At 36.5% G+C, this 144,179-nt stretch overlaps 8 protein-coding genes and 3 pseudogenes across 8 annotated transcripts; 4 read left to right on the top strand and 7 right to left on the bottom strand.

Annotated features, from left to right (window-relative positions):
* Positions 1-727: 727 nt before the first annotated feature.
* On the bottom strand, positions 728-4,898 carry Or4f4a (olfactory receptor family 4 subfamily F member 4A). Its single transcript, XM_039106584.1, has 2 exons — positions 4,799-4,898; positions 728-1,746 (listed from the first exon to the last, which is right to left on the bottom strand). The coding sequence occupies exons 1-2, from the start codon at positions 4,896-4,898 to the stop codon at positions 728-730; spliced, it is 1,119 nt and encodes a 372-aa protein (XP_038962512.1).
* Or4k42c-ps1 (olfactory receptor family 4 subfamily K member 42C, pseudogene 1) lies at positions 13,848-14,784 on the top strand (annotated as a pseudogene).
* On the bottom strand, positions 20,808-25,364 carry Or4f5 (olfactory receptor family 4 subfamily F member 5). The gene is made up of 3 exons (XM_006234699.1): positions 25,351-25,364; positions 23,950-23,980; positions 20,808-21,788 (listed from the first exon to the last, which is right to left on the bottom strand). The coding sequence occupies exons 1-3, from the start codon at positions 25,362-25,364 to the stop codon at positions 20,808-20,810; spliced, it is 1,026 nt and encodes a 341-aa protein (XP_006234761.1).
* Positions 25,365-32,837: 7,473 nt separating this feature from the next.
* Positions 32,838-33,776, top strand: Or4k42b (olfactory receptor family 4 subfamily K member 42B). The gene has a single exon (NM_001001069.1). The coding sequence runs from the start codon at positions 32,838-32,840 to the stop codon at positions 33,774-33,776; it is 939 nt and encodes a 312-aa protein (NP_001001069.1).
* A 6,068-nt stretch (positions 33,777-39,844) lies between these two features.
* Or4f4b (olfactory receptor family 4 subfamily F member 4B) lies at positions 39,845-43,739 on the bottom strand. Its single transcript, XM_575198.5, has 2 exons — positions 43,617-43,739; positions 39,845-40,816 (listed from the first exon to the last, which is right to left on the bottom strand). The coding sequence occupies exons 1-2, from the start codon at positions 43,737-43,739 to the stop codon at positions 39,845-39,847; spliced, it is 1,095 nt and encodes a 364-aa protein (XP_575198.5).
* A 1,881-nt stretch (positions 43,740-45,620) lies between these two features.
* On the bottom strand, positions 45,621-46,559 carry Or4g7 (olfactory receptor family 4 subfamily G member 7). Its single transcript, NM_001000369.1, has one exon. It carries the CDS (start codon positions 46,557-46,559, stop codon positions 45,621-45,623), a length of 939 nt encoding a protein of 312 aa, NP_001000369.1.
* Positions 46,560-74,178: 27,619 nt separating this feature from the next.
* Or4g17 (olfactory receptor family 4 subfamily G member 17) lies at positions 74,179-75,114 on the bottom strand. The gene has a single exon (NM_001000613.1). The coding sequence runs from the start codon at positions 75,112-75,114 to the stop codon at positions 74,179-74,181; it is 936 nt and encodes a 311-aa protein (NP_001000613.1).
* A 9,427-nt stretch (positions 75,115-84,541) lies between these two features.
* Positions 84,542-85,459, bottom strand: Or4k77 (olfactory receptor family 4 subfamily K member 77). Its single transcript, NM_001000614.1, has one exon. The coding sequence runs from the start codon at positions 85,457-85,459 to the stop codon at positions 84,542-84,544; it is 918 nt and encodes a 305-aa protein (NP_001000614.1).
* A 16,625-nt stretch (positions 85,460-102,084) lies between these two features.
* Rps8-ps16 (ribosomal protein S8, pseudogene 16) lies at positions 102,085-102,703 on the top strand (annotated as a pseudogene).
* Positions 116,432-116,905, top strand: Or4k38-ps1 (olfactory receptor family 4 subfamily K member 38, pseudogene 1; annotated as a pseudogene).
* On the bottom strand, positions 124,767-125,684 carry Or4k37 (olfactory receptor family 4 subfamily K member 37). Its single transcript, NM_001000368.1, has one exon. The coding sequence runs from the start codon at positions 125,682-125,684 to the stop codon at positions 124,767-124,769; it is 918 nt and encodes a 305-aa protein (NP_001000368.1).
* Between the last annotated feature and the right edge of the window lie 18,495 nt (positions 125,685-144,179).

Here is a 144,179-nt window from a genome sequence, read left to right as displayed (position 1 = left end):
AGATGATTAGAAGTTTGAATTAGTAGATTTTATTCTTCATATACTTGCTGTAGTCCTCTCTGGTTTGTTTTATGTTGGTGTAATGCCAAGTTTTATCTTTTTGAAGCTTCTTTATGCCTGGATTTTCAGCATTAGATACAATTAAGAATTTATGAGACAATTGCTGTATTCCACAGGGTGCCAAACACCATGAAGGCAAATCATGGTGGTAAATTCTGTCTCCATATCACACACTATGGTTTATTATTGTAGTAAGAAATAAATGATACATGGTTGCCAGTTAGAAATATTCCTCATAAATTTTGGTAATTCAGATTTAAACTCATATTATTGAGCACATTTTTAGTTAAGTTACGTAATTAATTTCTCCATAATACTTTTATGAAAGGTGAACAAAATATAAATTTATTCAATGTAAATAGTCCAGCTTGTAGCTTTTATCATCTCAAACACAAATGTATCCAGGAAGTCTCAGTGATACACAAATAAAAACATACCTTTAATTGTTCTAAAAATGAATGGAATGATATCTTGAATTAATGCTATTAATTTTGAACCTATATAAAAATAAAAGCTGTAGTCATATAGAATAAATTGAAGGTTTAATAAACCTTCTTAAACAACTACGAAGTGAGGTAAAAATGGAATTTTAAAGTTGACATAAGGTCTGCTAAATAATGTAATAACTTCCTTCTTTCATGATTTCAATCTCAAGGCTACAGGAGACCTAAGACTTCACCAAAAACTTTAAATTCCATTGTCTCAGGCGTCTCATGGCAGTTTTCATCTCTGTGTTCCTCAGTGTGTATATAATAGGGTTTAAGAGAGGGGTGACCACAGAATAAAACACAGCAAGGAATTTATCTAATGACTTGATGGGAAAAGGCCAGGCATAAATAAAGATGCAGGGTCCAAAAAACAGAAGAACTACTGTGATATGAGCAGTCAGTGTAGACAGAGCCTTAGATGACCTATCAGAAGGGCGGCGCTGGATGGTCAATAGAATGATACCATAGGAGATGATTAGCAGAACAAAGGAACACACACTGAGCACACCACTGTTGGCAATGACCATGATGTCTAGCCCATATGTGTCTGCACAGGCAAGTTTGAGTACTTTAGGCAGGTCACAATAAAAACTATCGACCTTATTGGGACCACAAAAGGGTAAGCTCACTGCAAAGGCCAACTGGCTCACTGAGTGTAAGAAGCCAATTCCCCATGCAGTAGCCACAATGCCAACACACACATTTCCACACATAATTGTAGTATAGCTCAGAGGCTTACAAATTGCTACGTATCTATCAAAGGCCATGGCTACAAGGGTTACCATCTCACTGCCTCCAAAAAAGTGAAGGAGGAATATCTGTGTAAAGCAGCCCTTGACAGAGATCACTTTGCGTGTGTAGAAAAAATCAGCAATGGTCTTTGGAGCTGTGACAGAAGACAGACACAGATCAGCGAATGAGAGGTTGGCCAATAGGAAGTACATAGGAGAGTGGAGATGGGAATCATAGCTCACAGTCATGACAATAAGAAGGTTTCCAAATACAATTCCTACATAGAAAACCAAAAAGAATACAAACAGAAAAATCTGAAGTTCCTTAGAATCAGAGAGTCCAATAAAAATAAATTCTTTCACTGCAGAGCGATTTGCTTCTCTTGTTGATTCATTCCAGAAGACAGTCTCTGAACTTGCCTTGGAAAGACAATAAAAACTGTCAGACTTGTGATGCAAACTTATGTCTGTTCACTCAATAAGGACTTGTTATGATATGTTGCATAAATCTCCCAAACTAAAAGTAAAAAGTCAATTTAAAACTCATTGCTTTCTTGCCTGTCTTGTTCTTCAGTTAGCCAAGCCTCCCAATTTCTCTATGGCTTTACTTTCCATCCTAAGACAATGTTATTGTTCTTGCTGCTCTCTCGGTGCTCTGTTCTTATACTGATTTCTAAATGTCAAGACATTAAGAGGTATAGAACAGTCCTTACATTTTAAATGTTAAAGTGCTTAGGAGAAAAAGAATATCACCAAATGAAACAAAATGTACAAAATATAAATGGCAAAACTAAGCAAATATATAAAAGTTCTAAAGATTATATGACACAGAACATTTGAATAACATAAAGGGCAGAGATAAATATGATGAGAAATGCACTATGGGAGACAAAATTTTATGAAGGAATGTCCTTGTAGAATTCTCTTATTTGTTATTAGTTTGGAAATTTACTTACAACTGATTGTGCTTAAGAATTATGTTCATCTTTCCATTTTTCCAGATTTTTTACTTACCCTATCCTAGTAAAGAATCAAATAGCTATATACAATATCCTATGCAAACTTAGTAACTCTCTTTTTTCCAAATATAGGGAAGATCTAATCATAAAATTATTCATTAGACTCTAATTTGTAGCTCCTTAATCCAGTAAAAATATAATCACGTGAACACTGAGAACACTCAAGAATCGGAATCCTACTGTGAGATATGTTATGTTGTAGCTAGTTCATTAAGGCATTTCTTTAGAATCATACAATGCAAAAGGTGGTTTTGAGTTTCAATTTATTTTAATACGTTGAAACATTTTGGGAATAGAGAAAAAGATAGAAAAGGAAAAATTCCAGGACATGTCTCCATGAGAAATATGTCTAGGATGAAGATGGCTCAAGGGTTTTTATCTGAAAAAAAGTCAATATGTACTATAGTAAAAAAAAATAAGAATTTAAGAATGTAATTTTTCAGAAAAAGAAAAAAGAAATCTTGTAGGTCAGAATGAGTCACATCTGCCAAGTTATGTTGCTAGGAGGAGAATGATAAAATGCAACCCCCAACTAGTGTCCGTCTACCAGTAGTGTACAGTCTCCTCACGGTTTGTTAGAGAATGTCAAAAAGACTCAAGATGCTTTTGAAGAGCATACAGATTGTATTTTTAATTTCCATTCATTGAAGGATTTCTCCTGCATCTCACACTGCGTAGATGATACTTACAGCAGAGCATGACTCAGAAGAAAATACTTGAATTATGTAACCCTGAACTCAATCATTAAAATATTGTACTTTTTATAACCATTTTGTACCTTAATTTGTTTTTCAAAGAAAACATTTTTTTATTCATAGGGATAGTAATCAAGGCATTGGATTTGAGTCATATCCACAGCTTGATCCTGGATGTCTGAAGAAAAGTTCCTGGGCCTTCCCTTTTTTCATTTCAAAAATCCCAACCAATAGTTCACAGAATCTCTAAAGTTTTAACAATTTATTTTGCAACTTTTATGTAAAAAGAAGAGGCAGAAAAGGGATAACATTTTAAATGTAAATAAATAAAATAACCAAAAAAAAACAACCCAAAACCAAAACACATAAACAAAGACAAACAAAGATTAAAGCTAGGTTTCCCTCAGATTATTTTTTTAAAAATGACACACTGAAATGAAAATACCAGATTTGGGGGCCAGAAGAATAGTAAAATCCACCAAATAAAGAGAAAGTAGTTTGTCAGGAAGGAAACTAGGTGTAGAAGTCAGTATTTATTGCTACTAGAACATCACTAGTGAGGGGTATTCTTTTACTACTACTCATGTTATTATAAGAACTTAAAGCAACCCAACAGGATTTTCATTTTTTCTTGAGGAAAAAAATCATAATTGAGTTCTGCAAAATAAAATCCTACTCATAGTAACACTTAATTATCAACAAAATTCTAACCTGTTGCTTCTACTGAAAAATTCAAATGCCATTCCACTTACTTCGTTCATAACTTGAAGAGACAGAAGTGATCTTAAGAAACAGAACAGTACAGAGTCCCTTTATATACTCTTTCAAAGCATTAACATTTCTGGGAGATTGGCTTTTATGTGAATCATTCTCCTCAGCAAACTGGGTAATGGTTAAGCATTCATGAAGTCATCAGAAGCCCTTGGAGAATTCAGAGACAGCCTGAGGCTTCCTGGCAGACTGATTCAATGTTATAGGTTTTCACTTAACCTTGGAGGAAACATGGTCTATTCCTCAGTTAAGGGACATTTTCACAATTTCTTGGGTCACTGCATAATATTAGTATTTCATTCAATCTAAGTTTGATTGTCAAAAATTAAAATAAATGAGACAATATGGAGAAATTAAATTTTATAAATATTAATCAGGTAATCAAAGGTAATATTTAGACTTTATATGAATAGGATAGCATAAGCTATCAAGGACCAATATGTGGAAAACATAGAAAAAATACTCATTAGTATTAACATTCTCAGTGCTTATAGTTTGCTCTATTTTTCAGATTTAACTACAATGAAGACATTAAAATTTGCTGTGATAAACAACAAATGTTTTTAAATTGTATCTAATTTCAGAAAATGAGTGTTCAGAAGTCCTCTAAATTATACATGCCTTTTCCTCTAAATCATGAAACTCTGCAAAGAAGACTACCAGTCCAGCAAAGTTGTGCTATTATAATATACAACTTTTTGTGTGGAGATAAGGTATTACATGGTTCAAAAATACTATGGTCTCTATCTTAAATGACAATATAAATCATGCATTCTAAGCTCAGCTGGGAAGAACACATTCAAGCTTTAACAGTGTGCTTTTCCGCTTGTTCATCCTTACAGTATACAAGACTATTTCTTCGGCTCACATATTTTTGCTTTAGTAAACCGGTGTTTTTCCTCACTGTACCCATATTTCTTCCCTAAGAGATATCTATTAATATTCAGTGTTGTCCCATCTGCAAACCGATGCTGATAACGTTTCATTACACATATATTTGAAATTTTTTTTACTTAATTTTAATCATTTTTTACAGTTCAGTTTGTATCCCCATCCTTGTCGGCCCTCAGAAAGTTCCTCATCCCATTCCTCGTCTCCTATCTCCAAGAAAGGATGTCCCCAACCACCATTCATCCCACCCTTCCACAACATCCCACCCCACCAGGCCTCTACACTCCCTGGAGCTGAAAGTTTCTTGAGGTTAGGCAAGACTTCTCTCACTAAGGTGAGACAAGGCAGTCCTCTGCTATATATTTGTCAGGGGCCTCAGACTAGCTAGTGTATGCTGCCCAGTTGGTAGCTCAGTGTCTGAGAGAGCTCATGGGTCCAGTTTAGTTGACACTGCTGGTCTTCCTATGTGGTCGCCCTCCTCCTCACCTTCTTCCAGCCTTTCCCTGATTCAATCACAGGGGACCTGAACTTCAGTCTATTGGTTGCAGTATGTACATTTTTACAAGCAAAGTGACATAGAATTTGTGCAGTAATCTCTGATACACTTTAGGTATGCTGATTAAGAAAAATCAGTGCTCCAGGTACGTAAATATGAAATGAACAATATTATTAAATTTATTGAAATTGGATAAAATGAAGTAGTACTTATTGTTTAAAAAACTCTACCAGGCTATAATCCACATAGACAGATAAGGTAAGTGACCTGTGGAATTTACCAAGTATCCTCTCTCCCAAGTGTGTGGCCAAGCCTGGAGTCTAGAAAACACCTGGATTTGACCACTGCTCATTCCCACGGCACCAAGACACTCTTGGCCAAGCCCTGAGCACAGATGTCCAGATCTGGTCAGATTTCTGACTCCCTTATTATGCTATTTATAGTGCTCCAACTGTCCTTCCTTGTGCAAACAGTCTAATGGGCTAATAATTCATTGGGGAAATGCAAATCAAAATGTACCTGAGATTCCACCCCATACCAGTCAAAGGTCAAAAACTCAGGTGACAGTGGATGCAGGTAAGGATATGGAGAAAGGGGAATACACCTCTATTGTTCGTGGAATTTCAAGCTGGTATAACACCTCTAGAAATCAATCCTAAAAATTGAAAATAGTTCTACTTGAAGACCCATCTATACCACTCTTGGGCATATACCAACATATAAAAAAATACATGTACCACAAAATTCATAACAGTCTTATTTCTAGAAGCTGGAAATAACCAAGATGTTCTTCAGCAGAGGAACGAATAGTGAAAATGTGTTACATTTACACAACGGGATACTACTCAGCTATTATAATAATGACTTAATGAAATTCACAGGTAAATGGCTAGAACTTGAAAATAACATCCTGAATGAGGTAGTACATCTCAAAGAACACATGTGGTTATATTCACTGATAAGTAGAAATTAGGCAAAAAGTTTGGAATACCGACAATACACATCACAGATCATATGAAGGTCAGAAAGAAGGAAGACCAAAATCTAGTACTTCAGACCTACTTATAAGGGGGAACAAAATCATCAATGGAGGTGGAGGGAGGGAGGAACTTGGGAGCAAGAGATGAGGGGGAGGAAAAAAAGGGGGGCAGGACCAGGAATGGGAGGAGATGGTGCAGATGTACAGAGGGTCAGGAAATTGAACAGAGGTATGAAGCAATGAAAGATGGGGAACTGGAGTAGCCACCAGAAAGTCTTAGATGCCAGGAAAGGAAGAGGCTCCCAGGACCCAACATTGTGGTTGGGAGGATGACGTTAGATGAATTATCCCAAAAGGGGAGAGAGAACCTGTAGAGAACAAACTCAGAGGTTTGGTAGGTAAATCCCCAGCTTTGAGGGATGAGGCCATGCACCTATTTCAAAAATATTAACCTACAATTGCTCCTATGCAAAGGAAATGCAGGACAAAGAGTGGAGCAGAAACTGAAGGAAAGTCCATCCAGAGACTGACTCACTTGGGGTATCCCATATTCAGACACCAACCCAGACACTATTGCTGATGCCAAGAAGTGCTTGCTGAAAAGAGCCTGATATGGATGACTCCTCAGAGGCTTGACCAGAGCTTTACTGATACAGATGAGGATGCTTGCAGTGTTCTGGCTGAGCACAGCAACCCCAATTGAAGAGTTAGAGGAAGGACTGAAGGAGATGAAGAGGTTTGCAACCCCATAGGAAGAAAAACTATATGAATTAGCCAGACCTCCCCAACAATCCCAAGGACTAAATAACCAACCAAAGAATATACACGGAGGAACCAATGGCTCCAGGTATGCATGTATGTAGCAGAGGATTGCCTTATCTGGCGCTAATGGGAGGGGAGACCCTTGGTACTGTGAAGACTCGATGCCCCTGCCTAGTGGAATACTAGAGGTGTGGCAGGAGTGGGTGAGTGGGTGGGGGAGCACCCTGATGGAAGCAGTGGGGAGGGGGATGTCATAGGGTGATTGTGCAGGAAAATCCAGGAAGGGGGATGACATTTGTAATGTAAATAAATAAAATAACCAATAAAAACATATTTTTACCTTATAATCAGCAGAATTTATTACAACTGAATCTCAAGTGAAATATTTAAGAGGAACACACCTTAATTTTCTAAAATCAGCAGAGAAAATATTAGTATTCCACAGAGTTTATACTCATGATATCCAATTTATACCTGACAATATTACATACACGTACAGATCACACATCATCAGTCATGTGATTAATATTTGACAGAGATTTGCCATGCATAAGGGTATTATATTCACAGCATGTGTTTTATCTAGTCATATCTCACACTTTTAGCATGTGATCTCATAGCTAAGTGAGGATGCTTCAATCCCACTTAGAAGGGGAAGGACATAATAACAGGAGGCTGAGGGAGGGAGGGACCTGGTTGCAAGAAGGGAGGGGTAGGCAAAAGTGGAACAGGATCAGGTAGGTATGCTGGGAGGCATGAGACAAGCCAGGAGAATGAATGGAAAGAAGCAGCCTCTGGGAGTGTAAGGTGGGGGGACCCTCTAGATAGTAGCAAAGATCCAGAAAATTGGAGACTCTCAGGATTCAATGAAGGTTACCTGAGCCAAGATGCCCAAAAACAAGGAGAGGGAATTCAGAGTCCATATCCAGTAGATAGACAGGGCCTCACATGGAGGAACTGAGTTACTAACTCACAATCAAAATTTCTGACCCAAATGTTCCTGTCTAAAAGAAGTACAGGGACAAAAATGGAGAAGAGACTGAAGGGAAAGCAGTCCAATAAGTGTCCCAACTTGAGATCTATCTCATGGGGGAAGGGGACACCAAAGCCTGACACTACTACTGATGCTATGACATGTTTACAGATGGAAACCTGGCATTCTTGCCTTTGAGAAGCCCTCCAGCAGCTGACTGAGAAAGAAGCAGATACTTGCACCAGTCATTGGCCTAAAGTTGGAACCCTTTTTTTTTTCCTTTTCTATAACAATTTAATTGACATTAATAAAGAAGAATATAGTTACCAGGTAATATAAATTTGATATGTAATAGATTTCTTCCTATTTCTTTTTTTTTTTATTAACTTGAGTATTTCTTATATACATTTCGAGTTATTCCCTTTCTCGGTATCCAGGCAAACATCCGCCTCCCCCCTCCCCTTCCTTATGGATGTTCCCCTCCCAGCCCTCCCCCCATTGCCGCCCTCCCCCCACCAGTCTAGTTCACTGGGGGTTCAGTCTTAGCAGGACCCAGGGCTTCCCCTTCCACTGGTGCTCTTACTAGGATATTCATTGCTACCTATGAGGTCAGAGTCCACGGTCAGTCCATGTATAGTCTTTAGGTAGTGGCTTAGTCCCTGGAAGCTCTGGTTGCTTGGCATTGTTGTATATATGGGGTCTCGAGCCCCTTCAAGCTCTTCCAGTTCTTTCTCTGATTCCTTCAACGGGGGTTCTATTCTCAGTTCAGTGGTTTGCTGCTGGTATTCGATTCTGTATTTGCTGTATTCTGGCTGTGTCTCTCAGGAGCGATCTACATCCGGCTCCTGTCGGTCTGCACTTCTTTGCTTCATCCATCTTGTCTAATTGGGTGGCTGTATATGTATGGGCCACATGTGGGGCAGGCTCTGAATGGGTGTTCCTTCAGTCTCTGTTTTAATCTTTGCCTCTCCCTTCCCTGCCAAGGGTATTCTTGTTCCCCTTTTAAAGAAGGAGTGAAGCATTCACATTTTGATCATCCGTCTTGAGTTTCATTTGTTCTAGGCATCTAGGGTAATTCAAGCATTTGGGCTAATAGCCACTTATCAATGAGTGCATACCATGTATGTCTTTCTGTGATTGGGTTAACTCACTCAGGATGATGTTTTCCAGTTCCAACCATTTGCCTACGAATTTCATAAACTCGTTGTTTTTGATAGCTGAGTAATATTCCATTGTGTAGATGTACCACATTTTCTGTACCCATTCCTCTGTTGAAGGGCATCTCGGTTCTTTCCAGCTTCTGGTTATTATAAATAAGGCGGCAATGTACATAGTGGAGCACGTGTCTTTTTTATATGTTGGGGCATCTTTTGGGTATATGCCCAAGAGAGGTATAGCTGGATCCTCAGGCAGTTCAATGTCCAATTTTCTGAGGATCCTCCAGACTGATTTCCAGAATGGTTGTACCAGTCTGCAATCCCACTAACAATGGAGGAGTGTTCCTCTTTCTCCACATCCTCGCCAACATCTGCTGTCCCCTGAGTTTTTGATCTTAGCCATTCTCACTGGTGTGAGGTGAAATCTCAGGGTTGTTTTGATTTGCATTTCCCTTATGACTAAAGATGTTGAACATTTCTTTAGGTGTTTCTCAGCCATTATTGGGGAAAGGATTAAAGAAGCCTAAAGGGAGAGGATCCCATAGGAAGACCAGCACTCTCAACTATCTGAGACCCCATGGAGCTCCCAGAGACTCAGCAACCAACCAGAGCATACAGGGGCTGGTCAGAAGACCCAGCACATACACAGTAGAGTTCTGACTGGTGCAACCTCAGTGGGAGATGTGCTTAATCCTTAGGAGATTTCAGGCCTGAGGAAAAGGGGAGGCCTGTTGGGGTGGGTGACCTTCACAGAGACAAGGGAAAAGAGGAATAGGATGAGGACTCTTGGAGGGCAGTCTGAGAAGGGTGGTCAATGACTGGAATGTAAATAAAAACAATAATTTTTTTAAAGAAAATTTTTAGTCACTTAGATTATATTGGTAGTGTAAGAGACCAGGCAGCGGCAAACTTCTGTATATTCCTTATTGATACAGTGAATGGTTTTGAAAAGTTGGCTGTCATTATCAATGCTGGGATGAGTAACAGGAGATTTTACTTGTCCCTCTCTTTCTATTTACACAAACTTGTAGAACTCAGTATTCCTCTTCACAGAGAACTCCCTAAGAGATGTCCAAGGTAATTATTTCCAACTTTCTCATTTTGTTCAGAACACAGAACCTGTGACACGGAACACCCATGAGACAATTTCAGGGACTGAAGATTGGTCAGGCTGAAGGGAAAACTGTCTCTACACAATATCAGTGTCTTCATAAGCACTTATTAGATGGGAAGAAAATCTGACCCAAGAGAAAATTGTGAATTTGGTAAGTCATCTCTCTGACAGTCACCTATTACATAATTCTTAAAATATTTCTAGTTATATCTTTATACCAATGTCTACTATGTATTGTGTTGAGAATTTTTTCTTTGTCTTTTGTCAGCCTTGAGGCCAATTAAAGTGTTTTCTCTACCTCTCCTATTTCATGAGATCTCATGACTGTATCATAAGTTCATCATATTTTAAATCAGGTAATCCATATAAGCAATATCCAGCTAACATTTTACAACTATTCACTTCAACTCAAACAGACAAAATATTTTTAAGTCAAAGAGTACATAGTAGAGAAGACAACTTTAAAAAAATTTGGGAATAAATATGAAAGTCAGTTTAGTAGTGTTTTTTTATAGAAATTAGCTCAAAACATTCTGCCAACTGCTGCCTGCAAGGAGAAAAAGGATTAGTCACTCCTAAAGATGAAGCCCTAGTTTATTATTAAATGTAGAGAGGTCAGTCTTAAAATCATTAGTCTCAACAATAATGAAGTCAGCAGATTGAACTTATATGCATTTGTTCATATACATACATGTATGTGCACATATATGTAACACTAAAAATCAAAAACAAAGAGGCTAGCCACAGAGTGTTAGCATGGAAATAGTATGCAGGGGTGCTATCTGGGAGTGGGATTGGGAATAAAAGATATTTGTATTGGTATTGAGAATAAAGGAAATAGGAAAATTGTGTAATTTTACTTTACGTAAGAATATATATAAAAACATATTCATATATGAATTTAGAAATTTATAAAAATAACTTTTATAAATATAGAAATACATGTATATATATGTATATAATAAATATGTATTTACATATGAACCTATATGGTACATTTGAAGATACATACACACACAAACACACACCCACACACACACAGACACACACACACACACACACACATATATATATATATATATATATATGAACAATATTGTTTCAAAATATACTAGGAAATATGATTCTGATTAAAGGAACAGCTCATATATTATTGTTCTCTGAATTTAATGGAAAGATTTAATGATTCCCATGTGTTTTTTTAATTTTATATTTTCACAGCACATGGGATTGAGAATGTAACACATTCTAAGCCATTGTAATACATGGCATCTTTTTTACTAGTCTCTCAGTTAACACACAGAAACAAATCATTCTGAGTAAAATCATTAAAAACAGGTCTGATAATACTTTGTCACTACTATGTATCAGAAAGCAGTTGTATGATTTTCATTATCAGAGGTCTGATCCAGTAGTGTCCTACATCATCTATATACTAGAAGCGAAAATTCAAAAGGCAGTACTTGAGACTCTTGGTTCTCTTTTGCAGCAGAGATCCAAAAAGAGAGTTTGACATCATTTTGTAAATGAATTCATTCTCTTAGTAATTGCTTCCACAGTTTTATCATGATTATCAAAATTGAGCTCAATAAACCCACCACCATGTTACAGTGGAAGAGGAGAAAATGCAGGAGTTCTTAACCCTATGCAAAGAATCACAGCCAACTAAAGATTCATGAGAGTGGGAGAAGTGTTCAGGATAGAGCATTTCCATTATATATCCAATACTAATGGTCAGCCTTGAAAACATATACACGTAACATTATACAGTCGGAATAGTGTATATATATATATGTATATATATAAATGTATATCTGTATGTATATATATGTCGGTATTCATATAAATATAATTATTAAATTATACATAATTTATAATATAATTAATGAAGCAGGAGGCCATAATTTCTTTTTTCACCTTTAATTATACATAAGTTACAATACAATTTATTCTGAATACAGTTTCCTGAATACAGTTTATCTCATACACTTTATTCTGAATACAGTTTCCTCTCCTCTCTTGCTTCATGTTCCTTCCCACCTCCTCTCTCATTTGGAAGCATCCCCTTTGGGTCTATCACTAGAAAAGAACAGGCTTCTAAGAGAAAATAACAAAACATAGCAAAATAAAATATACTAAGATAAAACAACAATCATACTAAAATTGGATATAACAAGCTATCAGAAAAAGAAGGCACAAGATTCAGAGACACACTGTTCAGGAACTTGCTAAAATTACTAAAACGTGACCTGTAGTGTGTATCTAGAGGTGCGATCCATGTAGGCCCTGTGCTTGCTGCTTTTCTCGCTGTGAGTTCATATGAGCTTTTTTCAGTTGAGGTATGGCCTTGTTCTTCCCCATTTATTTGAAAGAGAACAGGGAACAATATATAAAAGAATCTTGAGGGAGGAAATCAAATGGAGAAATGTGTTAATTGTATTATAATCATAAAACAAATAAAAGAAATAATACCAAAAAAACCCCCAAAAACCCAAAAGTTCATATTGACCTGAAACTTTTTGGCATATGGGAAAAGTAATTCAAAGAAAACACAATCTTCACTACATAATAAGTGCATTTTCTTTCCTGATGATAGTGTTTGGGGTAAATATGGTCCACATGCTCTAGGATAAAAGAAAGTGAGACCTATAAGTCTCCAGACACTAAGAGAATAACTGAATGGAGAAGAAAATGGGCATGACTATTCCCTCTCTGGCTCCGGTACTGTTCAGTACATCAGCGTAAGCACCAGGTCTCTGTCTTGAGTGCAGTGACTGCTGCTTGCTTGAAGGAGAGTTGCATACTCATCCAAGACTGACAGCCAAATGAGAGGTAGGCTGATATGCTTATTTAATGTATACTTTTAAAAACAACACAGATGATCAGTGGACCAGGGACACAATCAGAAAATATACTGATGCTAGATGATATATTAATCACACCAACAACATTCCAAAATCAAAAGTCCCATGAAAATTATTTTATGCAATTTGACACATATTTTCTGCAGTTAAGATTGTGACTTTTAGAGTTCAAGTCCAAATATGAATTGCATAGTTGAATGGACAATCCACTCATTCATGCATTTGCACTGTTAAGTTTGCTCATCAGTTCAGTTAAACAAATAAAATCCATGATATATATCTATTATTGAATACCTGTGAAGTAGTTTTTGCATTTCAGTCGCATGCCTATGTATATCTTTTACGGCTGTCTGTATACTTCCCAACATAGGCTTTCCTAACGTGTTGTTTAGAGTTTTAAACTAAAGTTTTCTTTTATTGACAGAGATATTATCCTACTGATGATCAAGAAATTATTATATATTTTGTCTAGATATTAAGATCTTATAATACTATTTGTACTGAAATTCAATGCAATTCCCATAAGTTGCTAAATGTAATCCTCAATTTCGTTATGGAATGTCATGATGGCTACAGACATATTCAGACTTTTTTTTAAGGAATAATACATATTTTTAGGTTTTCACATTACAATCTTGCTCTCCTTACTGCTCTCTTGTAAAAGGAATTTTCAAATAGATTATAGAAGTCACGCCTGATGCTTCTGTTCTTGTGGAGTTGCCCTAGACTCATTAGCAGGTAAGTATATGTGAATGTCAGGTACTACAGAGAAAGTAACCTTCCTCATATCTCTAGTTTGTAGTTGTTCTTTTTTTGCAGGTTACTTTGGAAGACACACTGAGTAACAATGGATGGAGGCAATCAGACTGTGGTGTCAGAATTTATTTTCTGGGGACTTTCCCGCTCACAGAGGATTGAGGTCTTACTATTTGTGGTGTTTTTAATGCTTTATCTTCTCATTGTTTCCGGAAATATTGTCATTCTTGTTTTAATCACCAACGACACCCATCTTCATTCTCCCATGTACTTCCTATTGGCCAATCTGTCCTTTATTGATATGTGGCTTTCCTCAGTCACCACTCCTAAGATGATCACAGACTTTCTCAGGGAAAACAAGACCATGTCCTTTGCAGGCTGCATGTGTCAGGTCTTCTTTGCCCATTGCATTGCTGCAGGAGAGATGGTGCTGTTGGTGGTGATGGCTTATGATCGCTATGTGGCCATCTGCAAACCCCTCCATTACTTCACCATCATGAACTTGAAGAGATGCACTGGGTTGGTGTTGACTTCCTGGACAACTGGATTTGTACATGCTATGAGCCACTTGACAGTCATTGTGGAGCTGCCCTTTTGTGGACCTAAGGAAATAGACAGCTTTTTCTGTGACATGCCATTGGTAATCAAGCTAGCTTGCATGGAATCACGTGACCTGGATATTCTAATAAATGCTGACTGTGGACTTGTAGCTGTAACCTGCTTTATTCTGTTGCTTATTTCCTACACATATATCCTTATCACTGTATGTCAGAGCTCTAAAGCTGGGGCATCTAAGGCATTGAACACGTGCACTGCCCACATCACTGTGGTGTTGATATTTTTGTGCCCTGCATCTTCATTTATGTGTGGCCTCTCAATATCACCTGGTTGGACAAATTTCTTGCTGTGTTTTATCTGTTTTCACACCTCTGCTAAACCCAGCCATTTATACACTGAGAAATAATGAGATGAAAAATGCTATGAAAAGATGTATAAGCAACTACCTTGGTCACAAAGGACATTTCTAGCCAGAAAATTGTACTAAATATTTCACATTTGAAATAGATTTTTTTCAGGGAATTTTTTATTTTGGAATAGAAAATGTTACAGAATATTTGTATCATAAATGTTGAGTTGTTGAAAATCAATGTTTATACTGATTTTTTAATCCTTATTAACTTGAGTATTTATTATTTACTTTTCGATTGTTATTACCCTTCCCGGTTTCTGGACCAACAAGTCCGTAATGCCTCCCCCTCCCCTTCTATATGGGCTTCCCGTCCCCATCCTCCCCCCATTATTACCCTCCCCACAACAGTCATGTTCACTGGGGGTTCAGTCTTGGAGGACCAAGGGCTTCTCCTTGCACTGGTGCTCTTACTAGGCTATTCATTGTTACCTACGAGATTGGAGCCCAGGGTCAGCCCATGTATATAGTCTTTGGTTAGTGGCTGAGTCCCTGGAAGCTCTGGTTGGTTGGCATTGTTGTTCATATGGGGTCTCAGGCCCCTTCAAGCTCTTCCAGTCCTTTCTCAGATTCCTTCAACGGCGGTCCCGTTCTCAGTTCAGTGGTTTGCTGCCGGGATTCGCCTATGTATTTGCTGTATTCTGGCTGTATCTCTCAGAAGAGATCTACATCCGGTTCCTGTCAGCCTGCACTTCTTTGTTTCATCCATCTTATCTGGTTTGGTGGCTGTATATGTATGCTCCACAAGTGGGGCAGGCTCTGAATGGGTGTTCCTTCTGCCTCTGTTCTAAACTTTGCCTCCATATTCCCTGCCAAGGGTATTCTCGGTCCCCTTTTAAAGGAGTGAAGTATTCGCATTTTGGTCATCCTTCTTGAGTTTCATCTGTTCTGTGCATCTAGGGTAATTCAAGCATTTGGGTTAATAGCCACTTATCAATGAGTGCTACTATGTCTGTTTTTCTGTGATTGGATTACCTCACTCAGGATGATATTTTCCAGTTCCATCCATTTGCCTATGAATTTCATAAATTATCGCTCTTGATATCTGAGTAATATTCCATTGGGTAGATGTACCACATTTTCTGTATCCATTCCCTTGTTGAAGGGCATCTGGGTTTAATTTCATTCTTCGACATGTACATATATCATTTTCCAAGTTTTTTGAAGATTCTGTCTTTCCTCAAGAATGTAGTCTTGTAATATTCGATGAAAGACATTAAACTCTCATTCTGTAGAGTTTAATGAAGTCCTTCTACTCTACTGTATTCATTTACATGTAGGTATACAGTACACTAACACCATATTGTTTTGATAACCATAGCTCTGTAATATCACTTGAGATCAAAAATAGTATTTTAATCAGAAATTTTTGTTTTGGGTCAGCAATAATTTGACTATTTTTGTGCTTCTAAACTGTTTTATTGAGGACTTTCAGTACATCTAGTGATTTCTTGGACGGTGGCATTCTAACATTGTTTGTAATTTTATGATTGGATAGTGTCTTATAGAGTTGGGTTGTGGGTAAGATTTTTAAAAATTAATTGTAAGGTCATATGTCTGGAGTCCAGGTGAAAGTAGTTTTCTGAAATTGCTGGGATGAGAAGAATAGAGCTAAAGAAAGAGGCAGTTCTCTGACCAGATCTGGCCACTTGTGCTCATGGTTTGGTAGTGATGGTCGTGTAGCAGGGTGGGTTCAGAATTGATGCAGCCAGGTCTCTAGCATGATCTTGTGTGTGGTCAAGACTCCTGGGGTAGGGTGTCATGGTTGAAATATGCAGAAATGCACAAGCCAGATCTTTTACCATTCTATCCAGGTGAACTAGATCCTGGCAGATTTTGTTATTGAGTAAGTGTTATTTAAAGACTCTCTATGTCTAGTAACTTTGACAATACTATACATTCCAAAATTGTTTGCAGGGGTAGTCTGAAGAGTTCTCACTACATAAATAAACACAAAGTACCTGATTTTTAACTGGTAAAAAACAAAACAAAACCTGAGATGCTCCTTATTTAGATTATGAGATTTTTTTTTCATAGAGTACATACATTTTAAAGATTCTTCTTCATCCTATTTATTTTGTTCATTATACTTTAATAAAGGGGTGAACAATCTAGAAGAAGTAAAAATTCAAATGTACAAAAAGAACAAATTATGACAGATGTCAGAAATCAATGAAATACAAAATAAGGTAATAAAATTGGTGAATAATGTATTAGGGCAGAGACAGAAATACTTGTGTGTGTGTGTGCATGTGTGTGCATGTGTGTGTATGTGTGTGTATGTGTGTGTGTGTTTATTTAGTATGAAAAAATAACTCAAAAACATATATGAAGGCTGTTAATCACAAATGTAGCAGGGTATGTAGGGTAGCTATCTAGGGATCAGAGGAGATAGTTGATATTTGGAGCTGATGAGTTCCAAGGATATCTATGCTATGATGGCATTTCACAAATAACTTATTATTAGGGTTAACAATATGTACACATAAAATTAATGATTATTTAATTGATAGTTAAATCTTTAATGTGTTTACATTTAAATTTGAATTGATTTGATAAAATTTTAGTATTACCAATGAAACAGAATAAAATCAAATAATTAAACAAGTTTATATCAGTGAAATTAATAACATTAAAGAAATAACAAAATGTGGAACATTTTATGTGTCTATATTTCTCAGCTTTGAGGAAATAGATGTAGTCACCAAAAATTATTCCTTTCCTTTAGGATTTATTGGAAGCCAAAATCCATCTCTCACATTTCTATTTATTATTTTATTGGAAATCTTCGACAATATAAAAATCAAAAAGACACAATAATTAAAAAATTGGAGAACTCTTTAAATTAGTAGATGGCACAAATAGTTGTTTTAAAAATAATAAAATATCCAAACAGCAATACTGTATACAAAAAATTATTACACAGAGATTGCAGATTATAAAAATTTAAAATTGTATGTATATCTACCTTAGCACCAGATTTGCAGAAGTGAAATGAATAATTCTTTTATAATATCAAGATATCAGGATTATCTTTAACAAAACTATACTTTGAAAATCATGTAACACTACTGAGAGAATTAGGGAACTTATAATAAAAACAGAAATATACAATTTTATTATTATAAGGCTCAATAGAGGATTAGAAGTTTGAGTTAGTAGATTTTATTCTTCGTGTCTTTGCTTTAGTCCTCTCTGGTTTGTTTTATGTTTGTGTGATGCCAAGTTTTATCTTTTTGTAACTTCTTCGTGCCTGGATTTTCAGCATTAGATTCCATTAAGAATTTATCTGTGAAACAAAATGTTATGAGCTTTTTTTTTTCTGTGTAATCTTGATTCTCTCATTCCCTTCTCTCTTTCTTCTCCTTCTGACCTCACAACCTCCAATCTCTTTATTATTTATCTCTGCTATATCTGGCTGTCTATACTTACCGTAAACACACACTTGCTTGTTATTCAAATTTTGTTAATTGCCCTGCAATTTTATGAAAATTGGCTAACTTAAATTAGGCCCTTCACAAAACTCATTGAGTTTTACATTTCTTCTGGGTTTCAATCATTACCAATTCTCCCTACTCCCTTTTCATATCTTGAACCCATTGAATGTTCTAGACTATTTGTTCAATTAACTGTTCCATTATTTGATTTTTATTTTGTTGAATCTTTGAGGTATTTTTGCTTGTTTTTGTCCTGTCTCTTTCCTGTAGAATGTCATTAGGCAGATAATCTTTATTAATTACTTATTATTACTTCATTTATACCTTATTTTCTCCACATGATATTAGTCATGATCTGTATCTTGAAGTTGTTTGTTTTGCTAATTCTCATAAATTAATGGCAACACTCTTACCTACTAATTTTAGCTTACTACATTCATTCAAAGAGAAAATATGATAGTTTTATTTTAATGATCATTTCGTGGATGCTTCTATGTACTTATGATTCAATTTGTTATAGTCACCACTGTCGGTCTGAACCTCATATGGTCCATTTCTTTTTGCTGGCTGACTATTTTACTTTTTTGATTTTTATTTTTGGCTTTATAATAGTAGAAATTGTTTAGGTACATTTAAGGGTGATACTAAAAAGATTTTGTAGCTGTTCATCATTTTTTTCACCACAGTTTCACTCTCTAGTTGTATTATTAAATATTGACAGCAGATACCTTATATGTTAGAGATGATATTTAGATGAAACTTATGTTTACATATATTTTAGCATGAATAAGTTTGACAATATTTCTTGTACTTATGGTTTCATCTTTTGTAAGCACTGCAAGTTTAAAACTTTTTGATAATTTTCCACTAGGTTGTTGAGTTTTTGGAATTTACCTAACATATATAATAACTGCTGTTATTATTTCGTTAAAAATAATTTTATTAGGAATATTTACTACATTGTGAATTCTAAAGATTAGTTCACATTTTAAAATATTTGTATAGTTTTTAAGTTGATTCAAACTTCAATTCACATAAAAATTGTTCTGTAGCATGTCAAATAGATCCAATACCTTCTTCCTAAAGCATCCTATTGATTACCTGACTTTATTAATAGCTCTTTCACCTTACCATTGATTAGAGATGCTGTCTGTTCATGTACCCTAGCAATTTCATGATTACTTTTTTTCTTCAATAAGTACAATTTAGACCCTTTAACTGTCTGAATTTTCCTTTCTACTTATTTGTTCATTCATTCAGATTATAATTATTCAGCTATGTTCATTCTTAGTCAGAGCTATGATGTTCCACTTTAGCCTGCAATAAAGGCAATCAGTAGAAAGGTGAAAAGCTGCCAGAATAACTGTTAAGTTTTTAAACCATGTATTCTCTCCTTTACTTCTGTCCTGATATTTAGAATTCCTACTATGATGGCAGAATACATGTACATTTCACAAATATGTGTTTGACATCTCTTGCTTATAAATGTGCTGATGTCACATTGCATATAAATGAACACAGTTTCACTTGCAACTTTACTGCCCTGAGTGACCCTCTACTAAGATAGAAATATGTCATGTCCCTGAAGTACATTCTGAAGTACCAATGTATAAAAAGTTTTGTTAACATAGAAGATTAGCATGGCTATTATAATATTATCTACTATTAACTGAGTGGTAAATATGTCATATGTTTATATCATCTTACATAACTCTGCTATTTTATTGCCTCTCACAATAATCATATGTATAGATACCATAATATCTTTTTATTAATATGATATCCAAACCTTATAAAAGATAAATAAGTCCCCATAATAATATTTAGTAAAGTTTAAGTGTAATTGAACTCAACACCTTTTAACTTTAAAATTTTGACAATAAAAAGTGATAGATGAATGTAAGTCATGTGCTTTGTGTCAACATGGTAAGTGGCCTGAGTACTCTTAACTCTTTTTCACTGTTTTAAAACCAATCATTGTATTCCACAGGGTGTCAAACACCATGAAGGTAAATCATGGTGGCAAATTCTGTCTCCATATGACACTAAGAAATATACTATTAAACTATGGTTTATTATTCTAGTAGGAAACAAATGATATATGGTAACCAGTCAGAAATATTCTTCATAAATTTTGGTAATTCAGATTTAAACTCATATTATTGACCACATTTTTAGTTATGTGAGTAGTAATTCCTTTATTATAATTTTATGAAAAATTAGCCAAACGATTTTTTGAAATTTACCTAACACATATAATAACTGCTGTTATTATTTAATTAAAAATAATTTTATTAGGGATATTTACTATATTGTGAATTCTAAAGATTAGAATTAATGTAAAATAGTCCAGCTTGTAGCTTTTGCCATCTCAAACACAAAAATATCCAGGAACTATCAGTTATACACAAATAATAACATAATAATCCCTTTAATTATTCTAAAAACAAATGAAAGAGTATCTTGAATTAATGCTATTAATTTTGAAGCTGTGTAAAAATAAAAGCTATAGTTATATAGAATAAATTGAAGGTTTAATAAACTTTCTTAAACAATTACTCAGTGAATAAAAATGGTATTTTAAAGTTGACATAAGGTCTGCTAAATAATGTAATAACGTCCTTCTTTCATGATCTCCATCTCATGGCTACAGGAGACTTAACTTCACCCAAAAATTTAAATTCCATTGACTCAGGCGTCTCATGGCAGTTTTCATCTCTGTGTTCCTCAGTGTGTATATAATAGGGTTTAAGAGAGGGGTGACCACAGAATAAAACACAGCAAGGAATTTATCTAATGACTTGATGGGAAAAGGCCAGGCATAAATAAAGATGCAGGGTCCAAAAAACAGAAGAACTACTGTGATATGAGCAGTCAGTGTAGACAGAGCCTTAGATGACCTATCAGAAGGGCGGCGCTGGATGGTCAATAGAATGATACCATAGGAGATGATTAGCAGAACAAAGGAACACACACTGAGCACACCGCTGTTGGCAATAACCATGATGTCTAACATATATGTGTCTGCACAGGCAAGTTTGAGTACTCTAGGCAGGTCACAATAAAAACTATCGACCTTATTGGGACCACAAAAGGGTAAGCTCACTGCAAAGGACAACTGGATCACTGCGTGTAAGAAGCCAATTCCCCATGCAGTAGCCACAATGCCCACACACACATTTCCACACATAATTGTAGTGTAGCTTAGAGGCTTACAAATTGCTACGTATCTATCAAAGGCCATGGCTACAAGGGTTACCATCTCACTGCCCCCAAAAAAGTGAAGTAGGAATATCTGTGTAAAGCAGCCCTTGACTGAGATCACTTTGCGTGTGTAGAAAAAATCAGCAATGGTCTTTGGAGCTGTGACAGAGGACAGACACAGATCAGCGAATGAGAGGTTGGCCAATAAGAAGTACATAGGAGAGTGGAGGTGTGAATCATAGGTCACAGTCATGACAATAAGAAGGTTTCCAAACACAATTCCTACATAGAAAACCAAAAAGAATACAAACAGAAAAATCTGAAGTTCCTGAGAGTCAGAGAGTCCAATAAAAATAAATTCTTTCACTGCAGAGCGATTTGCTTCTCTTCTTGATTCATTCCAGAAGACAGTCTCTGAACTTGCCTTGGAGAAGACAACAAAAACTGTCAGACTTGTGATGCAAACTTATGTCTGTTCACTCAATAAGGACTTGCTATGATATGTTGCATAAATCTCCCAAACTAAAAATAAAAACACAATTTAAAACTCATTGCTTTCTTGCCTGTCTTGTTCTTCAGTTAGCCAAGCTTCCCAATTTCTCTATGGCTTTACTTTCCATCCTAAGACAATGTTATTGTTCGTGCTGCTCTCTCTGAAATCTCTTCCTATCCTTCACTGATTTCTGAATGTCAAGACATTAAGAGGTAAAGAACAGTCCTTACATTTTAAATGTTAAAGTGCTTAGGAGAAAAAGAATTTCGCCAAATGAAACAAAATGAACAAAATAGAAATTGCAAAACTAAACAAATATATAAAAGTTCTAAAGACTATATGACACAGAACACTTGTATAACATAAAGGGCAGAGATAAATATGATGAGAAATGCATTATGGAAGACAAAATTTTATAAAGGAATGTCCTTGTAGAATTCTGTTTTTTGTTATTAATTTGGAAATTTACTTACAACTGATTGTGCTTAAGAATTATGTTCATCTTTCCATTTTTCCAGATTTTTACTTACGCTTTCCCAGTAAAGAATCAAATAACTATATACAATATCCTATGCAAACTTAGTAACTCTCTTTTTTTCCAAATATAGGGAAGATCTAATCATAAAATAATTCATTAGACTCTAATTTGTAGCTCCTTAATCCAGTAAAAATATAATCATGTGAACACTGAGAACACTCAAGAATGGGAATCCTACTGTGAGATTTGTTATGTTGTAGCTAGTTCATTAAGGCATTTCTTTAGAATCATACAATGCAAAAGGTGCTTTTGAGTTTCAATTTATTTTAATATGTTGAAACATTTTGGGAATAGAGAAAAAGATAGAAAAGGAAAAATTCCAGGACATGTCTCCATGAGAAATATGTCTAGGATGAAGATGGCTCAAGGGTTTTTATATGAAAAAAATCAATATGTACCATAGTAAAAACAATAAGAATTTAAGAATGTATTTTTGCAGAAAAAAGAAAAGAAATCTTTTAGGTCAGAATGAGTCACATCTGCCAAATATGTTGCTAGGAGGAGAATGATAAAATGCAACCCCCAACTAGTGTCTGTCTACAAGTAGTGTACAGTCTCCTCACGGTTTGTTAGAGAATGTCAAAAAGACTCAAGATGCTTTTGAAGAGCATACAGATTGTATTTTTAATTTCCATTCATTGAAGGATTTCTCCTGCATCTCACACTGCGTAGATGATACTTACAGCAGAGCATGACTCAGAAGAAAATACTTGAATTATGTAACCCTGAACTCAATCATTAAAATATTGTACTTTTTATAACCATTTTGTACCTTAATTTGTTTTTCAAAGAAAACATTTTTTTATTCATAGGGATAGTAATCAAGGCATTGGATTTGAGTCATATCCACAGCTTGATCCTGGATGTCTCAAGAAAAATTCCTGGACCTTTCCTTTTTTCATTTCAAAAATCCCAATCAGTAGTTCCCAGAAACTCTAAAGTTTTAACAATTTATTTGGCAACTTTTATGTAAAAAAAAAAAAGAGGCAGAAGAGGGTTAACATTTTAAATGTAAATAAATAAAATAACCAAAAAACACCCCCAAAACCAAAAAACATTAACAAAGACAAACAAAGAATTAAGCTAGGTTTCCCTCAGATTATTTTTTTAAAGTGACATAAAGAGGGGTTAGGGATTTAGCTCAGTGGGAGAGTGCTTGCCTAGAAAGCTCAAGGCTCTGGGTTCGGTCCCCAGCTCCAAATAAAATGGGGGGGGGAGAAAAAATGACATAGAGAAGAAAATACCAGACTAGGGGACCAGAAGAATAATAAAATCCACCAAATAAAGCAAAAGTAGTTTGTCAGGAAGGAAACTAGGTGTAGAAGTCAGTATTTATTGCTACTAGAACATCACTAGTGAGGGGTATTCTTTTAATACTACTCATGTTATTATAAGTACTTAAGAGAACCCTACAGGATTTTCATTTTTTTTCTTGAGGAAAAAAAATCATAATTGAGTTCTACAAAAAGAAATCTTAATCATAGTAACACTTAATAATCAACAAAACTCTAAGGTGTTGCTTCTACTGATAAATTCAAATGTCATTCCACTTACTTCTTTCATAACTTGAAGAGACAGCAGTGATCTAAAGAAACAGAACAGTACAGAGTCCCATTATATACTCTTTCAAAGCATTAACATTTCTGGGAGATTGACTTTTATGTGAATCGTTCTCCTGAGCAAAGTGATTGGCTAATGGTTAAGCATTCATGAAGTCATCAGAAGCCCTTGGAGAATTCAGAAACAGCCAGAGGCTTACTGGCAGACTGATTCAATGTTACAGGTTTTCACATAATCTTGGAGGAAACATGGTCTATTCCTCAGTTAAGGGACATTGTCACAATTTCGTGGGTCACTGGATAATATTACTATTTCATTCAATCTAAGTTTGAGTGTCAAAAATTAAAATAAATGAGACAATATGGAGAAATTAAATTTTTTAAATATTAATCAGGCAGTGAAAGGTAATATTTAGATTTTATATGAATAGGATAGCATAAGCTATCAAGGACCAATATGTGGAGAACATAGAAAAATACTCATTAGTATTAACATTCTCAGTGCTTATAGTTTGCTCTATTTTTCAGATTTAACTACAATGAAGACATTAAAATTTGCTGTGGTAAACAACAAATGTTTTTAAATCATATCTAATTTCAGAAAATAAGTGTTCAGAAGTCCTCTAAATTATACATGCCTTTTCCTCTAAATCATGAAATTCTGCAAAGAAGACTACCAGTCCAGCAAAGTTGTGCTATTGTAATATACAACATTTTTGTGTGGAGTGAAGGTATTACATGGTTCAAAAATACTATGGTCTATATCTTAAATGACAATATAAATCAAGCATTACAAGCCCAGCTGGGAAGAACACATACAAGTTTTAACAGTGTTGCTTTTCCTCTTTTTCATTCTTAAAGTATACAAGACTATTACTCTAGTTCACATATTTTTTTGCTTTAGTAAACCCGAATTTTTCCCCACTGTGTCCATATACTTTCCCTAAGAGATATCTATTAATATTCAGTGTTGTCCCATCTGCAAACGGTTGCTAATAAAGTTTCATTACACATACATTTGAATTTTTTTACTTAATTTTAATCATTTTTTAAAGTTCAGTTTGTATCCCCATCCTCATCTGCCCTCATACAGTTCCTCCTCCCATTCCTCATCTCCTGTCTCCAAGAAAGGATGTCCCCGAAACCCATTCATCCCACCCTTCCACAACATCCCACCCCAACTGGCCTCTACACTTCCTGGAGCTGAAAGTTTCTTGAGGTTAGGCAAGACTTCCCTCACTGAGGTGAGACAAGGCAGTCCTCTGCTATATATTTGTCAGGGGCCTCAGACTAGCTAGTGTATGCTGCCCAGTCGGTAGCTCAGTGTCTGAGAGAGCTCATGGGTCCAGTTTAGTTGACACTGCTGGTCTTCCTATGTGGTCGCCCTCCTCCTCACCTTCTTCCAGCCATTCCCTGAATCAATCACAGGGGACCTGAACTTCAGTCTATTGGTTGGGGTATGTGAATTTTTACAAGCAAAGTGGCATAGAATTTGTGCAATAATCGTTGATACACTTTAGATATGCCTATTAAGAAAAATCTGTGCTCCAGGTACGTAAATATGAAATGAATAATATTATTAAATTTATTGAAATTGGATGAAATGAAGTAGTAATTATTGTTTAAAAATCTCTACCAGGCTCTAATCCACATAGACAGATACGGTAAGAGACCCGCAGAATTTACCAAGTATCCTCTCTCCCAAGTGTCTGGCCAAGCCTGGAGTCTAGAAAACACCTGGATTTGACCACTGCTCATTCCCACGGCACCAAGACACTCTTGGCCAATCCCTGAGCACAAATGTCCAGATTTGGTCAGAGTTCTGACTGTCTTATTATGCTATTTATAGTGTCCCAATTGTTTCATTAAACTGATAGCCCACTGTCCTTCCTTGTGCAAACAGTCTAATGGGCTAATAGTTCATTGGGGAAATTCAAATCAAAATGACCCTGAGATTCCACCCCATACCAGTCAAAGGTCAAAAACTCAGGTGACAGTGGATGCAGGTAAGGATATGGAGAAAGGGGAATACACATCTATTGTTGGTGGAATTTCAAGCTGGTATAACAACTCTAGAAATCAATCCTAAAAATTGAAAATAGTTCTACCTGAAGACACATCTATACCACTCTTGGGCATATACCAACATATAAAAAGATACATGTACCACAAAATTCATAACAGTCTTATTTCTAGAAGCTGGAAATAACCAAAATGTTCTTCAGCAGAGGAACGAATAGTGAAAATGTGTTACATTTACACAACGGGATACTACTCAGCTATTATAATATTGACTTAATGAAATTCACAGGTAAATGGCTAGAACTTGAAAATAACATCCTGAGTGAGGTAGTACATCTCAAAGAACACATGTAGTTATATTCACTGATAAGTAGAAATTAGGCAAAATTTTGGAATACCAACAATACACATCACAGATCATATGAAGGTCAGAACGAAGGAAGACCAAAATCTAGTACTTCAGACCTACTTATAAGGGGGAACAAAATCATCAATGGAAGTGGAGGGAGGGAGGAAATTGGGAGTGAGAGATGAGGGGGAGGAAAGAAAGGGGGCAGGACCAGGTATGGGAGGAGATCGTGCAGATGTACAGAGGGTCAGGAAATTGAACAGTAGTATGAATCAATGAGAAATGGGGAACTGGCGTAGCCACCAGAAAGTCTTAGATGCCAGGAAAGCGAGAGGCTCCCAGGACCCAACATGGTGGTTGGGAGGATGACTTTAGATGAAATATCCAAAAAGGGGAGAGAGAACCTGTAAAGAACAAACTCAGAGGTTAGTTAGGCAAATCCCCCTCTTTGAAGGATGAGGCCATGCACATATTTCAAAAATATTAACCTACAATTGCTCCTATGCAAAGGAAATGCAAGGAAAAAGAGTGGATCAGAAACTGAAGGAAAGTCCATCCAGAGACTGACTCACTTGGGGTATCCCATATTCAGACACCAACCCAGACACTATTGCTGATGCCAAGAAGTGCTTGCTGAAAAGAGCCTGATATGGATGACTCCTCAGAGGCTTGACCAGAGCTTTACTGATACAGATGAGGATGCTTGCAGTGTTCTGGCTGAGCACAGCAACCCCAATTGAGGAGTTAGAGGAAGGACTGAAGGAGATGAAGGGGTTTGCAACCCCATAGGAAGAAAAACTATATGAATTAGCCAGACCTCCCCAACGCTCCCAAGGACTAAATAACCAACCAAAGAATATACACGGAGGAACCAATGGCTCCAGGTATGCATGTATGTAGCAGAGGATTGCCTTATCTGGCGCTAATGGGAGGGGAGACCCTTGGTACTGTGAAGACTCGATGCCCCTGCCTAGTGGAATACTAGAGGTGTGGCAGGAGTGGGTGAGTGGGTGGGGGAGCACCCTGATGGAAGCAGGGGGGAGGGGGATGTCATAGGGTGATTGTGCAGGAAAATCCAGGAAGGGGGATGACATTTGTAATGTAAATAAATAAAATAACCAATAAAAACATATATAGTACTTTTACCTTATAATCAGCAGAATTTATTACAACTGAATCTCAAGTGAAATATTTAAGAGGAACACACCTTAATTTTCTAAAATCAGCAGAGGAAATATTAGTATTCCACAGAGTTTATACTCATGATATCCAATTTATACCTGACAATATTACATACACGTACAGATCACACATCATCAGTCATGTGATTAATATTTGACAGAGATTTGCAATGCCCAAGGGTATTATATTCACAGCATGAGTTTTGTTCTGGTCATATCTCACACCTTTAGCATATGATCTCATAGCTAAGTGAGGATGCTTCAATCCCACTTAGAAGAGGAAGGAAATAATAAGAGGAGGCTGAGGGAGTGAGGGACCTGGTTGCAAGAAGGGAGGGGTAGGCAAAAGTGGAACAGGATCAGGTGGGTATGCTGGGAGGCATGAGACAAGCCAGGAGAATGAATGGAAAGAAGCAGCCTCGGGGAGTGGAAAGTGGGGGGACCCTCTAGATAGTAGCAAAGATCCAGGAAGGTGGAGACTCTCAGGAGTCAATGAAGGTGACCTGAGCCAAAATGCCCAAAAACAAGGAGAGGGAATTCAGAGTCCATATCCAGTAGATAGACAGGGCCTCACATGGAGGAACTGAGTTACTAACTCACAATCAAAATTTCTGACCCAAATGTCCCTGTCTAAAAGAAGTACAGGGACAAAAATGGAGAAGAGACTGAAGGGAAAGCAGTCCAATAAGTGTCCCAACTTGAGATCCATCTCATGAGGGAAGGGGACACCAAAGCCTAACACTACTACTGATGCTGTGACATGTTTACAGATGGAAACCTGGCATTCCTGCCTTTGAGAAGCCCTCCAGCAGCTGACTGAGAAAGAAGCAGATACTTGCACCAGTCATTGGCCTGAAGTTGGAACCGTTAAGGTTGAATTGGGGGAAGGATTAAAGAAGCCTAAAGGGAGAGGATCCCATAGGAAGACCAGCACTCTCAACTAGCTCAGACCCCATGGACCTCCCAGAGTCTCAGAAACCAACCAGAGCATACAGGAGCTGGTCAAAGGACCCAGAACATACACAGTAGAGTTCTGACTGGTGCAGCTTCAGTGGGAGATGTGCTTAATCCTTGGGAGATTTGAGACCTGAGGAAAAGGGGAGGCCTGTTGGGGTGGGTGACCTTCACACAGATAAAGGAAAAGAGGAATAGGATGAGGAACTCTGGGAAGGCAGACTGAGAAGGGTAGTCAACGACTGGAATGTAAATAAATACAATAATTTTTTAAAAAAATTGTAGTCATTTAGATTATATTGATAGTGTAAGAGACCAGGCAGGAGCAAACTTCTGTATATTCCTTATTGATACAGTGAATGGTTTTGAAAAGTTGGCTGACATTATCAATGCTGGGATGAGTAACAGGAGATTTTACTTGTCCCTCTCTTTCTATGTACACAAACTTGTAGCACTCAGTATTCCTCTTCACAGAGAACTCCCTAAGAGATGTCCAAGGTAATTATTTCCAACTTTCTCATTTTGTTCAGAACACAGAACCTGTGACACGGAACACCCATGAGACAATTTCAGGAACTGAAGATTGGTCAGGCTGAAGGGAAAACTGTCTCTACACAATATCAATGTCTTCATAAGCACATATCAGATGGGAAGAAAATGTGACCCAAGAGAAAATTGTGATTTTGGTAAGTCATCTCTCTGATAGTCACCTATTACATAATTCTTAAAATATTTCTAGTTATATCTTTATACCAATGTCTACTATGTATTGGGTTGAGAATTTTTTTCTCAACCTCTGAGGCCAATTAAAGTGTTTTCTCTACCTCTCCTATTTCATGAGATCTCATGACTGTATCATAAGTTCATCATATTTTAAATCAGGTAATCTATATAAGCTATATCCAGATAACATTTTACAACTATTCACTTCAACTTAAACAGACAAAATATTTTTAAGTCAAAGAGTACATAGTAGAGAAGAAAACGTTAAACAAAAAGTTGGGAGTAAAAATGAAAATCAGTTTAGTAGTTTTTTTTTAATAGAAATTAGTTCAAATCATTCTGCCAACTGTTGCCTGTAAGGAGAATAAGGATTAGCCACTCCTAAAGATGAACCCCTTGTTTATTATTAAATGTAGACAGGTCAATCTTAAAATCATTAGTCTCAACAATAATGAAGTCAATAGATTGAACTTATATGCATTTGTTCATATACATACATGTATATACACATATATGTAACACTAAATGTTAAGGACAAAATGTTAGCCACAGAGTGTTAGCATGGAAATAGTATGCAGGGGTGGTATCTGGGAGTGGGAATGGGAATAAAAGTTATTTGTATTGGTATTGAGAATAAAAGGAAATAGGAAAATTGTGTAATTTTACTTTAAGTAAGAACATATATAAAAACATATTCATATATGAATTTAGAAATTTATAAAAATAACTTTTAAGAAAGATATAAATACATGTGTATATATGTATATAGTGCATATGTATTTACATATGAACCTATATGGTACATTTGAAGATACATACACACACAAACACACACCCCCACACACACAGACACACACACACACACACACACACACACACACACACACACATATATATATGAATAATATTGTTTCAAAATATACTAGGAAATATGATTCATGATTAAAGGAACAACTCATATATTATTGTACTCTGAATTTAATGGAAAGCTTTAATGATTCCCATGTGTATATTTTATTTTATATTTTCACAACACATTGGATTGAGAATGTAACACATTCTAAGCCCTTGTAATATATGGCATCATTTTTACTAGTCTCTCAGTTAACACACAGAAACAAATCATTCTGAGTAACATCATGAAAACAGGTCTAATAATACACTGTCACTACTATGTATCAGAAAGCAGTTGTATGATTTTCATTCTCAGAGGTCTGATCAAGGAGTGTTCTACATCATCTATAATACTAGAAGCAACAATTCAAAAGGCGTTACTTGAGACTCTTGGTTCTCTTTTGCAGCAGAGGTCCAAAAAGAGAGTTTGACATCAATTTGTAAATGAATTCATTCTCTTAGTAATTGCTTCTACAGTTTTATCATGATCATCAAAATTGAGCTCAATAAACCCAACACCATGCTACAGTGGAAGAGGAGAAAATGCAGGAGTTCTTAAGCCTATGCAAATAATCACAACCAACTAAAAATTCATGAGAGTGAGAGAAGTGAATTATCCAGGATAGAGCATTTCCATTGTTTATCCAATACTAATGGTCAGCCTTGAAAACATATACACGTAACATTATACAGTCGGAATAGTGTGTATATATATATATATATATATATATATATATATATATATATATATAAATGTATATCTGTATGTATATGTATATGTGGTATTCATATAAATATAATTATTAAATTATAGATGATTTATAATATAATTAATGAAGCAGGAGGCCATGGTTTTCTTTTTTTCACCTTTAATTACACGTAAGTTACAATACAATTTATTCTGAATACAGTTTCCTGAATACAGTTTATCTCATACAATTTATTCTGAATACAGTTTCCTTTCCTCTATTGCTTCATGTTCCTTCCCACCTCCTCTCTCATTTGGATGCATCCCCTTTGGGTCTCTCACTAGAAAAGAACAGGCTTCTAAGGGAAAATAACAAAACATAGCAAAATAAAATATACTAAGATAAAACAACAATCATCATACTAAAATTGGATATAACAAGCCATCAGAAAAATTTAAGAGCTGCAAGAGAAGGCACAAGAATCAGAGACCCACTGTTCAGGAGCTTGATAAGATTACTAAAACGTGACCTGTAGTGTGTATGTAGAGGTGTGATCCATGTAGGCCCTGTGCTTGCTGCTTTTCTCGCTGTGAGTTCATATGAGCTTTTTTCAGTTGAGGTATGGCCTTTTTCTTCCCCATTTATTTGAAAGAGAACAGGGATCAATATATAAGAGAATCTTGAGGGAGGAAATCAAATGGAGAAATGTGTTAATTATATTATAATCATAAAATAAATAAAAGAAATAATACCAAAGTACCCCAAATGTTCATGTTGACCTGAAACTTTTTGGCATATGGGAAAAGTAATTCAAAGAAAACACAATCTTCACTATATAATAAATGAGTTTTCTTTCCTTATGATAGTGTTTGGGATAAATATTGTCCACATGCTCTAGGATAAAAGAAAGTGAGACCTATAAGTCTCCAGACACTAAGAGAATAACTGAATGGAGAAGAAAATGGGCATGACTCTTCCCTCTCTGGCTCCGGTACTGTTCAGTACATCAGCGTAAGCACCAGGTCTCTGTCTTGAGTGCAGTGACTGCTGCTTGCTTGAAGGAGAGTTGCATACTCATCTAAGACTGACAGCCAAATGAGAGGTAGGCTGATATGTTTATTTAATTTATTATATTTTTGAAAACAACACTGATGATCAGTAGATCAGGGACACAATCAGAAAATATACTGATTCTAGAAGAAATATTACTCACACCAGGAAACAACAACATTCCAAAATCAAAAGTCCCATCAACATTATTTATGCAATTTGACACCAATGTTTTCTGAAGCTAAGATTGTGACTTTTAGAGGTCAAGTCCAAATATGAATTGCATAGTTGCATGGACAATCCACTCTCATGCATTTGCACTGTTAGTTGGCTCATCAGTTCAGTTAAACAAAGGAAATCTATGATATATATATATATATATATATATATATATATAAATGAATACCTGTGGACTAGTTTTTGCATTTCAGTCACATGCCTATGTACATCTTATATGGCTTCCTGTATGCTTCTCAACATAGGCTTTCTAAGGTGATGTTTAGAGTTTTAAACTAAACTTTTCTTTTATTGACAGAGATATTATCATACTGATGATCAAGTAATTATTATATATTTTGTCTAGATATTAAGATATTATAATACTATTTGTACTGAAATTCAAAGCAATTCCCAATCAGTTGCTAAATGCAATCCTAAATTTCGTTATGGAATATCATGAGGACTACAGACCTATTCAGACTTTTTTTTAAGGAATAACACATATTTTTAGGTTTTCACATTTCAATCTTGCTCTCCTTACTGCTCTCTTGTAAAAGGAATTTTCAAATAGATTATAGAAGTCACGCCTGATGCTTCTGTTCTTGTGGAGTTGCCCTAGACTCATTAGCTTTCATTTTGGGCACCAGTCACTCCTATCTGCCTTAGCTTTCCCTTTGTGTGCATTTCTATCAGGTAAGTATATGTGAATGTCAGGTACTACAGAGAAAGTAACCTTCCTCGTATCTCTAGTTCGTAGCTGTTCTTTTTTTGCAGGTTACTTTGGAAGACACACTGAGTAAAAATGGAAGGAGGCAATCAGACTGTGGTGTCAGAATTTATTTTCTGGGGACTTTCCCGCTCACAGAGGATTGAGGTCTTACTATTTGTGGTGTTTTTAATGCTTTACCTACTCATTGTTTCCGGAAATATTGTCATTCTTGTTTTAATCACCAATGACCCCCATCTTCATTCTCCCATGTACTTCCTATTGGCCAATCTGTCCTTTATTGATATGTGGCTTTCCTCAGTCACCACTCCTAAGATGATCACAGACTTTCTCAGGGAACACAAGACTATTTCCTTTGCAGGCTGCATGTGTCAGGTCTTCTTTGCCCATTGCATTGCTGCAGGAGAGATGGTGCTGTTGGTGGTGATGGCTTATGATCGCTATGTGGCCATCTGCAAACCCCTCCATTACTTCACCATCATGAACTTGAAGAGATGCACTGGGTTGGTGTTGACTTCCTGGACAACTGGATTTGTACATGCTATGAGCCACTTGACAGTCATTGTGGAGCTGCCCTTTTGTGGACCTAAGGAAATAGACAGCTTTTTCTGTGACATGCCATTGGTAATCAAGCTAGCTTGCATGGAATCATGTGACCTGGATATTCTAATGAATGCTGACTGTGGACTTGTAGCTGTAACCTGCTTTATTCTGTTGCTTATTTCCTACACATATATCCTTATCACTGTATGTCAGAGCTCTAAAGCTGGGGCATCTAAGGCGTTGAACACATGCACTGCCCACATCACTGTGGTGTTGATATTTTTTGTGCCCTGCATCTTCATTTATGTGTGGCCTCTCAATATCACCTGGTTGGACAAATTTCTTGCTGTGTTTTACTCTGTTTTCACTCCTCTCCTAAACCCAGCCATTTATACACTGAGAAATAAAGAGATGAAAAATGCTATGAAAAGATTTATAAGCAACTACCTTGGCCACAAAAGAAATTTCTAGCCAGAAAATTGTACTAAATATTTCACATTTGAAATAGATTTGATTTTTTTCTGGGAATATTTTATTTTGGAATAGAAAATGTTGCAGAATATTTGTATCATAAATGTTGAGTTGGTCAAAATCAATGTTTATACTGATTATTTTTATCCTTATTAACTTGAGTATTTCTTATTTACATTTCGATTGTTATTAACGTTCCCGGTTTCTGAGCCAACATTCCCCTAGCAACTCCCCCTCCCCTTCTATATAAGTTTCCCCTCACCATCCTCCCCCATTATTACCCTCCCCCCAACAATCACGTTCACTGGGGGTTCAGTCTTGCAGGACCAAGGGCTTCCCGTTCCACTGGTGCTCTTACTAGGCTATTCATTGCTACCTATGAGGTCAGAGTCCAGGGTCAGTCCATGTATAGTCTTTGGTTAGTGGCTGAGTCCCTGGAAGCTCTGGTTGCTTGGCATTGTTGTACATATGGGGTCTCGAGCCCCTTCAAGCTCTTCCATTCCTTACTCTGATTCCTTCAACGGGGGTCCTATTCTCAGTTCAGTGGTTTGCTGCTGGCATTCGCCTCTGTATTTGCTGTATTCTGGCTGTGTCTCTCAGAAGAGATCTACATCCAGTTCCTGTCCGCCTGCGCTTCTTTGCTTCATCCATCTTATCCAGGTTGGTCGCTGTATATATACATATATGCCATATGTAGGGCAGGCTCTGAATGAATGTTCCTTCTGCCTCTGTTCTAAACTTTGCCTCCCTATTCCCTGCCAAGGGTATTCTTGTTCCCCTTTTAAAGAAGGAGTGAAGCATTCACATTTTGATCATCCGTCTTGAGTTTCATGTGTTCTGTGCATCTAGGGTAATTCAAGAATTTGGGCTAATAGCCACTTATCAATGAGTGCTACTATGTGTGTTTTCCTGTGATTGGATTACCTCACTCGGGATGATATTTTCCAGTTCCATCCATTTGCCTATGAATTTCATAAATCATCGCTCTTGATATCTGAGTAATATTCCATTGTGTAGACATACCACATTTTCTGTATCCATTCCTCTGTTGAAGGGCATCTGGGTTTAATTTCATTCTTCGACATGTTCATATATCATTTTTCCAAGATTTTTGAAGATTCTGTCTTTCCTCAAGAATGTAGTCTTGTAATATTCGATGAAAGACATGTCACTCTCATTCTGTAGAGTTTAATGAAGTCCTTCTACTCTACTGTATTCATTTACATGTAGGTATACAGTACACCAGCACCATATTGTTTTGATAACCATAGCTCTGTAATATCACTTGAGATCAAAAATAGTATTTTAATCAGAAATTTTTGTTTTGGGTCAGCAATAATTTGACTATTTTTGTGCTTCTAAACTGTTTTATTGAGGACTTTTCAGTACATCTAGTAATTTCTTGGATGTTGGCATTCCTACTTTGTTTGTAATTTTATGATTGGATAGTGTCTTATAGAGTTGGGTTTTGGGTAAGATTTTTAAAAATTAATTGTAAGGTCATATGTCTGGACTCCAGGTGAAAGTAGTTTTCTGAAATTGCTGGGATGAGAAGAATAGAGCTAAAGAAAGATGCAGTTCTCTGATCAGATCTGGCCATTTGTGCTCATGGTTTGGTAGTGAAGGTCGTGTAGCAGGGTGGGTTCAGAATTGATGCAGCCAGGTCTCTAGCAAGATCTTGTGTGTGGTCAAGACTCCTGGGGTAGGGTGTCATGGTTGAAATATGCAGAAACGCACAAGCCAGGTCTCTTACCATTCTATCCAGGTGAACTAGAATCTGGCAGATTTTGTTATTTAGTAAGTGTTATTTAAAGACTCTCTAGTTCTAGTATCTTTGACAATATTATACATTCCACAATTGGTTGCAGGGGTAGTCTGAAGAGTTCTCACTACATAAATAAACACAAAGTACCTGATTTTTAACTGGTAAAAAACAAACACAAAAACAAAACCTGAGATGATCATTATTTAGATTATGGGATTTTTTTTCATAGAGTACATACATTTTAAAAGATTCTTCTTCATCCTATTTATTTTGATCATTATACTTTAATAAATGGGTGAACAATCTAGAAGAAATAAAAATACAAATGTACAAAAAGAACAAATTCTGACAGATGTCAGAAATCAATGAATACAAAATAATGTAATAAAATTGGTGAATAATAATTGGTTAATAATTATTAGGGCAGAGACTGAAATACTTGTGTGTGTGTGTGTATGTGTGTGTGTGTGCATGTGTGTGTATGTGTGTGTATGTGTGTGTGTTTATTTAGTATGAAAAAATAACTCAAAAACACATATGAAGGCTGTTAATCACAAATTTAGTAGGGTATGTAGGGTAGGTATCTAGGGAACAGAGGAGATAGTTGATATTTGGAGCTGATGAGTTCCGAGGATATCTATGCTATGATGGCACTTCACAAATACCTTATTATTAGGGTTAACAATATGTCCACATAAAATTAATGATTATTTAATTGATAGTTAAATCTTTAATGGGTTTACATTTAATTTTGAATTGATTTGATAAAACGTTAGTATTACCAATGAAACAGAATAAAATCAAATAATTAAACAAGTTTATATCAGTGAAATTAATAACATTAAAGAAATAACAAAATATGGAACATTTTATGTCTCTATATTTCTCAGCTTTGAGGAAATAGATGTAGTCACCAAAAATTATTCCTTTCCTTTAGGATTTATTGGAAGGAAAAATCCATCACTCACATTTCTATTTATTATTTTATTGGAAATCTTCGACAATATAAAAATCAAAAAGACACAATAATTAAAAATTGGATAACTCTTTAAATTGGTAGATGGCACAAATAGTTGTTTAAAAAATAATAAAATATCCAAACAGCAATATCATATACAAAAATTATTACACAGAGATTGCAGATTATAACAATTTAAAATTGTATGTATCTCTACCTTAGCACCAGATTTGCAGAAGTGAAATGAATAATTCTTTTATAATATCAAGATATCAGGATTATCTTTAACAAAACTATACTTTGAAAATCATGTAACACTACTGAGAGAATTAGGGAAAATATAATAAAAACAGAAATATACAATTTTATTAGTATAAGGCTCAATAGAGGATTAGAAGTTTGAGTTAGTAGATTTTATTCTTCATGTCTTTGCTTTAGTCCTCTCTGGTTTGTTTTATGTTTGTGTGATGCCAAGTTTTATCTTTTTGTAACTTCTTCATGCCTGAATTTTCAGCATTAGATTCCATTAAGAATTTATCTGTGAAACAAAATGTTATGAGCTTTTTTTTTTCTGTGTAATCTTGATTCTCTCATTCCCTTCCCTCTTTCTTCTCCTCCTGACCTCACAACCTCCAATCTCTTTATTATTTATCTGCTGCTGTATCTGGCTGTCTATATTTACCATAAACACACACTTGCTTGTTATTCAAATTTTGTTAATTGCCCTGCAATTTTATGAAAATTGGCTTACTTAAATTAGGCCCTTCACAAAACTCATTGAGTTTTACATTTCTTCTGGGTTTCAATCATTACCAATTCTCCCTACCCCCTTTTCATATCTTGAACCCATTAAATGTTCTAGACTATTTGTTCAATTAACTGTTCCATTATTTGATTTTTATTTTGTTGAATCTTTGAGGTATTTTTGCTTGTTTTTGTCCTGTCTCTTTCCTGTAGAATGTCATTAGGCAGATAATCTTTATTAATTACTTATTATTACTTCATTTATACCTTATTTTCTCCACATGATATTAGTCATGATCTGTATCTTGAAGTTGTTTGTTTTGCTAATTCTCATAAATTAATGGCAACACTCTTACCTACTAATTTTAGCTTACTACATTCATTCAAAGAGAAAATATGATAGTTTTATTTTAATGATCATTTCGTGGATGCTTCTATGTACTTATGATTCAACTTGTTATAGTCACCACTGTCGGTCTGAACCTCATATGGTCCATTTCTTTTTGCTGGCTGACTTTTTTACTTTTTTGATTTTTATTTTTGGCTTTATAATAGTAGAAATTGTTTAGGTACATTTAAGGGTGATACTAAAAAGATTTTGTAGCTGTTCATCATTTTTTTTCACCACAGTTTCACTCTCTAGTTGTATTATTAAATATTGACATCAGATACCTTATATGTTAGAGATGATATTTAGATGAAACTTATGTTTACATATATTTTAGCATGAAGAAGTTTGACAATATTTCTTGTACATACGGTTTCATCTTATGTAAACACTGCAAGTTTAAAACTTTTGTTAATTTTCTACTAGGTTGTTGAGTTTTTGGAATTTACCTAACATATATAATAACTGCTGTTATTATTTCATTAAAAATAATTTTATTAGGAATATTTACTACATTGTGAATTCTAAAGATTAGCTCACATTTTAAAATATACGTATAGTTTTTAAGTTGATTCAAAACTTCAATTCATATAAAAATTGTTCTGTAGCATGTTAAGTAGATCCAATACCTTCTTCCTAAAGCATCCTATTGATTCCCTCACTTTATTAATAGCTCTTTCACTTTACCATTGATTAGAGATGCTGTCTGTTCATGTACCCTAGAAATCTCATGATTACTTTTTTTTTCTTGAATAGGTACAATTTTGACCCTTTAATTGTCTGAATTTTCATTTCTACTTATTTGTTCATTCATTCAGATTATAATTATTCAGCTATGTTCATTCTTAGTCAGAGCTATGATGCTCCACTTTAGCCTGCATCAAAGGCAGTCAGTAGAAAGTGAAAAGTTGCCAGAATAACTGTTAAGTTTTTAAACTATGTGTTCTCTCCTTTACTTCTGTCCTGATATTTAGAATTCCTACTATGATGGCAGAATACATGTACATTTCACAGATATGTGTCTGACATCTCTTGCATATAAATGTGTTGATGTCACATTGCATATAAATGAACACATTTCCAATTGTAACTGTACTGCCCTAAATGATCCTCTACTAACATAGAAATATGTCGTGTCCCTGAAGTACATTCTGAAGTACCAATGTGTAAAATATTTTGTTAACATAGAAGACTAGCATGGCTATTATAATACTATCTACTATTAACTGAGTGGTAAATATGTCATATGTTTATATCATCTTAAATAACTCTGCTATTTTATTGCCTCTCACAATAATCATATATAATAGATACCATAATATCTTTTTTATTAATATGATATCCAAACCTTATAAAAGATAAATAAGTCCCCATAATAATATTTAGTAAAGTTTAAGTGTAATTGAACTCAACACCTTTTAACTTTAAAATTTTGACAATAAAAAGTGATAGATGAATGTAAGTCATGTGCTTTGTGTCAACATGGTAAGTGGCCTGAGTACTCTTAATTCTTTTTCACTGTTTTAAAACCAATCGCTGTATTCCACAGGGTGTCAAACACCATGAAGGTAAATCACGGTGGCAAATTTTGTCTCCATATCACACTAAGAAATGTACTATTAGACTATGGTTTATTATTCTTGTAGGAAACAAATGATATATGGTTACCAGTCAGAAATATTCTTCGTAAATTTTGGTAATTCAGATTTAAACTCATATTATTGAGCACATTTTTAGTTAGGTGAGTAGTAATTCCTTTATTATACTTTTATGAAAAATAAGCCAAATGAGTTTTTGAAATTTACCTAACATATATAATAACTGCTGTTATTATTTAATTAAAAATAATTTTATTAGGGATATTTATGATATTGTGAATTCTAAAGATTAGAATTAATGTAAAATAGTCCAGCTTGTAGTTTTTGCCATCTCAAACACAAAAGTATCCAGGAAATATCAGTTATACACAAATAATAACATAATAATCTGTTTAATCTAAAAACAAATGAAATAGTATCTTGAATTAATGCTATTAATTTTGAAACTGTGTAAAAATAAAAGCTATAGTTATATAGAATAAATCGAAGGTTTAGTAAACCTTCTTAAACAATTACTAAGTGAGGTAAAAATGGAATTTTAAAGTTGACATAATGTCTGCTAAATAATGTAATAACTTCCTTCTTTCATGATCTCAATCTCAAGGCTACAGAGACCTAAGACTTCACCCAAAAGTTTAAATTCCATTGTCTCAGGCGTCGCATGGCAGTTTTCATCTCTGTGTTCCTCAGTGTGTATATAATAGGGTTTAAGAGAGGGGTGACCACAGAATAAAACACAGCAAGGAATTTATCTAATGATTTGATGGGAAAGGGCCAGGCATAAATAAAGATGCAAGGTCCAAAAAACAGAAGAACTACTGTGATATGAGCAGTCAGTGTAGACAGAGCTTTAGATGACCTATCAGAAGGGCGGCGCTGGATGGTCAATAGAATGATACCATAGGAGATGATTAGCAGAACAAAGGAACACACACTGAGCACACCGCTGTTCGCAATAACCATGATGTCTAACCTATATGTGTCTGCACAGGCAAGTTTGAGTACTCTAGGCAGGTCACAATAAAAACTATCAACCTTATTGGGACCACAAAAGGGTAAGCTCACTGCAAAGGCCAACTGGCTCACTGAGTGTAAGAAGCCAATTCCCCATGCAGTAACCACAATGCCCACACACACATTTCCACACATAATTGTAGTATAGCTTAGAGGCTTACAAATTGCTACATATCTATCAAAGGCCATGGCTACAAGGGTTACCATCTCACTGCCCCCAAAAAAGTGAAGGAGGAATATCTGTGTAAAGCAGCCCTTGACAGAGATCACTTTGCGTGTGTAGAAAAAATCAGCAATAGTTTTTGGAGCTGTGACAGAGGATACGCACAAATCTATAAATGATAGGTTGGCCAACAAAAAGTACATAGGGAAGTGGAGGTGGGAGTCATTGCTCACAGTTATGACAATAAGAACGTTTCCAAACACAATTCCTACATAGAAAACAAAAAAGAATGCAAACAGAAAAATCTGAAGTTCCCGAGAGTCGGAGAGTCCAATTAAAATAAATTCAGTCACTACAGAATGATTTGTTTCCCATGTTGATTCATTCCAGAAGAGAAGTTCTGCACTTGCCTTGGAGAAGACAATAAAAATAAAAGTCAGAGTTGTTAAATGTAAATTCTAGCATCTCCTCACTCATTAAGAACTTGCTATGATCTATTGATTAACAACTCCCAAAGTAAAACTCAAAACTCGTAATTTGCACTACACTGTTTTTGCTTTGGTTCTTAGTCAGATATCCAAGCCTCCCATGTATCCCTGGTACGAGACCCCTTTCTCACACAATGGTATTGTCTGTGTTGCTCTCTGTACTCTCATCCTACACTTCTTATCCTCTCTCTCTTTTATTATTGGGTATTTCTTACTTACATTTCAGATGTTATTCCCTTTCCGGGTTTCCTGAGCATAAGACCCCTAACCCCTCCCCCTCCCCTTCTATAAGGGTGTTCCACTTTCCATCCAAGCCCAGTTCCTGCCCTGTCTCCTGACAATGGATGAAGCTAAGAAGTGCATACTGACAGGAACCAGATACAGATTTATTTTCTGTAGCTCTGAATTTTAAAAACAAAACAAAGCCAAGCAACCAGAGCTTCCAGGGACTAAGCCACTACCTAAAGACTATACATGGACTGACCCTGGACTCTGACCTCATAGGTAGCAATGAATATCCTAGTAAGAGCACCAGTGGAAGGGGAAGCCCTGGGTCCTGCTAAGACTGAACCCCCAGTGAACTAGACTGTGGGGGCAGGGCGGCGATGGGGGGAGGGTTGGGAGGGGAACACCCATAAGGAAGGGGAGGGGGGAGGGGATGTTTGCCCGGAAACCAGGAAAGGGAATAACACTTGAAATGTATATAAGAAATACTCAAGTTAATAAAAAAAAATAAAAAAAATAAAAAAAACAAAGCAAAGAAAGAAACTGTAATATATAAAATATTCCTTACATTATTTTATGTGAAAGTCTTTAAGAAAAAATAAATTTACTAACATGAAATTAAAAATAAAAATAAAAATGACAAAAATAAGTAAAAATATATGACTTAAAATGACAAGGTTATACAATAGACATTTATAATATAGACAGAGAAAGATTTAATGAGTAATGTCTTTTAGGAGACATAGAGACTTCTTTTGTCTATTTCTTGAGAGAATGCTGTTATTTATTATTTGTTTGTGATTTATTTAACCAAAATTCAATGTGCTTAGAAATTTTCTCTGCAATAGTCCAGATCAGTTTCTTTACACCTGCCTAGTTATATTTCAAATTACTATGTACCAAGTTCTATGAAAATTTAGTGGTTCTATTTTTCCAGAATGAAGACAGATCTCATTATAAAATAATTCATAAAATATCTTTTGGTTATGCTTTCTTAACCCAGTATAAATATAATTATCCAACTCTGATCGTACTCAATCAAGATGAATCGTATCGGATTCATCTTGTAAGATCCATTATGGCGAAATTTGTTCATGATGGCTTTTCCTTAGACTCTTACGATGCAGATTATAGTTGTTGTGGGTGTTTATTTGCTTCAAAATTTTCAAACGTCTTGAGAATTAAGAAGATACAGAAGGAAACATTCCAGACTGTATCTCAATGAAAAATGTGTCAAGGAATATGACAAGCAGTTTTCTCATTGCTGCATATCAAAATCTACCACAGTGGAAAATAAGAATTTAAGAATTATATCTTCACTCCTTTAAATGAGGAAAAAGAATACCCTTGGCAGGGAAGGGAGAGGCAAAGATTAAAACAGAGACTGAAGGAACACCCATTCAGAGCCTGCCCCACATGTGGCCCATACATATACAGCCACCCAATTAGACAAGATGGATGAAGCAAAGAAGTGCAGACCGACAGGAGCCGGATGTAGATCGCTCCTGAGAGACACAGCCAGAATACAGCAAATACAGAGGCGAATGCCAGCAGCAAACCACTGAACTGATAATAGGACCCCCGTTGAAGGAATCAGAGAAAGAACTGGAAGAGCTTGAAGGGGCTCGCGACCCCAAAAGTACAACAATGTCAAGCAACCAGAGCTTCCAGGGACTAAGCCACTACCTAAAGACTATACATGGACTGACCCTGGACTCTGACCTCATATGTAGCAATGAATATCCTAGTAAGAGCACCAGTGGAAGGGGAAGCCCTGGGTCCTGCTAAGACTGAACCCCCAGTGAACTAGACTGTTGGGGGAAGGGCGGCAATGGGGGGAGGGTGGGGAGGGGAACACCCATAAGGAAGGGGAGGGGGGAGGGGGATGTTTGCCCGGAAACCGGGAAAGGGAATAACACTCGAAATGTATATAAGAAATACTCAAGTTAATAAAAAAAAACTGTAAAAAAAAAGAATTGTATCTTTAAGGGGAAAAATTCTGTGATACATTATTGGTCACATCTGCAGAATTATATTGCTAAGAGGAAAATGATAACATGGTATTCTCATCATTGGTCCTTTTTACCAACAGAACTTCCTCATTTCATGTGGGACTCTAGGAAACTTTTAAAAAGTTTTAGAAGAACATAATGATTCTATTATTAAGTTTACATTCAAATTTAAAGAGTTCTTCTGCATCTTATTTAGAAATGTATTCTTTTCTCCCGTATTATATCCTGAACACAGCCTCTTCCTCCTTTTGTGCCCTCTCCCTAAAATCCTTTTCTCCTTTGTTTTTAAGAAGGGGCAGGCCTCAGTATTACACAAACAAAACATGTCATACCGTGTTACAATAATACTAAACACATCCACTCACATTAAGGCTGCTTTTATTATCACAACCACAGGCCCAGCATGATTAAAGACAAAATACTCTCAATATATTAGTTTTGAAGTAAATGATTAAAATATTGTGCTCTTCATAATCATGTTTTACCTTGATCTTTTTGTAAAAGGAAAACATTTTTGTACTCATAGGGATGAGAATCAGAGCTTTAGGTTTAACCACAAATGCACCACCTGATCCTGGATGTACTGAGAAAACTTCCTGTGCCTTCATTTTTCTGGTTTGAAATAGTATAATCCAATTAATACTTCTCAGGATTTTCATAGTTTTAACACTATTTACAACTTCTATGTGAAAGACATGTTCAAAACTAATTTCCCTTGGGTTAATTAGAAGAAAAAAAAAGACATGGGACAAGGAAATACTAAGTATTTGTTTTGTTTTGTTTTGTTTTGTTTTGTAAGAAGTACTCATTAGAACTACATCACAAAGAGTAAACAATATGTTAAACCAGTAAATTTGGGTATAGAACACATAGGTTATCCTTTTTAATATTCACCATGTTAACTAAGTGTGTAATCCAACCCTACAGGATTTTTTATTTGTTTTCCTGAAGAAAAAATAATCAAAATTTAGTTCTGCAGAGTGAGTTTCTACTCATAGAAGCATTAAATTTCTAACCTGTAGTTGCTTCTCCTGATGAATGTCAATTTTCTCATTCCACTTACCTCTTTCATAACTTGAAGAGACAGCAGTAATCTTAAGAGACAGAACAGTACAGAGTCCGTTCTGAACACACTTTAAAGTATTAACATTACTAGGAGATTGACTTTTATTTGAATTATCCTCCTGAGCAAACTGCTTGGCTAATGACAAGTTAGCATTTATGAAGTAACCAGAAGCCCATGGAGAATCCACAAATGGTCTGAGGCTTATTGACAGACTGATTCACTGTCCTAGGTTTTTCCCTTGGCCTTTGGGAGAAGCATAGTTTATTCCTGAGGTAATGAACATTGTTACAGTTTCTTGGATCACTGGATAAGTTTACCATCTCACTCAATCTAAGAGTGATTGCAAAGCCAATCCCATTGTAAACGAATAAAGTAATTTACAAAATTAAAATCTATACAAATAAATCAGGCACTGAATGATAAAATTTCAATGTTATCAAGAAAATAGTTCAAAGATATTGATAGTCAGTATGTGAAGAACAAATCAAAAATTTCCTGATGAATTTAAAAATTTCAGTTCATTCAAGTTTGGTATCTTTTAAGCTTTAATTACCACGAAGACATTAAATGATCTGAGATAAACAGTGAAGCTTCTAAATCATATCTAAGAAACAATTTCAAGACTTGTCTCAAGTTATGCTTCTTGACCACCATGTGTTTCTGGTTTCTTCTGAAGGATTCAAGCACATTCTTCTTTCTGAGCACCACAGTTGGGAGCGAGCATATTAAATAAGCTCTTCAGATCTTGGTGGTACAGCTGTAGACATTAAGTCTCCTGAAATACTTTAACTTGCAGATGTCTCTTTTCTGTTAATCAGAAACTTTTTGAGGAAGATTACCAGGGAAAAAAAGTCATGCTATTATATAGGAGGGACATACACAGGTATTGTATGATAAAAGTATACTAAATCTATGCTGAAAATGACATCATACATTTCATTGAAAAACAGATAAATGATGATTATCCTACTTATATGTCTTAAACCAAAATTATTGGTTTACATTAGCCTATATTTTACCCATTGGATCCACATAATTTCCATAAGAAATATATATTAATAACTAGTGTTGTATTATCTGCATACAGATACTAATAAAGGTACTTTGTATACACATATGCACATTTATTTGTACAAACAAAACAACATTAAAGTTTGCACATTAATTGATGATTCTAATAACTTAAATATAATACAAATAGTTCAATACAATCCAAAAATATAAAACCAATAAAAATTTAGTTATGTTGACTGGGAAACACTTTTGTTTTGTAACCATCAGAAGTTACTGTAACTCCATCTTAATTGAAACTCTTTGGTAGGTGCGTTCCCTAGTTTCTAAACGCTATAAAATAATGTTTTTATACTGTAGTGTTAATATTGATAATTTATCACATTTTCTGTATTTTTATTAATGAAATTTACTATGTGAATTCATTAGAACTTAAAACCTGTCTACTTAGCCTTCTGATGGCCAACCTCATATCTTTATTCCTTAAAGTATAGATAGTAGGATTTAAGATAGGAGTGAGAACAAAGTCAACAATAGCAAAGAAATTATCAAGTGACTTAGTTGGAAAAGGCCAAACATAGAGAAACATGCATGGTATGAAAAACAAAACTACTACAGTGATGTGAGCTGATAAGGTGAAGAATGCTTTGGATAAATCAGTTGAAGAATGTTGTCGTACATTGACCAGGATGAAAATGTATGATGTAATCAAGAAAAAGAAGGTACACATAGAAATGAAGCCACTGTTGGCAGAGACCACAAATTCCAGTTTATAAGTATCCATGCATGCAAGTTTAATGACCCTTGGAAAATCACAATAAAAGCTTCCTACATTATAGGGAGCACAGAAGGGTAAATTTATGACAAACATAAACTGAGACACTGCATGAATCATGCCTATGACCCAAGCAGCTACTACCAAAATTATACACGTTTTAGGATTCATGATCATCAGGTAATGAAGAGGCTTGCAGATTGCTATATACCTGTCATATGCCATGGCTATGAGCAGCACCATCTCAACTCCACCCATCACATGGATGAAGAACATTTGTATCATGCAGCTGTGGAAAGAAATGACTTTACAACCAGTAAAAATATCAGATATTGTCCTAGGAATTGTTGTAGATGAAAGGCCCAGGTCGATGAGTGAAAGGTTGGCCAGTAGAATATACATGGGCGAGTGTAAGTGAGAATCAAAAATCACTATGAACACAATGAAGAGGTTTCCAAAAAGAATCCCCACATAAAATAAGGAGAAGAGGAGGCCAAAGAAAATCTGTGTTCCAAACGATTGTGCAAGTCCCAGCAAAAGAAATTCAGTTACAATAGAAGCATTCACTTGGTCCATTGGATCAGAAAGTAGGGAAGATGTGGAAAAAATCCTAAAAAACAAGATGAATTATTTTAAGCATCTAAATTAAGATTAAATGTTAGTAATTTAAAATAGGACACTGTACCAGAGATATTGCTAGGCAGTAAACAAAACATTTGTTTAATCAAACAATTTCTATTAGTAATAAGTATTTCTTATTTGGTGCCAAACTATTTATAAAATATAAGAAACCCAGAGTACGAGAGATTTGTGGAGTTTTAAAAGAGCTCTACTCAGAATGATATTCTGCATTAAATTATATTGATTGATAAAACATAAACTTTTGGGACAATTTATGTAATAGAATAAAATGGATTAAATAAATTCAAGAAATTCAGATGAAATAAAAAGAGATATTGGGAACAATATTAAATGAATACAGTATTCCAGAGAATTAAAAGACTCTGTAAGTACATAAATACTGTTTTCAAAACTTAAAAAAGATTATTTTAAAACTGTAATCTAAAAATAAAAAATTAAGCAAATATCAAGCATTGGAATGGAAGGTGCGTCAGAACAGTTTAAGCAACTTATTTCTTACTTATGCCAGCTGACGAGTGACTCTGATAAAGTGCTCTACTAGTACGGATGGGGTTTGATTCTTTGTACAACAAGAAAGAAACGGGAATAACAAAGAAAAGAAGAAAAATGAGGAAGGAGTGAACAAAGAAAGAAACAAAGATAAAACAAAAAGAGGAACAAAGAAATCAAGAATTATTTCCTATACGTGCTTGTCACAGATTAACTCATGCCGTATCCTGTGGGTAAACTTCAATGCTTTAGAGACAATTAAACTGATATCTTTATAATATTAAAATGATTAAGCTATACATGATTGATACTAAAAGTCTATCAGGCAAAGTGAACAATGATATAGAGAACTGAGAAATGTAATTATCTATTTGTATGTGTGTGTGTTAGAAATCAATGAATTATGAGGAAAATATTACTCTTGTTAAATTAGAAAAATTATGATTATAATTAGCAAAATTTATCATTATTATCAAACAATTCAGAGTGGACAATACTTCACACAAATCAGGGAGCAGAAGCTTTGGAAATGGGTTTATTTAAAATTCACGAGAGGAAAGATATTTTAAACCTTAACTGATATATCAGGAATTTTATGTTTATTTTCATGAGAAATACTACATGTACAGATAGCTCTGGTCACAAATGCTCTTAATACTTTATTGAAAGTTGTAAGTAAGGCTTTAAGGCAGTTTAAATGAGAGCCATTAGGAATAAATATACCAAATACACACAGTTGGCTATAATAATGAAACAAAACTTGATGATGGACCTTACAACAGTATTAAAATTGTTATTTAAAATATTGATGAAAAGTAATTAGCATAGCCCATCATTTCCAGTTGCAATGATAACATTTCAGGTTTCAGAGCTTATAATTCTATTTTTGGATTTAAGTAATCTTTCAATGTGCATTATGTCCATACCTATTTTTCCCGCAAATATCAAGTTATCTAGGGACTTAAAGAGATGACAGGTTATCAAAGACACTCCCCTAGTACAGTTAGAATCCAAAACAAAGGTAAATTAATTTTGTTGGAGGAAGTATCCATCCAAAACTGATGTCTAATTAAGTGGCAGACAAAGTGAAAAATCAGAGAAAGATTTGACAGAATGAGATATGCCCAACTCTTATGAGAACAGAGAGAAAAGAGGATACTTAAGAGAGATACTTGCAAAGAGAGAAGAGAGAGCAGTTTTTGCCAGGACAGTTGTACAGAGACAGGTTGCAGAGAAAGAACAAGCTAGACACAGGTAACGATAGAATGAGAATGAAAAGGAGACAGAATTAGAGCACATTGGCAGAATTAGTTTTAGGTCAAGCAGAACAATTCAGTAAAGTCTAAGAAAAGCCAGATTAAATCAGTCAGGTTGGGGAGTTTTGAGACAGAACAGCCAAGTTGGCCGGTCAGTCAGTTCAAAAAGAGCTATAGAGGGTGAGCTTATTCACTAGTAACTTTCAGAGGCTGGAAACATTCTGCGCATAGATAAGCTTGTACAAAGGCTAGAAGCTTCCAGGACTAGACCTCAGTTAGAAGACAGAGGCAGTAAATTTCCACAATGACAATTTTACTAGGTGAATAAAAGATACTTTAACATTGGGCTTGGTGTAAAGCTACCCAAAGATGAAAACGTTTTAGGGAAGTCTACTCAGGCAGTGACAAAGCATGTTCCCTGCTTTGTGTTAACCAGGGATGATCATTCTGAATGAGTTCTTATAATAATAAAGTAACTGTAAGGAAAACAGTTGTCTTTGTGACCTCGACAGGCTCAGTGTGAGCAAGAGTAATGGTGTGGACTGGGATAATAAGTTAATCAATGTATACAATGTGATTTGCATGTATGATTTCAGGGATGAGTAGTCAGTATTGGATAACCAATTAGTGTGCTCTTTCCCCTACTCTCAGCATTCCTTAGTTGCTTGCAATTCTTTGTGGAAGACTGAGGCTTTCTATCATCCATGTTATAATGTCTATTGGTTTTGTCCCTGCTTAACAATTATTGATAGAGACAATTTTTTAAAAAAGATATAATGAATGCTCAAATACAGAGAAGCATAATGAGATGGGACAAAAAGAGATAATACTTTGGTATGAATCTGGAGCCTAATTATTTGGATTCCTTTCCTATTCTACAATATGCAGCAATTTTGGTTAACTTTCGATTTCTCCAATATTTCCTGTGTTATTCCATATAAAATGTCTTGAATACCCATTCAAGTTTTTGGTTATTGTACTATATGTTTCAAAATCATTTTTTGATATTAATGTAATCACAATTTTGTTCCTGGACTTCTAACCTATATTTACATTGCCCAGTTTTCTAGGTGACATTTGAAAATATTTGTGAAGTGGGGTCAAATATGAGAAGTATATTATAATGTTAATAAAAATCATCATTTGACTGTTTCTTGGCAATGTTCGGTACTGTGCTAAGAAGATTGTGGTTGGTGACTTACTAAACTCAACTATGCCAATGAAAACATAACCTTGAAGTATAAGAATCATTTGTAGCACTTATAGTGAGACTTTCCATATTTAAGGCAAGATAAAATAAATTCCACAATTTAGCTCATAAAATTAACCACAGACCAATTAATAATTAAATCATGAATTACATTGGTAGATTTAGAAATCATAATACTATTTAATTAAGGCTGTTGAAATGGTATTTGTCTTGTAGGCCAGTGAGATGTATATTTTTAAAGAACAAGACCCTAAACTCTATGAAAGTTATTTATTAGAAGATAAAATGTTTTCATTTATAGCATTATTTTGTTATTGATAGTATTTAATTTTTAACATGTGATTTCTACATTTAAAAAATTCAGAACTAGTTGATACATAAAGAATGTTATATTGTCATCAATAGGCTGTTTTTTGACAAACAGGCAGAAGAAGAGACACACAAAGGAAGAAAAAAGATGTGGTGGAAAGACAGAAAAGCGGTGATAGATAAAAAACAAAAGGATCATGATGCAGAAACAATGATAACCAAGTGATGGTCAGAAGGCGATTCACTGTATAGCTTTGCATTGCCCATTATGATTTAAAAAGGAACGTGTGTATCAAGAACTCCCAACTTTCTGGGCTCCCAGAATTTTCATGCACTGTTACTGCGTATGTTTACTGGAAGGCTGGAAAGCAATAGAGTAGCTGTGGAGTAAATAACTACTGCTGTCAAGAGAATATAAAGAAAATAAGAATGTGTATGATTGGATGCTACAGTGAAATATGAAGAGATGAACTGTATGCTTGATAGTTTTGGGGGTTCCTCAGCTGACTTACAGAAAAGTCATCTTCTAAAAGGTTAAGAAGTCATTGATTAAAACAAACCTTTATCGTTCAGGCAGAGTTTGTTTATCGTGGCTCTAATATTTATAGTTTTTAATGAGGATAAAGTAAAGCTTAGAAGTCCGGGGGGGGGGGGAAGAAGTACAGGAAACTGTTTTTATTTTCTCTCCAATATAGGAATACCTACATAAAGTTATACCTGGAACACATGGGAAAGCGTCAACAAAATATTTCACAAAATACTTATAAAAATAACTATAACATTGTTCAACTGGAAAATCAAAATTATATTTCCCCCAAAAGTATAGTGGAATTAATTTAATACACCTTTATATCTGTTGTTTTCTATTTGTGCTAATTATAAAGCATTAGATTTTAAATAAATGAGGATGATCGTATTCTCTTACAAACATCTTTGGTTATTATTATTGTATACTGTTATTAAATCCACACGTTCCCAAACAGTTTATGTGCAAAAACAATAAAAATACAAAGAAACAACTTCCCAGTTTTTTTCCAAAAGATGAAAATCAAAACAAAAGCAAAATATAGTGCTTCATTTCTTTTCCTTCAGAACTGTTGGTAATGGCACAAAGCTCCTAGGAGTTCATCAAGAGCCTAATCCCCACAGTGTTGGTGACTTTCCTGGTGGTGACTTAAAATTTGTCTATTAATCAAGGTCTAGGAATAGGTACTATTTCAAACCAGAAATATAAACATGTATTAAACAAATCTTGCTAACAGAATAATAGATTTACAAGAAAATATGGAATAACTGTGAGAGAGCATATTTAACACCTAATACTACATCAAACAGCCTAGTGTTTAACAGTACATCAATAGCAAAGCATTCAGAAGTCCAGATTATATGACAGATACCCTAAATTCTAGTGTGCTAGTTTTCGATATTACTCTACAAATGATTAGGAGCAACCGTTATTTTTATATATACAATATATATAAATTTATATAGTTATATATTTATATATATACATATTAGGACCACTTTACTCTATTGAAAGGATTGTTTATATTCAGTTTGACTTCAAAGTATATATCCTGCTTCCTAAATGAATAGTTCTCTCGCTACCTTGCTCCCTTGTTGGGCTCTGCCAAATTTTCTTTTTCTTTTTTCAAACACTTTGACTAATATTTGAACAGCTGTAATAAAAAGAACTCTTACCGAATGCATTTCTGCAGAATCCCTTACTATGGGCTAGAATATATCTAAGTCTCAACATAATCCTTCAGTTATTCACTGCCCCCCCCAAAAAAAACCCGAAACGAACAAATAAAAAAATGGTAATTACTCCATAGCATGGGAAGACAGGGCTTGAGATTATTTTCTGTTTTAAGTTATAATGTTATCTTTAATTTAAATATGCATGAAATATCTGAGACCAGACATCTGATTGGCATAGTTGAAAATGAAGTGTACAATTATCTGAGAGCTACAAAAAGCAAAAACACATGTATCTTGAAAAATCTTCATACCAACTAAGCCAATTTAAAAAATATCAAAAAGTTATGGGTATGAGATTAGTTATATAAAGCAATAAATTTAAGTGAAATCTCAAAATGATAGTGTGATATTGTAAAATACAAGGACAAAAATATTTGTCAAAGGTGACTTGTCTGACATACTATTTTACAGATGGGAGTTTAGAGGGTTAGCAAGATGAAAACAACTATGATGGGCAGGTTTTAAGTATAAACCACCCCTTACCTTCTCTTAAGTAACAGCAGGTACACATTGAAGAGAATGAAAATTTAAGTACATTATTCTTCATTTCTGTAAGCAATAGCCCTGAAAATAAAGGTATATGTATATTTTATAGTGGCAAAGAAGCTAATTAATTGCTCAGGAGAGTGACCCATTGGTGCTGTGGAGGTGGCCAATACCCAGCTCGGTAATAGTTTCTGTTGGGAATTGAATGATGAGCTACTGGTTTCCCAAGAGAGAAAACAAAGCTGTAAAAAGAATGGTTATCTAAGAGGGAAAAATAACAAGATTCTGAGTAATGTATTAGATACTGTACAAAAACCTCCTTCAGGAGTAATAATCTTATTGTATAAATTGCTTGAAGGGGAATAAGAATATTCCAAAAGTATATATCTGTACTTATACTCTGGATTCATATATCAAATTTGAAGTTATCTAAATCTCTTTATCTAAAAATATACTTCATTTGTCAATAAGGAATAATATATAAATTCCTATTATTTCATTTTGACAAATGTTTGCCCAAGGAAGCTTAAATGTTCTGCAAAACCAGAGGGTACAGGTATATTTGAAAATCATTACTTTATTATTTGAGTTGATCAATTATAAATAAAATTTGTAAGTCATTTGGTCAATTTGTTTAGAAATTATAGAAGATATAGATAGTTATTTTGAATTACTTGAAAGAAGTGTCTGGATACCTGAGAAGTAGACCATCATTCAACACTATATTAATAAAGCCATGAGTACAGTCTCAATGGGCCTTGTCATTTATGTAGTCAGAATCTGATCTCACTGAGGTTTCATTGAAAGAATGAAAGCTCTGCTTGTGTTTACAAGTGACACAGGAAAGTGAACAGAAAGTCATCAGTGGGAGGGGGAACATTAAATTGCTGGACTCTGGAACATGTTAGAGATTGGGGGAGGTTCCCAGGAGTCCAGTAGTTGGGAATATAGAGCCTGAAATGGACACCTTGGTAACCAGGCAGGACTCCCAGTGAAGGAACAAGTCCACTCAGAAAACTTTGACCACAAATTTGTCCTGCTATCAGACATACACGGACAAAAATAGGGCAAAGACTGAGGGAAGGACTGGCCCAACTTGACTCCCATCACATGGGCAAGAATCTATCTCTGGCACTATCGATGATACTCTGTTATGCTTGTAGACAAGAGCCTAGCATAAGCATCTTCTAAGAGTATCAACTCAGCAACTGACCAAAGCAGATGCTGAGACTCACAGTCAGTCTTTAGACAGAGCTATGGGAGGCTTGTGGAAGAAGGGAGGGGAAGTTTGAGGAACCTAAAGACATAGGAACACGACAAGAAGACTAACAGTCAACTAACCTAGACCCTTAGGGCTCCCAGAAACCGAAGCACCAACCAAAAAGCATGCATGGGTTGGATCTAGGTATCCTGCACATATGTAGCAGACGTACATCTTGGTCTTCATGCAGGTCCCCTAACAACTGGAGCAGGGGCTGTTCCTAGGATGGTAACCTAGGAACAGTTAGTGGATCCTGTTCCCCTGACTACATGTCTTGTTTGGCCTCAGTGAAGAGGATATGCCTTGTCCTGAAGTGACTTGATGAGCCAGGGTGGGTTGATACCCAAGGACAAACCTCCCCCTTTTTAGAGGAGAATGGGGACAGGAAATGAGGAAAGGGCTGTGTGAGGAGGACCCTAGGAGGAAAGGGGGTTGCTGTGACTGGGAAGTAAAATGAATAAATAAATAAATAATAAATAAATGGAAAGAAAAGAAACCCCTTTAACCCAAATTTCAGAGATCCATATATGGCAAAATAAAGGAACCAAAGATTCGATGTCATAAAGAATGAAACAAGTTATAAAGAAAAACATGAAGGACAAATATTTCATTAGACTCTATGATGTTTGAATAATAATGGTCCTTATAGACTCATATATTTGTATGCTTAATCATCAGGAAGTGGAACTTCTTGAGAAGAATTAGATGTAGTTTTGTTAGAAGTGTGTGACTAGGGGTTGGCTTTGACGTTTTAAAAGCCCAAGGCAGGTCTTATTCTTGCTGTCTGAGGAACTAGATGTAGAACACTCGGCTTCTTCTACAATATCATGTCTGCCTGCATGTTGCTGTGACATATCCCCCCGACCCTTAATGAGAGTGAACTAAACCTCTGAAACTGTAAGTAAGCCCTAAGTGAATGTTTTCCTTCAGAAGAATTGCTATGGTCATGGTGTTTCTATAAGCAATAGAATATTCACTAAGACAGAATTTGGCACCAGGGACTAAGGTATTGCTATGATAGGTCTGACCATGTTGTTTATTAGAGGAATAGGGATTCCTTTGGGATTATGTACTAGAAAAGCAGTTAAGCAATTCGAGCAGGGATTAATGGACCATTGTAATAAGAGCTTGGAAGATGGTGATGATTGGATGATGGTGGAGGGCTAGCTCCAGAAGTTTCAAGGGGGAAGTGTATTAGTAAGTGAACTATAGACTTTTTGTGATATTTTGATGAAGAATGTGGTTACTTTGTGCCCTTGTTGAAAAATGTGCACTAGGCTAAATTGAAGTTTCGTATTACTGGCATTGACAGAGTCAATTTCAATATAGCTAGTAGTGTCTCTGTCGTGTGTTTTTAGTGGTCACTCTTATATTGACCTATATTGAGAAGGAGAAAATGAACAGTTTGAGGATAAAAAGTGCACCAGAAAATGCAGTGGAGTTAAGTCCAGTGCTGTAGGAGATTAAACAAAAATGCTAAAGAAAAACCTGACAGTAAATGGAATAAAAGGTTTGGTGACATGAGGAAAGAACCCACATAGCTAATCTCCCAATTTGTAGAAAAGAATTAAAGAAAAGTTTAAGAAGTGAAAGAAAGCATCAAAAAGAGAAAGCTGATAAAAATGTATTTGAATGAGGGAGGCTAAGTTCTAGTCCTAGCAAGCAGCCAAACTTGGCAGCTTCAGCCACATGTTTCTGACTGTAGAGTAAAGAATATAAGATACTATGGACTTTCCCTCCACAGCTAAGGAAAACTCTTGAGGTAGGGCTTGCCATGGGTCGGGGTGTTCCTGCATGTAACCAGAGAGGTTATTGTATGCAGGTGTGAAGATGAGGCCTGGATTGTTTTGGAGACCCTGGGATGTTGGGTAATTGTGGGACATGACCAAGGAAAACTTCAGACTGGGTATGGAACCATTCTAAAGGAGAGAGAAATATGTAGCAGTCAACAAAGCTGAAAGGAGTAGGAGATCTGAAATGTTATAGCCTGGTCAGTGTTCTATTGCTGTGAGGAGACACTTGACCTCTGCAAATATTAGAAAAGCAAACATTCAATTGGGGCTTGCTTAGAGTATCAGAGATTATTTTATCCTCATATAGGTAGTGAGCATGGTGGCATGCAGATATGCCTGGTGCTGGAGAGTAGCTGAGAGTTCTATAGATCCACAGGCAGCAGGAGGAGAAAGGGTTTATATTGGTTTTGACAGGGGATTTAAAATGCCATAGGCTTTAAAAGGGCCTAAGAGCCCTTCTCCACTGTCTTGATTCCTTAAATAAGAGCACATCTCATAATTCTCTTAATCCTTTCAAATAGTGCCACTCCACAGTGATCAAGTATTTAAATCTCTAAACCTATGGGGGAAAGGAAGTACTCATTCAAACCACAGCAAGTGCTTTAGCATGGAGAAGAAGAGTTTGGAGTTTGCCTGATGTTTTTCAGTCTTGCTTTAGTTGAGTATTTTCTCTCTATCTTTCCTTTCCTCCTTCTTGGAATGGTAATGTATATTCTGTGCAATTGGGTGCTGAAAGTATGTGATCTATTTTTTATTTGTTTATTTTGATTTAACCAGGGGTTACAGCTAAGAGAATGTTATGAGTCTAAGAAGAGACTTAGAAATTTAGACTTTAAAAAATATTGAGCCTGTGGCAGAATAGAACACTTTTCAAGTTGGACTGAATGCATTTTACATTACAGTATGGCTACAAGCCTTGGATAAGAATAGTGTTCATAGACTCATATGTTTGAATGCTTAGTAATCAAGGAGTGGTGTTACTTGAGATGGATTAGAGGGTGTGGTCTTTTGGAGGAAGTGGGCAACTGAAAGAAGGATTTGAGATTTTAAAAGCCTATTTCAAGTCCAGAATCTCTTTCTGTTACCCCTGGATCTGGATCTGTATATAGATATCTCAGCTATTTCTCCAACATCATGTGTGCCTTCATGCTGCTGTGCTACCAACAATGATGAGAATGGAATAAACCTCTGAAACTGCAAGTCATCCCCAATTAAATACTTTCCTTTATAAGAGATGACATGCTCAAGAAGTTTCTTGACCACAATAGAACACTCATTAAGACAAACTGTTTAGCCAGTGCAAAGTCTCAGGCATGAGAAGCTGAATTTTCAGGCAAAGAATATAAACAATCTATTATGTTTTCCCAACTTCACTCAACTATCTGTAGTTCTTTGTATATGATTGAGGGCAGTTAAGAGCTACTTAGGGTTTATAGAGCCTGATAATTTGGTGACAAATAAACATCAAAGGGAGGAAAAAATTAATTATTCCTTGATTTGTGGCCAAGTAACTATTTATTTATTGTAACTTGGGTTGATTGAAAAAGGATCAGGTTTGAGATGGAAACTTCCCTTTTAACTTTAGACTTATTAAAGATTGGTTCTTGTTGGAGCAGAGTAGAACATTAATAAATGTTTGTAATGACTCCGTGTTGCTGATTTTCATGACGTATTTTATGGAACAGGTGTTTCCTTGCTCCCCTCTAGCCTGTCTCTGTGAAATTTCTTATAAATGAGACATTATAAACTTTATCAGTATCTTAGGCTCTGTCTGCCTCATTTTTGGTGCTCTCATGACCCAGGTCTCAGAAATAGTTCTGCAAGGATAGAGGTCCACAATCCAGAATGTGTTTCTTTAAAGATTTGTTCAAAATGAAGTTCCCCTGGGGAACAACTATAAGTCAGGCAACCTGGATATAATTTACCAATGCCCAGAATGAGAAGCATCCCTAAAAGGAAGTTACAAGGTACAGAAATTTCATAAATTGCTCTAGTGTAAAGTTCAGACATAACAGGTCTTCACTTAGGCAGTGAAACACATAGGTCCATTCTGCATGCTGGAATCTTTGCAATCATCTGAGGAAAGGACAGAAAACTGATAGCCCTGAGCCAGAGGTTAGTAGATAGATCAACATCTGGAGCCACTGTACGGTAGACTGAAATAAAAGGTTATTCTGAAGCACATTTTCCAGTGCATGTTTAGTGTTTGGGAGAACAGGAAAGGTTGAATAGAAGCCCTGTGGTGAACAGATTTCAGTGCTATGACTGTTTACCACATTTACAATGAACTGAGAAGATTTTCCCCAAGATAGAATGGTTAGCCCTTCCAAAGATGCAGTCTAGGGGATTTTGAAAATGTCTAGCTCACAGAATGCAAGGTTAAATGTAGCCACCAGAGAGAGGTCCCTGGTATGAAGAGAAAGGAACTATTCAAGTGAAGAAGGCTATGAAAGACATTGGACACTTGTTAAATACAGGCACATCAGCAATCTAAATAAAAGAAAAATCCAAGGTCTATCAATTAGCCTGGCCTCCCTATTGTAACTATGGATGCCATTCTCCATGTTTTCAGGATCCAGAAAAAGGACTATAACAATTCTTCATCTTTTCCTTCTTTAAAAAAAAAACTAATATTCTCCCATATCCTTCTATCACTTTTATTACTGTGTTTTATTTAATTTTTTGTAAATTAACTATAGTTACATTATGTCTTCCCTTTCCTATCTTCCTTCTACCTCCTGTGATGTGTTCCTGTGTCAGTATTTTATTTTGTTATGTTCTGTAGTTGTTTGTGTTGATTTATATTTATATGTTTGGCTTTAGGCTCTAGGGTGAAGCCTGCTGGATCATGTTGGATAATCATTTTGATGTGTTCTTAAATTCTGTTTGCAAGTACTTTATTGTATTTTTGTGTCTATCTTAATTAGAGAAATTGATCAGTAGTTCTTGTAATTCTCTTTCTTGGTTGGGACTTTGTATCTTTGTATAGTTTGAGTATCAGGGTAACTGTGGCATCAGAATGAATGTGCTAATGTTCCTTTTGTCTTATTTTTTGTGGGATATGGGAATTAACTCTTCTTTGAAAGTTTGGTAGAATTCTGCACTAAAACATCTGGCCCTGAGCTTTTTTTTTTTTTTTTTTCTTGATTGGGCGACTTTTAATGCCTACTTTTATTTCACTATTTTCATTAGACGTTAAAGGGGCTAACGTCTGTTTAAATTGCATATCTAATCTTGATTTAATTTTGATAAGTAACGTGTATCAACGAAAAATTTCCATTCACTTTAGACTTTTAGGTCGGTGAAATAGGGGTTTTAAAGTATGTGGCATGATTGATTCTCAATAGTTCCCCACCGCCTGTTGTTTTGTCATCCTTTTCACTTCCGAGTTAGTTAATTTGGATCTTCTTTCTCTGCCTTTTAGTTAACTTAAATAAGGATTTCTCAATCTTATTGATTGTTGGGGTTCAGAAATCGCCTAACAAACCACACAAACACCAATTTCAGTCAGATAGGGATAATTTATGGAGCATATGCACCGGGACTGGACAGTCAGGACCACAATCCAGACTTAGGAACTGAACCATGACCCCGGGTTAAGATCCTACGGGACATTTTTCTCATTATTTCTATAGGTTATTTTATTTATTTACATTTCAAATGTTATCCCACTTTCCAGGTTCCCCTCCACAAGCCTCTTATCCCCTCCTCCTTCCCCCTGCCCCCATGAGGGTGCCCCACCCACCCACTCCTGCACCCTAGCATTCCCCTGTCATGGGTCATCAAGCCTCCACATGACCAAAGGACTCCTCTCCCACTAATGCCAGATATGGCAATCCTCTGCTACATATGCAGTTGAAGCCATGCCCCCCCATGTATACTTTTTGGTTGGTGGCTTAGTCCCTGGGAGCTCTGGGGATTCTGGTTGGTTAATATTCTTGTTCTTCCTATGAGGTTGCAAACCTCCTCAGTTCCAACAGTTTTTGCCCAAACTTCTCCATTGGAGTGCCTGCACTCAGTCCAATGTTTGGCTGAGTACATCCGCATCTGTATTGTTCCAGGTCTGGCAGAACCTCTCAGGGGACAGCTATACCAGTCCTGTCAGAAAATACTTCTTGGCATCTGGGTTTGGTGTCAGCAGATGATGTTAGCAGATGGGATGGATTTCTAGGTGGAGCAGTCTTTGTATAGCCTTTCATTCAGTCTCTGCTCCATACTTTGTCCCTATATTTTCTTTTGACCAAAGGAATTCTGCGTTAATATTTTTGAGTTTGGTGGATGGCCCCATCCCTCAACTGGAGCCATGCCTATTCAATGGATATGGTCTCTACAGGTTCTATTTCCCCTTTGTAGGGTATTTTTGACGACATCCTCCTTGTTGGGCCCTGGGAACCTCTTAGGTCCCTGGCATCTGGGACTATCTAGTGGCTACTCCCAGTTTCCAGTCCCCTGCAACTACTTTCAAATTCCTGAACCTCTGTACTTTTGTACTTCTCTTGCATATCCTCCCTTAACAGGAGAGCCACCCTTTTCAGATCCCCTCCTCCCTACCTCCCAGATCCCTCTCTCTCTCTTTGTCCCAGAGATTATTCTTTCCCACTACTGAATAGGACTGTAGCATAAACACTTTGGTATGATCTTCTTTCTTCTTGGGTTTCATATGATCTATGAGTTGTATCATGGATATTCTGAGCTTCTTTTTGGCTAATATTCACTTATCAGTAAGTGCATACCATGTGTGTTCTTTTGTGACTGGGTTAACTCAGGATGTTATTTTCAAATTCCATCCATTTGCCTATGAATTCATTGTTTTGAATAGCTGAGTAGTACTCCATTGTGTAAATGTACCCCATTTTCTGTATCCATTCTTCTGTTGAAGGACATCTGATTTTTTTTCCAGCTTCTGGCTACTATAAATAAGGTTTCTATGAACATAGTGGAGCATGTGTCTTTGTCATATGTTGGAGCATCTTTTGGGTATATGCCCATGAGTGGTATAGCTGAGTCCTCATGTAGTGCAGTGTCCAATTTTCTGAGGAACTTCCAGACTGATTTCCAGAGTGGTTGGACAAGCTTGCAATCCCACCAGCAATAGAGGAGTGTTCTTCTTTCTCCACATCCTCCCCAGAATCTGTTGTCACCTGAGTTTTTAATCTTAGTCATTCTGACTGGTGTGAGGTAGAATCTCAGGGTTGTTTTGATTTGCATTTCCCTGATGACTTGGGATATTGAACGTTTTTTAGGTACTTCTCAGCCATTTGAAATTCCTCAGTTGGAAAGTCTCTGTTAATCTCTATATCCCATTTTTTTAAATTGGATAATTTGGTTCTCTGTACTATAACTTCTTGGGTTCTTTGTATATTTTGGCTACTAACCCTCTATCAGATGTAGGGTTGGTGAAGATCTTTTCCCAATCTGTTGGTTGCCATTTTGTACTTTTGATAGTGTCCTTCGCCTTCAGAAGCTGTTCAATTTTATCAGCTTCTATTTGTCAATTCTTGATCTTAGAGCAGAAGCCATTGGTGTATTGTTCAGGAAATTTTACACTTTGCAAATGTTTTCAAGGTTCTTTCCCACTTTCTCTTCGGTTAGTTTTATCTTACCTGGTTTTATGTGGAGGTTCTAGATCTGCCTAGAATTGAGCTGTGTACAGGAAGTAAGACTGGGTCAATTTACATTCTTCTACATGCTGACTGCCAGTTGAACCAATAAAATTTGCTGAAAATGCTGTCTTGTTTCCACTGGATGGTTTGGCTTCTTTGTCAAAGATCAAGTGACTACAGGGGTGTGGGTTCATTTCTGGGTCTTCAATTCTATTCCATTGATCTACTTGCACATCTCTGTACCAATACCATTCAGTTTTTATCAGTATTCTCTGCAGTATAGTTTGAGGTCAGGGATGGTGATTCCCCTAGCAGTTCTTTTATTGCTAAGAATGGTTTTTGATATGCTGTTTTGTTGTTATTGTTGTTGTTACAGGTAAATTTGAAAATTACTCTTTTTATCTCTGTGAATAATTGAGTTGGAATTTTGATGGGGATTGCATTGGATCAGTAGATTGCTTTAGGTAATATGGCCATTTTTACTATGTTAACCTTACATGGGAGATATTCCTATCTTCTGAGGTCTTCTACAATTACTTTTTTCAAAGACTTGAAGTTCTAGTCATAAAAATCTTTCACTTGCTTGTTTTGGGTCACACCAAGATATTCCATATTTTGTGACATTTGTAAAGTGTATTGTTTCCCTAATTTCTTTGACAGCTCACTTATTCTTTGAGTAGAGGAAAGCTACTGATTTTTTTATTTACTTTTGTATTTAGCCCTTTTGCTAAAGTTGTTTATCAGCTGTAGGCATTCTCTCATGGATTTTTTTTGGGGGGGAACACTTATGGGTACTATCTTATCATCTGTAAATAATAATATCTTGACTTCCTCCTTTCCAATTCATATCCCTTTGATATCCTTTTGGTGAGAAATTACTCTGGCTAGAACAACAAGTACTATATTGAATATATAGGAAGACAGTGAATAGCCTTGTCTTATCCTTGATTTTAGTGGGATTGTTTCCAGTTTCTCTCTATTTAGTTTGATGTTGGCTATTAGCTTGCTGTATATTGATTTATTTTATTTAGGTCTGAACCTTTAATTCCTATTTTCTCCCACACTTTCAACATGAAGGAGTATTGTATTTTATCAAAGGCCTTTTCAGCATCTAATGAGATGATCATGTGTTTTCTCTTTTAGTTTGTTTATATTATGGTAATTGACTTCCATATATTGTACCACACCTGCATCCCTGGGATGAAGTCTACTTGATCATGGTGAAGATTGACCTGATGTGTTCTTAGATTCGGTTTGCAAGAATTTTATTAAGTATTTTTGCATCACTTTTCATGAGGGAAATTGGTTTGACATTTTCTTTCTTTGTTGGGTATTTGTGTACTTTAAGTATTAGTGTAAGTGGCTTCACTATTAGGTAGTGTATTAGGTAGTGCTCCTTCTGCTTCTATTTGAAAAAACACTTTAAGAGATCTTGTCTAATAGAATTCTGCACTCAAACCATCTGGTCCTGGTTTTTTTTGTTTTGTTTTGTTTTTGTTTTTGTTTGTTTGTTTGGTTGGTTGGTTGGGAAACTTTAAATGGCCCTTTTTATTTCCTTAGGGGTTATAGGACTGTTTAAGTGGTTTATCTGATTCTGATTTAACTTTGGTACTTGTTTCTGCCTAGAAAAATCATCCATTTCCTGTAGATTTTCTAGCTTTGTTGAGTATAGGCCCTTGTAATAGGATCTGATAATTTTTGTTTAATTTCTTCAGTTTTTGTTATTATGTATCCATTTTCATTTCTGATTTTGTTAATTTGGATACTGTCTTTGTGCCCTGTGGTTAGTCTGACTATAGGTTTATCTACCTTGTTGATTTTGTAAAAGAACCGCTCCTGGTTTTGTTGATTCTTTGTATAATTTTTTGTTTGTTTGTTTGTTTGCTTTTACTTGGTCGATTTCAACCCTGAGTTTGATTATTTCCTGCCTTCTACTCCTCTTGGGTGTATTTGCTTCTTTTTGTTCAAGAGCTTTTGGCTTTGCCGTTAAGCTGCTAGTGTATGTTTTCTCCAATTTCTTTATGGAAAAACTGTGTCCCCTAAGCTTGGGTATGTTGTGCCTTCATTGTCATTAATTTCTTTATTTCTACCTTGATCAAGTTTTTATTGAGTAGAGCATTGTTTAGCTTCCATATGTATGTGGGCTTCCTGTTGTTTTTGCTGTTGTTGAAAACCAGCCTTAGTTCATGGTGATCTGATAGGATGCATAGGATTATTTCAATCTTCTTGTATATGTTGAGGCTGGTTTTGTGCCTGATTAATGATCAATTTTGGATCATTAATCAAAGTACAATGAGGTGCTGAGAAGGTATTCTTTTGTTTTAGGGTGATGTTGAGGTAAAAATTAAAAATGGTTTCTTTTATCCCATGCTATTCCTGGCACCACATGGCATCTAAGGAGTATTTTCATTTCAGTCAGCAAAACATCTCACCCTCTAAGCTCCATCTCATCTCACACTGCAGTCAGCTACTCTCTGAGCCTGACAACAATCCTCTACCCATCTAGTTTTCCAGGTGGGTTGCTGCTATGCCAGTTTCATACAGAGACTGCCTATCACGAAGCTCTCTTACTGTGGACTCAAGTTGCCACATGAAATAACACACCACAGTAATCACTGAAGCAATTGATAAATTATAATTTTCTGCTCTCAAATCCCATGGGAAAGCTGAACACCCAGAAGTGCGGCAATCCTGATACTGCAGGGCGGGAGAGACTGCCGCTTCTTCCCACCTTTGCCCACATCCCTGGCCCAAGAAGAAACTGCATAGTGCCTCGAAACACAGGAATATAGGAGCAGTCAAGCTGTAGGAGCCCCACTGTCCAGATCTGCACTGGGATCTGACCAGTAAAACAGCTCCCTGCACCCAAATTCCATGGGGTAGGGGAGAGATAGACCATCAGAGGGGCAGACACTCCTGTGAAACACTCCTGTGAGATTACTTTCTACCCACATTCCCAACTCAAGAGGAAAATGCCTTGTGCCATCTGTGCCCTCTGCGCACTAGAAGTGGTTCTGGCCCACACAGAGAGCTGAGAGCCAGGCACCAGGAGCAACTACATGCCTGAAACCTAAACACTTTGATCCCATAACTGGCTGAAAGAAAACAGGAAAACAGGTCTACAGCAGTCCTTACACACAGGCCCACAGGAGGGTCAAGCCACCATCAGGAACAGCAAGACAAGCTAACACTAGAGACACCTGATGGCAAGGGGCAGGGACAGGAACACAAGCAACAGAAACCAAGACTACTTGGCATCATCAGAGCCCAATTCTCCCACCAAATCAAACACTGGGTATCCAAACACACCAGAAAAGCAAGATCTAGATTTAAAATCACATTTTATCATGATGATGGAGAACTTTAAGAAGGGCAAAAATAACTCCTTTAAGGAAATACAGGACAACACAAGTAAACAACTAGAAGCCCTTAAAGAGGAAACACAAAAATCCCTTAAAGAACTATTGGAAGAAAAAAAAAAACAAACAGGAGAAGGAAATGAACAAACCATCCAGGATTTTAAAATGTAAAAATGGAAGTAGAAACAATAAAGAAAGCATAAGCATAAAGGGAAATAACTTTGGAGATAGAAAACCTAGGGAAGAGATCAGAAGTCAAAGATGCCAGCATCACCAACAGAATACAAGAAATAGAAGAGAGAATCTCAGGAGCAGAAGATACTATAAAAAATATTGACATAACTGTCAAAGATAATGTAAAACAAAAAAAGCTCCTAGTCCAAAACATACAGGAAATTCTGGACACAATGAGATCAAACCTAAGGATAATAGGTATAGAAGAGAGTGAAGACTCCCAACTTAAAGGGCCAACAAATATCTTCAACAAAATCATAGAGGAAAACTTCCCCAACCTACAGAAAGAGATGCCCATAAACATACATGAAGCCTACAGAACTCCAAATAGATTGGACCAGAAAAGAAACTTCTCCAATCACTTAATAATCAAAACACTAAATGCACAAAACAAAGAAAGAATATTAAAAACAGTAAGGTAGAAGGGTCAAGTAACACATAAAGGCAGACCTATCAGAATGACACCAGACTTCTCACCAGAGACTGTGAAAGCCAGATGATCCTGATGTCATACAGACCATAAGAGAAGAAAAATACCAGCCAAGGTTACTGTATCGAGCAAAACTATCAGTTAACATTGAGGGAACACCCAAGATATTCCATGACAAAACCTAATATACACAATATCTTTCTACAAATCCAGCCCTTCAAAGGATAATAAAGGGCAAAGCCCAACACAAGGAGGCAAGCTACACCCTAGAAAAAGCAAGATAGTAATATTTTTGCAACAAAACCAAAAGAAGAAAAGTACACAAACATAATCCCAATTCCAAATAGGAAAATAACAGGAAGCAACTACCACTACTCCTTAATATCTCTCAACATCAATGGAGTCAATTCCCCCAATAAAAAGACACAGATTAACACACTGGATACTTAAAGAGGACCCAGTATTTTGCTGCCTATAGGAAACAGACCTCAGAGACAAAGACAGACACTACCTCTGAGTAAAAGGTTGGAAAAGCACTTTCCAATCAAATGTTCTGAAGAATCAAGATAGAGTAGCCATTTTAATATCAAATAAAATCATCTTTCAAAGTCATCAAAAAAGATAAGGAAGGGCACTTTATGTTCATCAAAGGAATAATACACCAAGATGAACTCCCAATCCTAAATATCTATGCTATAAATATAAATCTATCACCTACATACATAAAAGAAACCTTACTAAAGCTCAAAGCACACATTGCACCTCACACAATAATAGTAGGAAATTTCAACACCCCACTCTCCTCAATGGACAGATGATGGAAACCGACATTAAACAAAGACACAGACAAACAGAAGTTATGAACCAAATGAACTTAACAGATATTTATAGTACATTCCATCTTAAAACAAAAGGATATACCTTCTCACCACTTCATGGTACCTTCTCCATAATTGACCATAAAATAGCTCACAAAACAGGCCTCAACAGATACAGAAAGATAGAAGTAATCCCAAGTGTCCTATCAGACCACCATAGATGAAGGCTGGTCTTCAATAAGAACAATAAGGAAAGAACAGCCACATATACATGGAAGTTGAACAATGCTCTACTCAATAATAACTTGGTCAAGGAAGAAATTAAAGACTTCTTAGAATTTAATGAAAATGAAGGTACAATATACCCAAACTTATGGGACACAATGAAAGCTGTGCTAAGAGGAAAACTCATAGCTCTGAGTGCCTGCAAAAAGAAACAGGAGAGAGCATATGTCAGCAGCTTGACAGCACACCTGAAACCTCTAGAACAAAAAGAAGCAAATAAAGACAGGAGGAGGAGAAGGCAGGAAATAATCAAATTCGGAGCTGAAATCAACCAAGTAGAAACAAAAAGGACCATAGAAAGAATCAACAGAACCAAAAGTTGGTTCTTTGAGAAAATCAACAAGATAGATAAACCCTTAGCCAGACTAACGAGAGGAAACAGATATTGTGTCCAAATTAACAAAATCAGAAATAAAAAGTGAGGCATAACAACAGAAACTAAGGAAATTTAAAAAAAATCATCAGATCCTACTATAAAAGCCTATATTCAACAAAACTCGAAAATCTGGAGGAAATGGACAATTTTCTAGACAAACACCAGGTACCAAAGTTAAATCAGGAAAAGATAAACCATTTTAAAAATCCCAAAAATGCTAAAGGAATAGAAGCAAATCATTAAAAGTCTCCCACCTTAAAGGAGCACAGGACCAGATAGGTTTAGTGAAGAATTTTATCAGAACTTCATAGAAGACCTCATACCAACACTGTTGAAACTATTCCACAAAATTATAACAGATAGAGCATTACTGAATTCATTCTATGAAGCTACAATGACTCTCATAGCTAAACTACAAAAAGACCCAACAAAAAAGAGAACTTTGACCAATTTCTCTTATGAATATTGATGCAAAAATTCTCAAAAAAATTCTCGCAAATCAGATCCAAGAACACATCAAAATGATCATTCATCATGATCAAGTAGGCTTCATCCCAGGCATGCAGGGATGGTTCAATATAAGGAAAATCATCAATGTAATCCATTATATAAACAAACTGAAAAAACAAAACCACATGATCATTTCAATAGATGCTGAGATAGCATTTGACAAAATTCAACACCCCTTCACGATAAAAGTCCTGGAAAGAATAGGAATTCAAGGCCCATACCTAAACATAGTAAAAGCCATATACAGGAGGCCAGTAGCTAACATTAAACTAAATGGAGAGAAACTTGAAGCAATCCCACTAAAATCAGGGACTAGACAAGGCTGCCCACTCTCTCCCTACTTATTCAATATAGTTCTCGAAATCCTAGCCAGAGCAATCAGACAAGAGGAGGTCAAAGCAATACAGATTGGACAGGAAGAAGTCAAAATATCACTATTTGCAGATGATATGATAGTATATTTAAGTGATCCCAAAAGTTCCACCAGAGAACTACTAAACCTGAAAAACACCTTCAGCAAAGTGACTGGTAATAAAATTAACTCAAACAAATCAGTAGCCTTCCTTTACATAAAAGATAAACAAGCCGAGAAAAAATTAGGGAAACGACACCCTTCATAATAGTCCCAAATATTATTAAATACCTCGGTGTGACTTTAACCAAGCAAGTGAAAGATCTGTATGATAAGAACTTCAAGTCTCTGAAGAAAAAAAATTGAGGAAGACCTCAGAAGATGGAAAGGTCTCCCATGCTCATGGATTGACAGGATTAATATAATAAAAATGGACATTTTCCCAAAAGCTGTCTACAGATTCATTGCAATGTCCATTGAATTTCAATTCGATTCTTCATAGAATTTGACAGAACAATTTGAAAATTCATCTGGAATAACAAAAAACTCAGGATAGCTAAAACTATTCTCAACAATAAACAGACTTCTGGGAGAATCACCATCCCTGACCTCAAGCAGTATTACAGAGCAATAGTGGTAAAATTGCATGGTATTGGCACAGAGACAGGCAGACAGAACAGAGGCATAGAATTGAAGACCCAGAAATGAACCCACACACCTATGGTCACTTGATTTTTGACAAAGGAGCCAAAACCTTCCCATGGAAAAAAGATAGCATTTTCAACAAATGATGCTGATTCAACTGGAGGTCAGCATGTAGAAGAATACAGATCGATCCATTCTCATCACCCTGTACAAAATTTAAGTCCAAGTGGATCAAGGACCTCCACATCAAACCAGATACACTCAAACTAATAGAAGAAAAAGTGAGGAAGAATCTTGAACACATGGGCACTGGAGAAAATTTCCTGAACAAAGCAACAATGGCTTATGCTCTAAGATCAAGAGTCGACAAATGGGATCTCATGAAGCTACAAAGCTTCTGTAAGGCAAAGGACACTGTCATTAGGACAAAATGGCAACCAACAGATTGACAAAAATCTTTGCCAATCCTACAACTGATAGATGATTAATATCCAAAATATACAAAGAACTCATGAAGTTAGACTTCAGAAAGACAAATAACCCTATTAAAAATGGGGTGCAGAGCTAAACAAAGAATTCACAGTTGAGGAATATCGAATGGCTGAGAAACACCTAAAGAAATGTTCAACATTTTTAGTCATCAGGAAAATGCAAATCAAAACATCCCTGAGATTCTACCTCTCACCAGTCAGAGTGGCTAAGATACGAAACTTAGGTGACAGCAGATGCTGACAAAAAGAGGAACACTCCTCCATTGTTGGTGCAGTTGCAAACTGGTCAAACCATTCTGAAAATCAGTCTGGAGGTTCCTCAGAAATTGGACATAGCACTGAGGACCCAGCTATACCTCTCTTGGGCATATACCCAAAAGATGCCCCAACATATAACAAAGACACATGCTCTACTATGTTTATAGCAGTCTTATTTATAATAGCCAGAAGCTGGAAAGAGCCCAGATGCCCTTCAACAGAGGAATGGATACAGAAAATGTGGTCCATCTACACAATGGAATATTACTCAGCTATCAAAAACAATGACTTCATGAAATTCATAGACAAATGGAATGAACTAGAAAATATCATCCTGAGTGAGGTAACCCAATCAGAGAAAAACACACATGGCATGTACTCATTGATATCTGGATATTAGCCGAAATTCTTGAATTACCTAAGATGAACAGACCACATGAAACTCAAGAAGGATGCCCAAAATGTGGATGCTTCACTCCTTTAAAAGGGGAACAAAAATACACGTAGGATGAGATATGTAGGCAATGCTTAGGACAGAGAATAAAGGAACAGCCATTCAAAGCCTGTCCCACATGTGGCCCATACATATACAGCCACCAAAACTAGATAAGATTGATGAAACTAAGAAGTGCAGGCTGACAAGAACCAGATGTAGATCTCTCCTGAGAGACACGGTGAGAATATGTCAAATACAGAGGCAAATGCCAGCAGTAAACCACTGAACTGAGAATGGTACCCTGTTGGAGGAATTAGAGAAAGGACTGAAAGAGCTGAAGGGTCTTAAGACCCCATAAGAACAACAATGCCAACCAATCAGAGCTTCCAGGGACTAAACCACCACTCAAAGACTATACATGGACTGACCCTGGGCTGCAAATTCATAGGTAGCAACGAATAGCCTTTTAGGGGCACCAGTGGAAGGAGAAGCCCTTGGTCCTGCCAGGGCTCGACCCTCAGTGTATGGGACTGTTGGGCGGCAGTAATGGGTGGTGGATGGGGAAGGGAACTCCCATATAGAAGGGCAATGGGAGGGGTTAGGGGGCTGATGGTCTGGAAACAGGGAAATGGAATAACATTTGAAATGTAAATAAGAAATACCCAATTTAATTAAAATGGAAGGAAAAAAGAAGATATAATTTTCCCATCTGGACAGGACAAAATCCTGTATACACCCATACCTTAACAATAGTCATAACAACCTGTAATCTACGCACAGAGAAGAATCTTAACATCTGCCACCATATTCTCCCTATTCCTCTTCCTCACTCAGATTCCTTCTCCCCTGCTTCTCCCTCTCTTCTAAAGCCTCTGTTCCAGCCTTCCTTCCTTCTTGTCCAATGACAGACCTCCTTTTATCTTGTCTGCCTCCACCTACATAATGATATCAACCTACAGGGTGAAATTACCTGTAGGTAATAATTAAGTCCATATGGTTCATAACCTCTATTAGTTTGACTGTGTCTCTGTTTACTTTCTGTTTCCATGATCTGTTTCCAGTGTGGTGTTAAAGTCTCCTACTATTATTGTGTGTGTTTCAATGCGTGCTTTGAGCTACAGTAATGTTTCTTTTACATATGTGGCACATAAAAGCACAAGTCTCTCATGTTAGAAGCTGTCTACCCTGTGTCTGGAGTCTTTTCATTTTAAATTGTAAATATCTCTAACTGTGGACTTGGAGCCACGCTAATTTAAAATTTCCAAAGAAGAGGGCAACACATAGGCTGATAGTAGATTCCCAGCCCTTCTTCTGCAACTCCAAAACCGATCCCTCTGATCTCACCTCCAATCTCCAGCTCTGCACAAGAAAACCTACGTGCTTTCCCTTTCTGCTCTGACCTCATTCCTCAAGATATCACAAGATCTTCTCCCACAATGTTCCTTTCTTTAACTCATTTCCTTATCCCAGCCTCCCACACCAGCAGACATTCATTGGAAACATGCCTACTCCTTTCAAAATGCAGTCCCCTGCTATACATGCAGCTGGAACAATAGGTCCTTCCATATGTATATTTTTATATTTATATATGAAACATTAAATACATGATAACCAAGCTACAATCTGTAGATGAAGAGAGGATACACGTACAGGAAGGGACTGGGGGGGTGTGAGGGGAAAATTAATCTCCTTCTGAAGGCAGAATAGAACAGATTTTTATAGCTCAAATGGATCAAGGATGTAGGGAGGGATGAGAATTGGAAGATCAGACATGAAGTGTAGAAGAGCTAGGATTGAGGGCGGCAGAAAGTGGAGAGACAACTAAAATCTTTTGAAGGTCAGTATGGAAACCCAGTTCTGTGGAAAGTAACCATCCTCTTAATGACCTATGCTATACTCATAGATCAGTGCCTTAATTAGCTATAATCAGAGAAGTCGTTTGCTGCATCAGATGGGGAAAAGCATACAGGCCAACTTCCAGACAGTACACTCAAAGAGAAATCTTAGAACACACATCTTTTTCCCCATTTTTATTAAATTGGGTATTTCTTATTTACATGTCAAATGTTATTCCCTTTCCCTGTTTCCTGTCCACCAGACCCCTAACCCTCCCCTTCCCCTTCTATAAGGTGTTCCCTCCATCCCCCATCCCCCCAACAATCCCCTACACTGGGGGTCCAATCTTGGCAAGTCCAAGGGCTTCCCCTTCCACTGGTGCCTTAACAAGGCTATTCACTGCTACCTATGCAGTTGGAGCCCTGGGTCAGTCCATGTATAGTCTTTGGGTAGTGGCCTAGTCCCTGGAAGCTCTGGTTGTTTGGCATTGTTGTTCATATGGGGTTGCAAGCCCCTTCAGCTCTTTCAGTCCCTTCTCTAATTCCTCCAACAGGGGTCCCATTCTCAGTTCAGTGGATTGCTTCTGGCATTCGCCTCTGTATTTGACATGTTCTGGCTGTGTCTCTCAGGAGAGAACTATATCCATAGAACACACATCTTAAAATGAGATGTTTCCATCAAATCCTTCCCCTCATATTTCAGGGAACCCAGGGAAAAGTAAGCAAGAATGGGAGAGACAGAGAGTATGGAGGACTCTAGGAGAACAAGGCCTTTTATATCTACTAAGGAACGCTCATATGATCTCACAGAGTCTGGAACAGTAATCACAGGGCCTGATAGCAGTCTGATATATATTCATATTTCAGTTTAGCACTTTTATGGGGCTCTTGACTATGTCAATGAGTTGCTCTCTAATTCTTGTGCCTGCTATCTTTTACTTTTCTATTGGTTTGTCTTTTTCAACTTCGATATGATGTTTTTTGTTGTTTCTGTTATTTTATTTTGTTCTGTTTTGTTGCTAGTTTTTAGAAGTCTGTTCTTTTTTAGTGAGAGACAGAAAGAGATATGAATGGGAGAAGATGAGGTAGGAAGAACTGGAAGGAGTAGAAGGAGGGGAAACTGCTTTTATGTTCTATTGTTTGAGAAAATCTGCTTAATAAAGGGAAATAAAAATATAAAATTTTCAAAGTACAGTAAAAGGCATACTTTATCTCCTCACATAAATAAGTAATATGAGTATAACAGTGTACTGAAACTATTGAACTAGATGAGGTATTAACATGATGAAATCATTTTAATATTTATTTTTTTACATATGTATGACTTTACATGACTAAGTATTTTGTACATTGTATGTCTTAATCTTATATAAATCTCAGATTAAGCATTGTCATTAATATTTCTTTTTTATATCTGACCAGTAAAGTTTTACCTATATAATATGATATATATATATATCGCTATATATCTCTTTTTAATATATATATATATATATATATATACACACACACATATATATATATGGAATGTTATTTTAAGCTTGGCAGTTTTGATAAAGGAAATAGTGATTATCTCTTTTGAAATTTACATTTCTTTTGATACTTGAGGGAATGAACACTTTTAATATGAACATCAACAATTATACTTCTTCATTTTGTTCCTAGGATTTATGTAAGCATTATTTTCAATTACATTTCAAAGGTGACAGCGTTTTCATCAGACTACTATGTGTTTTCAGTTCTGTGGATTGATTCTATGTATGAGATTACAGTGAAGCAAGGCCTCCTGTACTTTGGTATTGGGGACTCTGGATGATTTTTTAATAAAAGGAAAGATGGTGTTCACCTAGCACATCGTTGCTTTGTGTTAGTTTATGATCTCTTCTTTGTGCTGTATAGTAATACAGCTACATAAAACAGGACATTAATAGGCATGGGTGGTGTTTTCTTTGTATGCATATTCACTTAAGCCATTCAACCCTGCTAAGTTAACACTAGTAAACTCATTTATCCATCACATTTGAATTCTTCAAATCAGGTTTGGTGTTTGAGCACCAGCCATTTCCAATTTGAAGACAAGAATTTCTTTGATGTTTCCCTTGAAAGTTGATGTAACATATAAAGAACAAGAAATTATAAATATTTATGGGATAACAAAAAATTTAGTAAATAAATATTTATTTCTTCAATATTTATGATTTATAATTGCTAAATCATTCACAATACTTGCTTCTAATTTTTAAAATATAAAGCACATCCTTGTTTTCTGTAGAGCCCCAATGTAAAAAAAAATGGAACTTACTATTCTGTCCAAATCTAATTTTGGTATCTCCTCCTTCCACCACCACCCACCTCAGACTCTAGAAATCACCATTTTGTTTTTTGTTTTGCATTTCTGTGATATCAACTTCAAAAAGTTTCATACGGGCATAAAATCATGTAGAACTTGTTTTCACAGAACTGGTTCATTCTACATAAAATCTCCAGTTTTAACTACTTTTGCATGAATGAGAATTTTTCTTTACTTATGGCTTAGTAATGTTTCATTTTGCATTTGATGGTATATCCATTCATTACTTGATAGGTACTTAGGTAGTATCAATTTCTTAGATATTCTGAACAGAAATGCAAGAAAAGTGTGTGCATGGATATATGTTTTATATATTAATTACACACACACACACACACACACACACACACACACACACGAGTTTCTGAGTCATCATTTGCTCATCTTGTTTAAGAATCATTGAGCAATCTCCATAATGATTTCCCATTAATAGTAGTGTTGTCTTTTGTTGACTTTCTTGTGGTTGGAACTCAGTTATTTGTATTACCATAACACTTAACTCTTCTTTTCTCTTTTCTCCTTTCTTATTTATGCCATTAACCATCAGTTTTCAAACCAAGTATCTATAATCAGATTGTGTCTGGTTTTGTTTGGAGGAGCTTTGAGGGAAGAAATGAAATAGAGCTACTTTTTCTACATATTTAATGATTGCATATGACATTTGACAGAATAAATGAACAGGTTTTTATTTTGTAAAGAATATGAGAAACAGAAGGAATGTTATTATATTATTTCTTATGTCAAAAGGACTATGACACAAAGTTCAAAATATTATTCCTTAAGAGAGCTTCTATCTTTTTATGATATCTCACTCACATTGTGATGTTTCCTGTTTCCCACAGTTTTAAAAACCATTAGTAAACAGCCTGCAAAAATAATATATATTTGTCCAGTGAGGTAGATTTAATGCTGAGCCTGGCCTGAACAACATGTTAACTGAAGCTGTTAAATAATCAAGCAAATACAGATTTCTGTAGTCATAAACAAACTCTAATGACAAATCTGGTCAGAAAATTCTGATGTAACATCTCTGCTTGCTCAGTTTTTTTATTGCATTTTTCATATCTTTGTTCCTTAGTGTATAGATGATAGGATTAAGAGCAGGGGTGACAGCAAAGTCAACAATGAACAGGTATTTGTCAATCGATGATGTGGGGAAAGGCCACACATAGAGAAACATGCATGGAGTAAAAAACAGAACAACCACAGTGATGTGAGCTGACAGAGTGACAAGAGCCTTTGACAAGTCCCCTGAGGACCTTTGCCAGACTGTGACCAAAATGAAGACATAGGAGAGGAGAAGCAAGAAGAAGGTCCCCATGGTCATGAAGCCACTGTTGGCAGCAACAACAAACTCAAACTTGTCTCCATCTGTGCAGGCGAGTTGTATGACTCGAGGGAAGTCACAGTAAAAGCTGTCCAGTTTGTTAGGACCACAAAAGGAGAGGTTTACAACAAAAGAGAACTGTGACAGGGCATGAATCACTCCAGTGACCCAGCCAGCAATTACAAATGAAATGCATATTCTAGGGCTCATGATGCTCAAATAGCGCAGAGGCTTACAGATAGCTATGTACCTGTCAAACGCCATGGCTATGAGCAGCACCATCTCCACTCCTCCCATGATGTGGATAGAGCATATCTGAGTCATGCAACTGTGGAAAGAAATTACTTTGTGCTCCTTCAGAAGATCTGAGATCATCTTGGGCACTGTGGTAGAGGAAAGTCCAACATCAATGAGAGAGAGATTGGCCAGAAGAAAATACATAGGAGACTGTAAATGGGAGTCAGTAACTACCAAAAAGATAATGAAAAGGTTTCCCAGGATGATGCTTACATAGAGAAAAGAGAAGGAGGACATGAGAAAAATTGTACTTTTCCAAGAACTGGAGAGTCCGAGCAACACAAATTCAAAAACGACAGTTTCATTTATTGGATCCATTGACTAGAACAGTCAAGAAGATTTCAATGGAACTGTTGATAGAAAATGATAAAATTGTCATTGAAAATAGTATAGTGTATACCTATTGATTGTTTATTGCATGTATCAGAGTCAGAAATACAGGAAAAACTATAGGAAAAGGAAGAAGAGTAATCAAGAAATCATGTAAGAGATGAAAGCTAGCAGTATAATGCAGCATATTTCTTTAGTTCCCGTGTGTTTGTTGTGGAGGCTGGAGAATCATGGGTTCAAGGCTCCTGAGATACAAAATAGTTTCATAATCATGATGGTATATTTTTAAATATATAAATAAAAGGAAGTTGCTAGATATTAAATGGATGCAAATGGGCTACTTTTCTTGTTTTAGTTTTTGTTTTTTATAACCAGGTATTTTGTGTTTTGTTTTGCTTTGCTCTGATTTTCAAAGATGTCTTTATGTTTCTCTTGGCGCTGTTCCTGTGATTATTTGCACTCAAGTCACAATTATGTGAAAATGGTATTTTCACATCAATGCTTTCACAGTAACTTGAAAATTATTCCTAGCTGTATTTCTTACCCCCTTAAGGACATCATTATTTTCTTAACAAACTGAAAATTTCATCCAGTGTATCTGGCATGTGTTTTGTTTTTGTTTGCACAACCTACTGTGGAGGTAAGATACACAGAAGTCATTCACAACATTTAAATATTTATTCCAAATAATACAGATGTCAAATGATTCCTTCTTACAAAGATAGAATATGCATATGGAAGCAAAATATGATAAGCAATGCCTATGCATATAATGCTTACATATGGCTTCTATTAAACAACTATTCTGCAAAGGGATCTGTGTTCAGTATATTATATTACTTAAATTTTACACAATCCCCAGAGCTGTTTTTTTAGATCCATTTTATTCATGGAGAAAATGAATTTTAGAGGGATAAAGTGTCAGAATTAGGACTTGGATTCATAACAAAAGGATATGGTAATCCATTTTCCTAAGTATCACACTGCGTTCTTGAAGAACAATCCTTTTAATCATATACTGTAGATCTTTCTCAAGCATATAATCAGTTGACTAAGCTATATTCAGTTTTTATTTTCCTTAAACTGCTAACACAGCGAATTCTTTTTCTATTATTGCATTTAAAAAAAAATCTAGCTGCTGGGGGTGGTAGCACTTCGGTATGAGCAACAGAAGAGGATCGCCAATTGAATGTAATTCAGGAATAGATAGTGAGTTGGAGGCCAGAATTGTCTACAAGGGACCTTATGTCAAAATGCAAAGCAAATAAACAAACATAAAAATAAGTAACGCTCTGGAACTCTATGCACTAACTAGTCCAACTCCAACTCCGCCTTTCTCTCCAACTCCTCCTTTGTAAGGGCTTGACCAAGTTTATTTATCTGCTGTGATACTTTCATTGTTTTATTTTAGAGAAAATAATTATAAATCTCAACATCTTAGGCAATTGTCATATTAATCTCAGTTTTCTTGGCATTACTGCAGAATTTCATGCTCTCAGTCATGGTCTGATTTCTACATGTTTCTACCTGTGGCTTTTTGTCATCTGTCAGCTGTGTGCCCATCTAACTTTTCAAAATAAAATCTGTTTTCTCAGAATGTGAGCAGAGGGGTATTAATTTTAAGTGAAACAACTTTTATTGTATATCATAACTGTTTTTCTACAGTGTTGCTATGTTTTTATATATTTACTTTCTAATAATTCTTAAATCAATTTATCCTTTAGATCACTATTGTCATTTTTTCCTTCTACTTCTCAAGTTTATCTTGACCACAATGAATGATGCTCTTGTCTCCTTTCTTTCTTGTGTTTATGTGAATCTACAGGACATTTGTGAAGCTATTTGAAAATCATGCTGTCAATGTGATTTTCCTACTTAATTCTTGGTTGTATTTCTTAAGTACCCTTTTGAAGTTCTATAGCATATTGTATAAAATTTTGATGAAACAGCAGAGAGTTTTAACACACTTATTATAGAAAATGGATGCAACATATGGATTACTAATTTAAAACTGACTTACGTAATTATAAAAATAAAAGGAAGCATTTATAAATAATGTATTCAAGATGATATGAATAGAATTTTAAAGTTGCCAACTTCTGATTTTTAGTAAAATACAAAGATAAAAGAGTAAAGAAAAGACTGTTGAAGCTATATGTTAGCAGTATGTTATGAAGTAGACAAGAGTCTAATTCAGGGAATGTTATTTGAAGCAAAGAACTAAATTTCTAGTAATCGGTTGTCAAATTACATGACTGTCTCTAAAATCAAGACAAAGAAGTACTATTATATGCAAGAAGTTTATTTAAACTAATAAAGTTAGAAATATACAAAAAGACATAAAAAGTACTTAGACAGCATATACACTCTATTAAAATATTTTATGATACATTTGAAATCCTGTTTAAAATAGTAGACCAAACTGTAGTAATAGAATAAAGCAAGTTCCAATTTACGAGTATATCAATTCACAGAAGACTATGGATTAACTGCATAATTCCTGAAAAGTAGTATAAATGTGATGGACTAACCCAAACTGTGAAGCATGAAATTTGAAGAAATAAATAATGAGGAGTAGGACAGAGAACAGAAAACTATTTTTGTTTAGAAAGTGCCCCAGACTTGTTTTATTTAAGCAATGATTATTTTTACCAAAATACAAAGAAATAGATACAAATTGTCTATTTTTCAAAACATATTTCTAATCACATACAAATCTAGATCCTTGATATTTGGAAGCTCCTTTATCCACTAAGCCATCTTTACAACTTCTGGTATTGGTACAAAATAACAAGTTCAGTTTATTTTTACCAATATGAGTTGTTCTACATTTAGTAGTTTTTTTCAAATTTAAAATATATCCAAGTTAATCTGTAAAAAGATATATATATATATATATATATATATATATATATATATATATATATATTACTGCTTTGAAGACCTTTGAGTTTCTTTCCACACAGTTTCAGATGTGAGGAAAGAAACCAAAAGCTACAAATGAACTTGAGTGAGTTGAGCTGAGATTGAAACATAAGGATGAAAAGAAGAAAAGTGTGAAGAACAAAAGCACAGAACAAGGTGAGGCGAATGTGGTCTGAAACCAGAAGGTTAGAGAACAGTGTTTACCCTACCTGTGTAAGCATAGATTCTACCCTCAGCATCTTCTAGGGATGAGAAATACAGGGAGACTTACTCTTTCTCTAATCCATCACTCAACATTACAGCTAAAGGCACATGGGTATTTATTATCAGGAATGTAACCAATTAATACAACTGGGCATAAAGTTCAATAACTACATCATTATTGATATTTTATAGAAACAGTGCCTTCTATAAATATTGTTATTCCCAAGAGTCAACAATTAACAATTAACAGATGCAGAATTGATTATTGGCAAATTGACTGTTCTGATAACAGACACTGTGTGGCTCTTTTTGAAAAAACATGTTTCTAATCATGTACAAATCTAGAAACTTGATTTTTTGAGAACCCACTAAGCCACTATACCCACTATACCCACTAGGCCATCTTTACAACTTCTTGTATTGGGATGAAATAAAAATTTCAGTTTATTCTTAAATTTCAGTATTTTCTTTTTGAGATTTGATGTACAATGAAGTATTGGACTTATTAAAATCAATGATAATACCTGTTTGGCATCTATTAAATTATGTTCATACCCAACACTAAGAAATATATAGAAATAAATAGAAACCAAGTAAAATAGTGTACTGTTAACTGTCCATTTAATATGTATGCCCATAGGGGCTTTCACTGTCCTGCAAAACATTATCTTGGCTTCTTTGATGAATCGCATCACAGGTAAAGCTATTGTTTAAGATCTTTTTTTGAAGACATGGTTCATTGCGATGGGATGATAGAAACACTAAATTTAGCGTGAATCTATTTCTTTACAAACACTGGTATTTAGTGTACCAGAACCCTTTGGTTCAAAGAGCAAAACTTTATTTTCTGGCAAAGATCTTGATCAGTTGTCTTGGTAACAGGTTGATAAGTGGTTTACAAAATATTAGAAATATAAAGTACTTGAGAATAATATATTGTCATGTCTGCAATTGGCTTATACAGATGAATGAAAGCTCAAGACAAAAGTCAGTAGAGAAAAAGTAAACAAGAACAACTGCGTGTGTGAGGGTGTGTGTATGTATTCATGCATGCGTGTATGCAGAGCAAAATTATCATCATAAATGTAGTACTTTAAACTAAACCTAAACACATTATAGAAAAAGAATGGATACAGATTTCAGGGATACAGAATTAAAGAACTACAGATACAGTGTGCATTGTTTAACTTACAACAATACAAGCCAGAACAAAAAGTGAGGATTCTGGTCATAGTAGAATATACACTCTTAAAGCAAACTCTCTGATGCTCTGGCACATATATAGTTTCATGAACATGACTGCTCAAATGTGAGACGAACAAGGATGATACCAAAGGGCATTCCAAAGTGGATAGCAAAAAGCCCATGAGGCCTCATGCCTACATAAAGAACTAGAAACTGAGGAGGGCTGAGAGTGGGAAAGGTGTTCTTCCCAAGGAAGAGCACATCTATTTATTGTCCAAAATCAAATGATCAGCTCTGAAAATGCATATATAAGTAACATCATATGGACTGAGCAGACAGTATTTAATATATATATATATATATATATATATATATATATATATGCTCCTGATGTAACAATTAATGGAAAAAGATACCATGAATTATGAATTCAAAGGAGACTGGTGGGGGTGGCAAAATGAAAGAGTTTAGAGGTAGGAAAGAGAAAGAAGAAATCTATGATAATATCAAACATGAAAAGAGAAGAAAAAAAGAAATGTAAAATGGACATATATATATATATATTTTAACAAAGACAGAACAAATGATGTTTCTTAGATCAATAATTTAGAAATGTTAATATTTGTATTAATCCACTGTGGCTAAATAAAACTTAATTTATTTTTCAAAGAAAAAAAGTTATATTGTCCTGGTTTCTCATAAGCTTTATATATTTTCTTCTTTATAAATATATTATTTTAGTTCTTTCCATGCTTTCAACAAGTCCCACTAAGCATAATTTTATCCACGGACTTCTTAGTATACATAAACAGATCCAAAGTCATTTAAACTTTGTTTCACATTTTATAATTTTGCCCTCTATAGGATAATAACTCTTCTATAATTAGCATTTTCTAAATATCTAAATAATATTTTGTAGTGATTGAAGAGTTGACATTGAGGCAATTTTCTTTGCTGTATAGCACTTGCTTGATGAATTAAGTTTTTTTTTTCTTTTTTTCGGAGTTGGGGACCAAACCCAGGGCCTTGCAGTTGCTAGGCAAGCGCTCTACCACTGAGCTAAATCCCCAACCCCTTAAGTTTTTATTAATGTAAATTGCACAATGAGTTTTATGTCACATTTTACTGTATGCATCTGATATACTTTGATCATATTTGCCCTCTATCACCCTTCATGTTCCTGCAGTTTTGGCATCCCTTTCTTTTTCCTGAGATTAATTTTCTTTAGCTCATGTCTTTTTTTCTACATTAAAATTTTATTTTCTTATGCCAACTCCTAATGGCATTAAATCTCTTGCACTATTGTTAGCATTTTTACCACAGTGTGAGAGCATACACAGAATTCATTAGTGTTATTTCAGGTACCATGAAGTAGTAGGTCATCTGGTATTACAAAAGCTCTTCCTCAGGAAGGAAGCAATCAGGTCAGTTCCAGCTCCAGGGTTCCGGGACTTATTGTTGGGAGAAATGGCCGAGATTTTCCCCTCATTCTGTAGCTATCTCTTCACTTTGTAAGTTGTTGCCTATGGTTTGTAGAAGTTTTTAATTGCATGTAATCCCGTTTTTCAACTCTTTTTACTATTTCCTGGGGTTTTAGATTACTATTCAGAAAGCATATATGCCTATAATTGAAGTTCCCATGATCTTTTCATCTTCAGTTATGTCAAAGTTTCAGGTATTATAGTAAGGCCTTTGATCTGTTCGGAACTGTGGAGAGCCAGAGTACTGCCATAGAGCAGTGTGTGCAGCCAAGGTCAGAGAGCAGTGTGTGCAGCCAAGGTCAGAGAGCAGTGTGTGCAGCCAAGGTCAGAGAGCAGTGTGTGCAGCCAAGGCCAGAGAGCACTGTGTGTAGCCAAGGTCAGAGAGCACTGTGTGTAACCAAGGCCAGAGAGCAGTGTGTGTAGCCAAGGCCAGAGAGCAGTGTGTGTAGCCAAGGTCAGAGAGCAGTGTGTGCAGCCAAGGTCAGAGAGCAGTGTGTGCAGCCAAGGTCAGAGAGCAGTGTGTGCAGCCAAGGCCAGAGAGCACTGTGTGTAGCCAAGGTCAGAGAGCAGTGTGTGTAGCCAAGGTCAGAGAGCAGTGTGTGTAGCCAAGGCCAGAGAGCTGTGTGTGTAGCCAAGGTCAGAGAGCAGTGTGTGTAGCTAAGGCCAGAGAGCAGTGTGTGTAGCCAAGGTCAGAGAGCAGTGTGTGTAGCCAAGGCCAGAGAGCAGTGTGTGTAGCCAAGGTCAGAGAGCAGTGTGTGCAACCAAGGCCAGAGAGCAGTGTGTGCAGCCAAGGCCAGAGAGCAGTGTGTGTAGCTAAGGCCAGAGAGCAGTGTGTGCAGCCAAGGTCAGAGAGCAGTGTGTGCAGCCAAGGCCAGAGAGCAGTGTGTGCAGCCAAGGCCAGAGAGCAGTGTGTGTAGCTAAGGCCAGAGAGCAGTGTGTGTAGCTAAGGCCAGAGAGCATTGTGTGTAGCCAAGGCCAGAGAGCAGTGTGTGCAGCCAAGAGGACCTGTGTTTAGTCCGTAGAGAAACTTTCTCAAGAAGAGCTTTGTTTGCTGAAGTGATTTTAAGCTATAGCTGCAGAAATAAACTGCAAGTCTTGACCAGGATCAGGCTTTGGCTCCATTCCTTGTCTCTGTGTCTTTTCATCCTCACTTCCCAATTCCTGTTTCATGTTGACTTGGACCTGCAGGCTAGTTCACAGAGTTGATTTTCATGTTGAAGGGACATGGTGAAATTCATTCTTCATTTGTTAAATATATTATCCTTTCCTTCACTCAACATGTTTGGCATGTTGGAAAAATTCAGATCTTTGTAAGTTTATTTCTAAGTAATGAATTAGTGAACCTTATTATTTTATTCCTGTCATGTCCTGTTTGCTTGTTTTTCTTGTTCCATTATTTATTTATTCATTTTATATCATGATCGCTGTCTCACCTCTCCATGACCCCCTCACAGTCCCTCCCCAATTCCCCATCCCCTTCTTCTCTGAGAGGGTGGAGGCGCCCCTGGATATAACCCCACCACGCCACATCAAGTCTCTTCAGGGCTGGGGGTATCCTTGCCCACTGAGGCCAGAAAAAGCAGCCCAGTTAGAGGAACTTGATCCACAGAGAGGCAAAAAGCACAAAGATTTTGGGTTTGGAACTCATGCCTTCTTGTTTGACAGGAAGTTCCTTTATGTGCTCAGCCATAAAAATAATAAATAATAAGCCTCCATTGGGCTTCTTCTTGAAACACACATTTTATACAAGTAGCGTTACTGAATTGCTAAAATTTAAGTGTAATATATACCCTTAGTGTTAATATCAGAAGTTGTTTACAACCAGGTTCTGAATCCAGTGACGATGACACCCCTAGGTGACAAAGACCCTCCTGTGTCTGTTGCCATGGCTTCCTCTGCACACTCTCTGCCCATGCCTCACCTGTATCACCTCTGTGTGTCTCTACCTGTGTTACCTATGTCACAGCTGGAATAATGGACAAGGTCCCTGACTCATCTCTCTTTTTTCTGTTCCTCTCTTCTTCCCCTCTTTCAATGACAGACCTCTCTCCTGAGGACTGTGCTGGCTTGGCGTGATCTGTCCAGGAATAAGCCATTTAACTAAGACTTAAAAACTACACAGGCAATAATAGGTCATTTTAGAATTGGGAATGTGGAAGGGAACAAAAAGAATGCAAGAGCTATGAAGTACAATCTGTGGGCATGTCACGACTAATGTAGTCATGATCCCGAGGCTGCCAGCCATGGCCTCTGCATAACAAAAAAGTCAAAAGTCAATCACAGACCAGAGAGTTCCTATGTACTACTACAACTTCTTGTTGAACTGTAAGCAACAGATGAAAACAAAAAAAAAACATATGTATTAATCAAAAATGCATAAATGTACAAAGAACCTTTTGTCCGTGTATGTGTGTATGTGTGTGTGTGTGTTCGGGGAAAGGGATAATAGTTGTGGGAGGGAAATATAAAATCATAGACAAAAATAAGATATGCTCAACTACTGTAGATATTATTAAAGAACATATTTAATAAAAATATGGTGATATAAAAGTATTGATAGTTAAATCTATAATTACAATGGAGATAATTTTTTCTCAAAAAGATCAAAAACTACACATATATATGCAGTAAGGTTTGTGCATAGAAATGAATCATACTTACCTTTAATACGATTTTGGAAAAACAGGTATTTGTGTGTATTTTGTTACATAATTTTTCTTATAGCAACCGCTTTAACTTACTGAAATATACATACAGATTGATTTTAACCATTTCACATGAAATATTAGGGCATTATATTCATGAAATTATGGTTTTCATATCTATTTAGCAATAAACTAAAACTCGAAGTATTGTAAACACGTATATGTATAGTTTTATCCAGCAAATGACACAGTACATGAAATATCATTTCTATCATATCATCAAGAGTATATAAAATTTACTTAACTGGCCTTGGCAATTATGACATTTCACTGTCAATATAAAATAAAAATTAGACAAATAATTTTTGAACTGAGAAAAATATATTAAAATATATGCAAATTGTCTTCTTTGTGAAGGAATGAATTAAAAAATTCTGAATTCATATGAATAGATAACACTTGAAAACTGACAGGGATTAGGTCAATATGAGGCAATTAGCATTATGATTTGATTTCTCACACATATCCAGACTTCACAAATATCCTCAATATCTTCAGTGGCAAAAATAGAATTAGGATTGGTATACTGGCATATAATGCCATATTTTAAAGAATGGCAGTATTGAGAAGAAGTTCAAAGCCAATTTTTTAAAATCTGATTAAATTGAATTCCCAACGTTGGGAACACAGATAATGTGTAGTAACATGATCATTTCTTTGGAACATTTTTACCATCTGCTAATCCTCAGCATATACAGGTATACTATGCAGAGTTGTTACTCATTCTAATGGATGAAGATATAAGTATTATAATTTCAAATGTATTTTTCTAATGCCTATTTTCATAACTATATACTAATTATAATTCATAGATTTCCAAAATGAGTTAGTATATAATTCAGTTTCCACAAAAAATGTGGATAAAATGGTGTATGAAAAATAAATTCTGATTATGTAAGATGTCTAAACCAGAATTCACATGTGATTTATCAGCTTCTTTATGGCATTTTTAATATCTTTATTTCTCAGTGTATAGATGGCAGGATTCAGGAGAGGTGTGATGACTGAGTAAAATACCGCAAGAAACTTGTCAACCCAAGTGATGCTAACTGGACACAGATAGATGAAAATGACTGGCCCAAAGAATAGCACAACCACTATGATATGGGATGTACATGTGGATAGTGCCTTTGATGAGCCATCTTTAGAGTGAAGTTTAACAGTTAATAGAATGTAAGTATAGGATATGAGCAAGAGGATGAAACAAGTTGTTGCTAAAACACCACTATCAGCATTTATTAGTATTTCCAGAATATCAGTATTCATGCAGGCTAATTTCATCACCAAAGGAATATCACAGAAAAAGCTGTCTACCAGTCTAGGTCCACAGAAAGGTAGTTCCAAAACCAGGATCAGTTGACTCATGGCATGTATGAAGCCAATGATCCATGATATCAAAACAAGCCAGATGCACTTCTGTCTGTCCATGATACTGCTGTAGTGTAGCGGCCTACAGATGGCCACATACCGGTCATAGGCCATTGTTACAAGAAGTACCATCTCACCTCCTCCAAAGAAGTGAACACAGAGGATCTGGCTCATGCAGCCCCCAAAGGAAATGGTTTTATTATCTTTTAGAAGGTCAGTTATCAGTTTGGGGGTGGTTACTGAGGAAAGGCAGAAGTCAATAAATGATAGATTAGCTAACAGAAAGTACATGGGAGAATGGAGATGATGATCAATGATGATCAATATCACAATAAAGAGGTTGCCTACCACAGCCATCAGGTAGAGGGTGGAAAATGGCAGTAATAAGAAGATCTGTAGTTCTTTTGAAGCACAAAGTCCCTGAAAAATAAACTCAGTCACCACAGTCTGGTTTGCTTCTTCCATTTACTACAAGGTGTTCTGATGGGTTGAGAGAGACACAGTGGAACTAACAATTCCTGAAATAGAAACAATAACTTAATGTTCAGAGTTAAATAAGCAGAGAAAAATACAAATTATGTCTTAGTATTGTATCTACTCAAGTTTAAAATAGCTTTCCTATGTTGTTATACTTTTCTAATCAGGGAATGTTCAAAAATTATACATCTGAAATATACATCTTCAAAACAATATGTAAGTGTATATAAATGAATATACTGTTGAAGAACATTAGTACCAAATGTTCTCTTATGCTTTACAACACTTAAAACTACCTGTTCTGTATGGAATCAGAAATAATTTTCTTCAATGAATACCTGAGTTAATATTAGAGCCTCTATATTTGACAAGTATAAGCTCAAAATGGCAATGTCTTGGCATATTACAGGAATAAACACAAAATTCCCAGGAACAAATCTATTTTCGACTAAGTATAAATAGACAAAATTGAATTAAATCTAATAAAATGAGTGATAAAACATCTTCATCAAATAATTTGAGAACCTACAGGCTGAAAGCATTATGTCTTTCCTTAAACTATAGACTTAGCCACTGAATTATGTCACTGAATATTTATATATTCCTAGACATGATGGATGCTACTTAATTCTAAATGGTACGATGTCATATACTAGTTTGAATAAATTATTCTTAAAATCTTCTCTACCTTTCTGTCTCAATTCTTTTTTCTTTTTCCTTTCCTTAATTGTCAGGGGACAATTTATTTCTCACAAATTTTTTTTCATCTTAATTTGTGTACTTTTTAATACTATATTTAAGTTTGAAATTGGAAGGCTAACATGTCAGGAAATTAGGAAATATTTTGCAATTTCTGTGCTAAGAACTTAAAAAACATTATATTTTATTAATAATATTCATATTGATTTCCTGTGTCAATCAGTTCTATAATAAAGTAGTAAAACTGTAGTGCAAAGTAAAGCCTTTCTGACTCCAAGTCCCCAATATTGCTTCTAGACTATGAAATAAATGACATGATAGGAATCTTGATGTTCAGTAGTCCAAGAAAATTAATGACATTTGTAAAACAAGGCATTTGTACATACAAATAAATATAAATGACCAACTTCATTAATAAAAATTATCAGGTTTGCATAAAAGTTAACTTATTGTGTTCAAAATCAAGCATATTTAACCCTTTGAATATCAGGGGCACTTCACATTTTTTTAGTGAATTCTGACAGCACTGTGATTATTCTAAACCCAGCCACTCTCATCTCCCTCCCATTTCTATTAACTACTTTACTATATTGTCTGTATCTTGAGAAAATAGAGCATCCAGTAATATAAAGATCATTAGATAACATTAGAGGAAGTTTAGTGGCCTGCAAGTATGACATTCGTTCAAGTTGAGGGACGTGGAACTTTCAAGTTTATAGTAAGAGATCATTAGATGTGAACATATAAACGTTTAAGTGTCCAAAGACTCAAGAATTAATTAGAAGGGAAAATTTCTACCATGTATTTGTCAAACAAAACATTTAAAAAATATAAATGTAAAACTCACTGTACAATCATCAAAGAAGTTAAAAAAAAGTGCTACTAAAACAAACAAAACTTAAATGAGGAATTGTGATGAAAAATGAAAGCACAAATAGTTTGTGATGTATTATTCACTCCAGGAATCACCTTGTAAAGCAGGTCCTCCCTTTTAGATGATGTTTCCTATAATTCTTCCTTAAATATGAATCTCTCGGATTGTGGTTTCTGCTTTGACCATTTGTTCTGAATGTTTTACCTCAGTGTGGCTTATATACACTGACAACAGTCATGTCTACCTGGAAAGTTTCCCATTTTGCACATTAAATAGGACAACGAAGTTGGAAAGCCTTCTGCTTTCATACTCCTTTGGGATCCCTAGCCCTCAACATCTCTTGCTAATATAAATAAGAAAAGTTAACAATAAAGAAACATTATTCTTCTCATTTTAAAAATATTTTATAATTTATGAGTAAATATTTTATGACCATTATGACAACTTACAAGCTAAAAGATGAATCATATGGGACCTTGAGATTCCACAGCAAGTAAAGTCACTTGTGAAATCTGATGAACTGAGTTAATCTGAGATCCACAAGTTGGAGGAATATAATTAACTTATTAAAGTTATCTTCTGATGGCCACATGTGTTGTTATATGAGTGTGTGTATATGGACAAGTCTAATCAGGACACATGCACCCACCTAACATTGAATAAATTTAATAATTATTTGAAAAAGTGGGAAAATATGTTGTCAATAGCTTTACAGTTCACGTATCTCTTTAGATAAATACATCCCCACCCGGAAACGTTAAGAGAGAAATTTTTTTTTCTTTCTTTTATGATACTTTATTTTTAACTGCTACCACACTTATGAATCAAGCAAACAATCTTATTTTAGATTGTATAATTTGCCTTTATTTTAAAGTTTATTTTACTATATGTACTTGAGGTGAACATCCTTATTTTTTGATAGACACTGAATCAGGCAAACAATCTTATTTTAGATTGTATAACTTGCCTTTATTTTAAAGTTTATTTTACTATATGTACTTAAGGTGAACACCGTTATTTTTTGATAGACACACATACAGTAAAATTGCATATGAGTGCTTTATATAGACAATGTGTACTAAGAGCATTTAAAATCTTTCAATATTTTATCACATAATTCTATTTCATTAAGTATGATTTTCATTTCAGAATTTTAACTAATTATTTTTAACTATGCATGCATTTTAGAGAAATACTATTGTAGATGTATATATAGTATTTTGTATACATTACATACCCAAAAATATTTGTAATCATTCATGTGATAAAGCAATTATAGTTGGAAGTATATTTATTAATTATGTTCAATTACATTTTTATTACCATTGTATTAACCTCCAATTCCTCACATATAATGCACAATGCTGTCCTTCAATTCATGGCCTTTCTTTTTATTAATTGTTATTGCATTCATAACTACATATTTCTATAGAGGAATTTTAATCCATCAATATGGCCACTCAGATCACATCCAAAGACCTTCTAGGTCTGTGTGATCTGGTAGGGATGCAGCCAAAACTTTAGTACACACATTTAATATCTTTGGCTGGAATCCTTTGGTACACACACTTACTTGCAAAAAATGGTGTCTAAATGAGGGGCAAATTGTCTCATTACATCACTAAAACACAAACTAAGTTTCATTTTTCACAGTTGAAACTTAGTTGATAGGAATTCAAGGAATGGTCAAAGCAGTAATATTTTAAAGTAGTGTGTTATATTAGGTATTAGAAATTTACCACGTACAAAAGATAAACCATTTAAACAACCCCATAACTCCTAAAGAAATAGAAGCAGTCATTAAAAGTCTCCCAACCAAAAAGAGCCAAGGTCCAGATGGGTTCAGTGTAGAATTCTATCAGACCTTCATAGAACACCTCATACCAATACTATCCAAACTATTCCACAAAATTGAAACAGATGGATCACTACCGAATTCCTTCTATGAAGCCACAATTACTCTTATACCTAAACCACTCAAAGACCAAACAAAGAAAGAGAACTTCAGACCAATTTCCCTTATGAATGTAAAAACAAAAATATTCAATGAAATTCTTGCAAACCGAATCCAAGAGCACATTAAAACAATCATCCATCATGACCTTGTAGGTTTCATACCAGGAATGCAGGAATGGTTCAATATAAGGAAAAAATCATCAATAAAATCCACTATATAAACAAACTGGAAGATAAAAACCACATGATCATTTCATTAGATGCTGAGAAACATTTGACAAAATTCAACACCCCTTCACGAGAAAAGTCCTGGAAAGAACAGGAATTCAAGGCCCATACCTAGACATAGTAAAAGCCATATATAGCAAACCAGTTGCTAACATTAAACTAAATGGAGAGAAATTTGAAGCTATCCCACTAAAATCAGGGACTAGAAAAGGCTGCCCACTCTCTCCCTACTTATTCAATATAGTTCTTGTAGTTCTAGCCAGAACAATCAGACCACAAAAGGAGATCAAAGGGAGACTGATTGGAAAGGAAGAAGACAAAATATCACTATTTGCAGATGACATGATAGTATGTTTAAGTGATTCCAAAAGTTCCACCACAGAACTACTAAACCTGATAAACACCTTCAGCAATGTGGCTGGGTATAAAATTAACTCAAGTAAATCAGTAGCCTTCCTCTACACAAAAGAGAAACAAGCCGAGAAAGAGATTAGGGAAATAACACCCTTCATAATAGTCCCAAATAATATAAAATATCTCGGTGTGACTTTAACCAAGCAAGTGAAAGATCTATATCATAAGAACTTCAAGCCTCTAGAAAGAAATTGAAGAAGATCTCAGAAAATGGAAAGATCTCCCATACTCATTGATTGGCAGGATTAATATAGTAAAAATGGCCATTTTACCAAAAGCAATTCAATGCTTCAAGATTCAATGCAATCTCCATCAAAATACCAATCTAATTCTTCAGAGAGTTAGAAAGAACAATTTGCAAATTCACCTGGAATAATGAAAAACCAGGATAGCTAAAACTATCCTCAACAATAAAAGGACTTCTGGGAGAATCAATACCCCTGAACTCAAGTAGTATTACAGAGCAATTGTGATTAAAAACTGCATGGTATTGGTACAGAGACAGACAGATAGACCAGTGGAACAGAATTGAAGACCCAGAAATGAACCCACACACCTATGGTCACTTGATTTTTGACAAAGGCGCCAAAGCCATCCAATGGACAAAAGATAGCATTTTCAGCAAATGGTGCTGGTTCAACTGGACATCAGCATGTAGAAGAATGCAGGTCGATCCTTTCTTATCACCCTGTACAAAGCTTAAGTCCAAGTGGATCAAGGACCTCCACATCAAACCAGATACACTCAAACTAATAGAAGAAAACATGGGGAAGAATCTTGAAAACATGGGCACTGAAGAAAATTTCCTGAACAAAACACCAACCACTTATGCTCTAAGATCAAGAATCGACAAATGGGATCCCCTAAAGCTATAAAGCTTCTATAAGTCAAAGGACACTGTTGTTAGGACAAAATGGCAACCAACAGAATGGGAAAAGATCTTTACCAATCCTACAAGTGATAGAGGGCTTATATCCAATATATACAAAGAACTCTAGAAGTTACACAGCAGGGAGACAAATAACCCTATTAAAAATGGGGTTCAGACTAAACAAAGAATTCACATTTGAGAATGCCAAATGGTTGAGAATCACCTAAAGAAATGTTCAACATCTTTAGTCCTATGGGAAATGCAAATCAAAACAACCCTGGGATTCCACCTCACACCAGTCAGAATGGCTAAGAACAAAAACTCAGGTGACAGCAGATGCTGGCAAGGATGCAGAGAAAGACAAACACTCCTCCATTGTTGGTGGGATTGAAGACTTTTACAACCATTCTGCAAATCAGTCTGGATATTCCTCAGAAAATTGGACATTGAACTAACTGAGGACCCAGTTATACCTCTCTTGGGCATATACCCAAAAGATGTCCCAACATATAACAAAGACACATGCTCTACTATGTTCATAGCAGCCTTATTTATAATAGCCAGAAGCTGGAAAGAACCCAGATGCACTTCAACAGAGGAATGGATACAGAAAATGTGGTACATCTACACAATGGAATACGACTCAGCTATCAAAAACAATGACTTTATGAAATTCATAGGCAAATGGATGGAACTGGAAAATATCATCCTTTGTGAGATAACCCAATCACAGAAAAACACACATGGTATGTATTCATTGATAAGTGGCTATTAGCCCAAATGCTCGAATTACCCTAGATGCACAGAACACATGAAAGTCAAGAAGGATGAACAAAATGCAAATGCTTCAGTCCTTCTTTAAAAGGGGAACAACAATAGCCTTGGGAGGGAATAGGGAGGCAAAGTTTAGAACAGAGGCAGAAGGAACATCTATTCAGAGCCTACCCCATATGTGGCCCATACATATACAGCCACCAAACTAGATAAGATGGATGAAGCAAAGAAGTGCAGGCTGACAGGAACTGGATGTAGATCTCTACTGAGAGACACAGCCAGAATACAACAAATACATAGGCGAATGCCAGCAGCAAACCACTGAACTGAGAACGGGACCCCCGTTGAAGGAATCAGAGAAAAGACTGGAAGAGTTTGAAGGGGCTTGAGACCCCATATGAACAACAATGCCAACCAACCAGACCTTCCAGGGACTAAGCCACTCCCCAAAGACTAAACATGGATTGACCCTGGCTCCAACTGCACAGGTAGCAATTAATAGCCTAGTAAGAGCACCAATGGAAGGGGAAGTCCTTGGTCCTGCCAAGCCTGAACCCCCCAGTGAATGTGATTGTGGGGGGAGGGTGGTAATGGGGGGAAGATGGGGAGGGGAACACCCATATACAAGGGGAGGGAGAGGGACTAGGGGGATGTTGACCTGGAAACCGAGAAAGGGAATAACAATTGAAATGTAAATAAGAAATAAAGTTAAAAAGATGGGAAAAAAAGAAATTATTCTTTATAAATTAACCTTTATATACATTAACTTGCATACATTTTAAATTGAAAAAATATAACATATCATATTTGAAATAAAGGACCTCCTCATGGGAAGAATAGATTACAATTTTCATTAAATTCCTACTAGTTTAGGCTGGTAAGATGAAGAAGTGGGTAGATGGACCGTTCATACTTTCCTAGAAGGTATAAGATTTGAAGTGTTTTGAATAAATTGTATGTTTCTTTATATTTTGAATAATTGTCATTGTTTAAATTTCACAATTTTGTGGTGCATTCCTAATCAGGCATACATCCTGTGTTTTGTTTTGTTACTCATTGCCTATATATATCCAAACTTCATGTATTCCTTTTTGTATTATTCCATCACATACTTCCTATATCCACTATTTTCCAGGAATTTTGCTGCTAAGTCATGGGTTAGCCATCTGAAAATTGAAAGTTTCACAACTCTGAGATATCTTTATTCTCATGTTATTCAAGGCTACAAATGTTTTAGAAAATATAGATTTTGAAAGAATGTATACATCATATGTGTCTTGATCTCACTTTCCATATCTAACAGACTCACACTTTTCACATTTATTTCAATTATGTTACCATATATAATATCTCTCCTTTGTCTTAATTTTAGAGACAGTTATATAATTTGGTCATTAGTAACTGAACTTTTGTTACTGTCTTTCAAACAATTGCCTGAATTAGACTCTCGGACTTGACAATAAACTTAGTGTGTAGCTACACTGTTTGTTTTCACTTTTTGTTTTATGTTTCACATACTCAGTTAGGAAACTGAGTAATGCATATGTGATTTATATTCAGTAGTTCATTTATTTAAGCTTTGGAAAAATGTCTTGTTTTTATTAAAGATTGATATGCTGCAGAATTTCAAACGTTTATAGACACAGTCACGGTTTAAGAAGGAAAGTGATGTTGGTGACCATGATCTTTAGATAGACAGCTCAACGAACATTATATAGAATCACTAAACGTGAGAAAAAGGAGGCAACAATATCAGTAATATCTAGTCAGTTAACTAAATATGACTAGGAGAAACAAAAATTGAGAGTGAAAATATGGATGTGATTATTTAATAACTATTTGAATAAAAATATATGACAAGAAACTAGTTTAGAATACAATGCCTGACCCATATATAAAACTAAGGTTGCTTCACTGTAAATATAATATGATTCTTCACAAAATCTGAGGAAATAAAATTTCTGTCATAATAATAAGAAAAACCCCCAACTGTAGGTACGAAGAAGTCATAGGTAGAAATGTGCAGGAAGAGTTCCCTGCACCCAAATCCCGTGGGGAAGAGAGCTGACCACGCAGGAGTGAAGACATCCTGAGACTGCAGGACAGACTGCCACCTCTGCAAACCTCTACCCACATCCCTGGTCCAAGGGGAAACTGCACAGTGCCTCTGGACACAGGGATATAGGAACAGACAGCGGCCAGTACTCGTGGTTCTGGTCTCTGCCCAGGACCCAGCTGAACCAGCCAAACAGCTCCCTGCACCCAAATCCCATGGGGGAGAGAACCAGACCCTCAGAAGTGTGGACACTCCTGAGAAGTCAGAGGAGACTACCCTATGCCCACAGTCCAGACCCAAGAGGGAATTGCATAGTGTCAACTGTGCCAGCTGGGTGCAAGGACCTATGAGCCATCAGGGGCAGGACGCTTTGATTCCTGCTGGCACCTAGAGCTGGAAGACAGTCTCCAGGAGAAACACCTGAAATCAGAACACCTGATCTCAGGAAAGGCTGAAAGGTAACAGGAAAGGAGTTCTACAGAAGTGCTGACACAGAGGTCTACAGCAGGGTCAAGTCACTCTCATAAACAGCAAGACAAGTAAACACCAGAGACAACCCAATGGCTAGAGGCAAGCACAGGAACCTAATCAACAGAAACCAAGACTACTTGGAGTCATCAGAGCCCAGTTCTCCCACCAAAGAAAATACTGGATATCCAAACACACCAGAAAAGCAAAATTGAGATTTAAAATCACATTTTTTGATAATGATGGAGGACTTTAAGAAAGACATAAAGAACTCCCTTAAAGAAATGCAGGAAAACACAAGTAAACAAGTAGAAGCCCTTAGAAAGGAAACACAAAAATCCCTGAAAGAATTACAGGAAAACACAACCAAACACATGAAGGAATTGAAAATGGAAATAGAAACAATAAAGAATGCACAAAGGGAGACATCCCTGGATATAGAAAACCTAAGGAAGAGACAAGGAACCGTAGATACAAGCATCACCAACAGAATACAAGAGATAGAAGAGAGAATCTCAGGAGCAGAAGATTCCATAGAAATCATCAACACAGCTGTCAAAGGTAATGTAAAATGGAGAAAGCTACTGGTCCAAAACATACAGGAAATCCAGGACTCAATGAGAAGATCAAACATAAGGATAATAGGTATAGAAGAAAGTGAAGACTCCCAACTTAAAGGGACAGTAAATATATTCAAAAAAAATTATAGAAGAAAACTTCTCTAGTCTAAAGAACAAGATGCCCATAAACATACAAGAAGCCTACAGAACTCCAAATAGATTGGACCAGAAGAGAAATTCCTCCCCTCACATATACTTAAAACACCAAATGGACAAAACAAAGAAAGAATATTAAAAGCAGTAAGAGGAAAAGGTCAAGTGACATATAAAGGCAGACATATCAGAATCACACCAGACTTTTCGCCAGAAACTATGAAGGCCAGAAGATCCTGGACAGATGTCATATGGACCCTAAGAGAACTCAAATGCCATATCAGAATCACACCAGACTTTTCGCCAGAAACTATGAAGGCCAGAAGATCCTGGACAGATGTCATATGGACCCTAAGAGAACACAAATGCCAGCCCAAGTTACTGTATCCAGCAAAACTCTCAATTAACATAGATACAGAAACCAAGATAATTCATCACAAAACCAAATTTACACAATATCTTTCTACAAATCCAGCCCTACAAAGGATAATAGATGGAAAACTTCAACATAAGGAGAGAAACTACACTGTACAGAAAGCAAGAATATAATTTCTCAGCTGAGGATTATTGAATGACCAAAAAGCACCTAAAGAAATGTTCAACATCCTTAGTCATCAGGAAAATGCAAATCAAAACAACACTGAGACTCCACCTCATAAAAATCAGAATGGTTAATATAAAAAATTCAGGCGACAGCAGATGCTGGCAAGGATGTGGAGAAAGAGGAACACTCCTCCATTGCTGGTGGGACTGCAAACTGGTACAACCACTCTGGAAATCAGTCTGGAGGTTCTTCAGAAAATTGGATATTGCACTACCTGAGGACCCAGCTATACCTCACCTGGGCATATACCCAAAAGATGCTCCAACATATACAAAGACATGTGCTCCACTATGTTCACTGCAGCCTTATTTATAATAGCCAGAAGCTGGAAAGAACCCAGATGCCTTTCAACAGAGGAATGGGGTAAAAAATGTGGTACATCTATACAATGGAGTACTACTCAGCTATCAAAAACAATGACTTCATGAAATTCATAGGCAAGTGGAATGAACTAGAAAATACCATCCTGAGTGAGGTAACTCAATCACATAAAAACACACTTGATATGTACTCATTGATAAGTGGATATTAGCCAAAAGCTCAAATTGTGCAAGATGCAATCCACAGGCCACAGGAAGCTCAAGAAGAAGAATGACCAAAATGTAGATGCTCCCACTCCTTCTTAAAAGGGGGAAAAATATCTATAGGAGAGGATATGGAAGCAAAGTTTAGAGCAGTGCCTCAAGGAACGGCCATTCAGATCCTGCCGCACATGTGGCCCATATATATACAGCCACCAAAACTAGATAAGATTGGTGAAGCTAAAAAATGCATGCTGAAAGGGATCGGATATAGATCTCTCCTGAGAGACACATCCAGAGGATGTCCAATACAGAGGTCAATGCTAGCAGCAAAGCACCAAACTGAGAACAGGACCCCCTTTGGGGAAATTAGAGGAAGGAATGAAAGAGTTGAAGGCGCTTACAACCTCATAAGAACAACAATGTCAACCAACCAGAGCTTCCAGTGACTAAACCACTAACCAAAAGACTATACCTGGACTGACTCAGGGCTCCAACTACATATGTAGCAGAGAATAGCCTTGTTGGGGCATCAGTGGAAGGGGAAGCCCTTGATCCTGCCAAGGTTGGACCCCCAGTTTAGGGGAATGTGGGGGGTGGGGCAGTAAGGGGGATAGAGTGGGGAAATACCCATATGGGGAGGGGGAGGGGAGAGGATGGGGGCTTATGGACCAGAAATCCGTGAAGGGGAATAACATTTGAAATGTAAGTAAAGAAATATATCTAATAAAAAATTAAAAATAAAGAAATGTGTACGAATAAGGCAATGATACAGAACATAAGTATGTCAATAAATGTCAATGCCTATGATGGCTATAAAAATAAAAATTAAAGCGAGTACTGTTCAGGATATTATGACTTATAATTGTTTTTCTCTATAACTATTTGTAGAAAGGAAAACACACTTGAAGGAAAGAAAGACAGTAACAGATTAAGCAATGAGAAGCTTGAAAATAAAAACACCAATTAGAATGTACAGAATGTACAGAAAAATCCAGTGTCTGTACTTTTGTTTGCTTGCTTGTACCTGTTATTTTTCATTACATTTTTATGATTTATCATTAAATTATTCTGACTATAATTTCTCTTACCTTAACTCTTCCAGGATATTCTCCACCTTCCACAACAAACTAATTATAGATTGCTCCTTTTTTCTCCCTTTAGTAAGGAAACAGGCAAACAAACAAACAAAACCAATATGAGTAAAATATAAAAAAAGTAAAAGAAAATAAGTGTGTGTGTGTGTGTGTGTGCGTGTGTATGGTTTATTTCATATGAGTTTTTTCTTCATATATTGTTTCTTTTATATATGGTTTCTTTTTCTTTCATGTACACACACACACACACACACACACACACACACACACACACACAGCCCAAAATCAGGAACTGTAGCTTACAACAACAAAAACAGCAAGGCAAATATTACCCCCCTCCAAAAAGCATTATAAGACAAAAAGTCTACAAAAACATCATTACTTAATTTTGTGTTTGCCATCTACTACTGGGAATAGGGTCCACATTTAAGGTGGTTAGTATACACAATGAAACTCCATTGGAAAAAACGGGTTTTTATTCAGAGCTATACTGAGGATATTTTCTTGATTAGCCATGTTTGCTCCTACCCATTTCCCATTCACAGTGCTGGAATCTAATCTAGGCTGAAACTGTGCAGGCTCATGTGCACTGTCGTAATCTCTGTGAGTTCATAATATATCAGTTCTGTTGTGTTTAGCAAACACTGTTTCCTTGGCGTCATCCATCTCTTTGCTTCTTACAATCATTTTGCCTCCTCTTCCACATAGATTCCCAATCCATGAAGAAAGGAGGTTGATTAAGTCATCTCATTATATTTGTGTCCCAATTTTTCTACCATTCTATGAATTGTCCAGTTCTGCTTCCCTCTGATTGTCCCTATCTACTTTAAGAAGAAACTTCTCTAATGATGGCTGAACAAGGCACTCATCTCTAGGTATTGCTATAGCAAAACTGAGAAAGGCTTTTCTATAATCACGGCTGGCCTCCAACACACCATCCCAGATTGACCTTAAATTCATGATCTTCAAGTATTGCCACCACCCATGTGGTAGCACAGAAACTATCTAGATTCAAAAACAGTAACAATAACAACAAAAAAAGAAAAAGAAAGAAAGAAAGAGAAGGTGTTATATTAGTAACTTAAGGAAAGTAGAAATATATAAAATTAAATTGATGGATCTCTTTGGAAAATTCATAGCATATATTTAATGGGCTACCATTTGAGAACATAGTTTGATAATTAGGAATATGAATTACTATATCCTTTATCTATGGATATAAGACTAACTCTTATACTTCATATCCCTAAAATTCAGTGTCTCCATCTATAATATTGATCTAAATGTTCAGCAGTCAAACATTAGGTAGAGTTTGAACAAACCTGTAGAAGATGGGGAGGCATCATACTGGGTTGCCTAGCCTAGCTATAACATAAGGAGAATTGCCTAGTCTTACTGCAACTTGATAAGACATATTTGGTTAATATCTCTGGCAAGCCTGTCCTTTTCTGAAGAAAAATTGAGGAGGAAAGAATAGGGGAGGGGACCGAGGGTAGGTGGTAGAGGAAAAGAGGGGAAGGAATGTAAAAGCAAAATAATAACAAAAAGAAGAAAAAAATAACCAAAAAGTCAAAGGAAAACTTGGTTGGTGATTGTCTATAATCAGCAATATAAGCTCTCTTTCTGGGCTTCTATGAAAATGCTAGGATAAAAAGTCAGAACTGCCACATTGTTTCTGGGTTCCTCAGCAGTAAATGGAGCAAACACTATCAGTAAGATGCAGAGCTGAGCTCCTGTTTCACTTCGCCTCTAGCTCACTGGGATGTAGGCAAACATTTCTTTATTCTAGATACATACAAATATACATATAAAACATAAGGGTGGGCAAGAATAATACCAGTAGGAAGACAGAAAAATGCACCCCACACTCTTTCAATATTATCCTGATAACAAATCAGCATGAGACTGTTTTCAGGAATGTGATTTAATATGTCTCACAATTGCTGTTAGTGAAAGTCTCCAACTTAGTAAAAAAAAAAAAAAAGGACCCTAATAGCATTTTTCAATACATACATAAATAATTTCTTCCCATGGAGCAATAACCACAAAAATATATAACTTATTTATGTAACACAATAAATTCATAGTAACATTGGAAAAAAAAAAGAAAACTCTTCCCTAATGTAGGAAGACAACCGTGTGTACTATTGCTTAGAGAATAACAAACTAAAGATTAAAAACATCTAAGCAACTCCAGAAGGAATGCTGTTCAGTTTGCGGGGAGAAGATTGCCAGATATTCCATGTCAAAATAATCAATATTTTAATTATGTGATCTGTATCTGTCCTAAAGCAACCATAAACTCTTCCCTCGCCCTCTTTCTCCCAGATTGCAGCCAGCCTTTTTGATTGTAGTGTGAGACTCGAGGTGACTTTTAACTACCTGGAGACCCCCAAGTCAGACAAGAGATACAAACGCAAGAGGTTTACTTTTCCGATGAGTTGGGTTGACCCTCAATCAGCCCCCTCTGGCAAGTGACTAGAAGGCGACCCTAAATGGCTATAACAAGCAGTTTTTATATTTTTTAAGGGTACAGGTTACATCAGCAACAGTTTAAATCATTAACAGTTACATCATTTACAGTTTAAACTTATTGTCTAAGCATTTGAATTTATTGGCTGCCAAGCATATGACATGCATTTGAACTCTATCTGGGACCAGAGGGTCAGGTGACTCTCAGTTAGCAAGGTCACTGCAGTTTTTCAAGAATGTCCCTGCTCCTCTGAGAACTGTGGATGGAGAATGGAACTTGGCCTAGCCTTGACCAGAGGCAGGAAGCTGGTACTTGGCCTAATCTTGACCTGAGGGCATAGGTGTAAGGCTGGCGAAAGCCCCTAGGGTCCTACACAGGAACCCCATAACCTACCTACTTTCTACCAGGCCAAGCCTCTTAATATCTCTTACACTTCAGTAAGAACTAGGGTCCTTCATTAGCACTGATTGAATGCTCTCAGCCAACATATCTGGGATTTGTACTCCAATGCTCAATTCAAGGTGCTTCTCAGTAAAGGTTATGTTCTCATCTTATTTATCAAGGCTGTGACTCTCTAAGACTCTAAAGAATCTTTCTTCTCTTCCTTGCCCCCAATACAGCCCTTCTCCATTTGACCCATTTTTCCCTGTGACTAAACTAAATTGAGACAATCTATGTATTTTGATCATACTTCACCATTATAGATACACACCTCAGAGAGCAAAATACCCCTTACTTGGATATATCACTTCCAGTTTGACCTGGGGATTTCTATTCATATAGCTCTTGGTCATGGTGGCAGACACACTATTCTCTCATCATTCAGCAACTGGATCCCATCTTTAATATAAAGATTTCAGTCAATGACTTTTACTTTGATAAGACACATGAAAAGCTTCATAGAGTTTCTCTGATGCTTAATAAGTCATTTTGGAAGACTGTGGAAAGTCAGAAGGAATAGTTAAGGATTCATCATTAGAGTTATTTTTTTATTTTAGCTTTGGTTCGAGTATTAACATATATTCATTAATACCAAACAGGTATCGTCAGTGAATTTAATAATGAACATTGGATCTTAATGTTAATAAAATATTTTCATAGTCACATAGTCCTAAGAACCAGCCTTGGCTAGGTCTAAGTTCTTGAGAGCTCTCATGGGTCCAAGCTGGCAACCTATGTTCTGCTCAAGATCACTCCCTAGACAAGCTATCTCTTGACACTGTAGTTTGCTTTTTAGATAGCTATCTCTCTGTCTCTGTCTCTCTGTCTCTCTGTCTGTCTCTCTTTGTCTCTGTCTGTCTCTCTTTGTCTCTGTCTGTCTTTCTCTGTCTCTGTCTCTTTCTGTCTGTCTGTCTCTGTCTCTCTCTCTTTCTCTCTCTCTCTCTCTCTCTCTCTCGTGTCTGTGTGTGTGTATGTGTGTGTGCGTGCGTGCGTGTGTGTGTGTGTGTGTGTGTGTGTGTGTGTGTGTGTGTGTGTGTTCTGCTCTGCTCTGCTCTAGACAGCGTTTTCTGGATATTCTAAAAAAGCTCTCTGGTTGAGACAGCTCCTTTTCTGCTCCAGACATCTCTCTCTGCTGGTAAAAATTCTAAAGGGTCCCTGGATAGCACATGGGTTTTCTGACTAAAATCAGGAAAGTTGCCATAAAAAATTCTTGGATCTTAGAAAAACTCTATAGAAAAATTCTTGTCTTTCCTTATAAAATTCAGAAAGCCAGAAAAATTCTAAAAGAGTTGTGTTCAGTCTTTAGCCAGCCTTTCCTGGATAGCTGCCAGCAAACATTCTAAAAGAGCCATGTCTGCCCTCTAAGTAAATTTTGGGATTTCTAAGATCAGAGAATTCCTGCTAGAAAATAATTTTAAAAGAGCTATGAAAAATTCTAAGTGAGCTGTGTTACCTTCTCCATGGATTTTCCGACTAAAACCAAAAATTCTGTTAGAAAAAATTCATGAACTGTTTTTGGTCTCCAGAGGTCCTCAGGCAGCTCAGTTCTCTCTAGAATAAGGAAAAAAAAATTCTTAAAAAGGAAGTGCTATCACTTTCTGCTAACTCTTGTCATACAGACCCAAAGCTAAGTTTTTAATTTACGTATCAATTCAGTTTTTATTCCAGGTTCCCTCTTGACCATCCCACAAAATAGCATTCTATGACCTTAGCCTCTTGACTCTTAGATAAAGGAAAACAAGTACATTTATTTTTCTCTTTTTAACACTGCAAAAGAATTTAGAGATTTTCCTGCCTTTGTAAACTTAGCTAGTTGGGTTGCACCTTTTTTTGAGATTACCATTCTGACCATAACTGGACCCAAATTCAGACTGTCCCAGGCTGACCTTGAACTCAGAAATTTGCTTGCATTTGTATCTGCCTATCTGTATCTGAAGCTGGCTTATAGTTTAGCTGCTTCTGTTCCTTCAGATTTATGAAGCTCGTTAATATATTTCATCCTTATATTTTGCATAGTTGAGAAGTTACATATTTTCAAAGTAATGCTTTTAGAGCTCTTTTCCACAGCCTTAAGGGCTGTCCTGAAAATCCCAGTGCTTAACATTTTGCTGTGACATTAGCCATACATTTGACTTTGACGCTCATGCTGTCTCAGATTACGATGGAGTCATTCAAGTTGACAGAGAGGACAGTCCTCGGAAAAATGTGAAAATATGTATATTATTACATAAACAAACCTTATACCTACAGCAGCCATCGACACTCATGGAGGACCATGCCTGCTGGCCCTGACCCTCAGACAGGAGCCATATCCTTCCGCCCCGACAAAAACCAGGCTACATAGTCTGATGGAATGGCCAATTTGCCTATTCTATTTTGCATCTGATAAAAATTGACTTTTCCTTTTCCAGCCAGCGCCCAGCGATGGGCATCTCTTGGGACAACTGGCACAAGTGCTGCAAGACCGGGGATAAGAGAAAACCCTACCTCAAGAAGGAGAAGTACAAGCTGGGACGGCCAGCTGCCAACACTAAGATTGGCCCTCTCCGCATACACACAGTCTAAGTTCGAACAGGCAATAAGAAGTACCGTGCTCTGAGATTGGATGTGGGGAACTTTTCCTGGGGCTCTGAGTGTTTTACTCTCAAAACAAGGATCATTGATGTTGTCTACAGTGCATTCAACGTCTGCACCAAGACCCTGGTGAAGAACTGCATTGTGCTTATTGACAACACACCTTACCGGCAAGTGGTACCAGTCCCAGTCACACCATGAGCTGCTCCTGGGCCGCAAGAAGAGGGCCACGCTGATTCCTGAGGAGGAAGAGATTTTAAACAAAAAACGATCAAAGAAAATTCAAAAGACATACGACGAAAAGAAAAAGAATGCCAAAATCAGCAGTCTTCTGGAGGAGCAGTTCCAGCAGGGCAAGCTACTCACCTGCATTGCCTCAAGACCAGGCCAGTGTGGCAGGGCAGATGATTACGTGCTCGAAGGCAAGGAGTTCAGTCTGCGGAAGATCAAAACCTGGAAAGGCAAATAAACCATCATTCATAATTCATGTAATAAAGGTGTTTGCTGTTCTGTTAAAAAAAAAAGACTCCCAAAAAACCAAACACATGGAAGACAGTTTCTATTGAATATCAGTAATACAATAGATACTGACTACCACCAGTCATATTAACATGCTGTATTACTGTGCATAAGATCTATTTTTATCTATGTGCCATTAATCATAATTACTCATTATTCAAATTCAAAAGAGCAAACCTCCCTCGGTTTCACATCCCTCAAAGACACTGAGAGTGAAATCTATGGTTACACAGGTAGGTAGAGCAAAATTCTCTAGTCTTCTGTTACCATGACACATTATTACTTACCTTCAACTTGTTCTGTGTTTTTCTCTTGGTAATTTATCATTGGATTTTTAGTTTCCTTCACCAGCTCACCTAGTTGAATAATTTTTTAATTATTTTTTTTATTTATTCACTTTACACCCCAATCACTGTCCACTTCCCTGTTGTCCCCTCCCATAAGCCTTCCCTCATCCCTCCTTCCGTTTACCTCTGAGCAGGTGCAGCACCACTCTGGCACTTTCTGACTCAGCAGGGCTAGATGCTTCCTCTTGAAAGACCCCCAGAGCGGGGAGACCCTCACTCAAGTCTCAGAACCCCCAAAACACGACGTTTATTTATAGGAATCAGTGCACTTGGGTCGAGACTCGTATCCCACGTAGGGGCAGAGGAGTTCGACACTGAGTGGCTGGGAGAAGAGGTACCCCAAGGAGGTAGGGAGGGCGTAATTGGAAAATGTCGAGAATACCAGTGAAAAATCATAAGGAGAAGCTTCCTGTTTCTCAAGATTGTTTAACTTTATGGCCAGCCAGTTCCTGGGAGAAGCTTCCTGTTTCTTGAGATTGTTCTTTAAGATTTTAACTTAAAGTTAATCTAACTCTATGGTCAGTTAGTTCCTGGGAGAGAGTTGCCAAACTGGCTGGTATAATTGCAATTCCAGGGCCCGAACAGTTTCTTCTGCATCTAAACAGATGCCCTTCAACAGAGGAATGGATACAGAAAATGTGGTACATCTACACAATGGAATATTATTCAGCTATCAAAAACAATGACTTTATGAAATTCATAGGCAAATGTTTGGAACTGGAAAATATCATCCTGAGTGAGGTAACCCAATCACAGAAAAACACTCATGGTATGCACTCATTGATAAGTGGCTATTAGCCCAAATGCTTGAATTACCCTAGATGCCTAGAACAAATGAAACTCAAGACGGATGATCAAAATGTGAATGGTTCACTCCTTCTTTAAAAGGGGAACAAGAATACCCTTGGCAGGGAAGAGAGAGGCAAAGATTAAAACAGAGACTGAAGGAACACCCATTCAGAGTCTGCCCCACATGTGGCCCATGCATATACAGCCATCCAATTAGACAAGATGGATGAAGCAAAGAAGTGCAGACCGACAGGAGCCGGATGTAGATCGCTCCTGAGAGACACAGCCAGAATACAGCAAATACAGAGGCGAATACCAGCAGCAAACCACTGAACTGAGAATAGGACCCCCGTTGAAGGAATCAGAGAAAGAACTGGAACAGCTTGAAGGGGCTCGAGACCCCATATGAACAACAATGCCAAGCAACCAGAGCTTCCAGGGACTAAACCACTACCTAAAGACTATACATGGACTGACCCTGGACTCTGACCTCATAGGTAGCAATGAATATCCTAGTAAGAGCACCAGTGGAAGGGGAAGCCCTGGGTCCTGCTAAGACTGAACCCCCAGTGAACTAGACTGTTGGGGGGAGGGGGACAATGGGGGGAGGGTGGGGAGGGGAACACCGATAAGAAAGGGGAGGGGGGAGGGGGATGTTTGCCCGGAAACTGGGAAAGGGAATAACACTCGAAATGTATATAAGAAATACTCAAGTTAATAATAAAAAAAATAAAATAAAAAAAATTATATGCAAAAAAAGTCTCTGAAGTAAATGATCATCAATTTTTTTAAAACAGCAATATCTCTATAGCTACTAGCTCATTGCAATTCGATTATTTTTCAATAGAAAATGTATATACATAAAGAGAGATACTGATATATAAACTTTATGAGGTATAAAATTTATTTAGTAATTATGCCAAAATTCCTCTTGCATATATCACCCTTTTCTATGCATTAACTTAGATACATTCTATTCTTAATTGTAAAAACTAAAAAAATATATTCAAGATAAAGGACTCATAGACGAAAGAATAAGTTGGTATAGTCATTTAATTCCTATTAGCTTAGGTTAGTGAGATGAAGAAGTAGTTAAAGGGACTTTTCATATGCCAAGTTTCTTGGTAGGTATAAAATTTGAAATGTTATGAAAAATAGTCTGTTTCTTTTGTTTTATTTAAGTGTAATTGTCATTGTTTATATTTTACAACTTTGAACTGGAGAGATGGCTAAGGTTAAGAGCATTGACTGCTCTTCCAGAAGTCCTAAGTTCAATGCTTAGCAAACACATGGTGGCTCACAACCATCTCTAATGGAATCTGATGCCCTTGTCTGGTGTATCTGATGACAGCTACAGTGTACGCATAAATAAATCTTTTAAAAAAATTTACAAATTTGTAGCTATGGTGATTTGAATGTGCATGGCCCACGGAATGACAGTTAGGAGATATGCCCTTGTTGGAGTAAGTATGGGCCTATTAGAGTAAATGTATCACTTTGTTGGTGGGCTTTGAGACCCTTCTAGCTGCCTGGAAGCCTGTCTTCTCCTGTTTGTCTTCAGAACAACTCTAGTACTTGACAATATACTGTTAGTCCATAGCTCCAAAAGGCCATTTATTTTTACTTTTAGTTTTAATATTTTACATATTCAGCTAGAAAATATGGTAATTCACATATAACTCATATTTAATAATTCATTACCTTAGACTTTGAAATACTATGCTGTTTAATCAAAGTTTATAGACTATGATACAGGACTTCAAAATGTTTATGGTTATACTCAAGGATTAAGTGGGAAAATCCTATTGACAACGTTCATCTTTATATAGACTCTTCAAAAATACTACATAAAATGACAAACATAAGAATAAAAGGAGGCAACAATATCATTCATACATATCAGTTAAGAAAATATGACAAGGAGCAACAAAATTTGAAAGTTGGTAATCTAGATGGAATTATTTAATAACTATTTAAGTGTAAATATATGAAATGCATAAAATCTAGTTTAGAAAATAATAATAATACCTAATTGAGATATAAAATTAAGGTTGTTACATTGAAATTACAGCATGCTTCTTCTCACAATCTGAGGAAATAAAATTTCTGTGATGATAAAAAGTGAGACCACCAATTGTAGGTGCTCAGAAGCCACTGATAGAGATGTATATATAGAAATAAGGAAGTGATAAAGTGCAGGGAGTCTGCCAGGCCTAGAATGGGCTTGAAGTGGGACACAGCACGGAGTGAAATGTTGCTTTAAAGATTGATGGTCTCCACATGTAATCCCTAGCCTTCTAGCTCTCTAACTGTATCGAATGCTTGCTTATAATTTCTCAAAGATTCTAAAAAGTTTCTTGCTTATTCCGTGTCTAAAACTGCTAACCTCTCTTTAATTCTGTGCTTTATTAAGCATTATAACTTTCTGTGCTTTATTTAACTCCTTATGCTTAAATAAGCACCAGGGCAGCAACTTTTTCTTACTGTTCTGTGCTTTATTAAGCACTAAAATTTGACTCTTTCTTAACTAATATTTGTGATTTACTAAGCGTTAATATCTGGCAATTTACACATAATTTTAGCAGCAGGAAATTAAGATAAAGGATTTATTGTTGGTGCTACTTTCTCTGGTGAATCAACCAGAATCTTCTCTAAGATGGTTAACTCTTTGTGAACCAGAGAGGAAGGAAAGGAAAATAGTTAAGAAGCTTTATATAGGCAAATATGCACAGACACATATACATTCAAATATTCATACACACACTCTGGCCAGGCCCACTCAGGCCCAACAGTTTGTCACAATCAATTCCGTGGTATTCATGTATGCATGCATGCATACATATATATATATATATATACACATACACATATATACACACATATATATATGCATATACATATACATGCATATGCATATATGCCTACACACAACATTTGGATAGATGGATGGTTGGATGGATTGATGGATGGATGGATGATAGGGCAAAGCTCCCCAAGCAAAACCATTCAACCAACAACTTTATTTCTTTTCTCTGATTTTTTTCTACCTTCTTAGATAAAAAGTTCTTTAGAAAATTACCTCAGAGATAAAATGTTATATAAAATGGGAGTTAAGGAAGAATGTTGATATTAAGTTCAAAGCAGTGTTTTAAATTATATTCATTAAAAGTACAAAGCAACAGTTTTTACATGGCCTTGACTTATTATAGTACATACCTGTAACTATCATTGGACCTAAATGTTTTTCCTTGAACACAAAATTGTCCCAAATTTATTTCTCTTTTTAGTGTAATTATGAAAGCTCATTGTATTTTTATGCAGTCTTTACTTACTACTCTGAGGAATGGGCACATTGTTTTATTGATTCTAACTTTATCACATCTTTCTAGCAGCTAAGACTATCTCAAAAACTTTCTTCCTAAAAATATTTAAATCAAATCAGGAATTCAATAGAATTATTATCTATTTGTCTATGTAACATCACTACAAGATAGTATATCTTCTTAGCTGTGCAGAAATCTGTTCAAATGCATGGGTCAATACTTAGTGAATGTTATATATTTAATAATAATAGGAAAAACATTAATATCAGGAATTATTCCTCAAATTTAATATCCTTAACCTTGCCTAAAGAAGCAAATCCATCATTAACTTTTACAGTCCATAGTAGAATCATCTCAGGAAGATCACCTGTTAGTTTTAGCTTCTCTTTGATGACTCTTGGTAATAAAGAATATCAAATTCTGTAATAAAGTCATTAAGATAAGATTTACAGTGATTATTACAAAGAATACTGAATTATACAATTTTAATAAGTATAATTAATCTCTAAAAGTATCTATAAGAAAGAAAATATACTTGAAAGAAAGAAGATAATGGATTTAGCAATAAGAAGTTAGAGAAAAGGGACTAATTGGGTTGTGCAGAAAAACAAGGGTCTGACTTGTTTGTTTATTTACTTGCAGCTGTTTTTATTCTTTCATTTTAAATATTATTTATCATTCAATTCATTCTGATCATAGTTTTGCTTACTCTTGATCCCTGCAGATGTTCTCCACATTCACCATCAAACCAATTACAGATTCCGTCCTTATCTATCCCTTTAGAAAGCAAACAAACAAACAAAACAAACAGGAGAAGAAATCTAAGTAAAAGATAAAAATGAAAAGAAAAAGAAACATACAAAGAAATATGAAAGTCAAAATCAAGAACTGTAGTTTATGACAACTAACAAAAAGCAAAAAAGCAGTAAGACAAAAATTAACCAAACGAAGCAATAGTAGGCAAAAAGAATACAAAAGTATCATTACTATGTTTTGGGTTAGTTATCTACGACTGAACACTGAGTCGACAATTTGCTGTAGTTAGTATATGCCCAATGAGACTCCAATGGAAAAAAAGGTGATTTCTTTTCCTTTGCAAGCAGACCTACACTGGAGACAGATTCTTGGTGAGGGATGTGAGTTCCTTCTTACCTCCCCCTAGCACTGCTGGACTCCCAGCCAGCTGGAACTGTGCAGGCTCTTTGTGTACTACCACAGTCTCTGAGTTCACTGTGCATCAGCTCTACTGCCTTCAGAAAAACACTATTTCCTTGGTACCATCTATCTCACTGGTTCTTACAAACTTTTGCCTCCTGTCTCACGTAGGTTCCCAAGCCATGAAGAAAAGAGGTTGATGAACACATCCCACACAGAACTTAGTATTGCAATGTTTAAACCTTTCTGTGAATGACCCAGTTGTGCTCCTCTGTGATTGTTCTCATCTATTTTAAGAAGCTTATCTAATTATGGCTGAGCAAGGTATAGGTATTGCTATAGCAGTGATGATACAGGCTTTCCTGTAACCAAGGCTAGCCTCCAACTCACTATCCCAGAATGATCTCAAATTCATGATCTTCAAGTGTTGCTGCCTCCCACCAGGTACTGCCCGGAGTCACCCCCCTTACACATCCTCTGTCTCAGAACTGTTTCAGGAATGTCACCCACTTACATCCTCTAAAAACCTAGCCTGTTATCTGTTCTTATCAATCTACCTGCAATTTACAGTTTAGGGCTATAGGGAGGGTGGTAATGATAGTGAAATTGGTCTTGGGCCCTGTGTGACCTTCCCACTTACTTGTCTTTATAAGCCGCTGTTTTTAATTAAAGTTTGAAAGCTTGATCAGAACATAGATTTGCTCTCCTTCTTTGCACCTCCTGTCCCCCGTTCTTTTGCCCCCTCCCAGGTTTCCTCTGAACCCCTGAAGGCCAGGGGAGTTGGCGCCCAGACGTGGGGCCTGGGTATGGGGATCTGACTGAACGTTGCTCACCCATGATGTCCCCCCTTTTATAGGATCACCGCTTCCCCGAAGGACTTGAGAGTTGCTTCCCTGAGGATGTGAGAGAATTTCTTCATTGAGATCGCCACGGCCATCCACGGTGAGTCTGATCCAAGTAAGGTAAGAACAAACAGTGCAATCATGGGATAGGCATTGAGCAAACATGAATTTTTAAAGGTCTTAAGGAATTGCCCCCGCCAGTGGGGACCCAGTTATTTGTGGGGGTCGAGGGCGACACATAACTGCGGGAGAATGGCTGAGAAAGAGGAGCGAGACCAAGCAGTGTCCTTGTCAAGGTCTGTTTATTGAGAGGAATGTACAGCATTTAAAGCTCTGAAGCAGGAATTGAAGCAGGAACTGAAGCTTAGGGTGGGAAGAGTACTGGGAAGTGCCCAAGGACATAAGGTGAATCTCTAAACCACAAGATATTCTCCTTAGACAAGGAGGCAACAGTCTTCCGGGGACAAGTTCTTTCTTTGAAAAGGTCAAGCCCTTCTCAGGAATCTGACTAGTCCGGCAGTCCGGTCCTCGACAAGGAATTCCTCAAGGTACGAGGAACTCAGGTTAGAAAAAAGGATCTTATTAAATTCTTTATATTCGTTGATGATGTTTGTTCTTGGTTTCCCCAAGAGGGAACTATTGATGAAAAAAGGTAAGCCAGAGTGGGAGACTGCCTGAAAGATTTTTATAAGACATTTGGCCCAGAAAGTGTCCCTGTTCAAGACTTTTAATACTGGAACTTGATTAATGAAATACTTAGGGTTAACAAGACATGGCCAGATATTCAAGAGATAGTTACAGAGGCAGAAAAGACTACAGCGCCTTTTCTCAAGCTCCTTCAATTTGTGATTCTGTCTCCATTATCATGCCAGACCAGCATTCCCCTGTTCCCTGTGAGGGGTCAGGGCGGGTTCACCCACTGGCCTCTCGGGCCACTGGTGAAATACCACTACTTTCATCATTTTTTCACTGACCTGAAGGGGGAATGGTGCAAGGTCAAGGGGGCTCTCAAGCGCCCATCTACAAGCTGGCATGTGGACGAGACCAAGTCTGGGGACAGTGCCAGGTGGGGAGTTTGACTGGGGCAGTACACCTGTCAATCAGTAACACAGTTGTCCTAAGGTGAGCACAGGGAGGACAGAAACCTCCCGTGGAGCAGAAGGGCAAAAGCTCGCTTGATCTTGATTTTCAGTACAAATACAGACCATGAAAGCAGGGCCTCACAATCCTTCTGACCTTTTAGGTTTTAAGCGGGGAATGTAAAAGTTACCACAGAGATAACTGGCTTGTGGTAGCCAGAGACACTAAGCCGCCAATGGAATTGGGATGTATATTTCTGGAACCTGCCTTGGGAACTCCGGGTAGAGAGCTTGACAAATTGATATATTTTGGGCTAAAGTCCAAATATTTTGATAAGTTGCTTATCATTATTGTAATTGATAAAAGGTGTTTAATTTGTTTTATGAATTACCCCACTGAAGGTCATATGGCTCGTTGACACTGGCTAGCAAGGGTTTGTGGTTATTTTTGATATTTCCCACAGGAAGCTCAGATTCTCTTAACACCGGCTCCACAGGAATTTTGTGTTAATTTCCTGATATGGCAGATTAGAAAGTCCTATCAGGCTCATTGTTTAACACTATCGTTTAGCTTAAGTCCTTTTTAAAAATTGTTTAATCTTCATTTATGGTTATATTATTACTCTGGGAGAGAGTGCAAGATACAAGCTTTTCTGGTTACAGACTAAGGAACGCAGTATTCTGGGAGAAAGGTTTTGTTTTTGTGGGTTTTTTTGTTTTGTTTTGGGATTTTTGTTGTTGTTGTTGTTGTTTTTTTTTTTAATGTGTGATTAGGCTCTGGAAAACTCACACAGTCATACTGATCAGATTTGAGAGAGGAAGACTGCCTGAAAAATTAGATTCAAGAGAATCAAACAAAAAGATATTTCTAGTCTAAACTTTTGTCTTGAAAATTATATTTTGCAGAATGTACCTACTTAGAGTCCTAGTCTCAAGGACTTTCAGCTGGGTGCAATCAAGATACACATTCAACTACATTTGATTCATTCTTCTTACCCCATGTACAGCTTGAAGAAGATATAGAAGAATCATTGCCCCAATTCCCTGAACTTTTGAGGGGCTGAAAGTGGTTATTCTAAGGTTGTTTTTATGAGGAATTTAGAAATGGTTGTAATTTAAAAGGAGGAATTAGCTAAACTGAATTGTACATCCATAATCTCATTTGGTAACTAAGCTAAAATCATTTCTTTGCTTTGGTACATAATTTATTTATTAAAAAAGTTGAAAAGTACAAGGTTTAGAGCCAGTCCTTCTATTGATGCCACTACAAACTTATGAGCTTCATTAGACAGCAGACTGACTCCCTGACTTCCAGACTTCTACAAATTCATTATCAGATATTTGATTTGGTTGACAGAGGCCTGACCAATGATCTGCCTCCTTTGGGAACAGCACAAAATTCAGAGCTATGCTCACCTGTGGTACCTGCAAGGGGTTCGAGATGAGGTACTGCAAGGGGAGGACCCTATTGTCCATCTCTGAATCCCCTGAGAAGTTAACCCGAGTGCATAGATAATCTCTCCCTTGGTCAGATTTCACAGATAAGACTTCTGTCGAGATCACCAAGACAAAAATTCCTGTCCTCGCAAAAAAGACACAGATGCTGCACAAAGTGCTAAGATGATCAGGTCAGTGCTTCCCACCTCTGGTTAATGCCCATTTATCCTCACAATGCAATCCTCCCTGGCTGCTTAGTGGCCTCATAGAGTTAAAAAGGGAAGAGATGCCCAGAGCCAAGCCCACTTACACATTCTCTGCCTCCAGGAAAAAATGGGTCTAAAACTGCAGTACTGGAAATTTTGTGATGCTTGACATAATATTCTAAGCAGAGCTTCTTTTGCAGAAGAATAATTTAGTAGAAGTTATGTGTTGATATTAGCATTGGTTATCATGTTTCACTTCCACATGCATTAAAATATTCCATATACAATATTGAGTTATTATTTAAATGTAAATATTTATTCATATGAATATTCAAACAACATATCTGACTCCACAATAACTCATGTAAACAAAATCAAAACATATACCACGCAAACTAGGCAAAATATTCAGTTTGTAAAGAACAGTATTAAGGTGAAATATAACAGAGCTTATTCTCATAGAAGAGAAGTCATGGGAGAAATAAATTCATCTTTAAGAGTTAAACCAAACAAAATGAAACAAAACAATACAAACTTCATCACATTTTCTCCTGAAATAGCAAGAAAATTAGTCCATTTTATTTGCTCAATTTAATATATTAGCAGCATTTTACAAATAATTTACTATATAGGGGTTATTCTGAAGGCCTGGTAGCCCTTGAACTTCTGAGTCTCCTGCTTCGCCCTGTGCATACTACTACTAAAGAGACAAGACTCTTTTCATTGCTATTTCCCATTTCTTCTAATGTTAAATCCTGATCACTACACAACCTAATGTTACTCAGTCCACTTATCTCTAACTTTCTTGTTCTCAGCCAAGAACAAAGTATTAGGCTTAAAAGGGGTACACCTTACTATCATGTGATACGTTTTCATTTTCTGTCAAAAGGCAGTTTTAAATCGACTCTTCTGTCAACCAAATAAATAAATAAATCAGTCAACCAAATACATGACTCTGTGGTTTCTGATTTTAAGTTTTAAGACCCTCCAATTTCTGGTTAACATTTTTTCCCATGACCAACTTTTCTTTTGAATTAGAATCAATTGAAAATGAAGAAAATAATGTTAATATCATGCCGATGTTGAATGTGGAAAGCATGATGCTACTTAAAGAAACACACACACACACACACACACACACACACACACACACACACAATTGTGTATGCTTTTAGCTATATGCAAACCTTTAAAAGGTTGAATAAACAAAGTTGTAGAGCTGTAATCATCTGTAGGATAGTGGGTTAAGAAATAGAAAAGATTAGAGGTTATACATTTTCAGGGTTTTGTGGTTAATTATTCTAGAAAGGTACTGTACAGAATGAATGTATAAATATAGTAGTGTTATGTGCTGAAAGGTTGAAAAGAGATTTCAGATGCTTCTATTGCATACACAGTACTAATATGGAACTTCCTTATTTGTATATACATATTAAAAAATAATGGTGTTCACTGTTTGTATTTTCCACAAAATGATCTAAAAAGAAATACAAATTGTACAAACTATAATAAAATTGTTTGCATGAGTTATGGCCATGCCACATTTTGTAGGCACTATATATATTATATATATATATATATATATATATATATATATATATATATATATATATATATATACTAACTCATGCCACAGCACAGGTGTGAGGGTCAGAAGACAGCTTGAAGGAGGTGGTCTCCTCTATGTGGGTAGCGGTTACAGACTCAGGTCATTGGGTTTGGCAGTGAGTGTCTTCACCTGCTGTAGAAACTCACTGGTTTATGTGATTCATTGCATAATGTGAATGTTTTCAAAACATGCAAAATAGTAATGCAAAAAATGTACAAAAATATTTCTAAACAGGATTGTTTTCTTTATTATCGAGCTCCTGTATTTAATTCAATAGAAGCTAGAGACTATGGATCCCCATGGACTATAAAAGTGAAAATCTTCCCAATTGCTCAATCTTGTTTATTGTGCGAATGGGAAAGTTTCCAAGACAAACATAACTGCTGTCAATGTATATAAGCCACACTGAGGTGAAATACTCTTGGCAAAACTGACCACAGCAGGAACAACAATGACATAGTTTCAGATTCAAGGGAAAATTAGAGGAGACATCCGTCAAAACGAAGGAACTGTTAACAAGGTGATTTCTGTAGCATAAGTACATCATAAAATGAGTGCTATATTTTCATTGCAACAGCTCATTTAAGGTTTGTCCATTTGTTTTAGTAGCACAATTATTTTTTTACACCCTTGGTGATTTTTCAATGGTCTTGTATTTGTAATTGTTGTGTCTGTCAAAAAAACTTGTTAAAAAATGTACAAGTTTCCCTTTCAACAAATTCTTGAGACTGCTGGACACTTACAGCAATTTTACATGCTCACATCTAATGAAGTCTTACTGCACACTTACAAGTTCCAAGTCTCTGAGCTTGGAAAAGTATTCTGTTCAGAAAACACTGAATTTATTCTAATGTTTCATGATTACCCTTGTATTATTGGATTCTGTATTTTCTCAAAATACAGGCAACATTCTAGGAAAGTAGTTAATAGAGATTAGAGGGAAATGTGTTTAGAATAATCATAGTTTGCTAATAACTCAGAAAACCAATAAAAGCTATGATGAAAATGCCACAGATATTCAAGAATTAAGTGCAGTGAATTTTGAACACAATGTAATTATACAAACTCATCATGAAACTCTGTATTTGTGTTTCATTTTTAAAGAGTAAAATACCCATTGTGCAAATATTATTAATTTTCTTTTACTTTTCAAAGTCAAGCTCCTTGTCAGTTATCTACTAGTGTGAAAGTAATGTTGGAGACCTTAAAGACAAGTATGTGTTTGCATTCTATCATTACTACTTCTTTAAGAAGTGATTTGCACAGGAAAATCAATAAGCATGATTTAAAAAAATGCTCTTTTAGTGTACTTAATAGATATATTTTACAATATATGCTAATAGTTGGTGTTTTAATCTTCCAATATCAAATGTAAAAGTAATAAAGAGAAAGTATAGAAATTAAGATGAGGAATAAGTAAATGGAGAAGGAAGAAAGGGAGGAAGAAAGGTAGAGAAAAGAAAAAAGGAAGAAAGGAAGGAGAAAAGAAAGGAAAACATGATTGAGAGGCAGGGTAAGAAGGTTTCTTGAAATATTGTTGCGACTATTATAGGAAACCTAGCCATTTGGAGTTCAAAGTATATAAATATAGGACAAAAATAATATCACTAAGGCCTAGAAATATATGCCATTCCAAGATATGTTTCCATGCATAAAATCAAGATTCAAGAATAGATAATAGATAATAGATAATACTGACAATGTATATTCAGCACCTCTGTTCTCAATATATTTAACCAACAGATTTTCTCAACATGTTGGAAAAATCTTGGTTTATCCTGTGTATTGATACACACCCAAAAAATAGAGCTGAGATAGGAATTTTGATTTTATGTTTGAAATATGTCAATAAATAGTCAGTCTGAAATTACAATGGTCAAAGAGCCTCTATGTGTCAGATATTCAGTGAAGAAAATTATCTTTGAATCTATACAGAAAAGGTCAATTTAAGGCTTAGAAAATATAAGGATAATATTTTCAACTAATATTTTAAAAATATACATATTGTCTTTCAGATATACAGAGTTGTTGACCCACCATGCTACACTAAAAGATGTCTCCCTACTAAGACACAATATACAAACACAAAAAAGGACATATTTTGAATGTGGGCTGGATAAGTTGCTAAGATTTGAATTTACATTCTGTTTCCTTAACTCTTACCAAAGTTTTATTGTTTCTATTCCAGAAGTCCTTGGTTTAAGTCTCTCTCTCTCTCTCTCTCTCTCTCTCTCTCTCTCTCTCTCTCTCTCTCTCCTCTCTCTCTCTCTTCTCTGTCTCTGTCTCTCTCATCTGTTTCTTTCTGCCGACCCTTAGTGTTATTTACTAAATGGAAGACTCTAACCATACTGTGGTTTCTCAGTTTATTTTTCAGGGACTTTGTACCTCAAGGGAACTTGAGATCTTCCTCTTACTACCATTTTCCACTCTCTACCTGATGACTGTGGTAGGCAACCTCTTTGTAGTAATATTGATCATCACTGATCATCATTTCCATTCTCCCATGTACTATCTGTTAGCTAATCTCTCCTTTATTGACTTCTGCCTTACTTCAGTAAATACACCCAAAATGACCATAGATCTACTAAAAGAAAATAAAACTATTTCCTTTGAAGGCTGCATGAGCCAGATCCTCTGTGTACATTTATTTGCAGGAAGTGAGATGGTACTTCTTGTAACAATGGCCTATGACCGATGTGTGGCCATCTGCAGACCACTCCATTACAGCACCATCATGGACAGACAGAAGTGTATCTGGCTCGTTGTGATATCATGGATTATTGGATTTGTGCATGCCATTAATCAGATACTCTTGATTTTGGATCTACCTTTCTGTGGACCTAGAGTAATAGACAGTTTTTTCTGTGATATTCCTTTGGTGATGAAATTAGCCTGCGTGAACACTGATAATCTGGAAATCCTAATAAATGCTGAGAGTGGTCTTTTAGGAATAATTTGTTTCATTCTCTTGCTCATATCTTATACTTATATTCTATTAACTGTTAAATTTCACTCTAAAGATGGCTCATCAAAGGCACTATCCACATGTACATCCCATATTATAGTGGTTCTGCTGTACTTTGTACCCATCATTTTTATCTACCTTTGGCCGGTTTACATCACTTGGGTGAATAAGTTTCTAACTGTATTTTACTCAGTCATCACACCTCTCCTGAATCCAGCCATCTACACACTGAGAAATAAAGATATTAAGAATGCTGTAAAGAAGCTAATAAATCACATGTTGATTCAGAAAAATTTCTAGAGTTCTCATGTAATCAGAAATGTTCTTTCTTCACACACCTTTAGCCACATGTTGACCTGAAATTGAATCACAAATTTTTATTTATTGAAGCTATTAGTTGGTACGTATTAGTATATGGTTATGAAATAATTATTTGAAAGTATATTAAAGAGTCTATATCTTTAGATTTTTGCCAGTTTAAAAGAGTGATACTCTTTGTGTCTGAAGATTAGATGATAAAATTGATATTAATATGATAGTCACCATATTTTACTTAATATTACCAGTGCAATCACTAGACTATTATTAATTAGTAGATTAATAATCAGCATATTACATTAATAGAGTTTTATTTGTGTTACTTAATCAAGCTTACACACATATATAAAACATTATGTGCTAATCCAAATTCTAATTTGCTAGAGAAAATAATAAACTCACAAAGTCTGTATTCTATTAGAAATCAAAATTTTAAATAAATGAAATCATAATTCTGGTAGTCTCATCTCTAAACAATATATATCAGTTTTTAAGATTTGTTTAGTCATATGAATTTTGAATTTCCATTTATTTTTACAGAAAGAACAAAGTGTTCATTAATATTTGACTGTACTTCCATGAATTTATTTGCATGATCATTATTTCACTTTATGTAATGAAATCACATAGCTGTCAAGGTTTGTTAAGTAAAGATTATATGCTCTTGAAAATTATATCTATATCTGTATATATAATGTTTCTGCTAGCAATTGTTTGATAATGCATGTCATTTGTGAGAAAAAGCTATTTGTTTATATATATATATATATATATATATATATATATATATATAGTTTATACCCAGACCTAAACCATGATTTCTTGAATATCTGTCCTAATATTTGTGACATAATTGCTATAATAAATCTGTAAGTTTATTTAAATTAGTTAAATAGGCTATAAAATTATCTAGTAAAACCATCGAATGGCTTCATCATGTCTTTCAGAAATTACAAGTGATTATGGCTCATGTCTGGCCATATACCTTGATGGGAGAGGCTTGGCAACTTTTTCTTTTGATAGAAATGAGTTTATTGGATTTTTCTATTTATTTACATTTCAAATGTTATCCCCTTTCCCAGTTACCCATCTATATAAACACCCTATCCCATTCCCCTTCCCCCCTCTTCCATGAGGTTGTTCCCCCACCCATTCCCACCTTTCCTCTTTGACATTCCCCTACACTAGGGGGTTGAGCCTTGGCAGGACCAAGGGCTTCTATTCCTCTTGGTGCCCAACAAGACCGTCCTCTGCTACATATGCAGCTGGAGTCATGGGTCTGTCCCATGGTGTCCTTTGGATGGTGTTTTAGTTTCTGGGAGCTCTGCTTGGTTGGTATTGTTGTTCTTTGGTATTGCAAACTCCTTCAGCTCCTTCAATCCCTTCTCTAATTCCTCCATGGGGACCCTGTTCTCAGTTCAATGGTTGACTGCAACCATCCACTTCTGCAGTTCTTATGCTCTGGCAGAGCCTCCCAGGAGACAGCTACACCAGGCTCCTGTCAGCATGTACTTCTTGGCATCAGCAATATTGTCTGGGTTTGGTGACTGTATGTATATGGGCTGGACTCCTAGGTGGGGTTAGTGTCTGGATGGCCTTTTCTTCAGGAGGCTTGGCATCTTGTTCAGAATATTTTTGTTCAACTATGCTGATAGATTTAATCCTTAACAATTTTAAGTTACCATATTTCTTTTATTAGTGGTGTCTTTGACAATATCTGCAAACCTAATGTCATCCAATTACTATCCCTGGCACTTTTTTCCTCCCACTCCTATTGCTCACTCCTTATATATAGCAGTTCCTTTCTATCTTTATGTGTTTTCCATTTACTTATTTACTACTGAATTTAACAATAGCATTCTTTGTGACCATTGGTTTGTAACTATCCTTGTGGAATTGTGAACTTGTTAGCAAATCACAACAAAAAAAAAGCCCCCAAATCATGTACTCACAGTTGAACAAGGAGCTCTAGGACTACATTGCCTACTCAATGATCTACCATTGACTACTGACTATTATCTGCATGGGTCCCATAACCCTGAAATCATGAATGAATTGGTGCAATGCCAACAAAATCGCATTTCACAGCTCTTTTCTCACTATTTCTAAGCTCTTAAATTCCTTCTGCCCCCTTCATCATGGCTCAAATGACCATTATTTTACAAGTGATATGAAACCTACACACTACTATTCTCACCTGTTTACATGCATATTTTAACAACAGAAGACCTTGAAGTTTTCTTACTAAACTATATCATTAAACTGTAAAACTGTCTCTTTTACTCATATGATTTCTAAATATGCAAGTTTAATTAAATTTTAGCAATTCAGTGAAATTTCATCCAAGCAATGTGCCTTTCAATAAGAAACAAAACAGAGGCCAGAGATAAAGGATCTTGCTGCTAAGCTAAAGGATCTGATGTAAATCCCCAAATACTCATAGTAGTAGGAAAAATACAACTTCCACACATTGATGATTTTGTAGGTTGTGAAAATTAAGAGATTCTTTTTTGTGTATCTGAAAGACTTTAGAATTTCGAACTGCATTGAAACTCTAAAAGACTGTAGACTGTATTTGGACTGTGTCATTTGCATTATGATATTGCCAGAGTCTATTGCACCCAGCTCTTGGAATATGGTGCTTTAATGAGAATGTTAACCATACTCTCATCTATTTTTAACATTTGGTTTGTAGTTAGTGGAACCATTCAAAAGAATTGGGAGTTCAAGGAGGTACATGATTAGGAGTAGCCTTTGAGCTTTCCAAGGCCCATGTCATTCCTAGTTAATTCATCCTCTTCCCTGCTCTCCCTCTCCTCCTTCCTCTCCCTCTCCCCCCACCCCTCTCCCTCTCCTCTCCGTCCCCTTCTCTCCCTCTCCCCCCTTCTCTCCCTTTCTCCTTCCTTTTCCCTCTTCTCCCTCTCCCTCTTCTCCCTCTCCCTCTTCCTCTTCTCCCTCTTCATCTCCTCCCCTCCCCCTCTCTCTCCCTCTCTCTCCATCTCTCTCTTTCTTTCTCTTTCTTTTCCTCCCCCCAACCCCACCTCATACTTATGGATGAGTTCCAAGCTCTCAGTTACTGTGCATGTGTTATGCCCACTTGTGTGCTAGAATGCTTCCTGCCATGATGGTCATGGATTCTAACCCCTTGGAACTATAGGCCCCCCAGTTAAATATTTTCTTTTATACATTACCCTGGTCTTGGGTGTTTTATCATGTCAAAAGAATAGTAACTAAGAAAACTAGACTAAAATGTTTTATCTAAGCATACTGCTATCATTCTGTCTAAGCTCTGCCTCGTTGTTACCTGGCAACAGCCAGGTATGACTAACAGTATAAAAGGGGCTGTTTGCCCCCCTCCTCACTCTCTTGTTCTTTCTTGCTTTTGCTCTTCCTTTCCTCCCCACACTCTCCCCATTACTTCTCCCCTGCCCCCACCTCTCCACATACTCATGACCAGTCTCTATGCCTCTACTTCTCTACTCTCTCTCTCTTTCTCTGCCTTTCTCTGTCTCTATTACTCTCTTAACTCCCCTCCCCATTCCCTGACAAAACTCTGTTCTGCACTATCCTGTGGCTGGTCTCTCAGCATGGGCCAGCCGAGGCATCCCCCTTTCCTTCAATACCTGACTACACCTCCATAGAACATACCCCCTCTTTCTCTCTCTCTCTCTCTCTTTTTTTGTAAACACATCACATACCATGTATGAGGTATACAGGCACACTTTAAATATTTTATATGCAGAAATCAGAACTGCTAAATTTAAATCAGATGGGAATGAAATTGACCTTCTATGGGTCATAAATTTTATCTTATGTTATAAAATACTCATTTCCAAATGCAAGAAAGTAAGCAGTCAGAACTCAAAGCAAACCATAAAAGAGGCCAAAATGAGTTTTGGAAGACTGTGACAAACCACTTAAGTATAAAATAAAAATGAGTAATAAATGGTATATCATAGTAGTGTTTTATATTTTGGCCAAGTGTGATAAGTGATTCTTACATTTTCTTATTTTTTAAGATAGAATCTAATTAGTATTATCAGTGATTTTAATAAGTCAAAAATTCAATGAACATCAGACTTCAAAGTTAAGAAAATGTCATCATAGTCATATACTGTTCATCAAGTGGAACAGTTAATTTACCAATTATTCTATCTTGAACCTGCTAATTACTGATTCTTAGAAAAGCAATATTCATTGCAGATTGAATATTCATAGCAGACTTAAGGTCTACAGAAAGCTAACAATAAAATAGATATTAAATGCTATTTCCAGTCTTGTCAATATGTTATATTCCTTTATATCAGAACCATTTGAACCTGTAGGCCCTTAGTTTTCATGTTGAGTTGAGAGAACTGAGACAGGCTGACTCTATGACAGGTTTCAACCTGGCAGAATAGGGGACTAGGCCTAGATTGAGATTTCCCAAACTGGGCAAGTCCAGACAAGTCAGTACTGGAAAAAACCTCAGGCATCTGACAGTCAATCTGAAACTCTCCCACCATCAAACGCTGCCTGCCACCTGGTTTGAGGCAAGGGCAATGTGTCAGTAACAATTTCCAGCCCCCATTCCCAGAATGAAACACTGCAAACAATTTGAGTCTGCACTATCATTCTTGGTCAGATCATGGACCTGAACACAGTGAAAAATTGGAAAAAAAAAGTAAAATGAACACAGTGAAAAATTAGGAAAAAAATGAGCACAGTGAAAAATTGGAAAAAAAAAAAGTAAAATGCCCCGTGTTTCTCACTCCTCAAAGATATTGAGAATAGAATCTATTTCTGCATAAGTAAAAAGCCCACCATTCTCTAGTCTTCTAGCACTAGATCACATCATCCTCACCATGATCTGTGTTTCTGTTCTTCATAATGTACTTTTTTATTTTTATATTTGTTCTTCAGCTCACCTACTTAAATAATTTTCAATTAAGTTTATATGTAACGTTCATAATATTTATTTATAATATTTCAGTAATATTTCAAAGTAATAGGTGTAGTATTTTGATACTTCTTGCTCATTCCTTTCCAAAAAATATAAGACCATAATTTTTAAAGCAATATCTATACCATGGCTATCTCATTATAATTCAATTATTGCTTTCAATCTATAAAGCTCTAGGACTCTTTCTTATACAAGAACTGTTTTTATGATTGATAAAAATTATTTAGTATTTATGCCAGAATTTTATACTGTTTTGAATATGGAAAATTTCTTTATTATATACTAAGCATTACTATGCATTGACTCGAGTATATCTTATTTTAATGGGAAATACTATTATTAAATACAGCAACTTATATTGGTAAGAATAAATTGGCATAACAATTAAAACAAGGGGTGTCTCTGACTCTGTTGTCTGCCTTAGTATTTCTTTCTCAAACTTGTGCTTGCCTTGTCTGGCTTCAGTGGGAGAGGATATTCTTAGTCCTGCTGCAACTTCATGAACCAGGACTGGTTATTACCTACTGAGGGATGGGGAGCTTCCCCTCAGAGGGAAAGAGGGTGGAAGAGGAGGCATGAGGGTGCGACTGGAAAGAGAAGAGGGAGTGGGGCTGTGATCAGGCTGTAAAGTGAATAAATAACTTCATCAGAAAAAAAGAAATCATGTGAATAATAAGAGTACATTCTACAGTCCAATTAAATGTTCAGTAAGAAGTTCTCAAGGTGTTCTGTTGCTGTTGTATTCCTGTATACAGACAAAAATATGTAATATGCAGGTCTCACATCTCGTATAATGGTGATTTGAGCCATGGTGAAGGGGGCAGAAAGAATATAAAGCTTAAAAAGAGTGAGAAGAGCAGAGGAATGCTATTTTGTTGGCATTGCACCAATCCATTTATGATTTCAAAGCTGCCTACTATGGGGTCCACACAGATAATAGTCAGTAGTCAATTGTAGATCAATGAGTAGACTATGTAGTCCTAAACCTTGTTGCTGAAGTATGAGTATCTGATGATTTGGGGCAAGGCCAGACATTGTTTTGATTGTGACCCACTAACAAGCTCACCATTCCAAAGGGCACAGAGAACACTGTTGTCACTCACTAGGGTAAATAAGTAGAGGAAAACAAAGAAAAAAACCCATAAGTGCAGGAAGAAATGTCCTGTGTATAGGGAGAGAGCAACAGGAGTGCAAGGGAAAAGAGAGGGTAAAGATAATAATCAGATGTCATAAAGTTTGCAGATTGTGTCAAAAAAGATATGGTGATTCAAAATGGTTAAGAGTAAAATCTATCAGCACAGTTGAGTAACATTTTTCTAAATAAGACACCACAAACCTCTACCATATATACCCATCAAGATGCACCAGTCAAGAGCTATCCTTACCTTTACTCAATTGATTTCTAAAAAACATGCCACAGATATTTGAATGTTTTATTAAATAATTTGCAGCATCCCATTTAACTTATTAGAATTTACATAGAGATTGACTATAACCATTACCCTATAGATATTAGGACAGATATCTTATAAATTATAACTTACATTTCTATTTTGGTACAAACTACATTTCAGACAATTATAAACATGTATACATTTAATTTTATCCCTCAAATGATATACATTATCAAATGATAGATAGCATGAATGATGGTAAATAAACATTATATGATCCTGAAATATAAAACAGTATTATATTATGTTTCCAAGATCATATAATGTTTACCTAGTTGGCCTTGATAGTTATGTTATTTCATCATATAAAGTAAGATAATAACCATACAAATAAACTGATGGAAGTAGAGTCAAATATTATGAATGCTTTTTTTTTTTCAGTAAAAGGGAAAGGGAAACATGTGGACGCTTTACACCTTCTTAGAAGGGGGAACAAAATCCTCACAGGAGGAAACACAGAGACAAAATGTGGAGCAGAGAGTGAAGGAAAGGCCTTCCAGAGACTGCCCCACCTGGGGATCCATTTCACATACAGTCACCAAACCCAGACACTATTTGGATGCTGACCGAAGCCTGATATAGCTGTGTTCTGAGAGGTTCTGCCAGAGCCTGACAAATATAGAGGCAGATGCTCACTGCTAAGCATTAGACTCAGAACAGGGTCCTCAATGGAGGAGTTAGAGAAAAGACTGAAGGAGCTGAAGGGGTTTGCAATCCCATAGAAAGAATAACAATAACAGCCAACCAGACCCCCTACCCAGAGCTTCCAGAGACTAAAACACCAACAGAAGAATACACATGGAGCCTCCCATGTCTCCAGACGCATAAATAGCAGAGGATGGTCTTGTCAGGCATTGATGGAAGGAGAGGTTCTTGTCCTGTGAAGACTCGACGTCCTAGTGTAGGGGAAGGGTGGGGAGGCAGGCAGGAGTGGGTGGGTAGGTGGGGAAGCACACTCATAGAAGCAAGGGGATGGGGATGAGATACAGGGTTTCTTTAGGAGAAACCAGAAAAGGGGATAATATTTGAAATGTAAATAAGGAAAATATCCAATAAAAGAAAAACTGGCATTGTGTAGAGATGAAACTATGAGCATTATGATTTATTTATCATTTTAATTTCTAAGTGGATCCAGGCTTTGCAAGTTTCTTTTTAATTTATTGGCACATAAAGATATATATGTTTTAAAAAGTAATATTGAATAAGTATTTCAAATAACATACTGTTAATAATAATCTAGCAATTAATAATCTAATGAGTAATAATAACTTAATGATTATATCACATTTATATCATTTTTATCATCTAATCTTCAAACACAAAAATGTTTATTATGTTGAAATATTACTTTTTATAACTGGTGAAACTATTGGTATTAGCTTTTAGATATACTTTCATAATAACTTTTTCATAATCCTACATTAATAGTTACAGATAGCTTAAAGAGATGAAATTATTTGATTCAATTTCAAGTCAATGTGTGGCTAAAGGGGTGTGGAAAAACAAAATTTCTGCTTACATGAAAAGTCTAAAATATTATTCTAAATTCACATGTGATTTATTAGCTTCCTTATGGCATTCTTAATATCTTTATTTCTTAGTGTATAGATGGCTGGATTCAGGAAAGGTGTAATGACTGTGTAAAACACAGCTAGAAACTTGTCTACCCAAGTGATGTTGACTGGCCAAAGATAGATAAAAATGATGGGCCCAAAGAATAGCACAACCACTATGATATGGGATGTACATGTGGATAGTGCCTTTGATGAGCCATCTTTAGAATGAAGTTTAACAGTTAATAGAATATAAGTATAGGATATGAGCAAGAGAATGAAACAAGTTGTTGCTAAAATGCCACTGTCAGCATTTATTAGGATTTCCAGAGTATCAGTATTCACGCAGGCTAATTTCATCACCAAAGGAATATCACAGAAAAAGCTGTCTATCACTCTAGGTCCACAGAAAGGTAGATCCAAAATCAAGAGAATCTGACTAATGGCATGTACAAATCCAATAATCCATGATATCACAACGAGCCAGATGCACTTCTGTCTGTCCATGATGGTGCTGTAATGGAGTGGTCTGCAGATGGCCACACATCGGTCATAGGCCATTGTTACAAGAAGTACCATCTCGCTTCCTCCAAAGAAATGTACACAGAGGATCTGACTCATGCAGCCCCCAAAGGAAATGGTTTTATTTTCTTTTAGTAGATCTATGGCCAGTTTGGGTGTATTTACTGAAGAAAGGCAGAAATCTACAAATGAGAGATTAGCTAACAGAAAGTACATGGGAGAATGGAGATGATGATCAATGATTATCAATATCACTACAAAGAGGTTGCCTACTATTGTCATCAGGTAGAGGGTGGAAAACGGTAGTAAGAGGAAGATCTCAAGTTCCCTTGTGGTACAAAGTCCCTGAAAAATAAACTGAGAAACCCCAGTATGGTTAGAGTCTTCCATTTAGTAAATAACACTATGGACCTGCAGAAAGAGACAGACTAGAGACAGAGAGAAAGCAACAGACAGATGAGACAGAGAGAGAGAGAGAGAAAGAGAGAGAGAGAGAGAGAGAGAGAGAGAGAGAGAGAGAGAGAGAGAGAGAGAGAGAGAATTGAAGCAAGTCCTGGAAAAAAAAGCGCTAACTTTTTTGCTAAGAGTCAAGGAAACAGAAATAATGCAAATTGAAATCTTAGCAACTTAACCAACTGAAGTTTAAAGCATCTCTTTTTCTGTGTGTTTGTATATTGTATATATTTGTATATTGTGCTGGGAAAGTTCCTTAATATAGAATGATGGCTCAACAGTTTCACACATCTGAAAGACAATAAGCATAGTTTCAAAATTAGTATGCTGTTGAAAATATTAGTAGAAAATATTCTTATACTTTCTTGGTCTTAAATCTACCTTAACTACATGGAATCAGAGATATTTTTCTTCAGTGAACATGTGAGACATAGTTAAACCTCTGGGCCATCATATTTTCAGTATGAAAATTTATTGTCACATTTCAAACATTAACTTAAAATTCCAGTTGTAGATCTACTTTGGGCTGCATATCAATACAAAATATAAACTGAGTTTCCTCTAATGGGTTGAGAAAATCTGTTGGTCAAATAAATTGAGAACCCACGTTCTGAAGATACACTGTCAGCATTATCTTTTCTTGAACTTTGTACTTATACAAGGAAGCATATCTTTGAACAACATATATTTCTTGGGCTGGGGGATATTACTTTTTATCTTATACTGTCTGACTTTCAATACTAAATGGTTAGATTTCATATACTAGTTTCAACAATAATTTCAAAAGCGTCTCAATCTTTTCTTTCTTTTGTTTCTCCTTTCTTCCTTCTTTGACTTTCTCCCTTTATTTATTCCTCATTTTTATTCCTGAACTTTTTAGTTATTATTTTTAGAATTTAAATCAGAAGATTAAAACATCAATCTACTAGCAGATATTGTATAATTTCTCTTGTAAGTACTTTTAAAAACATATTTTATTGAAAACTTTTTGTTCACTTTCTTGTGCAAATCACTTCAATAAAGTAGTTGAGATGGAATGCAAACACACAGCTGTCTCTAAAGCCTCCAATATTACTTCCACACTAGTAGATAAGTGATAAGGAGCTTGACTTTGCGAAGTAAAAGAAAATTAATGATATTTTCACAAATGGGTACTTTACTCTTTAAAGATGAAACACAAATACAGAGTTTCCTGATGAGTTTTTTATAATTTCATTGTGTTCAAAATTCAGTGTACTTAACTCTTAAATGTCTGTGTCATTTTCCTCACAGCGTTCATTGATTTTTGTGAGTTAGTAGTGAACTATGACTATTCTAAACAATCTACTTTCATCACCCTCTAATTTTTATTACGTACTTTGCTCAGAGTATATTGCCTATATTTTGAGAAAATACAGAATCCAATAATACAAAGATAATCAGATAACATTAAAGAAGTTTAGTGTCCTGAGGACAATACTTCTCCAAGCTGAGAAACTTGGGACTTGTAAGAGTACAGTAAGAAATCATTAGACTTGAGCATGTAAAATTGCTTTAAGTGTCAAAAAATCTCAAGGATTTTTTTTGGAAAACTTGTATAATATCTTTTCAAGCACAACAATTACCAATACATGACCCACTGTAAAACCATTAAGGAGGCTAAACAATTGTGATACTAAAACAAATGAATGGACTTTAAATGAGTAGCTGCAATGAAATACAACAGGCATTTTATGATGTACTCACATTACAGGAATCAGCTCGTAAACAGTTCCTTCCTTTTGACTCATGTTTCCTCTGATTCTTCCTTGAACCTGAAGCTATTTCATTGTCACTTCTGCTGTGACCAGTTTTGACAAGTGTTTCACCTAAGAGTGGCTTATATACACTGACAACAGTTATATCTGTCTTGGAAAGTTTCCCATTCTCATATTAAACAGGATCGAGCAGTTGGAAAGGCATTTGCTTTCATAGTCCTTGGGGATCCCTAGCTTCCAACTTCTCCTGAATTTTATTCAAGAAGTTAGTAATAAACAAAGTAAATCCCTTTCACTTTTATAATATTTAGTAATTTTGCATTAGTATTTTGCATGTTTTGAAAACATACATGTTCTAATGTGATTCCTATGGACCAGTGAATTGCTATAGCACGTAAAGTCACTAGCTGCCAAGCCTGCTGATCTAAGTCAATTCCCGTTCACACACACACACACACACACACACACACACACACACACACACACACTGGAATATTAAGAGAGAGAATCTTGTTCACACATACATTTGAACAATGATCTCAACAGCTGGAAATAGCATCAGCACCATTTTTTTCTTCCTGATTATCTTTTTTAAAACTTAATGATCAGTCCATAGCATGCCTATAGCTCACACAAATAGTTTTAATATAATTTCTACAGTTTATATTTCTTTTAAAATTCATTTTATGGAGACTACTAGATCACCGTTTTGTTCTGATTTACATAAAACTAGTGAAATTGAATTCTACTACTTTACATAGACACTGAATGCGCATTAAAAGCATCTCATATCTTATCTAATCTTTTCACTATGCAGCACTACTTTATTAATTATCCTCATTTTTGTACAGTAATTCTCCAGATTAACTACATAATCCTGAAGTTTGGAGGCCCCAACCAAATTTTTCATGCAGTTTTCTACTGATAATTATATTTCTATTATGTTCCGTTTATCCAAATTTTTAAAAGTCTGTATATAACTGAGAGTATACAATATTTCTCTATGTATATTTATACATATGTATATATGTGTGTTTCTTCTTATAACATCATACAGTCCACTTCAATATTAGCATTATATTCTTTTTTCATTGGTTCTAACTGCAATTTAAAGAAGTCGGTCCTGAGAAAAAATATTGTTGACCAAGAACTAGAGAGTCCAAGAAATGCAAAATCAGAAATCACAGAGTCACTTATTTAGTTCATTGGTTTGAAGAAAGGAGTGACTTCAAAATCACCTGTTGATACAAAAATGACAAGTCATACCCCATGAGAGTAAGGTATATCCCTTTTGATCCCAACACTTTGTTCTTAGATCAAAACATGAGAGTTAGAGATAAGTGGATTGAGATATAAGAAAGTGAAGTGTAAACATGAGTAACACAAGAAGAAATGGGAAATAGCAGGGTAAAGTGGCTCATGTCTTTATGCACAATGGTGAGGCAGGGGACTCATAGGTTCAAGGCCTTCCTCGCCTACAAAATGACCCTTTTAGGGTTAATACCTGAATAGTAAAGACAGAAAACTATTAACACATCATATTGAGGAAAGAAAACGAGCTGTGTTCCAGAAGCAGATTTTTTGTGTTTTGTTTTATTCACTTTGACGCTCAAGGACATATTTATTTCTCCCATGCCTTCTCTTCCATGAGTTTTCCCACACAAGTGACAATAATTTCTGTTATATTTCACATTAATGCTTTACTTGACAAACTGAACATTTTGCCTGCTTTATCTAGTGTGTGTGGTTATTTTGTTCATTTGTTCATTTTGTTTGCTTGTTTTCTTTTGCACAAGTTGCAGTGCAGGTCAGATACATATATTAATATTATTTACAACATTTAAATAGTAACTCAGTATTATAGACACGGACTTATTATCAGTGCATTTTTAAAGGAAGTATATATAGAGAAGTAAAATATAATCACTGCTAATGTCAATACATAATACACTAAAATATTTTTCTGCAAGAGACAATATGTTTACCATATTATCTCATTTAAACGTCTCAAAAATACCAGTGCTTTACTTTTAGATCCATTTTAAACATGGCACACTGTATTTAAGAGAGGTGAAGTGTCAGAGTTAATCTTGTATCTGTAGATAAAAATATAGTAATTCATACCCATAATTATCCAACTATGTTCTCAAAGGGCAGCCCATTAAATGTATGCTATGAATTTTCTAAAGAGGTCCATCAACCAAATTTTATATTATTTCTACTTTCCTTATACTTTTAGTATAATGCCTTCTTTTTTGTTGTTTCCTTTTTGGTTATTGTTGCTTTTGTTTTTAAATCTAAATATTTTGTGTGCTGCCAGGTGGGTGGTGCCAACATTGGAAGATCATGAATTTAAGGTCATTTTGGGACAAGTAGTGAGTTGGAGGCCAGCTTTGGTTACAGAAGAGCCTGTCTCATCTTTGCTATAGCAACACCGACAGATCAGTGTCTTGCTCAGCTATTGTTAGAGAAGTTTCTTCTGAAAGTAGATGGAAACAATCACAGAGGGACACATCAGGACAATTCACAGAGAGGATGAGACATTGGAATGCTAAGTTCAAAGTTGGATGTCTTCATCAACCTGCTTTCTTCATGGCTTGGTAATGTATGTGAGAGATGAGGCAAAACAATTGTAAGAAGCAAAGAGATGTATGGTAGCAATGAAACAGTGATTTTTAAACATAATAGAGCTGATGCACTATGAACTCACAGAGACTGTGACAGCACATATGGAGTCTACATGTTTTTAATCTGCAAGGGGTTCTTGTGCTGCATGGAGTAAGTGGGTAGGAACTCACATCCCTAACCAAGAAACTGACACCAATGTAAGTCTGTTCCAAAGGAAAAAGTACTTTATTTTATTCCAAAGGAGTCTCATTGGGTATATATAGGGAGGAAATCTAAGTGTGGCTTCATGTCCAGTCTTAGTTGGCCAAGACAAAATGAATTAATGTTGTGTTTGTAAATTTCTTGTCTCAAATTCCTTTGGGCAATTTTTGTCTTACTGATATTGTTTATTTTTTTTTATAAACTACAGTTCCTGATTTTTGTTTTTATATTTTATATTTATATTTCTTTTTCTTTTAAACTGGAATTTCTTTTCCTTTTTTTGATTTTTATTTGTTTGTGTGTTTTTGCCTGTTTTCTAAAGGACAAATTTGTAATTGGTTTGTTACGGAGGGTGGAAAAGATCTGGGAGGAGTTAAGGTCAAAGAAACCATGATCAGATTAAAGTGAAGGATAAAATAATATTAAAAATGAAAGAAAAACATTTGCAAGCAAACAAACAAACAAATAATTCAGACCCTTAATGTTTCTGCACATTCCAATCAGTCCTTTAGCTCCAACTTTTGATTGTTAAATCTATCATCAACATATTTCTTTCTTTCAAGCATATTTTTCTTTCTACAAATATTATTAGAGACAAGATAATCCAATTTCTCCATATCCTATGCAGGAATCACTTTAAATTTTATTTTTATTGATATCATTGTAGAATTTAATCTTCTTTGTCATCGTCTTATTCCTATATATTTCTACCTCTGGCTTTTTGGCACCTACAGTTGTGTGCTCTCTTTTTATCACCAAAGAAATTTTATTTCCTCAGAATGTGAGAAGAATCATGCTATATTTGCAGTCAACCTTAATTTTGAAAGAAAGTAACAAAATTTCAGCTATTAATTGGCTAATTACACAATTGCTTCCAACATTAAGACAAAGGAGGGATACTATATGTAACAAAATAACAGAAAAAAATGCAAAGTCTATAAGATACTGTAAGATATAGAAAATAATAAACATATATATATATATACATTTTCTTAAACATCAACATTTTATAATATATTTCAAGCCATGAATAAAATGAGAAATCAAATCACAATAATAAAGATATGTCAGTTATGAAACTATCAATTCCAAAGTTTTAATCCATTGATTACCATTAAAATTTGTAGAATGTAGTGGTTATGTAATGAAATAATACAAAATGAACAACATGAAATTTGTAGAAATAGATACTGAGTGACAAAGCAAACTATAGCATAACTAGTTTAGAATTTGCCACAAACCTTGATGCCTTTGTCTCTGGAGTGCAGGAATTAGAAGAGTGTGCACAATGTCTAGATCTAAACTTTCTGTAATTTTTTTCACAAGATTTACTCTTTTACAATTATTCACTCATCATTATGCCAATGGCACCCAGGTAAAATGGATACTATCCACAATAAAATAACCTACAATATGACTGGGAGTAGTGGTCATTATCTTCATTATTGATTTTATATAGGAACTGTCATCCACAAATATTGTTTTGCCAAGAGTCAGCTTTTTTCAGATGCAAAATAAAATAATAGGCAAATTAACCATGCTACTTGATGAGCAGTAACTATGTGACCAAGAACAAAATTCATTAACATTAAAATCTTATGTTTGTTGAATTGTTTGACTTATTAATATTATTGATGATACCTGTTTGCTATCAATGTAAATATGTTAATACTTGATACTGAAAGACCCCCGGAGCGGGGAGACCCACGCTCAAGTCTCAGGATGACACGACCCCCCAAGAACTCACGTGAGACCGTCCTTGCTGTAATCACACGAGGTTTATTAAGGGGAACCAGTGCACTGGGGACGAGACTCGTATCCCACGCAGGGGCAGTGGAGTTCGACCCCGAAAGGCTGGGAGAAAGGGTATTTAAGGGGAGAAACAACAACCTGAGGGGGCAGGGATGGTGTCATTGGAAAGTGTCGAGAATACTAATGAAAAATCACAAGGAGGAGCTTCCTGTTTCTCAAGATTATTCTCTAACTTTTAATCTAACTTTATGATCAGTTAGTACAGGTAGAGGGCAGGGTCTGGAATTTGAGGTATTTTGGCTTCTTAGGGGTGAGGTTGCATTTTTTTTAAACTTCTGACCTTTTGGCTGTATTTTTTTATTCTTTCAATACTCAGCTAAAATAAAAAGTAAGCCAACATTGAATCCTTAACTATTCATTTAATAATATTGTATACCTAAGTGGGTTTTAAGGTCTTCCAAAATCATTACTAAACATCAGATAAACACATTTTGCATATCCATGAAGTTTTTCTTTGTGTTATTAAAACAAAGTTATTGACTATAATATATATTTTTAATTGTTTTATTTATTTACATCCTAAATGTTGCCCCTCTTCCTGGTTCCTCCTGCAAGAGTTCTTTACTCTATCTGGCCTCCTATTGCTTCTGAGATGTGTGCTCCCCCATCCTTCCCTGTCACCCATTCAGCCACTCACACCTTACCCCTCTGCAACCCCCTTCCCAGGGGCATCAAGCCTCTATGGAATTATGCACATTATCTCCCACTGAGGTCAGACAAGGCAGTCTTCTGCTAGATCTGTCTTAGGAGCCACAGACCAGACCATGTATGTTCTTACTCTCTGGGAGTTCCCAGGGGTCTGGGTTATTTAATACTGTTGGTCTTCCTATGCGGTTGTCATCCCCTTCAGTCATTCCCCTAACCCTTTCATATGGGTCCCCAACTTCACTCCTCTATTGGCTATAAGTATCTGTATCTGTGTCAGTCAACTGTTGGTAGAGACTCTCAAAGGATGGCAATGCTAGGCTCCTGTCTTCTGCCACCCTCATGGTTGAATTTATTTTGATTTCTAGCAGTTTCTGCCATCTGGCTGAAGAATATGAGTCTTCTAAATAAAATAATACAAAACATTAAAAGAATGTTGGGACTCAGATCTCAAGCTGTACTACAGAGCAAGAGTGATAAAAACTGTATGATATCGTTAAAGAAACAGGCACATTGATCAACAGAATAAAATGGAAGACCCAGAAATAACCCTATATTCCTATGAACATTTGAGTTTTGATAAAAGAAGCCATTACCATACAATGGAAAAATAAAAGCATCTTCAATAAATGGTGCTGGACTAACTGGATGTCTACATGTAGAAGAATAGAAATAGATTCATATTTATCACTCTACACAAAACTCAAGTCTAAGTAGATCAAAAACTTCAACATAAAACTGGGTACACTAAATCTCAAGAAGAGAAAAGTTAGAACTAGTTTTGAATGCATTTGTATAGGAGCCACATTCCTGAACAGAACTCAGGCTCTAAGTTCAACAATTGATAAATGGTACCTCATGAAACTGCAAAACAAAGGACATGGTCAATAGGACATATCAGCAGCCCACAGATTGGGAAAGGATCACTAACTACCTTAAATCTGATAAAGGGCTAATATCATATATCTCTATCTCTATATCTATCTATCTATCTATCTATCTATCTATCTATCTATCTATCTATCTATCTATCTATGCATATATCTCAAGAAGTGAGACTCCAGAAAACAAAATAACCCAATTAAAATATGGGTTACAGAGCTAAACAGATAATTCTCTACTGAGGAATCTCGAGTGTTTGAGAAGCATTTGAAGAAATATTCAGCATCATTAGTCATCAGGGAAATGCAAATTAAAACAACTGTAAGATCCTATCTTACATCCACCAGAATGCATAAGATCAAAAGCTCATGAGAGAGCACCTACTAGCTAGGATATGGAGGATGGTGAACACTCTTCCATTGTTGGTGGGAGTGCAAATTTGTACAAGGACTTTGGAAATCAATTTGGTGTTTTCTCAGAAAACGGGCAATAGTTCTCCTTCAAGACCCAGCCATACTACTTCGAGGCTGAAAGATGCTCCTACATCCCTTAGAGACACTTGTTCAACTATGTTCCCAGCAGCTTTATTCACAATAGCCAAAACTGAGACAACATAGAGGTCCCTCAATTGAAAAATGGATAAAGAAAATGTGGTACATCTATACTATTAAATACTATTCAGCTATTAAAAACCCAAGACATTGATGAGCTTTGCAGACAAATACATGGAACTTGAGAATATCATCATGAGTGTGGTAACCCAGTCTGTTAAGGACATGCATGGTATAAGCTCACTTATAAGTGGATATAAGCCATAAAATACACAGATTCAAAGAAGCTAAAGAAGAATGAAGGCCCAAGTGAGGAACCTTGATTCTCACTTAGAAGGGGGAACAAAGTAATCATGAAAGGCAGATTGAGGGAGGGATCTAGGAGGGAGAGAAGATGGGGAGGGAATGGAGGATTAAGAGTTAGGTATGGGGCGGACAGGAGAGATGTCTAGATAACCATGAATATAATGGAAATGTACAGCTGATGGGAATGAGGAGGTAGGGGGGAATCTCCAGGAGAAAACAGAGACATGGGATAAGAGAGGGGACTGAGAATCAGTGGAGTGACTTTAGCTGTAACTCACTACATTGTAGATATGTTACCTGAAGAGGCCACCTTCTGTGGCTAGAGTGGTAGAGACACCACCCTCAAATCTTTCAACACTAAATTTATCCTGTCTAAAGATGGATGAAGCAAAGAAGTGCAGACCGACAGGAGCCGGATGTAGATCGCTCCTGAGAGACACAGCCAGAATACAGCAAATACAGAGACGAATGCCAGCAGCAAACCACTGAACTGAGAATAGGACTCCCGTTGAAGGAATCAGAGAAAGAACTGGAAGAGCTTGAAGGGGCTAGAGACCCCATATGTACAACAATGCCAAGCAACCAGAGCTTCCAGGGACTAAGCCACTACCTAAAGACTATACATGGACTGACCCTGGACTCTGACCTCATAGGTAGCAATGAATATCCTAGTAAGAGCACCAGTGGAAGGGGAAGCCCTTGGTCCTGCTAAGACTGAACCCCCAGTGAACGTGATTGTTGGGGGGAGGGCGGCAATGGGGGGAGGGTTGGGAGGGGAACACCCATAAGGAAGGGGAGGGGGAGGGGGATGTTTGCCCGGAAACCAAAGAATAATTATTAAGTATTAAATAAATTAAAAAAATAAATAAATAAAAGGAAAACAAAAAAAGAAAAAAAAAGAAAAAAATTTATCCTGTCTACAAGTTGTGCAGGCTTAGGAGAGGGAACGGAGACTGATGGAATGGCAAAGCAATAATTAGCCCAACTTGAGACCTATCCCAAGGGCAAGCACCAATCCCTAACATTATTAATAATACTCTGCTATGCTTGAAGACTGGAGCAAGTTTTCCTCCAAGAGACTCCATCTAGCAGCTGACTCAGACAGATACATACACCCATAGCCAAACAAAGGATGGAGCTTGGGGATTCTTATGGAAGAATGGGAGGAAGAATTGTGAGTCCTGAAGGGATAGGAACTCCACAGGAAGACCAACAGAGTCAACTAACCTTGACCCTTGGCATTCTCAGAGTCTGAACCACCATCCACAGAACATACATTGGCTGAACCTCACCACTCATCTGTAGCACATGTGCAACTTGACCTTCATTTGGATCCTGAACAACTGTAGTGCAGGCTATTCCAAAAGCTGTTGCCTGCTATATTACCAGAATATTGTCTTAGAGAATGCTGTGAAAGATAAAAATCCCTTATTACTTTGTAAATATTGTAATACTTTTATTGAATATGAAATCCACTTCCTGAATGATGAGATAGCAGAAATTCTTTAAAGTGAATGAATCTGCTCTTCACATTGGTATTCAGTTTATCAGATCATTTTGGCCCGAACAGCAATGCACACCCTGTGATTGTTTGATACTCGCATCTGGTGTACTCTAATCAGATTCACCTTCTATAGCCTTCCATGTGCTTTTCTTCTGTTCTCTCAGACTATCTTTTCTTCTATAAGGGCAGTAATCTGTGTTCTTTTCTTTTCTTGTTGCTTCCTTTTTTCTATATTCAACAGCAAGATTCAGATAACAAATGTTTTTAAATTGATGTCAGTTTATTCACATATAATTCTCTTAGTATTTTGACCACAGATATCACCAAATTACAACCATATATTAAAGTTGTTTCAGGCACCTTGTGATAATAGTCATAATAAAATTATAATTCTTTGAGTACTGTTTATGAATACAAACATTTTGAATGGATATAGGAAAATGATGAGGGAACAGACACTGGATTTTTTTTAATAAGATGTCATGCTTTATTGCTATTCTACATAATACAATAATTGAATTTTAAATTTTTTGAGATATATACAAATATACCGTTGTATTACCACACTGACATAAATGCATCCATTCTTGCGGTCTTTTTTTTTTTTATGTTGTTACTAGATATTTATTTATTTATTTATTTATTTATTTTTAAACTCCGTAATTTTTTCCTCTTTTTCTATTTTTTTTTCTTTTCTCCATCTTTGTTAAATGGAGATTTCTTTTTTTTTAATTTTATTTTTTATTGGATTTTTTACTTACATTTCAAATGTTATTCCCTTTCCCAATTTCCCCTCTAGAGTCCCCCTATCCTTTCCTCCCTTCCCCATGTCTCTATGAGAGTGGTCCCCCACTCACCCAGCCACACACCTACCCAATCCCTCTCATCTCCTGCCCTGGCTTTCCCCTACACCGGGGCATTGGACCTTCACAGGGCCAAAGGACTCTCCTCTCATTGATGTTCAATAAGAACATCCTCTGCTGCATATGTGGCTGAAGCCATGGGTCCCCACATTGTACTCTTTGGTTGGTGGTTTAGTCTCTGGGAGCTCTGGGTGATCTGGTTGGTTGATATTGTTCTTCCTATGGGGTTGAAACCCCTTCAGATCCTTCAGTCCTTTCCCTAAATCCTCCATTAGGGACCCCATTATCCTAAATGGAGATTTCTTATTTACATTTCAATTGTTATTACATTTCCCGGTTTGTTTGTTTGTTTGTTTGTTTATTTATTTTTATTTTTATTTTTATTTATTTTTAATTTTTCTTTTTGCAATCAGCAAGAGGGTTTATTGGAAAACACAGGTACCTGCGGGCACACAGTCTCTTCAGAGGACTTGCGCACCCAGCAGCTCCAGCATGGGGCTTTTATAGGGATTGGGAAAGCAGAAGCGGGCGTACAGAAGCAGATGCATAGTTACGGGGACTGGTGGATTCAAACGAGGCACATAGACATGTTCACATATGATTGGCTATTTCACATGATGAGGTAATAAGGTATAGCTACACACATTGGCAGGTTTGGGGCGTCCTGGATGTCGGGGGCTGGGGGCTTATCTCTTCCTGCCAGGTGGCCTGTGAGTCAGATCTGGTACTCCTGGTCTGTTCTGCATTCCTTTCCTTTTATGGTCTGTTAGTTCTAGCGGCAGGGCGGGGCTGCCTGGACTTGCTTTTCACAGTGTTTAGTCCTGAGTCTGAATTTAAAACTTATTCTTTTAACTTCATATTTTTAAACCTCAAATCTGTATAATTTTCCTTTCATTTCCCTCTTCTTCTACTAGGTAATTCTAATCTTAGAATTTTGATATCAAGTCTCATATTTGGTCTCACAGTTGTCCTAACTGACTGGTACTGTTGTCTCAGAACCATCAACTGCACAGCACCCACTCGATTTTTAACAAAAGCAATTAACGTGTATGTCACGCAGGGTCCAAAAACTAAAACCAAGAAAATTATTAGTAATGGCCCAGCCTTATAGCAGAGAGTAGGGTGTCATCCAGGGAGACCGAGTGAACCAAGACTCAAACCAACCTTGTTGGGCGTCTCTATCTTTTTGTAGGAGTCAAACCTATTAACTAGTTTCTTTAACACACATGGACCTATAATCAGAAGCAGAAGCAAAATTAAGAAGGGTCCCATAAGGGAAGATATCAGGGTAGTCATCCAAGGAGATCTACTAAACCAGTTCTTGAACCATCCCTGATACGCTTCTCTGTCTTTTGTCTAACCTTTCTCTAAGTTTATTCATGGAGTCTTTAATTACTCCTGAGTGGTCTGCATAGAAGCAACATTCTTTCAGTGTAGCACACAGGTTCCTTCTTTAAGGAATATCAGGTCTAATCTTCTCCTATTCTGAAGGACTACCTCTGAGAGGGAGGTTAGGTATTCTTGGAGGTCAGCTAAAAAGTCTTTCACTCTTTTTATATCTGAGTCAATGGCAGTTCTGAATTCTCTATAAGCCTTGCATTGGCAATGGCAGATGTCCTTGTGCTGCCCTTGCAGCACCTAGATAGCCTTAAGTAATTCTCAACTCTTTTTTTTTTTTCTTACTAAGTCTTTAGCATCAGGATTCCAATCTGGACACTATCTAAACCTACACACCAAGGTCATGACTAGCTTTTAGAACTTCTAAACTTATACAGATTGTGATCCCTGAGGCACAGTCCCAAGGAGTGTTAGGAGTACTAACATATGCAATGTTACATCATTTGTAATAGAAATCAAGCCTATCCCCATACCTATCTTGATAAAACCTGGGGCAAACATGAAATTAAGTCTAGGGAGCTTTTTGAAGATCTGAGTTTCCCTCTAGGTCCCAGCTCTCAGCCCCAACAACTAGTACACGGCTGGTGAGGGCTGAGAATTGATGGCTGTCAGGGTGGTCAGCAGCACCAGGTACGGTCCTTTCCAGTGAGTATCTGGGTTCGGTGCCATCGTATGTAGCCGAGTCTCCAACCTGGAACTGGTGAGATATCTCAGGGGTTCCCGGGGCATAGGCTGCTGCCAGCTCTGAGCAGATTTCTTTCTGTATCACCTGTAGGTCTTTTAGCCTGGCATACAAATCATTATTACTATGACATGTTGGTTCAGTAACATCATCTAATACAATCAGAGGAGCTGAGGCCCCATATAAGATCTCAAAGGGGGTAAGGCTGAATCTGGAAGGGGTATTTCTTGCTCTGAAGAGAGCAAGAGGGAAGGAGTGCCACCCAGTCTGTGCCAGTCTCCATGGTCAATTTAGTCAGGGTCTCTTTTAGAGTTCTATTTATTTACTTTACCTGTCCTGAACTTTGAGGTCTGTAAATACAATGTAATTTCCAATCGACCTCTAAATACTTGGCCACACCCTGGCTTACCTTGGCAACGAAAGTAGGGCTGTTGTCTGACTAGATTACCTTGGGCATTCCAAATCGGGGGAAGATTTCTTCCAGTATCTTCTTAATGATTGCAGAGGCCATCTCTCGTTTGGTGAGGAAAGCTTCTCTCTATTCCTGAAAAAGTATCTACAAGCACTAGGAGATACTTGTGATCATATTTTTCAGTGAAGTTCACTTCGACTTTTCACTAAACTCTCTAGGTCTCTTTGCCCTGTTTGCTTGCTAAGCATCCACTACTGACATACCTTATATTTTTTACTGTCTCTCTGGCTAAAATCTTAAAGTCTATTACATACACCTTAACTACTTGGACAAACTTCTTATCTCCTAAATGAGTCCATTTCTGTATTTGGCAAAGTGAGTCTTTTCTTTGTTCTCTGGGAAGTATAGCTTTCCCCTCAAGTGTGCCATTGTCCTTTATCTTTTAAGCAATTTGGGCCTTTTCTAAGTGAGGCCATCCCTTAGTCCAAACCCAGTTCTCAGTGGCTGTCTCTTGCAGGCCTGCAACCAGGATAGGCTCCTGCATAGCCATTTCCCGAGCCACTTTATCTACTTTGTTACTGCCCCATGCCACTGAATCTCTTCCTTCCTGATGTCCTGGGCAATGAATAGTACTCACAGTTGTTGGCTTCACCAGGGCATCCAAGAGATGGCAAAGGCATCTGCAGCACTGATGTACGGGGGAGGGGGGGTTGAGGTTCAGCCATCCCAGATGACATTGTGTTGTCCACCATGGCAGCACCCACTTGTCTCTGACCTTCATTCATGAAGAGAACTGTTCCCGTCTGTAGACAAGGTAGCCTCTGCTTTCAGCAGGGTCAATCAGCCAGTCGCAGAGGTCTTTCCTCCACCCATTGGCTTCTGTCAGTGCTTGACACTCATGTTGCAGTGGCTCCAGGTCAGGATTGGGCAGCAAGGTGACCAGATTGTCCCCAACCAGTGGAGAATCTAGTCCATCGCAGCTGACCAGTGGTCCCATCTTTTGGGACGTTCTATTCAAAGGCAAAACATCAGCCACTCTATCACAGTTTAAGTCCTGGATTGGGTGATAATTGTTAGTGCCCGGCTGGCAGGAGTGACGTATTCCAGGCAGAAAAGCACTGAGCCACACATCTCCCAGCATCAGGTACTGGTGCACTGAGACAGGTCTTAAGCTCCACATTCACAGTCTGTAGATATGCATACACGTGGCCTCACCCAGCCATTTTAGCCCATGCAAGCCATTTTGGAGAGCAATTTTCTCATGAGCAAGGGATAGGGGCAATCAGGGATGACCGTGAGCTAGTGGATTACCCAGCCCACGCCAAGGTCCACTGTTCTTCGGGCAGTCCATAAGCATTGTTTGTTGTCAGTAGGCCCCTGTACCCAAGGTCTTTGGATATTGGCCCACTGGAGCATTGGGTCCCTGTATCCATAAAACAACTGGGCAGGCTTCCCTCCTATCTCTGCACATAGCCAGCACTCCAGGACCGAGAGGCTCTCCATTGTCCCCTCTTGTTCTTTCTGGGTCAGTCCCTGACCCAGTGTTTCTTTGCATTAGGCACACTGATCTTTAGCCAGGAATTCTCTTCTGTTGCCAGGTACTGTCTTCCTAGGTTCCCTAACTACTGTGGCCAGTATTTGTTCCTCTCTTGTCTTTTATCTCTCTTTAGCTCTCTAGCTTCCTCTTCTTTTAGTCTCTTTTCTTCCCTAGCTTCCTGCTCTTTTTACCTTCTTTTCTCTTTCTCTTTGTTTAACCTTACTTTCTCTGTAACTTATACTAACTCTCAGCAACTTAGCTTAACCCTTCAAATTTCTGTAACTTTCTCTTCATACCCTTTCCTTATCTTAGCCAGATTGGTGGGGCATTTTCCAGCCCCTAGGAGACCCACCCTTGGAGCCTGGGGCAGACCCGGAGCACTCCCTACCTTCAGGCGTATTGAAGTCAGTCAGGAGTGAGGGCCTTCCACCCATGTCTGGAACATTCTTTCTGGACTCTAGTAGGATTCTGTCTTTCCTCAGTGGTAAAGAAGACCTGTAACAGTTACTCCCGGTGGGTGGTCGGTGATCTCTGGGCGGAGGGTATCCAAATCCCGGGGCAAGCCCCCATAATGAAAGACCCCCGGAGAGGACCTTTCCCTCAGGAGGAGTCCCAAGCGCCCAATGACCGAGCCGAGTCCACTCGGATGCAATCAGCAAGAGGGTTTATTGGAAAACACAGGTACCTGCGGGCACACAGTCTCTTCAGAGGACTTGCGCACCCAGCAGCTCCAGCATGGGGCTTTTATAGGGATTGGGAAAGCAGAAGCGGGTGTACAGAAGCAGATGCATAGTTCTATTTATTTTTAAACTCCATAATTTTTTTCCTCTTTTTTCTATTTTTTTTTCTTTTCTTCATCTTTGTTAAATGGAGATTTCTTATTTACATTTCAATTGTTATTACATTTCCCAGTTTCCATGCAAACATCCCCCTGACTTCTTCCCCTCCCCTTCTATATAGGTGTTCCCCTCCCCATCCTCCTCCCATTGCTGCCCTCCCCCAACAATCCTGTTCATTGAGGGTTCAGTCTTGGCAGGACCAAGGGCTTCCCCTTCCACTGATGACCTTACTAGGCTATTCATTGATACCTATGCAGTTGGAGCCCAGGGTCAGTCCATGTATAGTCTTTGGGTAGTGGCTTAGTCCCTGGAAGCTCTGGTTGGTTGGAATTGTTGTTCATACGTGGTCTCAAGCCTCTTCAAGCTCTTTCAGTCCTTTCTCTGATTCCTTCAACAGTAGTCCCATTCTCAATTCAGTGGTTTGCTGCTGGCATTCGCCTATGAATTTGCCATATTCTGGCTGTGAATCTCAGGAGAGATCTACATCTGGTTCCTGTCAGCATGACTCCTTTGCTTCATCCATCTTATCTAGTTTGGTGGCTGTATATGTATGGGCCACATGTGTGGCAATCTCTGAATGGGCGTTCCTTCAGCCTCTGTTCTAAATTTTGCCTCCCTATTCCCTCCCAAGATTATTCTTGTTCCCCTTTTAAAGGAGTGAAGCATTCACATTTTGGTCATCCTTTTTGAGTTTCATGTGTTCTGTACATCTAGGGTAATTCGAGCATTTGGGCTAATATCCACTTATCAATGAGTGCATACCATGTGTATTTTTCTGTGATTGCGTTACCTCACTCAGGATATTTTCCAGTTCCATTTGCCTATGAATTTCATAAACTCACTGTTTTTGATAGTGGACTAGTATTCCATTGTGTAGATGTACCACATTTTCTGTATGCATTCCTCTGTTGAAGGGCATCTGGGTTCTTCCCAGCTTCTGGTAATTATAAATAAGGCTGCAATGAACAGAGTAGAGCATGTGTCTTTGTTATATGTTGGAGCATCTTTTGGGTATTTGCCCAGGAGTTTATAGCTGGGTCCTCAGGTAGTACTATGTCCAGTTTTCTGAAGAACTGCCAGACTGATTTCCAGAATGCTTGTGCTAGCTTGTAGTCCCACCAACAATGGAGGAGTGTTCCTCTTTCTCCACATGCTCGCCAGCATCTGCTGTCACCTGAGTTTTTGATCTTAGCCATTCTCACTGGTGTGAGGTGGAATCTCAGGGTTGTTTTGATTTGCATTTCCCTTATGACTAAAGATGTTGAACATTTCTTTAGGTGTTTCTCAGCCATTCGGCATTCCTCAGCTGTGAATTCTTTGTTTAGCTCCGAACCCCATTGTATAATATTTGTGTCCCTGCTGTCTAAGTTTGTGAGTTCTTTGTATATTTTGGATATGAGCCCTCTATCAATTGTAGGATTGGTAAAGATCTTTTCCCAATGTGTTGGTTGCCGTTTTGTCCTAACAACAGTCTCCCTTACCTTAGAGAAGCTTTGTAGTTTTATGAGATCCCACTTGTTGATTCTTGATCTTAGAGCATAAGCCATTGGTGTTTTGGTCAGGAAGTTTTCTCCAGTGCCCATGTGTTCTAGACTCTTCCCCACTTTTTCTTCTATTAGTTTGAGTGTATCTGGTTTGATGTGGAGTTCCTTGATCCATTTGGACTTAAGCTTTGTACAGGGTGATAAGAATGATTCGATCTGAATTCTTCTACATGCTGACCACCAGTTGAACCAGCACCATTTACTGAAAATGCTGTCTTTTTTCCATTGGATGGTTTTGGCTCCTTGGTCAAAATCAAGTGACCATAGGTGTGTGGGTTCATTTCTGGGTCTTCAATTCTAGTCAACTGGTTTATCTTCCTGCCCCTGTACCGGTACCATACAGTTTTTTTTTTTTAAATCATTATTGCTCTGTAATACTGCTTGAGTTCAGGGATAGTGATTCCCCCGGAAGTCCTTTTATTGTTGAGGATAGTTTTAGCTATCCTAGGTTTTTTTGTTATTCCAGCGGAATTTGCAAATTGTTCTGTCTAACTGTCTGAAGAATTGGATTGGCATTTTGATGGGGATTGCATTGAATCTGTAGATCGCTTTTGGTAAAATGGCCATTTTTACTATATTAATCCTGCCAATCCATGAGCATGGGAGATCTTTCCATCTTCTGAGATCTTCTTCAATTTCTTTCTTCAGGGGCTTAAAATTCTTATCACACAGATCTTTCATTTGCTTGGTTAAAGTCTCACCAGGTATTTTATATTATTTGTGACTATTATGAAGGGTGTCGTTTCCCTAATTTCTTTCTCGGCTTCTTTCTCTTTTGTGTAGAGGAAGGCTACTAATATATTTGAGTTAATTTTATACCCAGCCACTTTGCTGAAGGTGTTTATCAGGTTTAGTAGTTCTCTGGTGGAACTTTTGGGATCACTTAAATATA

Source organism: Rattus norvegicus, chromosome 3 (genome assembly GCF_036323735.1).
Source record: "Rattus norvegicus strain BN/NHsdMcwi chromosome 3, GRCr8, whole genome shotgun sequence".
Classification (NCBI taxonomy): domain Eukaryota; kingdom Metazoa; phylum Chordata; class Mammalia; order Rodentia; family Muridae; genus Rattus; species Rattus norvegicus.
The sequence above is the reverse complement of the archived record's forward strand: the minus strand, read 5'-3'. Positions and strand labels throughout refer to the sequence as shown.

Bases quoted from the DNA above. Each gene is read 5' to 3' on its own strand.
- Or4g17 (NM_001000613.1), bottom strand. From the start codon at position 75,114: ATGGATCCAATAAATGAAACTGTCGTTTTTGAATTTGTGTTGCTCGGA.
- Or4k42b (NM_001001069.1), top strand. From the start codon at position 32,838: ATGGAAGGAGGCAATCAGACTGTGGTGTCAGAATTTATTTTCTGGGGA.
- Or4f4b (XM_575198.5), bottom strand. From the start codon at position 43,739: ATGAAGGCACAGGAAGTTTTCTCAGTACATCCAGGATCAGGTGGTGCA. The intron at 40,817-43,616 runs GTAAAACATGAT...GTCTTCTCCAAG, and splicing joins CCTTTTACAAAAAGATCAAG to GCAAGTGCAGAACTTCTCTT.
- Or4f5 (XM_006234699.1), bottom strand. The intron at 21,789-23,949 runs GTAAGTGGAATG...GTCTTCTCCAAG, and splicing joins CTCTTCAAGTTATGAAAGAA to GCAAGTTCAGAGACTGTCTT.
- Or4g7 (NM_001000369.1), bottom strand. From the start codon at position 46,559: ATGGACCAAGTGAATGCTTCTATTGTAACTGAATTTCTTTTGCTGGGA.
- Or4k37 (NM_001000368.1), bottom strand. From the start codon at position 125,684: ATGGAAGACTCTAACCATACTGGGGTTTCTCAGTTTATTTTTCAGGGA.
- Or4k77 (NM_001000614.1), bottom strand. From the start codon at position 85,459: ATGGAAGAAGCAAACCAGACTGTGGTGACTGAGTTTATTTTTCAGGGA.
- Or4f4a (XM_039106584.1), bottom strand. From the start codon at position 4,898: ATGAATGGTGGTTGGGGACATCCTTTCTTGGAGATAGGAGACGAGGAA. The intron at 1,747-4,798 runs GTAAAAAATGAT...TTGAGTGAACAG, and splicing joins ATGGGGATACAAACTGAACT to ACATAAGTTTGCATCACAAG.